The sequence below is a fragment of the Ambystoma mexicanum genome, chromosome 7q (genome assembly GCF_040938575.1).
Source record: "Ambystoma mexicanum isolate Mex_15411 chromosome 7q, UKY_AmexF1_1, whole genome shotgun sequence".
NCBI lineage: Eukaryota > Metazoa > Chordata > Amphibia > Caudata > Ambystomatidae > Ambystoma > Ambystoma mexicanum.
This window is the reverse complement of record NC_090941.1, coordinates 270,603,224-270,747,402: the sequence shown is the minus strand read 5'-3', so window position 1 is coordinate 270,747,402 and position 144,179 is coordinate 270,603,224.

Here is a 144,179-nt window from a genome sequence, read left to right as displayed (position 1 = left end):
TGTCTCCCTGATGTTGCCCCCCACCCCCTGCTTATGCCCTGTGTCTCCCTGCTCTTGCCCCCCACACCCAGTCATGCCCCGTGACTCCCTGCTGTTGTCTCCCCACCCCCCGGTCATGCCCCATGTCTCCCTGCTTTTGCCCCCCACCCCCCGCTCATGCCCCGTGTATCTCTCCTGTTTCCCCCAACCCTCCGCTCATGCCCCGTGTCTCCCTGCTGTTGCCCCCCACCCCCCGCTCATGCCCCGTGTCTCTCTCTTGTTATCCCCCCGCTCATGCCCCATGTCTCCTTGCTGTTGCCCCCCACACCCCGCTCATGCCCTGTGTCTCCTGGATGTTGCCCCCGACTCCCCGCTGATGCCCCGTGTCTCTCTCCTGTAACCCCCCGCTCCCCTCTCATGTCCCGTGTCTCTCTCCTGTTGCCCCCCCACCCCCTGCTCATGCCCCGTGTCTCTCTCCTGTTACCCCCCACTCCCCTCTCATGTCCCGTGTCTCCCTGCTGTTGCCCCCCACCCTTCGCTCATGCCCCATGTTCCCTGCGGTTGCCCCACCCCCTGCTCATGCCCTGTGTCTCTCTCCTGTTACGCCCCACCCCCTCTCATGCCCCGTGTCTCTCTCCTGTTGCCCCCCACCCCCCGGTCATGCCCCATGTCTCCCTGCTGTTGCCCCCCACCCCCTGCTCATGCCCCGTGTCTCCCTGCTGTTGCCCCCCACCCACCACTCATGCACCGTGTCTCTCTCCTGTTACCCCCATCCCCCTCTCATGCCCCGTGTCTCCCTCGTGTTCCCCCACCCCCCGCTCATGCCTCGTGTCTCCCTGCTGTTGCCCCCCACCCCCTCTCATGCCCCGTGTCTCTCTCCTGTTACCCCCTCCACCCTCTCAAGCCCCGTGTCTCTCTCCTGTTGCCCCCCACCCCCGGCCATGCCCCGTGTCTCCCTGCTCTTGCCCCCCACCCCCCGCTCATGCCCCGTGTCTCTCTCCTGTTGCCCCCCACCCCCTCTCATGCCCTGTGTCTCTCTCCTGTTGCCCCCCACCCCTCGGTCATGCCCCGTGTCTCCCTGCTGTTGCCCCCCGCTCATGCCCCGTGTCTCTCTCCTGTTGCCCCTACCCCCAGTCATGCCTCGTGTCTCCCTGCTGTTATCCCCCACCCCCGCTCATGCCCCGTGTCTCTCTCCTGTTGCCCCCCACCCCTCTCATGCCCCGTGTCTCTCTCCTGTTGCCCCCCACCCCTCGGTCATGCCCCGTGCCTCCCTGCTGTTGCCCCTCACCGCCCGCTCACGCCCCGTATGTCCCTGCTGTTGCCCCCCACCCCCCGCTCATGCCCCGTGTCTCCTGCTGTTGCCCCCCACCCCCTGCTTATGCCCTGTGTCTCCCTGCTCTTGCCCCCCACCCCCTGCTTATGCCCTGTGTCTCCCTGCTCTTGCCCCCCACACCCAGTCATGCCCCGTGACTCCCTGCTGTTGTCTCCCCACCCCCCGGTCATGCCCCATGTCTCCCTGCTTTTGCCCCCCACCCCCCGCTCATGCCCCGTGTATCTCTCCTGTTTCCCCCAACCCTCCGCTCATGCCCCGTGTCTCCCTGCTGTTGCCCCCCACCCCCCGCTCATGCCCCGTGTCTCTCTCTTGTTATCCCCCCGCTCATGCCCCATGTCTCCTTGCTGTTGCCCCCCACACCCCGCTCATGCCCTGTGTCTCCTGGATGTTGCCCCCGACTCCCCGCTGATGCCCCGTGTCTCTCTCCTGTAACCCCCGCTCCCCTCTCATGTCCCGTGTCTCTCTCCTGTTGCCCCCCACCCCCTGCTCATGCCCCGTGTCTCTCTCCTGTTACCCCCCACTCCCCTCTCATGTCCCGTGTCTCCCTGCTGTTGCCCCCCACCCTTCGCTCATGCCCCATGTTCCCTGCGGTTGCCCCACCCCCCTGCTCATGCCCTGTGTCTCTCTCCTGTTACGCCCCACCCCCTCTCATGCCCCGTGTCTCTCTCCTGTTGCCCCCCACCCCCCGGTCATGCCCCATGTCTCCCTGCTGTTGCCCCCCACCCCCTGCTCATGCCCCGTGTCTCCCTGCTGTTGCCCCCCACCCACCACTCATGCACCGTGTCTCTCTCCTGTTACCCCCATCCCCCTCTCATGCCCCGTGTCTCCCTCGTGTTCCCCCACCCCCCGCTCATGCCTCGTGTCTCCCTGCTGTTGCCCCCCACCCCCTCTCATGCCCCGTGTCTCTCTCCTGTTAACCCCTCCACCCTCTCAAGCCCCGTGTCTCTCTCCTGTTGCCCCCCACCCCCGGCCATGCCCCGTGTCTCCCTGCTCTTGCCCCCAGCCCCCGCTCATGCCCCGTGTCTCTCTCCTGTTGCCCCCCACCCCCTCTCATGCCCTGTGTCTCTCTCCTGTTGCCCCCCACCCCTCGGTCATGCCCCGTGTCTCCCTGCTGTTGCCCCCCGCTCATGCCCCGTGTCTCTCTCCTGTTGCCCCTACCCCCAGTCATGCCTCGTGTCTCCCTGCTGTTATCCCCCACCCCCGCTCATGCCCCGTGTCTCTCTCCTGTTGCCCCCCACCCCTCTCATGCCCCGTGTCTCTCTCCTGTTGCCCCCACCCCTCGGTCATGCCCCGTGCCTCCCTGCTGTTGCCCCTCACCGCCCGCTCACGCCCCATATGTCCCTGCTGTTGCCCCCCACCCCCCGCTCATGCCCCGTGTCTCCTGCTGTTGCCCCCCACCCCCTGCTCATGCACCGTGTCTCTCTCCTGTTACCCCCCACCCCCTCTCATGCCCCGTGTCTCCCTTGTGTTCCCCCCACCCCAGCTCATGTCCCGTGCCTTTCTCCTGTTGCCCCCCGGTCATGCCCCGTATCTCCCTGCTGTTGCCCCTCACCCCCTGCACATGCCCCATGTCTCTCTCCTGTTACCCCCCACACCCCTCTCATGCCCCGTGTCTCCCTCGTGTTTCCCCACCCCTCGGTCATGCCCCGTGTCTCTCTCCTGTTGCACCCCACCCCCGGTGATGCCCCGTGTCTCCCTTCTGTTGCCCCCCATCCCCTGGTCATGCCCCGTGTCTCCCTAATGTTGCCCCCATCCCTCTCTCATGCCCCGTGTCTCTCTCCTGTTACCCCCACCCTCCGCTCATGCCCCGTGTCTCTCTCCTGTTGCCCCCCAACCCCCGCTCATGCCCCGTGTCTCTCTCCTGTTACACCCCACCCCCCGCTCATGCCCCGTTTCTCTCTCCTGTTACCCCCAAACCCCCTCTCATGCCCCGTGTCACTCTCCGGTTACCCCCACCACCCTCTCATGCCCCGTGTCTCCCTGCTGTTGCCCCCACCCCCTGTTGATGCCCCATGTCTCTCCCCTGTTACCCCCCACCCCCCGCTCATGCCTGTGTCTCCCTGCTGTTGCTCCCACCCTCGGTCATGCCCCGTGTCTCCCTGCTGTTGCCCCCCCTCTCATGCCCCGTGTCTCTCTCCTGTTACCCCCACCGCAGGTCATGCCCCGTTTCTCCCTGCTCTTGCCCCCCACCCCCCGCTCATGCTCCGTGTCTCTCTCCTGCTACACCCACCCCCTCTCATGCCCTGTGTCTCTCTCCTGTTGCCCCCCACCCCCCGCTCATGCCCGTGTCTCTCTCCTGTTACCGCCCATCCCCGGTCATGCCCCGTGTCTCCCTGCTGTTGCCCCCACCCCCCGCTTATGCCCCTTCTCTCCTGTTGCCCCCCAACCCCACTCATGCCTCGTGTCTCCCCTGTTAACCCCCACCCCCCGCTCATGCCCCGTGTCTACCTGCTGTTGCCCTCCACCCCCCGCTCATGCCCCGTGTCTCCTTCCTGTTGCCCCCACCCCCCGCTCATGCCCCGTGTCTCCCTCCTGTTTCCCCCACCCCCCACTCATGCCCTGTGTCTCCCTGCTGTTGCCCCCAAAACCTGGTCATGCCCCGTGTCTCCCTGCTGTTGCCCCCCACCCCCCTGCTCATGCCCCGTGTCTCTCTCCTGTTCCACCCACCCACCGCTTATGCCTCTTGTCTCTCCTGTTACCCCCACCCCGCTCATGTCCCGTGTCTTTCTCCTGTTGCCCCCCGGTCATGCCCCGTGTCTCCCTGCTGTTGCCCCTCACCCCCTGCTCATGCCCCATGTCTCTCTCCTGTTACCCCCCACCCCCTCTCATGCCCCGTGTCTCCCTCATGTTCCCCCCACACCTCGGTCATGCCCCGTGTCTCCCTGCTGTTGCCCCCTGCCCTCGGCTCATGCCCCGTGTCTCCCTGCTGTTGCCCCCCACCCCCCGCGCATGCCCCGTGTCTCTCTCCTGTTACCCCCACCCCCCTCTCATGCCCCGTGTCTCTCTCCTGTTACCCCCCACCCCCCTCTCATGCCCCGTGTCTCTCTCCTGTTACCCCCCCACCCCGTCTCATGCCCTGTGTGTCTCTCCTTTTGCTCCCACCCCCTCTCATGCCCCGTGTCTCTCTCCTGTAACCCCCCGCTCATGCCCTGTGTCTCTCTCCTGTTGCCCCCCCACCCCTGCTCATGCCCCGTGTCTCTCTCCTGTTACCCCCACTCCCCTCTCATGTCCCGTGTCTCCCTGCTGTTGTCCCCCACCCTTCGCTCATGCCCCGTGTCTCTCTCCTGTTGCCCCCACCCCCGCTCATGCCCCGTGTCTCTCTCCTGTTACCCCCCACCCCCCTCTCATGCCCCGTGTCTCCCTGCTGTTGCCCCCCAGCCTCTGCTCATGCCCCATTTCTCCCTGCTGTTGCCCCCACCCCCTGCTCATGCCCTGTGTCTCTCTCCTGTTACCCCCCACCCCCTCTCATGCCCCGTGTCTCCCTTGTGTTCCCCCCACCCCAGCTCATGTCCCGTGCCTTTCTCCTGTTGCCCCCCGGTCATGCCCCGTATCTCCCTGCTGTTGCCCCTCACCCCCTGCACATGCCCCATATCTCTCTCCTGTTACCCCCCACCCCCTCCTCATGCCCCGTGTCTCCCTCGTGTTCCCCCACCCCTCGGTCATGCCCCGTGTCTCTCTCCTGTTGCACCCCACCCCCGGTGATGCCCCGTGTCTCCCTTCTGTTGCCCCCCATCCCCTGGTCATGCCCCGTGTCTCCCTAATGTTGCCCCCATCCCTCTCTCATGCCCGTGTCTCTCTCCTGTTACCCCCACCCTCCGCTCATGCCCCGTGTCTCTCTCCTGTTGCCCCCCAACCCCCGCTCATGCCCCGTGTCTCTCTCCTGTTACACCCCACCCCCCGCTCATGCCCCGTTTCTCTCTCCTGTTACCCCCAAACCCCCTCTCATGCCCCATGTCACTCTCCGGTTACCCCCACCCCCCTCTCATGCCCCGTGTCTCCCTGCTGTTGCCCCCACCCCCTGTTGATGCCCCATGTCTCTCCCCTGTTACCCCCCACCCCCCGCTCATGCCTGTGTCTCCCTGCTGTTGCCCCCACCCTCGGTCATGCCCCGTGTCTCCCTGCTGTTGCCCCCCCTCTCATGCCCCGTGTCTCTCTCCTGTTACCCCCACCGCAGGTCATGCCCCGTTTCTCCCTGCTCTTGCCCCCCACCCCCCGCTCATGCCCCGTGTCTCTCTCCTGTTACCCCCCACCCCCTCTCATGCCCTGTGTCTCTCTCCTGTTGCCCCCCACCCCCCGCTCATGCCCCGTGTCTCTCTCCTGTTACCGCCCATCCCCGGTCATGCCCCGTGTCTCCCTGCTGTTGCCCCCACCCCCCGCTTATGCCCCTTCTCTCCTGTTGCCCCCCAACCCCACTCATGCCTCGTGTCTCCCCTGTTAAAAACCCCCACCCCCCGCTCATGCCCCGTGTCTACCTGCTGTTGCACTCCACCCCCCGCTCATGCCCCGTGTCTCCTTCCTGTTGCCCCCACCCCCCGCTCATGCCCCGTGTCTCCCTCCTGTTTCCCCCACCCCCCACTCATGCCCTGTGTCTCCCTGCTGTTGCCCCCAAACCCTGGTCATGCCCCGTGTCTCCCTGCTGTTGCCCCCCACCCCCGCTCATGCCCCGTGTCTCTCTCCTGTTCCACCCACCCACCGCTTATGCCTCTTGTCTCTCCTGTTACCCCCCACCCCCGCTCATGTCCCGTGTCTTTCTCCTGTTGCCCCCCGGTCATGCCCCGTGTCTCCCTGCTGTTGCCCCTCACCCCCTGCTCATGCCCCATGTCTCTCTCCTGTTACCCCCCACCCCCTCTCATGCCCCGTGTCTCCCTCATGTTCCCCCCACACCTCGGTCATGCCCCGTGTCTCCCTGCTGTTGCCCCCTGCCCTCGGCTCATGCCCCGTGTCTCCCTGCTGTTGCCCCCCACCCCCCGCGCATGCCCCGTGTCTCTCTCCTGTTACCCCCACACCCCTCTCATGCCCCGTGTCTCTCTCCTGTTACCCCCCACCCCCTCTCATGCCCCGTGTCTCTCTCCTGTTACCCCCCCACCCCCGTCTCATGCCCTGTGTCTCTCTCCTTTTGCTCCCACCCCCTCTCATGCCCCGTGTCTCTCTCCTGTAACCCCCCGCTCATGCCCTGTGTCCTCTCTCCTGTTGCCCCCCCACCCCTGCTCATGCCCCGTGTCTCTCTCCTGTTACCCCCCACTCCCCTCTCATGTCCCGTGTCTCCCTGCTGTTGCCCCCCACCCTTCGCTCATGCCCCGTGTCTCTCTCCTGTTGCCCCCACCCCCGCTCATGCCCCGTGTCTCTCTCCTGTTACCCCCCACCCCCCTCTCATGCCCCGTGTCTCCCTGCTGTTGCCCCCCAGCTTCTGCTCATGCCCCATTTCTCCCTGCTGTTGCCCCCACCCCCTGCTCATGCCCTGTGTCTCTCTCCTGTTACCCCCCACCCCCTCTCATGCCCCGTGTCTCTCTCCTGTTACCCCTGACCCCCGTCTCATGCCCCGTGTCTCTCTCCTGTTGCCCCCTAACCCCCGGTCATGCCCCGTGACTCCCTGCTGTTGCCCCCCCACCCCCTGCTCATGCCCCGTGTCTCTCTCCTGTTACCCCTCACCCCCCGCTCCTGCCCCGTGTCTCCTTGCTGTTGCCCCCCACTCCCGGCCATGCCTCGTGTCTCCCTGCTGTTGCCCTCCACCCTCCGCTCATGCCCCGTGTCTCCCTGCTGTTACCCCCTCACCCCCCGCTCATGCACCGTGTCTCTCTTCTGTTACCCCCCACCCCCCTATCATGCCCCGTGTCTCCCTCGTGTTCCCCCACCCCCTGCTCATGCCCCGTGTCTCTCTGCTGTTGCCCCCCCACCCCCCTCTCATGCTCCGTGTCTCTCTCCTGTTGCCCCCCACCCTAGGTCATGCCCCGTGTCTCTCTCCTGTTACCCCCACACCCTCTCATGCCCCGTGGCTCTCTCCTGTTATCCCCCACCCCCCTCTCATGCCCCGTGTTTCTCTCCTGTTACCCCCACCCCCAGGTCATTCCCCGTTTCTCCCTGCTGTTGCCCCCCACCCCCTCTTATGCCCCGTGTCTCCCTCCTGTTGCCCCCCACCCCCCGCTCCTGCCCTGTGTCTCTCTCCTGTTACCCCCGCACCCCCCGGTCATGCCCTGTGTCTCCCGCTGTTGCCCCCACCCCCCGCTCATGCCCCGTGTCTCCCTGCTGTTGCCCCCCACCCCCCTCTCATGCCCCATGTCTCTCTCCTGTTACCCCCACCCCCCTCTCATGCCCTGTGTCTCTCTCCTGTTACCCCCACCCCCAGGTCATTCCCCGTGTCTCTCTCCTGTTACCCCCACCCCCAGGGCATTCCCCGTTTCTCCCTGCTGTTGCCCCCCATCCCCTCTCATGCCCTGTGTCTCCCTCCTGTTGCCCCCCACCCCCCGCTCATGCCCCGTATCTCTCTCCTGTTACCCCCACCCCCGGTCATGCCCCGTGTCTCCGGCTGTTGCCCCCCACCCATGCCCCGTGTCTCCCTGCTGTTGCCCCCCACCCCCAGTCATGCCCCGTGTCCCCCTGCTGTTGCCCCCCGCTCATGCCCCGTGTCTCCCTGCTGTTGCCCCCACCCTCCGCTCATGCCACGTGTCTCTGTCCTGTTACCCCCCATCCCCCTCTCATGCCCCGTGTCTCCCTCGTGTTCCCCCATCCCCGCTCATGCCCCGTGTCTCCCTGCTGTTGCCCCCCTCCCCCCTCTCATGCCCCGTGTCTCTCTCCTGTTACCCCCTACACCCTCTCAAGCCCCGTGTCTCTCTCCTGTTACCCCCCACCCCTCGGTCATGCCCCGTGTCTCCCTGCTGTTGCCCCCCACCGCCCGCTCATGCCCCGTGTCTCTCTCCTGTTGCCCCCACCCCCAGTCATGCCTCGTGTCTCCCTGCTGTTATCCCCCACCCCCGCTCATGCCCAGTGTCTCTCTCCTGTTCCCCCCACCCCCCGGTCATGCCCCGTGCCTCCCTGCTGTTGCCCCTCACCGCCCGCTCACGCCCCGTGTGTCCCTGCTGTTGCCCCCCACCCCCCGCTCATGCCCCGTGTCTCCTGCTGTTGCCCCCCGCCCCCTGCTCATGCACCGTGTCTCTCTCCTGTTACCCCCCACCCCCCTCTCATGCCCCGTGTCTCCCTCGTGTTCCCCCACCCCCTGCTCATGCCCCGTGTCTCCCTAATGTTGCCCCATCCCTCTCTCATGCCCCGTGTCTCTCTCCTGTTACCCCCACCCTCCGCTCATGCCCCGTGTCTCTCTCCTGTTGCCCCCCAACCCCAGCTCATGCCCCGTGTCTCTCTCCTGTTACCCTCCACCCCCGCTCATGCCCCGTTTCTCTCTCCTGTTACCCCCAAACCCCCTCTCATGCCCTGTGTCACTCTCCGGTTACCCCCCACCCCCCGCTCATGCCCCGTGTCTCCCTGCTGTTGCCCCCACCCCCTGTTGATGCCCCATGTCTCTCCCCTGTTAGCCCCCACCCCCCGCTCATGCCCGTGTCTCCCTGCTGTTGCCCCCCACCCTCGGTCATGCCCCGTGTCTCTCTCCTGTTACCCCCACTGCAGGTCATGCCCCATTTCTCCCTGCTCTTGCCCCCCAACCCCCAGCTCATGCCCCGTGTCTCTCTCCTGTTACCCCCCACCCCCGGTCATGCTTGTGTCTCCCTGCTGTTGCCCCCACTCCCCACTCATGCTCCGTGTCTCTCTCCTGCTACACCCACCCCCTCTCATGCCCTGTGTCTCTCTCCTGTTGCCCCCACCCCCCGCTCAGCCCCGTGTCTCTCTCCTGTTACCGCCCACCCCCGGTCATGCCCCGTGTCTCCCTGCTGTTGCCCCCACCCCCCGCTTATGCCCCTTGTCTCTCTCCTGTTGCCCCCCAACCCCGCTCATGCCTCGTGTCTCCCCTGTTAACCCCCACCCCCCGCTCATGCCCCGTGTCTCTCTCCTGTTGCCCCCCAACCCCAGCTCATGCCCCGTGTCTCTCTCCTGTTACCCTCCACCCCCCGCTCATGCCCCGTTTCTCTCTCCTGTTACCCCCAAACCCCCTCTCATGCCCTGTGTCACTCTCCGGTTACCCCCCACCCCCCGCTCATGCCCCGTGTCTCCCTGCTGTTGCCCCCACCCCCTGTTGATGCCCCATGTCTCTCCCCTGTTAGCCCCCACCCCCCGCTCATGCCCGTGTCTCCCTGCTGTTGCCCCCCACCCTCGGTCATGCCCCCGTGTCTCTCTCCTGTTACCCCCACTGCAGGTCATGCCCCATTTCTCCCTGCTCTTGCCCCCCAACCCCCAGCTCATGCCCCGTGTCTCTCTCCTGTTACCCCCCACCCCCGGTCATGCTTGTGTCTCCCTGCTGTTGCCCCCACCCCCCACTCATGCTCCGTGTCTCTCTCCTGCTACACCCACCCCCTCTCATGCCCTGTGTCTCTCTCCTGTTGCCCCCACCCCCCGCTCATGCCCGGTGTCTCTCTCCTGTTACCGCCCACCCCCGGTCATGCCCCGTGTCTCCCTGCTGTTGCCCCCACCCCCCGCTTATGCCCCTTTTCTCTCTCCTGTTGCCCCCCAACCCCGCTCATGCCTCGTGTCTCCCCTGTTAACCCCCACCCCCTCTCATGCCCCGTGTCTCCCTCGTGTTCCCCCACCCCCTGCTCATGCCCCGTGTCTCCCTAATGTTGCCCCATCCCTCTCTCATGCCCCGTGTCTCTCTCCTGTTACCCCCACCCTCCGCTCATGCCCCGTGTCTCTCTCCTGTTGCCCCCCAACCCCAGCTCATGCCCCGTGTCTCTCTCCTGTTACCCTCCACCCCCCGCTCATGCCCCGTTTCTCTCTCCTGTTACCCCCAAACCCCCTCTCATGCCCTGTGTCACTCTCCGGTTACCCCCCAACCCCCGCTCATGCCCCGTGTCTCCCTGCTGTTGCCCCCACCCCCTGTTGATGCCCCATGTCTCTCCCCTGTTAGCCCCCACCCCCCGCTCATGCCCGTGTCTCCCTGCTGTTGCCCCCCACCCTCGGTCATGCCCCGTGTCTCTCTCCTGTTACCCCCACTGCAGGTCATGCCCCATTTCTCCCTGCTCTTGCCCCCCAACCCCCAGCTCATGCCCCGTGTCTCTCTCCTGTTACCCCCCACCCCCGGTCATGCTTGTGTCTCCCTGCTGTTGCCCCCACCCCCACTCATGCTCCGTGTCTCTCTCCTGCTACACCCACCCCCTCTCATGCCCTGTGTCTCTCTCCTGTTGCCCCCACCCCCCGCTCATGCCCCGTGTCTCTCTCCTGTTACCGCCCACCCCCGGTCATGCCCCGTGTCTCCCTGCTGTTGCCCCCACCCCCCGCTTATGCCCCTTGTCTCTCTCCTGTTGCCCCCCAACCCCGCTCATGCCTCGTGTCTCCCCTGTTAACCCCCACCCCCCGCTCATGCCCCGTGTCTACCTGCTGTTGCCCTCCACCCCCCGCTCATGCCCCGTGTCTCCTTCCTGTTGCCCCCACCCCCCGCTCATGCCCCGTGTCTCCCTCCTGTTTCCCCCACCCCCCACTCATGCCCTGTGTCTCCCTGCTGTTGCCCCCAAACCCTGGTCATGCCCCGTGTCTCCCTGCTGTTGCCCCCCACCCCCCGCTCATGCCCCGTGTCTCTCTCCTGTTCCACCCACCCACCGCTTATGCCTCTTGTCTCTCCTGTTACCCCCCCACCCCCGCTCATGTCCCGTGCCTTTCTCCTGTTGCCCCCCGGTCATGCCCCGTATCTCCCTGCTGTTGCCCCTCACCCCCTGCTCATGCCCCATGTCTGTCTCCTGTTACCCCCCACCCTCCTCTCATGCCCCGTGTCTCCCTCGTGTTCCCCCCACCCCTCGGTCATGCCCCGTGTCTCCCTTCTGTTGCCCCCCATCCCCTGGTCATGCCCCGTGTCTCCCTAATGTTGCCCCCATCCCTCTCTCATGCCCCGTGTCTCTCTCCTGTTACCCCCACCCTCCGCTCATGCCCCGTGTCTCTCTCCTGTTACCCCCACCCCCCGCTCATGCCCCGTTTCTCTCTCCTGTTACCCCCAAACCCCCTCTCATGCCCCGTGTCACTCTCCGGTTACCCTCCACCCCCTCGCATGCCTGTGTCTCCCTGCTGTTGCCCCCCACCCTCGGTCATGCCCCGTGTCTCCCTGCTGTTGCCCCCCCTCTCATGCCCCGTGTCTCTCTCCTGTTACCCTCACCGCAGGTCATGCCCCGTTTCTCCCTGCTCTTGCCCCCCACCCCCCGCTCATGCCCCGTGTCTCTCTCCTGTTACCCCCCACCCCCGGTCATGCTTGTGTCTCTCTGCTGTTGCCCCCACCCCCCACTCATGCTCCGTGTCTCTCTCCTGCTACACCCACCCCCTCTCATGCCCTGTGTCTCTCTCCTGTTGCCCCCCACCCCTCGCTCATGCCCCGTGTCTCTCTCCTGTTACCGCCCACCCCCGGTCATGCCCCGTGTCTCCCTGCTGTTGCCCCCACCCCCTGCTTATGCCCCTTGTCTCTCTCCTGTTGCCCCCCAACCCCGCTCATGCCTCGTGTCTCCCCTGTTAACCCCCACCCCCCGCTCATGCCCCGTGTCTATCTGCTGTTGCCCTCCACCCCCCCATGCCCCGTGTCTCCCTCCTGTTGCCCCCACCCCCCGCTCATGCCCCGTGTCTCCCTCCTGTTTCCCCCCACCCCCCACTCATGCCCTGTGTCTCCCTGCTGTTGCCCCCAAACCCTGGTCATGCCCCGTGTCTCCCTGCTGTTGCCCTCCACCCCCCGCTCATGCCCCGTGTCTCTCTCCTGTTCCACCCACCCACCGCTTATGCCTCTTGTCTCTCCTGTTACCCCCCACCCCCGCTCATGTCCCGTGTCTTTCTCCTGTTGCCCCCCGGTCATGCCCCGTGTCTCCCTGCTGTTGCCCCTCACCCCCTGCTCATGCCCCATGTCTCTCTCCTGTTTCCCCCCACCCCCCTCTCATGCCCCGTGTCTCCCTCGTGTTCCCCCCACCCCTCGGTCATGCCCTGTGTTTCCCTGCTGTTGCCCCCTGCCCCTGGCTCATGCCCCGTGTCTCCCTGCTGTTGCCCCCCACCCCCCGCGCATGCCCCGTGTCTCTCTCCTGTTACCCCCACCCCCCTCTCATGCCCCGTGTCTCTCTCCTGTTACCCCCCACCCCCCTCTCATGCCCCGTGTCTCTCTCCTGTTACCCCCCACCCCCGTCTCATGCCCCGTGTCTCTCTCCTGTTGCTCCCACCCCCCTCTCATGCCCCCTGTCTCTCTCCTGTTGCACCCCACCCCCGGTCATGCCCCGTGTCTCCCTTCTGTTGCCCCCCATCCCCTGGTCATGCCCCGTGTCTCCCTAATGTTGCCCCCCACCCCCGCTCATGCCCCGTGTCTCTCTCCTGTTACCCCCCACCCTCTGCTCATGCCCCGTGTCTCTCTCCTGTTGCCCCCACCCCCGCTCATGCCCCGTCTCTCTCTCCTGTTACCCCCCACACCCCTCTCATGTCCCGTGTCTCCCTGCTGTTGCCCCCAGCCTCTGCTCATGCCCCGTGTCTCCCTGCTGTTGCCCCCACCCCCTGCTCGTGCCCTGTGTCTCTCTCCTGTTACCCCCCACCCCCTCTCATGCCCCGTGTCTCTCTCCTGTTACCCCTGACCCCCCTCTCATGCCCCGTGTCTCTCTCCTGTTGCCCCCTAACCCCCGGTCATGCCCCGTGACTCCCTGCTGTTGCCCCCCACCCCCTGCTCATGCCCCGTGTCTCTCTCCTGTTACCCCTCACCCCCCCGCTCATGCCCCGTGTCTCCTTGCTGTTGCCCCCCACTCCCGGCCATGCCTCGTGTCTCCCTGCTGTTGCCCCCCACCCTCCACTCATGCCCCGTGTCTCCCTGCTGTTACCCCCTCACCCCCCCGCTCATGCACCGTGTCTCTCTTCTGTTACCCCCACCCCCCTATCATGCCCCGTGTCTCCCTCGTGTTCCCCCCACCCCCTGCTCATGCCCCTGTCTCCCTGCTGTTGCCCCCCACCCCCCTCTCATGCTCCGTGTCTCTCTCCTGTTACCCCCACCCCCCTATCATGCCCCGTGTCTCCCTCGTGTTCCCCCCACCCCCTGCTCATGCCCCTGTCTCTCTCCTGTTGCCCCCCACCCCTCGCTCATGCCCCGTGTCTCTCTCCTGTTACCGCCCACCCCCGGTCATGCCCCGTGTCTCCCTGCTGTTGCCCCCACCCCCTGCTTATGCCCCTTGTCTCTCTCCTGTTGCCCCCCAACCCCGCTCATGCCTCGTGTCTCCCCTGTTAACCCCCACCCCCCGCTCATGCCCCGTGTCTATCTGCTGTTGCCCTCCACCCCCCCATGCCCCGTGTCTCCCTCCTGTTGCCCCCACCCCCCGCTCATGCCCCGTGTCTCCCTCCTGTTTCCCCCCACCCCCCACTCATGCCCTGTGTCTCCCTGCTGTTGCCCCCAAACCCTGGTCATGCCCCGTGTCTCCCTGCTGTTGCCCTCCACCCCCCGCTCATGCCCCGTGTCTCTCTCCTGTTCCACCCACCCACCGCTTATGCCTCTTGTCTCTCCTGTTACCCCCCACCCCCGCTCATGTCCCGTGTCTTTCTCCTGTTGCCCCCCGGTCATGCCCCGTGTCTCCCTGCTGTTGCCCCTCACCCCCTGCTCATGCCCCATGTCTCTCTCCTGTTTCCCCCCACCCCCCTCTCATGCCCCGTGTCTCCCTCGTGTTCCCCCCACCCCTCGGTCATGCCCTGTGTCTCCCTGCTGTTGCCCCCTGCCCCTGGCTCATGCCCCGTGTCTCCCTGCTGTTGCCCCCCACCCCCCGCGCATGCCCCGTGTCTCTCTCCTGTTACCCCCACCCCCCTCTCATGCCCCGTGTCTCTCTCCTGTTACCCCCCACCCCCCTCTCATGCCCCGTGTCTCTCTCCTGTTACCCCCCACCCCCGTCTCATGCCCCGTGTCTCTCTCCTGTTGCTCCCACCCCCCTCTCATGCCCCGTGTCTCTCTCCTGTTGCACCCCACCCCCGGTCATGCCCCGTGTCTCCCTTCTGTTGCCCCCCATCCCCTGGTCATGCCCCGTGTCTCCCTAATGTTGCCCCCCACCCCCGCTCATGCCCCGTGTCTCTCTCCTGTTACCCCCACCCTCTGCTCATGCCCCGTGTCTCTCTCCTGTTGCCCCCACCCCCGCTCATGCCCCGTCTCTCTCCCCTGTTACCCCCCACACCCCTCTCATGTCCCGTGTCTCCCTGCTGTTGCCCCCAGCCTCTGCTCATGCCCCGTGTCTCCCTGCTGTTGCCCCCACCCCCTGCTCGTGCCCTGTGTCTCTCTCCTGTTACCCCCCACCCCCTCTCATGCCCCGTGTCTCTCTCCTGTTACCCCTGACCCCCCTCTCATGCCCTGTGTCTCTCTCCTGTTGCCCCCTAACCCCCGGTCATGCCCCGTGACTCCCTGCTGTTGCCCCCCACCCCCTGCTCATGCCCCGTGTCTCTCTCCTGTTACCCCTCACCCCCCCGCTCATGCCCCGTGTCTCCTTGCTGTTGCCCCCCACTCCCGGCCATGCCTCGTGTCTCCCTGCTGTTGCCCCCCACCCTCCACTCATGCCCCGTGTCTCCCTGCTGTTACCCCCTCACCCCCCCGCTCATGCACCGTGTCTCTCTTCTGTTACCCCCACCCCCCTATCATGCCCCGTGTCTCCCTCGTGTTCCCCCCACCCCCTGCTCATGCCCCTGTCTCCCTGCTGTTGCCCCCCACCCCCCTCTCATGCTCCGTGTCTCTCTCCTGTTACCCCCACCCCCTCTCATGCCCCGTGTCTCTCTCCTGTTGCCCGCCCACCCTAGGTCATGCCCCGTGTCTTTCTCCTGTTATCCCCCACCCCCCTCTCATGCCCCGTGGCTCTCTCCTGTTATCCCCCACCCCCCTCTCATGCCCCGTGTTTCTCTCCTGTTACCCCCACCCCCAGGTCATTCCCCGTTTCTCCCTGCTGTTGCCCCCCACCCCCTCTTATGCCCCGTGTCTCCCTCCTGTTGCCCCCCACCCCCTGCTCCTGCCCCGTGTCTCTCTCCTGTTACCCCGCACCCCCCGGTCATGCCCTGTGTCTCCCGCTGTTGCCCCCACCCCCCGCTCATGCCCCGTGTCTCCCTGCTGTTGCCCCCCACCCCCCCTCTCATGCTCCGTGTCTCTCTCCTGTTACCCCCACCCCCTCCCATGCCCCGTGTCTCTCTCCTGTTGCCCCCCACCCCCCGGTCATGCCCCGTGTCTCTCCCCTGTTACCCCCACACCCTCTCATGCCCCGTGTCTCTCTCCTGTTACCCCCACCCCCCTCTCATGCCCCGTGTCTCTCTCCTGTTACCCCCACCCCCAGGTCATTCCCCGTGTCTCTCTCCTGTTACCCCCACCCCCAGGGCATTCCCCGTTTCTCCCTGCTGTTGCCCCCATCCCCTCTCATGCCCTGTGTCTCCCTCCTGTTGCCCCCCACCCCCCGCTCATGCCCCGTATCTCTCTCCTGTTACCCCCACCCCCGGTCATGCCCTGTGTCTCCCGCTGTTGCCCCCCACCCCCCACTCATGCCCCGTGTCTCCCTGCTGTTGCCCCCCACCCTAGTCATGCCCCATGTCCCCCTGCTGTTGCCCCCCGCTCATGCCCCGTGTCTCCCTGCTGTTGCCCCCACCCTCCGCTCATGCCCCGTGTCTCTGTCCTGTTACCCCCCCAACCCCCTCTCATGCCCCGTGTCTCCCTCATGTTCCCCCCCACCCCCGCTCATGCCCCGTGTCTCCCTGCTGTTTCCCCCCACCCCCCGCTCATGCCCTGTGTCTCTCTACTGTTACCCCCCACCCCTCGGTCATGCCCGTGTCTCCCTGCTGTTGCCCCCAACCCCCACTCATGCCCCGTGTCTCTCTCCTGTTACCCGAACCCCCCTCTCATGCCCCGTGTCTCTCTCCTGTTGCCCCCCACCCCCCGGTCATGCCTGTGTCTCCCTGCTGTTGCCCCCACCCCCCGCTCATGCCCCGTGTCTTTCTCCTGTTACCCCCACCCCCCGGTCATGCCACGTGTCTCCCTGCTGCTGCCCCCCACCCCCCGCTCATGCCCTGTGTCTCTCTCCTGTTGCCCCCACCCTCCGCTCATGCCTCGTGTCTCCCCTGTTCCCCCCACCCCCCGCTCATGCCCTGTGTCTCCCTGCTGTTGCCCTCCACCGCCGTTCATGCCCTGTGTCTCTCTCCTGTTACCCCCCACCCCCCTCTCATGCCCCGTGTCTTCCTCATGTTCCCCCCACCCCCCGCTCATGCCCCATGTCTCCCTGCTGTAGCCCCCCACACCCCGGTCATGCCCCGTGTCTCCCGCTGTTGCCCCCCACCCCCCGGTCATGCCCGTGTCTCCCTGCTGTTGCCCCCCACCCCCCGCTTATGCCCCGTGTCTCTCTCCTGTTGCCCCCCACCCCCGCTCATGCCTCGTGTCTCCCTGTTAACCCCCACCCCCCGCTCATGCCCCGTGTCTACCTGCTGTTGCCCTCCACCCCCTGCTCATGCCCCGTGTCTCTCTCCTGTTACCCCCACCCCCTCTCATGCCCCGTGTCTCCCTCCTGTTGCCCGCCACCCCCCGCTCATGCCTTGTGTCTCTCTCCTGTTACCCCCACACCCCGGTCATGCCCCGTGTCTTCCGCTGTTGCCCCCCACCCCTCTCTCATGCCCCATGTCTCCCTGGTGTTGCCCCCACCCACTGGTCATGCCCTGTATCTCCCTGCTGTTGCCCCCCACCCCCCGCTCATGCCCTGTGTCTCTCTCCTGTTACCCCCACCCCCGGTCATGCCCCGTGTCTCCCGCTGTTGCCCCCCACCCCCCACTCATGCCCCGTGTCTCCCTGCTGTTGCCCCCCACCCCCCGCTCATGCCCTGTGTCTCTCTCCTGTTCCACCCACCCACCGCTTATGCCTCGTGTCTCTCCTGTTACTCCCCACCCCCCGCTCATGTCCCGTGTCTTTCTCCTGTTGCCCCCCCCCGGTCATGCCCCGTGTCTCCTTGCTGTTGCCCCTCACCCCCTGCTCATGCCCCGTGATATGACTGGCCCATAAGGGAATTATTGTAAGAACATACTTGAAGGATAAGTCTACAAATATAGTACATTTACAATTTTTAGTTCCTGACTGTTACTGAAGGAAATCATGTGGCCTAGACATGTCAGGAAAGGAAAAAAGGGGGTGTCAGACATGTGATGTCATCAGTGATGTCATCAATGACATTTGTGATGTCATCTTTGATGTCCTGGGTGTTAGGCTTAGCAATGCACGGTGGTGGCGCGAGTTATGGTTGCTTAGCTTACCATAACTGGCGAATTTCAAGGGTTTTTCGGTTTTACTTGGAACCATAACATCCCTTTAACAAAGTTTTTTCACGAAATTTCATAGGTATTTAGTAGCGCAACTTAACCATAACGTCCCTTTAACAAAGTTTTTTCACTGAATATATATATATATATATATATATTTATTTATATATAAATATATATATATATCGGCCTTCATACTTTGAAACAGAAAGTATGTGAGAATTTTCAGAAATGAAATCTGGAATTTTGTTTTGCTCAATGCAAATGATTTCTGTAATAAGATCAGAAGTCGAAAATGATAGAACTCAAAATGCTACTTGAAAGAGGAAAAAGAATGCCACCAAGCTTTGGAATTAACTCCCCCATGACCTTTAGAGAGCCTAATAACCTCCTTGACAACCCTATCATGAAGAAGAAGACTGTTGTGCATTCTTTACCTAATTGGCAATGCATTTACAGTAGGATACACCAACAGGTCTCGTATCGAAGGTTTGGCCATGTCCACTGCCTATAGCTGAAGGCAATGGCTAGAGGGCCCAAATGAAAACTATTGTTGCAATATGTACAGTGGCCATGGCCATGGGTAGTTAGCCCTGAGGAAACTATATTATAACAAAACCCTTGAAATTCAGTGAAAATAGTTAAGAGACAGTTAAGCTGATAAGATTTAACAAACCAAAACCCTGAAATTCAGCACTCGCATTTCAACCAAGTCCACCTTAACCATGCGCCCCCAGTTGCGCAGAGTATGACCACAATGATGACATCACAGATGGCATCACTAATGACATCTCTAGTGACATCATCAATCACACATGACATCACTGATGGTATGCATGATGACATCATATATGACATCTCTGATGAGATTAACCATTATTTCATATTATCAGAAGTACCCGTTCGCTGAACAGGTTCTGTAGACAGACATGATAACACTGATCCTGTAGGTCGCTGTTCTAATTCGCTTATCGCTTGATGTGCATTGCACTGTGAAGTAAACTGCACTGAGAATAGTGTATGTGGCTGGTTGCCATACCCTGGAGCAGAACTTGGGGGGAGGCGAAAGTTGGTGTGCTGCTGCATACTGGGTCCTTCTGTGCTCTCTCCCACCTGTTGCCTCATCCTGGCATGGTGCAGTTTGTTGTGGTGCATTGCAGTGCAAATATCTTGGAAACCGTGCATCCTAGGGCCTGAACCTTGAGTTTTGTTCCTCATGTCAGGAAGCATCCTTCTACGACTACATTGATGTTTTACTGATTTCAGGCAACAGTCTCATGTGTGAAGGTCCTGAAATCCAGGGAAAGGGGTGGGGGGCCCAAATGTCATGTGGCTAGTAATTTTCAGAGGGTCTTAACAGGTTACTATGCAAAACGTGGTGCAGATTGGTGAAACGGTTTAGAATTCTATAAGGAACAACACTCTGCCACAAACCCACAACCCAAAAACAAATATTGACTTTTGCCAAAATCTGGGGAAAGGGATGGGGTGTCCAGATTTCATGTAGCCGGTACTTTCCAGATGGTCCAAATAGGAAACTATGCAACATTTGGTGCAGATTGGTGAAACAGTGTGGAATTGTGTAAGGAACAACACTGTGACACAAATCCAGCCTCAAACAAACACATTTTTACCTTTATATATATATAGATATGACATTATTTATTACATAAGGTAGCATATCTTAGTTCACCTCTTTTGATACATATTTAATTTAATTACACTTAACAATAATAACAACATAAGATGGACAAATACCCTGAAATCAAAGTATCTTATGATTACGTGTGGACTATTCACTTTTAGTATTGATCAATTTATACAATTTAAAATAAAATTATGCAACATTATACAAATGGTTTGAATTTCATGTATTAGTAAGCAATTACCATACCTCATTGCAGGGAAAGTAGCTGATTCAGGTACATATATTTCAGGTATTTCAAACACAATAAAATATGCATATGTAGTAGTAAAAATAAATAAGAATAGACAGAAGTAGAAACATGTTTACTAGTAAGTGTTATAAAATAGTAAAAGTACACATTTAAATTTGAAATTCTCGTTACTGTAATAACATTACATGAACACACTATTTTCAAAATGTCAAGTTTTATTTTAAAAAATCACATATAATAAAGAGTAGGTGCCCGTGTGAATGCACGGCATAGAATCTAAGAACTCAAAATACCAAACAAATCAATCAGTTACGTATACTAAATAATTACCTTTATAGAAAATAAATGAAGATCACAAACTAAATATTTATGGCAATTGTATCCCTAAAATTTGTAGTCATTTCTTTTGAAAATAAATTATGAATTGTTATTCCAATATAACAGATTGTCCTCCAAAGTACATAATGTTAATATACTACTCTTCATTGTAATAATATCTGTATGCCCCTTCAATTGTGCACCATATATTACATTTAATAAAGAAGGGCAGAATATAATGTATATGTAACAAAACATAGTTAAACCTAAATTAGGTATTGTCCTCTTTATTGTTTTCAGGTGACCAATTCTCAAATGGGAAATTCCAATCAAGCAAACAACAAAACACAAATAATTGGTTACCCCTTTCTATACTGACAGAGTATTTGATTGGTGGTGTTTTTACACAATATTTATATTTGCATAAAACCAGTTGACAAATCTAAACCAAACCTTGAACATCTCATTATGAAACCACATGTCATTAAAAAGTAATTTATTTATCACAAAAACGTTTTTTTTAAAATACACATGTTGTCAAAAATACTTGATACACACAAAGCCTTTGATATTTAAAAAACAATTTGCAATCCTATAAGTGACACAAACTGTGCTGGGGTAAAAGATACTATGTACATATCGATATATACACACTCAAATCTTACAGAAATAAAGCAAAGAAGACAGAGAAAAGGAGACTCTTCTTATTTCTAGTCTCATTCAGATTGTCGACATGTTTCAGCAATTGATTACACTACACACTATCTCCTTCTAGATATGCAGGCCTTCTTCAGGACAAGACATTTCTTCAATATGGTAGTTTACTCCTGTATACCCCTTTGATTGCTGGTCAGAGACAATATTTCTATAAAAACAACATAGAAGACATGAATAAAAAAGTGGTCTAAAAATGTTCAAGGCATCTTCTTTTATAGTCCTCTAGAAAACAGTAATTTAACTACATCAATAAATTCAATGTAAACATCACCAATCTCTTACTTTTATCTATTGTCAGCATGAAGATAAATGCTCTCCACGTTGATTGAACAGAGATAATAATTTCTTGAGGAGCGGTATCTGGTTCAAATAGCAGATTGATACTCAATCTCTTTTTCCCACAGTAAACAATGTTGGAGAATTCTCCTTTTTTTTCTCCTTCTCTATAATGATACATTATTTATCGTTAGTTCAGTTTTAACTTCTTACTCCTCTGGGACACTGTAGTTTAACTTTCATAATTTTTGCATTACAATGGCTTCACATTTTTTTAAATCATCTTTTTGGATTTTTTATATCCTTTGAGATAGTTAAATACAATGTACTGTATTCATTATCTATTCTTACTGGACTCTCGCCACACATACAGATTTATCTTTTCTGTGGACCTATGCCTTATTCGATAGATTTTTATAAAAAAGATTTTTTTGTTATTAAAGCCAGAGGCGTCGATGAAAAAACAGACATGTCCATCTTTCAAAAGGCTATTTTGGATCATCTTTCTAATAGGTAAAAGGTAAACAACAGCTCCTAAGATTCTTATCGAAAGAACAAAGGATCGTCACATGGTGTTTTTAGATCTTTCAGGAGTTAAACAGTTATACTTTAAAAATGCACTTACGTGGGCGCTCAGATCGTTGTCATATTGGCTGCATCAATTTCTTTTGCATCAGGGAAAGTGTTGGTTGTTTTACAAAGTCAACCTCGAAATACTCAGAACCCACTATCTAGGTTTGGGACAGATGGGAGAAAAACAGAAGGAACCAGAGGTTACCGCTGAGTAGGTTTCATCTCATGAATTTACGGAGCGTTAGAGACTACATCTGTCAGAATACATTCACCATTGTGTCCTTAATTACTTATTTAGTGCGCTGGGTGGCAAAAACACCAGCTTCTCTCCTCGCGTAAGCTTCATGTTCTACTTCTGCCATGAGAACAACACCAGCTGAAGAATTATCGCACTATTTATAGTGCATCTACGCGACACATGTAATTCGCAACTGTTTGTTTTAATCACGTGATCGGTGGAGCCAGCCTGGTCGCTTAAAGGGGGTAGCTTGTTCAACTAGAACAAAGTTTTCCTTTGCATCTCATGCAGTATAGTGTCTCATTCACGGGGCAATTCTTCCAACACCATTATCATGTGTATATAGGTAAATTCAATTTTCGTATTTGTTACAGAGGAATTAGCATTTATTCCTATTTTTTATACTATATTCTACACTTCGCCACAATTCTTACATACTTACCTTGTGATTTTTGAAAAAAACTCAATAGATCGCGTAACCAATGTTTATACAGAGTTGTCATATTGCAAAATGTAATTAATCACACCAGTAATATCAGTGATGTCATGCATCATTTAATTAGTGATGCCATTGTCATGTCATCAGTGATGTCATGTGTGATGTAATTAGTGACCATGAAAAGTGGGACTTAAAGAAACTTAATGGTGCACTATTTATAGTGGCCAAGACCAAATGCTGAGGACTCAGGCCATGGCTGAAGGCCAGACTAGTGTGCCCTAAAGAAACGTATTGATGCAATATGTATAGTGGCCAAGTCTGAAGGCCATGGCTATTGGGCCCAAGAGAAACCTGCTGGTACAATATGTACAGTGGCCAAGGCCGAATGTCATGGTCACTTGCCATGGTGGAAAGCCATGGCTAGTGTGCCTCAAAGAAACCTATTGGTGCAATATGTACAATGGCCGATGTCGAAGACCGTCACCACTAGTTATGGCTGAAGGCCATTGTTAGTGGGCCCCAAAGAAAGCCTTTGGTGTAACATGTACAAAGTCCATGGCCGATGGCCGTGGCCACTGGTCATGAATGAAGTCCATGTCTAGTGGGCCCCAAAGAAAGGTATTGGTGCAACATGCACAGTGGCCAAAGCCAAAGGCCATGGCCAGTGGGTCCAAAGAAACCTACTGGTGCAACATGTGAAGTGGCCTTGGCTGACGGCCATGTCTAATGGTCCTCAAATAAACATATTGGTTCAAAATGTACAGTGGCCCAGTTGTAGGTCATTGCCATTTGTCATGACCAAAGGCCATGGCTATGGTGCAACATGTACTGTGCCCAAGGTTGAAGGCCATGGCTAGTAGGCCTCAATAAATAATATTGGTGTAACATGTACAATGGCCAATCCCGACGGCTGTAGCCACTGGTAATGAATCAAGGCCATGGTTAGTGGGCCCCAGAGAAAGCTATTGGTTAAACATGGACAGTGGCCAAGGCCAAAGGCCATGGCTAGTGGGCCTGAAGAAACCTATTGGTTCAACATGTACAGTTGCCCAGCTCTAGGCTGTTGCCACTTGTCATGACCGAAGGCGATGACTATGGTGGAGAATATACAGTAGCCAAGGCAGAAGGCCATGCATAGTGGGCCCCAAACAAACCTTTTGGTGTAACATGTACAGGGGCACTGGTCATGAATGAAGGCCATGGCTAGTGGGCCCCAAAGAAAGTTACTGGTGCAGCATGGACAGTGGCCAAGGCCAAAGAACATGGCTAGTGGGCACCAAATAAACAATAATATAGCAAAACTCTTGAAATACAATGAACAAAACTTTAGTTGAGAGAGATTTCAGGTGATCAGATTTAAAGTGAAAAATACATAGCAACAAAACCGTTGAAATTCTTTCCAAAACATTTAGTTTGAAAACCGGTGAACAATATATTGCAACAAAAACATTTACATTCAGTGAAATAACCTTAGCTCAAGAGAGGTTCATGTGAAAATGTAACGCAATGCAACCCTTGAAATTCGGCAAACAATTCAAGCTAAATACTCCTTAACTGCTTGCTCCCTTTTGCGAAGCTTATAACCACAATGATGACATCAGAGATTGCATCACTGATGACTTCACTGACCACATCAATGGGGACATCACTAATGTAAAAGAAAATAGTTCTAAGTGTTGAAAATGTAATTAATGTAATCAGTGCTTGTATCAGTCAATTCATATATGATATTATGTCTGATGTCATCAGTGATATAATCAGTGATGTCATATATGGAGCATACACATCACTATGTCATTTATGTGGAATAGATACATTGTTGAGACTATACAGTGTGAGCCTCTGGATGTTGCAATCATGACACAGATCTGGATTGGTTTGATATAGTGCTGAAGGATTTCTGACATTTATTGTCAATTATGTGTTTATAAATCTTGGTTGGAAGTATGGGATAGTTCTCATGTGGTTTTCCTAGAAAGCACAGCATGGGGCAGATATAGGTTGTTTTACCATGTGCTACTTTTTATTTACCTCATGTAATAAATGTCCTATGTGATGCCAAATCATAATCAGATGGACGTTTTATAGGAAAAATTGTATCTAAAATATCACATGTATTTACCGGTATGAAATGACATGCGGTTGGCCTCCAATTTGTTTTTCACCTCACCTAATGGGGTAAATGCCATTGGTTTAGATTGTGGGGTGGGAGCTGTAAGAAGGGCACAACGGGGTGCCTTCAGCAATTAATTTCTAAGGCAGGTAGGTTCAAGTGGAGCCTTTTTTTTTACTGTTAAGAACATATTGATAATGATACCCATGGTACACCTGGTATCATCATCATCAAATATCTTTATTTCAGAAAACGAATTTCCATACAAATGCACAAAATAGGTATTCATATGTTTACCAAATATCATAACACAGGGCAAAGTGAACATTTTAAATAATGTCAGGATTTCATGATATGATAAGATATGATTGTTTATTTATATAGCGCCTATACACAATGTATTTCAGGGCGCTTAAAGGCAAGGGAGGAAACAAGGGAAAATACAATGACATTCTTACAGGCCATGAAGAGTAAGGATGTGAAATGTACTATCATACTCGGCCTGACGACATTTCAGATAGTGCAAGAGCTAAGACATAGATAAGGAAGGGAGGGGGAGAGTGGGAAGGAAATGGAAACAGACAGGCAACTACTGTACTATGCCTGCCAACATTTCTGGTAGAGCTGGAGAAAAACAAAAGTGAGGGAGAGGGGTGCAGAAATGGAGCGGAGGAACAAAACAAACAATTATCGTACTAGACCCGACAACATTTCAGATAGTGCTGGGGGGGCAATTAAGGGGAGGGGGAGGAGACAGACGAGGTTGCTATCATACTAGGTCCTGTGAAAATTCTGATAGAGTTAATGCATAGAAGAAAGTAAGGGAAGCAGGGGAGGAGAAAGGGAGAGGAGGAGAGAATAGAGAGTAAGCAGTCAAAAAGAGTGGAGAAAGAAGAGGGGAGAGCAAATACAATTGCAGAAGTCAGTAGTAACACATAATGGTCAAGCCAGGATACAAGATGAAGATGGAAACAGCATGATTCAGGGCCACCAAGAGTACAAGATGCAAACGAAGTCCAGCATGAGAGCTGAGAAATGAGGACGCACCGTTCATCATTTCAAATTACAGTTTCATACTTAATGAGGTTATCGATCAATACAATTCAATAACAATATGATCAATAACTAAATAAATATAATCTGCCTATTATAAAATACAAAACAAACTGATCACAACTCTCAGAGAAAGTTGGGGAAGATCTTTTGCTTTGCTTCACTGGAGAGAGGACACAACCTCAGCCCAGGTGAGTAAATGAGTAATGGTCTTTAGGTCTTGAGCACCCTATAGCCTCCCACATTACACCTGAATTCCAGGGATTTCCAATCCTTTGCCCAAAGCCAGTTCCCTTCCCAACCCACCTCACAGCCCCCCTCTGCCCACCAACCTGAGGTCCTTAGTGGTGCTTTTTGAGGGTCTTGAGACCCAGAACAGACTGTTCTTGGACCCTCCCAGGACAGGCTTGCCTGGGCAGCCGGTGAAGGGCAGAGCATAAGGGCAATTCCATGTTTTCCTAGTGCCCAGCCCTGCGCTGCAGCCATCCATCCCCACCAGCCCAGGAGACCAGAAACAAAAAGGTTAATCGCAATATACAGTCTCTAGAAATGTTACCTCTCTCAAATTCTCTACTTTGAAACTTGCCAACTTTGAAACTTTGCTAATTTTAAAGTTTGCTGCTTTTGAATTTTGCCACTGTGACGTTTTGCCACTTTGAACCTTGCCACCTCTGAATGTTGCTACTTTTGAATTATGCTGCTTTGATTTTTGCCATTGCTTATTAATATTATTTTCTAATTACAAATAGGAATTATATAGCTCACTGTTACATGAGATATTTCGCATACAATTTTTCAATTTATCAAATGATATACAAGCAGAGCGAAAAATATCTGTCAACTGTAAAACTGAAATTATTTTTGGGAGAAGTGACCAGCATCCTTCAAGATGGCTGCCTGGTTGAGGAGCTCTCTGCCTAACCAATGCATGACATGCTTCTCTGTTAAGCTAAGCAGAACTAACCACACTATAAACCATCGCAGCAGGTCAGGGGGTTTTCATGAACAAGACATTGCACCCAATGGGCACCTGTTAGTGGACAAGGTTGAGAAAAAGGTTCCTATATGTCATTTCTTAAAATGTCCTGCACCAACTAGCTTAGTCAAACAAATCAACAAATCGGCCTTTCCTTAAATATCATGCTGGTAGAACAAACAGATTTCCTGTGGACTGGTATGGTGTGTTTATAATAATCAAATGCCTACCCTTTCTGGGGAAGCCAAGTTCAGCAGCAATATAAGTATTTCTGCCTTATGTTGACATCTGAGATGAGGTGCAATGCTTTCTCTTCTAAAGTCCAAATATCTTAAAATGGTCCTTTTCCAGCTATATTGTTTTTCTGAGACGTCACCCAAACAGGCAACCGTGTTTGATTTTTAAATGACTCTCACTCTTGAGTACAATATCACTAAGGCAGCTGGAAAGTAGTTTAATATAGTGGGACAGTCGTCAAGGCGTGCTACTGGAAATTGATTTCACCATATCAGCATAATCTAGTGGCTACCTTGAGCAGGATCAGTGGCCCCTTGTCCCTCGACTAAACCGTTCTTTCAATGATTAGCATCTGGGATTCTACTTTTAATAGTAGTGCACATGCCTCCAAATTGCATTTTTCAATATTGTTTTTTATTGATATTTAATTGTTTGCATTTAGGAAATACCACACTTTACATTCTGGTCAGTATAATGACACGTTTTCTTGTTTTAAGAATTGAAATTGCTAGAGGTTGCAGAACTCACCATTTTAACATCATTCTTAACATCTCACTCATTATATGTGTTGCTCTTGTATGAAATTTCTTCGACAGTTAGTCCTCTGCATAGCTATTGTGAGACTGAGACACAGATCTGTCATCTGCCAGCTTTTATGCTTCATAACTATCTAAAAAAAGAATTGATTTCAACTGAACACTCAGAATAACCCTAATCTTTATATCTGTTAGTCCATTTCAGACAGATTGCAAATAAAACCTTGTGAAATTGTACCATGTATCTATGGGATTTTGTCAGTAGATCTTCGTGGACATTAAGGGCATGGTACAGAAACATTTCATCGGAACAAGTGCAATTACCACTAGGTCATATCATGTCCTTGCACAAGAAAAAAATACTTTCATTGAATTTTTGTGACACAGCAAAAGACTAGGATTAGGGCAATCACTGCCCTGCTTCAAAAGTACACTTAGGGGTCGATTCATGGAATTTTCTGCGTGGAAAATAGGGTACTTGCATGCACAACTGCGCGCAAATCCGCCTTTGTTGATTCATGGAACCGAATGTGTGGTAATTTCCCTGGACTTGCGTACATTTCGTGCTGGCTTGGCACATCTGTGCGAGCTGTCGAGAGCCTTGCGTTAGACTTCGAGCAGAGCATGGCCGTGGCCTGTGCCGAGGGCTTGGTAGGGGGTCAGAACACCAAAAATGGGGAAGAACTTGCAAAAAAGTAGACGTTCCGAGGGTCGGCCTGCAGGCAGTCCCTTGCATGCCCACTATTGCGGGGAACGAGACGTATTAATGGATTTGCTGGTGCAACGTGTCGGCTTGGAAATGGCCCTGCAAGTCCTTCATACGATCCACCATCTGAAGACAGGCGTAAGTACACTTGCGTGTAGGATTTTCAGCACGGGGTTGCATGTCGGATTTCGTTGTGCGTGTACTCAATCAGGATTCTGATGTAACTTAGGGGTGCGTGTAAGCACTGTAGGGGGGGCAGGAATGTTTTATGTGGGATTGCATGTAGCTTTCTGGCGTTATTGCCGAGTTATATTTATACGCATGTTGTCGGGGTGCCGGATACAGTTACGGGTGACCCCGCACAGGGTCCCTGAGTCACAGGCCTGCTTATGGGGGACCGCATGCACTGTTTGAAGGGTGCATATATTCGCGCCGGGGATCACGCAAAGGTAGCTGATCTGGCAAATTTAAGCTTTGCGTGTGGGTGTGTCGGGGGCATTACGGCCATGGCTAGCGAGTACGGTAACTTTGCGCAAACAATTCCATGAAAACACGGGGAATGCATGTATTCCTCTGTGCAAATGGCTCACGCAGTGTCCTTCTCAGCACGCGACCCTTTGCCCGATTTCTGACGCAATTCCATGAATCAGCCCCTTAAACTATATGTTTTTTTTTTTCAGGAGGACAAATTTGTCCTAGTGTCCACTGCACTTGCACTGTTGCACATTTTCTTTAATACCGTAGATGCTAGTCTGAAAAAAGTCTCCCTATTACTAATGCATAATATCTAGTAGAACATCTGGTTGGTATATGATATTATAAATGATAGGTTATTTATAACCGCGGACCCGGGGATCGAACCTGTGTTGCTCCGTGTCGTCTTGTTTCCAAGGCGAGCACGTTGCCACTGATCTATACCTCCCAAGTGGTATACTCCTCTATAACTGTATTCGCTCACTCAGTAGATCGCTCTTGAGAGTTTCTCCCATAACCTTGAATCTTAAAGGGAAATGAATGAAGGTAGTGGTCTTTTTCTGCACACACAAGATCTCAAACCAAAAATGAGATTTCCTCATTTGTGACGGAATATGGAGGTCACGGAGGAGAAAGCCTCTTAACAGGTTTTCACTTGTGCCAGTCCCGGCCAATCCTTCCATTTAATCTTTAATCCGGTAAAGGTGGAGTCGGGATGGCAAGTAACATGGCCTGGATTCTACAGCATGTTATTGACAGTGGAAAAGGGCAGCTGGGGGATTTAGTTGCAGTTGTGTTTGATACTTGAATAATCCCCCTCCTGCAAGAGCAAAAGAAACGGGTCAGAGGAGGAGAATGCGGTGTTACTGAAAATGATCACATGTACTTAACCTTTCTACCTAACCTCTCCTCTGGATTGAAGTTTGTAAAAGGTGCGCTATGGACGTGCATGTCCCCTCTACATTTCTATGTCCCCTGACCTATTTATGTTTCTGTCTGGCTCAACACAAAAGCAATCGATAATCATTCAGGAATTACTTAAGTGCTGCTCACAGTTTTTAAGAGAAAAAGCAAGTCAATACATATCTTTCACCTGCTGCTATGAAAGACAGCAGCAGACACAAGTCAGGTAAGATCTACCAGGGAATGTCTAGGGGAACATAAACTCACTGCAGTGGTGTGGAGTTCCCCCAAAGTGGTAAATGAAAAATTCAATAAAAACAAAAACAAAGGATAAACAGACAACACATATTGCTGATGTAATCCCTACACGTTGGTTATGTAAACGCGTGTAGACGCGTGTAGATGTTGCGATGCAATGCAAACATTTTGAGGAGTATGCATTTGAACAATACAAACGTAAAACTTTTATGAACATGGCAACGCTTCACAGATAAAACATTTAGGGGATAATTTCGGGTGTTCCCATAAATACCATGGAATGGACGACTCAGGCTTTAGACTTCCGTGTAAGCAGTCCCTTCTATGACTGTACTTTTAACACAGGAATACCGGAGGACCACTTTGAGCACTGCCTGCCAGGCCAGTGCTTGACATATTAGGCAGCTTGCTATCAGATCATTCGGCTTTTTTGATGTGTAAAACATATGCCGATTCCACAGGAAACTAACGCACATTCACCCACAACAAGATCAGTCGCAGGCAGAGCTGCTATTGGATTTCTGGCCTGGGGGAAATTAGGGTGGTACAGTCGACCACTCTGATGCATGCCCATGCTGTGTTGCCTGAAGTCCAGGAACATTGCGCAATGGGTAAAAAACATACACTGAGCATGATATGCATTGCTCATTGTGTGCACCCCTGACCAGAAATAAAATGGCTCCCAAGCAACCTATTTGATATTGCCAGTGGTATGCCATTATTTCCCTGAAGAGCAGCACTAAAGCTGCATGGCTTCTACTTTTTCTAAATAGCTTTTCAAAGCATCGTTAAGGCTGTGAATTGAATTGCACTCATGCCACTTTTGAGGAATCTCAGAAGATTTGAATTCATTTGGATTTGGTATTGAACACATCTGTTCAAGAAGCATTTCCACATATATTGATCAAGTTGCAGTTTACAGCCTGGTACAGATAGAGGTATATCAAGCCTACACTGCATAGGAAGAAATGAGAGACACTCTAGATAACAGTGCATATTTACACCGACAAGCACATCAGTAAACATTTAAAGACAGAATAAGCACAAGCACATTTACAGAGCGCTTCAGACAGTGACTGAGTCGTGCAACAAAGGACCTTGGAGTCATATCAGCAAGTCCTTGATAACAGGAAGGACTCTTAAGAACATATCACACACACCGTTTTGAAGGATCAAACAAATAAGGAAAAACATCTCTCAGCAGCCCCTTTTCTCACATCGGCAACACGCAGAGTGGGTTCCGAAAACACAACCACACAGCCATGGCAAAGAAGACAACCAGGAACCCCTAATCAGCCCACAGAGGTACCTTCATCACCCTGAACAAACAGTTATCGCATATTTGCATCTCACTCATTTAACAGAAAGAATGTCAAAGCGACAGAGAGATGACTTTACTTCAATCCACACTACATGAAGGCACGAGGAACTGGTAACTCATCAGAATAAATCGGCCATGGAGGATGCTATGGATGTTATGTGAGTAAAGTCCTTACCATGGCTAAAACATATTGCATCAATGGCAATAAAAGTTAAGTTGGAGTAACGTTTGAAAAATCTGGAAAGTACCACACAGAAGATAAAACCGGGAAAATATCCTGAAAAAGGGCCATAGCCTTTGCCGACTGATTTGTGCTTTCCTGGTAGTTTCTCTGGCCTGTGATAACATGCAAGGCCTGGCTGGGCAGCAACACTACAGCGTGTGACCTCACTCCATCCTCGACAACATGCTTTACATCTTTGCAGTGCCCCACCTGTCAGCCTTTGCCTCCCTGTGATTGGCCCTGGGACTCATTTCGCGCCCCCAGACGAAGGCTCATGTCTAAGGCCCTGTCTGTGCCTGTCCGGGCAGAGGAGGGCTTAGAGGGACCCACCTTTACCCCCTATACAAACTATGAAGTAGCCTCCTTTACACCACTAGCTCTCCCAGGAACCTGGGCCCCAGCACATCTATTCTCTCTGCTGCACCTCCAGTGAGTGATGGCTGAATTTTTTCTATTGCCTCATCCACTGACACCTTGAACCACAAATGTGCCTATCTCACTCTGCCATCCCTGCCTCACCTAATCTATGTTCTCTCCTTGCATTTTGTGTGCTTTTAAAAAGAAAATGGAATCTAGGTGTGTGTGTTTCTAGATCCTTGCACACATTTCTGTGCTGCAATTGTGTTTAAAAAAAAAAAAAAACTAATCTTGGTGTGTGTGTCTTTACATCCTTGCACCCATTTCTGCACTGCAATGGTGTTCTTTAAAAAAAAAAAAAAAATCAAATATAATTGTGTTCTTTTTAAAAATCGAATCTTGCAGCTCGCATTTTGTATTGAGTTTGTGTGCCCTCCTGTAACTTCTAGGCCACATGGTGAATTTGGGCAAGGACTGTGCCGTGCAGCCACCCCTCTGCCACCCTGATGGTCTCACCATCTCTCCTATCTTCTCTTACTGCTACACTATCACCTACCCTCCCTCTCTCACGAAGTCTGGAAGGAAAAAGCACAAAAAGACATCCTTAGTGCCAACACTGGTCTGCCCATCGCAGACATCTGTCAGTGCAACTTCCAGACAGGTCTTCACCGATATCCTCTTCTCTGTCCCCTCCCCAGAACTATGGACTCCTCATCTCATCTCTACTCTCTCCCCTTTCACATCCACTCCCGTTAATGGTGGCACCAAGTGGGAAGTCCTCTTGGTGGGATTTACATCTTCACATTGCATCATTAATGTCTAATAGACTGGCACCATTTTGGTTCAGGGTCCTCAACCCAACTTCTTTCTCTTTGACTGGCACCTGCCATCTCATTAACTTCCTTCCTTCACCTGCATCTCCCCCAACTCCTATCTCTGTCCCTCGCCCTTCAACGGGTGTACCACGCCCCCGTATTCCTCCACAGTAAACCTTCCAAGACGGAGACCTCTTTCACCTGGCCACACCTAACGCCTGTTCAGTCAACAAACACTCTGCCAACATCTACATCCTTCTTGAAAACATTGTCCTGCACATTCTCGCTCTTACCGAGATGTGGTTCAATGCCAGCTAAGTCACTGCTTTTGACTCCCTTCTAACTTCTGGCTACAAGATCTTTTTGAAACCACGACCGAGCCATGCTGGCAGGGGGGTTGCCGTAATCTTCCCAGAGTGGGTTCCTGCCTCCCTCATCACCACTCATACTTAATCTTCCTTTGAGAGCCTGGTCTGCAAGTTGGTCATCTCTCCCTCATCCTCTCTGACCTTTGCCACTATCTACAGGCCCCGTGGCCCTACCACCCTGTTCCACTCTGAATGGGCTGACTTCTGCTCATCACTCCTCTCAACCACCCCCAATCTCCTCCTCTACGGTGATTTGAATGTCCAATTGGTCTCCCTGTCACAGCATCCACTCTCTTCCTTGACCTCTATCCCTCTCTATTCTCCCTTGTGGTCTAACCCACTCGGCTGGACTCACTCTGGATGCCTTCATACATTTTGATCTCTGTCTCTCCCCACTCTCTTGGTTGACCACTGTCCCCTATCTTCTTACCTGGGTCTACTTAGACCTCTGAGTGCACTCCCTCCAGCCCTGCCAACCTTCGCATCCACTTTCACCCCCCACTAAGCCCGCACCCCTGACTCTACTTCTGACTCTGCTCTCAGCAGCCTTCATCTGGCCATTACTAACAATCTGAACATTCTTGCCCCAGTCCTGAGGATTCACCTGAAACCTGCCACTAAGTGTAATTCCTGGTATGACTCTGAACATGCAACTCTGAAACGCAACTGCAGAGCTGCGGAATGGAAGTGGCAAACCTCAGGCACACCCTCTGACAAACTGACCTGCAACCTGCTCCAAAGGCAAAACAGACTCTCCATATGTTCCAAGAAAAGGGCACACATCCAGGCTCAGGTGCTTCAAACAACACAGCTGAAATCTTCAGAATCTGCAGGGAACTAGCCTACCCTTCTGCAGTCTCCCCTATTCCTTCCCAGATCCTCTGCAACGCACTGGCCACACACTTCACCACAAAAACTCACATCACTGGACATCTTGAGCTCCCTTGCTACCCACTTCCCCAACCCCTCTCCCACTTCTTGCCTCCTTCTTCCTCTCTCTCCTCCTCCTCCCCTGTCACACCAATGAGATTACCAGAGTTGTCCACTCAATGAAAGTCTCTTCCAAACAGGTTTCCTGTTACGCTCAACTGGTATCCACAGGGACGCCACCCAGCCAGTTGGTCGTTGGTGCCCTTCCCAATGATTCCCTGGTGTGGTCTCGGTGTCGATGGGATTCCACCTGGAAATGAAGACTATATTAGGACTGGGCGACCAAGCTAAGTTTTCCCCCACCTCCCTTGTGTTTCCAGTCCCTCCAGGTTCTCTTCTCACCTGGTTGTCGGAATCGGTGGGCTGTCCGTCCTGCTCTCTGGGCAGGGGTGCATTGTCTTTTGTGAGCACGGGCAGTCCAGTTACTTCACTGACTGCTGCCCTTGTAGTGTCTTTCAGGTAGGTCTAATTGCGATTGATGGCATCGTAATTCTTGCATGCCTTTTCTCTGTTCATAAATGTCTCTTTTTTAATCTCCCTAGGAGCTCGGAGTGTCCGCTTGGAGAACTGGATATGCTGGTTCTCACTGGGAGATGATAGCACGCTATAGCGCTATGATGCGGTAAGGAGGCGCTTTTCGTAGCGCAGCGATGTCTTGTCCTCACTGACCTGTGTTTTTCTGTTTTCGTAGGTCGCGGTGAGTTCCCAGTGCAGATGGAGTTCCGGAGCTATGCCGGACGAAAAGCAACCAACCAGGTAAATCTTTAAGCGCGTTGTAGTTGTAATGTCTCCACTACCTCCTTTAATGATGTCTTTCTCCTTTTCTCAGGTCCTTCGATCCGGGCGGTGAACTCCACCAACAGAGCTGCCCAGGAGCTGCGAGCAGTGAAGGATGATGAATGCAAGTAAAATTCTGCTGCTAACGATGTTCTTGGTTTTTCTGCAGGTCCGGAATTCACCAGGCTTGTGAAAAAGCTGGACACGGTGAGCGTCACGTTGCTAGCAGCAAAGTAACGCAAAGCGTGTTGTCTTGTTCGGGTGTGGTTTAAATAGCCACTGTAAAGTAGTCCAGGTAAAGTAGTCCCTAGGCCACCACACCCAAAACACTAGACCGCATAGCTTGGTTTTAGGAACCAAGCTATGTGGATGCCTCCATGTTGGCTGAAAGCCTAAATGAAGTAGTTCCTCAAGCAGATGTCTTTTCTTACTGATGAGCCTGATGAGCCTTACAAGAGGGTCTGAGAAGTGGATGCCAGGCCTTATTAGTGATCTGAGCCCTGATTCCACCTGGCCAATGGGCTTGCCAGTGGGGATCAGGGCTGAGGGTCGTGAGAGCACTCCCGCCAATGGCCCCTCCCAAGATGTGTCTCCTGCCTGGTCCAGGTTTAGTTGGGAAGTTCTTATGAAACTTCTTGATCAGACGTGGTGTATGGATGTTCTCACTGTGTTCCCAGGATCTATCTTGAGGCCCAAACCCCTTCCAGTCGACGAGATAGTACAACTTGGCTCTAGAGTACTTAGAGTCCAGGATGCCCTTGACTTCGAATTCTGGTTCTCCATCTATTAGGATAGGTTCAGGTGGTGTCTTGATTCGTGTACCGGGTTGCATTGGTTTTAAGAGGGATGCATGGAATACCGGATGGATTTGTAGATTAGGTGGTAAATCCAATTTGACGGCTGCTGGGTTGATAATTGCCTTGATGGTATAGGGTCCCAAATATCAAGGATGGAAGGTCCGGGTCCCTTTGATGCGTACGTATTTGGCAGCTAACCAAACCTGGTCTCCTACTTGATAGTCTGGTGCCTTTTTCCGATTCTGGTCGGCGAAGTGCTTTTTTTTTTCTTTAGCATGAATAAGATGTTCCTTCGCCTTTCTGAACGCCTGAGTGATGGTTGTATGAAGAGTCTTTACTGCAGGCATTTCCAAGCTGGCAGGAAGGTCAGGTTCTGATGTACGTGGATGTCTGCCATACAAGGTGTAAAAAGGTGTTTGGCCCATGCTAGAATGTACGGAGTTGTTATATGCGTACTCGGCTATCCACAGTAAGTCCTTACAATCTCTCAATTCATGGTGCAGCATGCCCCGTAAACACTGCTCAAGGGTCTGGTTTGTCCTCTCGGTTTGGCCGTCTGTCTGGGGGTGGTGACTGGTGGATAGCCGGACGTCAATCTGTGCCACTGCACAACATTTTCTCCAAAAATTGGATACAAATTGGCTGCCTCGATCGGAGACCAAAACTGATGGAAAGCCATGCAGCTTGACAATGTTTCCCAGAAATACTTCTGCTAGGGTGGATGCGTCTGGGAGGCCCTTGAGAGGAATAAAATGTGCCATCTTTGAGAACAAATCCACGATTACAAGAACGGTGTTAAAGCCTTGACTCGGTGGCAGATCAGTGATAAAGTCGAGGGAAAGAGTGTGCCATGGAGCGGGAGGGATGTCCAGTGGTTGTAGGAGACCCAATGGTTTCTGTTTCTGTGATTTATTTTGTGCACAGATGCCGCAGGACTGAACATACTGGACAATGTCCTTACACCAGGTAGGCCACCAAAAGTTATTTTTTATCTTGGCTAATGTTTTAGCGATTCCAGGGTGTCCTTCGATCAGAGAGTCATGATAACCTGAAATGATATGCTGTTGTAACTCCTTCTCGAGTATATATAGCCGGTCCCTAAAATAAGGTAACTGATCCTTGATGCAATATTGTTCTCCTTGAGTTTGCCATGCGAGGAAAGCATCCGGGTTCATTGACTGTCGAATTTTGTTTCGTAATTCGGCTTGTGATAACGCTGTTGTGATACCCAAGAGTTTGTCTTCAGGTATGATGGGTATCAGGTCTGGAGTTGTATACACTGTTTCATCGATGCCCATTCAATATAAGTTGTCAGCTTTCCCATTCTTGACCCCTGGCCGAAAGGTGATCACGTAGTCATATTCGGCGAAGAAGAGTACCCACTGTAACTGGCATGAAGACTGGGCTTTGGCTGTTTTGAGATATTGCAGGTTCCGGTGGTCTGTGATCACTGTAATGGTGTGTCTAGTTCCCAGAAGATAGTGTCGCCATGCCTTGAAAGCGGACTTGATGGCTAGGAGTTCTTTGTCTGTGATAGCGTAATATTTACGGGGTGATAATGTTTTTGACCAGAAGGCCACAGGATGCAGCTGGCCAGTTTCTGGGTCCCTCTGTGAAAGGACCGCTCCCATTGCCATACTGGAAGCATCAGTTTCTATGACATAAGGGAGGTCTGGACGCGGGTGCTGCAGGATTGGAGCAGAGATGAACCTTTGTTTCAGTTCCTGAAAGGCTCTTTCTGCTTCCTCAGTCCAAGCAAACCTTTTATTGCTTTTTCGTAGCAGTACTGTGATAGGGTGCACAACCTGAGAGAAGTCTGGGATAAACCGGCGGTAAAAGTTCGCAAAGCCTAGCATGCTCTGTATCCCCTTCAGAGATGTTGGTGATGGCAATTTTAGAATAGCGTCAACCTTATGTACGTCCATTTTGATGCCTTTCGGCGAAAGGATGAAACCAAGAAACTCTACTTCGGTGACATGAAAAAAGCATTTTTCAAGCTTAGCAAACAAGCGATGTTGACAGAGCTTGGTGAGGACTGAACGAACGTGCCTGACATGATCTTGTTTCGAGGCTGAGTATACTGTGTATATGTGTATACATAGATGTTGTCTATGTACACTAAGGCGCACACATCAATTAACTCCCTTAAAACGTCATTCATGAAATATTGGAATGCCGCAGGAGCGTTGCATAACCCGAAGGGCATGACTTGATATTCAAACAAGCCGTACTTAGTACAGAAAGCGGTTTTCCATTCATCTCCTTTTCTTACTCGGACCAGGTGGTACGCTCCCCGAAGGTCTAATTTGGTATAGATCTGGGCATCTTTGACTTGGTCTAGCATTTCTGGGATAAGAGGCAAGGGGTAGCGGTTCTTCACGGTTATCTGGTTTATTGCGCGGTAATCAATACAAGTCCTCAAGTCTCATTACTTTTTTGGTACAAAGAACAAAGGACTGGCTGCTGGGGACTTAGATGGGCGGATAAATCCGTTTGCAAGGTGGTGGTCCAAATAGGATTTCAGGTGAAGATTTTCTGGTTCGGTAAGAGCGTAGATCCTGCTGCAAGGGATTTGTGCCTGAGGAATAAAGTCAATTTGACAATCATAAGGCCTATGCGGCAGCAATGTGTTAGCCTGGTCTTTTTGGAATACGTCCTGAAAGTCACAATATTCATCTGGCAAAGTATTAGTTACTCCCAGAGTAGAGGCTCTAGTTTTAGAAGTCTTGGAGACACAGGAGTCGGGTTCCAGGTCAGGAGAGTAGCAAGTCAGGGAGCAGTTGCTGGAGAAGGTTAATTTCCGTGCCCGCCAGTCTATCAAAGGGTTGTGAGCAACCAACCATGGCATCCCTAGTATCAACCGGAACTGAGGTGCCTTTATAATATCGAACGAAATACACTCCCAATGTCCATCCTGGCACAGCAAGGTTACTACTGCTGTGCACTGGGTTACTGGTCCGGAGGTGATTTCTGTCCCATCCACGGTAGTCACCTTGTCCCTGGTAGACTTAGAACACAAAGGGAGCCCCATCTCTGCTGCCACCTCTTGATCAATATAGTTCCCAACTGCTCTGCTGTCGATGTACGCTTTTACGGCATGCATCTTTGATGATTGTTGGTGATTTATTAAGATCACGGGTATCGCAAAGTGTGAGGTCAGTAGCTCTTTCTCATCAGTCGACAAACTGACCTCTACGGTTGCTGAGCTTCGTAGTTTTCCGATTCCTTAACTTCATCCTTTTCTGTGGCCCCGACTATCCTCCTTGGGGGTTTTATTGGGCAGTCTTTCAGAAAATGTCCTTGTTTTCCACAATACAAACAAAGTTGCTGTTGTCTTCTTTTATCCCGCTCTTGTTTTGTTAATGGAGGTCGTATCCCTCCGATCTGCATGGGTTCTACGGCATTGTATGGCCTGCGTGGCGCATTGTCTTTAGGGCGAACATAAACTACTCGAGAGTTTGCTTTGGACCGGTCTGCTTTTCGGTCCTGCAACCAATGGTGTAGCTGCACGACTAGATTTATGAATTCGGTACAGTCTCTGGGGGGATCAACTACCTGGGCCAAGACATCCTTTAATTCGCCTCGTAGGCCTCAATGGAATAACGTGGTTCTTTTGTTTTCTGGCCACCTGGCTTCAGCAACCAGTCTATTGAAAGTCGCAATGTTTGTTAACACGTCTTGGTTCCCCTGCCGGAGGGATAAAAGTTTGTTATCCACTGCTTGTTCCTGGGTATGGCGAGCAAACAGTTTTTCCATTTCTCTCTGGAACCCCCATAGTCCTGTAACAACGGATCATTATGGGTCACCAACGACACCAACCAATCCGATGCACTTCCACTCAAGTATGATAGGAAGAAAGCTACCCAAGCTTGGTTATTTGGAAATGCCCCAAGGCGACAAAGAAAGTGAAGGCGACACTGATTTATGAATGCTGCATACTTCCGTGGGTCACCCGAAAACCTTTCGGTGGTGCCAGGGGAACTGTTCCAGGCAGCGTGATCTGTACTGGTGTGGCGGGATAAAATGGTGAGATAGGATTTTGCATCAGTGGATTTCCACCAGGCAGAGGAGTCTGCCCTGCCTGCAATTGCAAGAATTGTCTGCTGATTTCGTCGGTGCGCTCCTTGGTCACTATTAGGTCTCTCCGGAGTGCATCAGTCTCTTGTTGGGCTGAATGAACCTCAGCATGAAGGTCCCCCAACAATTGGGCCAATTGGCCGATTTCTGATATTTCCATGGCGCCCAGGTGGATTATTTATGTGAGGCTTTGCGTTCTGTTACGCTCACCTGGTATCGACGGGGACGCCACCCAGCCAGTTGGTCGTTGGTGCCCTTCCCAATGATTCCCTGGTGTGGTCTCGGTGTCAATGAGATTCCGTCTGGAAATGAAGACTATATTAGGACTGGGCAACCAAGGTAAGTTTTCCCCCACTTCCCTTTTGTTTCCAGCCCCCCCAGGTTCTTTTCTCACCTGGTTGTCAGAATCGGTGGGCTCTCCATCCTGCTCTCTTGGCAAGGGCGCGTTGTCTTTTGTGGGCACGGGCGGTCCAGTTACTTCACTGACTGCTGCCCTTGTAGTGTCTTTCAGGTAGGTCTTATTGCGATTGATGGCGTCGTAATTCTTGCATGCCTTTTCTCTGTTCTAAATGTCTCTTTTTTATCTCCCTAGGAGCGCGGAGTGTCCGCTTGGAGAACTGGATATGCTGGTACTCACCGGGAGATGATGGTGCGCTATAGCTCTATGATGCGGTAAGGAGGCGCTTTACGTAGCGCAGCGATGTCTTGTCCTCACTGACCTGTGCTTTTCTCTTTTCGTAGGTCGCGGTGAGTTCCCAGCGCAGATGGAGTTCCGGAGCTATGCCGGCCGAAAAGCAACCAACCAGGTAACTCTTTAAGTGCTTTGTAGTTGTAATGTCCCCACTACCTCCTTTAATGATGTCTTTCTCCTTTTCTCAGGTCCTTCGATCCGGGCGGTGAACTCCACCAACAGAGCTGCCCAGTAGCTGCGAGCAGTGAAGGATGATGAATGCAGGTAAGATTCTGCTGCTAACAATGTTCTTGGTTTTTCTGCAGGTCCGGAATTCACCAGGCTTGTGAGAAAGCTGGACACAGTGAGCGTCACATTGCTTGAAGCAAAGTAACGCGAAGCGTGTTGTCTTGCTCGGGTGTGGTTTAAATAGCCGCTGTAAAGTAGTCCAGATAAAGTAGTCCCTAGGCCACCACACCCAAAACACTAGACCGCATATCTTGGTTTTAGGAACCAAGCTATGTGGATGCCTCCATGTTGGCTAAAAGCCTAAATAAAGTAGTTCCTCAAGCAGATGTCTTTTCTTACTGAGCCTGGCGCCAAAGGCGCCAGGACTGGCCCCAAGAGGGTCTGAGAAGTGGATGCCAGGCCTTATTAGTGATCCGAGCCCTGATTCTACCTGGCCAATGGGCTTGCCAGTGAGGATCAGGGCTGAGGGTCGTGACATTTCCCCTTGCTCCTCCATAACTATCAAGGACAACATTGGCTCTCCTGCCCCCGCTCTTGCTGATTTCTGCAACCACTCTTTTGCTACTGGATTCTTACCATCCTCCCTCACGCACTCCTTTGTATGCTCCCTCCTGGAAAAACCTTCATCAGAACCTACATGTCCAGCTAACTATCACGCTATTTCTATCACCCCTTTCTTTGGGAAACACCTGGAGAAGCTGGCCTTCCCCCAATTTGCCTCACACACTGAACTTGGTGGTCTCCACTACCATCAATCTGGATTCCGAATATCTAGAGAAACAGAAACTGCTCTTCTGAACTCCCATGAAAAACGGCTTGCATCCATTGATTCCAACTCTCCAGCTGTCCTCATTGTACTTCATCTCTCATCTGCCTTTGACATGATCAATCACTCTATCCTCATAAAATGACTCCATGATACCCTGGGTATCTCAGAGCACGCACTGGACTGGCTGACCTCTTTCCTAACTGATGGTCCGTCCCAGGTTATTCTGGGCACATTCTCATCGCCTACCTCCTTTTCCACCTGTGGTGTCCCCCTGGGCTCCAATCATTCCCCCCCTGACTCTTGAACACTTACCTTGCTCAGCTGGCATGCACCATTTCCTCATTCCCCCCCAATTTCCAGTGATACTCAGATGACACTCAACACTTCTTCAAACTTCTCGCGGACTCTCTTGCTTCTTCCATCATCCTGGACTGCCTATCTTCTATCCATTCCTGGTGCACTTCCAGTGATCTTTGTTTCAATGTCAGCAAGACTGAGATCCTTCGTATTGGGACCCATGCTCCCTCTTTCTTCCTCTCACTCTGGCCATCCTCTATGGTCTCCAGCTGTCCTCATTCTACTTGATCTCTCACCTGACTTTGACATGATCAACCACTCTATCCTCATAAAATGACTCCAAGATACCCTGGGTATCTCGGAGCTGGCACTGGACTGGACTGGCTGACCTCTTTCCTAACTGATGGTCTGTCTCAGGTTATTCTGTACACCTTCTCCTCACCTACCTCCTTTTCCACCTGTGGTGTCCCCCTGGGCTCCAATCATTCCCCCTGACTCTTTAACACTTACCTTGCTCAGCTGGCATGCATCATTTCCTCCTTCTCCGCTAATTTCCAGTGCTACTTAGATGACACTCAACACTTCTTCAAACTTCTCGCGGACTCTCTTGCTTCTTCCATCATCCTGGACTGCCTATCTTCTATCCATTCCTGGTGCACTACCAATGATCTTTGTTTCAATGCCAGCAAGACTGAGACCCTTTCTATTGGGACCCTTGCTCCCTCTTTCTTCCTCTCACGCTGGACATCCTCTATGGTCTCTCCCCCTTCGTCTTCATCTGAAGCCAGAAACCTTGGAGTCATCTTCGACTCCTCTCTATCCTTCCTACCTCACATCCAGGACATTGCCAACAAGTTCAACTTTCAACTCTTCCTTCTCAAAGGAATTCTCCTTTTTCTCACTTTCTCCCAGAAGCTCAATATCACCAGAGCTCTGGTTTTGTCTGGGCTTGACTACTGCAACAGCCTTCTCATGAATCTACCCTCTTCCTCTCTACGACCCCTCCAGATAATCCAGAATAGGTCAGCAAGACTTATCCTTAGCCTCAAGCTCAGGGACTGCATCCCTCCTGCCTAAAAAACTCTTCACTAGCTCCCAGTTGATGCACAGATTAAATTAAAATTCCCTCTGCATCATCCACAAGGCTGTCTGGGGCCGGGAACCACGCTATTTGCAACTTGCTATTACTAAATGTTCTCGCTCTAGATCTCTACATTTCGCTGTAACCAACTCTCTGTGTGTGAAGCATTTCGCTAAACAGAGGGCTGGAGGCTGATCTCTTGCTTCTGATGGCTCCCTCTTGTGAACAACCTCCACCTTCCTTTCCCCCTTGAGCCGAACCTCATCAAATTCCAGAAGTTGCTCAAGATTTCATTTTCCTTTCCTCCTTCCATTCTATGATCCTCTGCTAACCTCACAGTCACTGTGATTGGTGCCCAGGGCCCTCATGTGTCCTCGGGGCCCTGGCATTCCCACACCCAGTCACCTCAGCTTATGCTTACACACAGCACTTGCCTCTGCACTGACTGGCCCAAGCCATTGTAGGCCCGCACTTAGATGCTTAGTGCAGCTCAACGATGCCTAGCACTTACTTTACTTAGCACTTACATCTGCTGCTCACCGACGAGCATGGAAACTTCACCACTTACCCCACTGCCTCTTCCCCTCTTCTCTCTCTGCACTTGCACTTTCTGGATATTCACAAGGCATAGTAGGTTTGTCTTTATCCACTAGTGTGTATATTGTTTTTCAATCCCATGTCCCCTCCCTGTTGCCATGTGGGTGCTTTGAAACACAATTTACTTGTTGCATAATCGCCCAACAAATGCACAATAAATAAATAAATATAAAAAATACTGTGAAACGAGCATATGGGGATTGACGTATAAGTAACATGTTAGTAATAAGTTTTGATCAATCGTATTCTGTACCCATATTTAGAGATTAAAAGTACATGAGGACCCACAAACTTTCAATTTGAGATCAATCCTCATTCCCAAAAAGTTATTTTCCTGAAGTTAAGACTATCGAGGGAACCTCCCATTGGTGGAGCTTAGTGCTGACTGGAATGATAGTACACTGGTAGTAATTGCTGTATATTCTGTCCAGGTAAAATTGAACATATGCCCCCCTTTGTATTCTTTTGTCCTAGGTATGTTGCTTCCAATAGACTCTGGCTTTTAACTATGTTTAATCAATTAACTGTTGGCACGTGCATGAAGCTTTGCACCTTTTCTGCACAGGAACGTACCGTGACTTTTTCTGCACACGTCTTGCAATTTGCATAATACAGCACAACTTATGCCCTGTTCGGCACGCTTTCATCCTTTCAATGGTGATGCTGCAATCAAACTTTGTACTGTAGAATCTTGTTATAACTATCAGCCCATCGGCATATATCTGCCCATTTCACCTTGTGTCCGACTGTTCCTGCTGCATGGCCGCGTGCCTTTCTGTAATATCACGCTAAGCCACTCACTGCTCTCCTATTTCATGCCTGCTGCATCAGTCTGTGTTATTAGCTTATACTTGTCCGTTTCACGTATGAATTCGTTTGATCCGGCTCCCCTGTATTGTATTGTATTGCATTGCCACTGCCACTCCATATGTGTGCTAGAATTGACTTCTGCCCAGGGTGTATGTACCTCCACACTCAACCATGCACTGCATTTCTTACTCCTGCCTGTGCCACTAGCGCGCCCTGACTCATCTGCATGTGCCTGCATTGTATTGCATAATGCTCTAGCCTGCTTTGATCTACGACCTAAGCTTGCCTGCACCACCTGTTTATTCACTCGAACGTGCTCAGTCCGTATAGGCTTTCTTTTGCTTAGTAACCAGTCTGCCCTGACCTATCCTTACATGCCTGCCCACCGCACATGTGTGCCCTAGCCATCCTGCTATTACCCTGCCTTAGCTAATACTAGGAAACTTCACCCAATACTGCACTTGTCATAGCCCACCTTAACGCACCCTCCTGCTCACTACTCTTGGCTCCCCTACACTTACCTAGCAACCCCCTCAATCTAGTTCTGTTCTCTGCACACACTTGTCCAAACTCTAAGCACGACCACCAGCACCTAAGTAATGAACGACCTACAACCCACCTGGATCATAAGTGCTATATTCCTCCCAGACACGTCTAACTACCAAACTTATTGCTGATCACAAATGTGCGATTTGACTTGGGAGCTTTTTCTTCTCTTCTAATCAATGGGATTCCCCCTTTTTTTCTTTCCATCTGTTGAAAAACCTTCTCACAGGATGGTTGCTTAGCAACCTTGTAATGATTGTGATGGAATAGCCGGTTGCTAGCTGCGACCGAGTTCTGTATTGGTGCGGCTGCGCGTGACGTCATCACGCAACATCTAGCGTGATGACGTCATGACGTAGCATCATTGACGCGTGGTAGGGATATTTTCGACGGCGTTTGCCATGGCGAGAGTGTGTATTCCGCTGGTTTCCTGGTTTATACCTCGGCACCCTGCCCTGCTTCAGGATTATACCATCTCCTGATTAGGTAAGAGTTTGGTGGTGGGGGAGAGCATTAGTAGAGTCCCTAGATGTGGAAAATTTGTTTTTTGATCTAATCCTGCTCATATAGTGATTTTTATTTACAGACCGCTGTCTAGGAGGAGGAGGCTCCATTTTGGCGTACTTCCTTTCTAATGTGGTGTGGTCTGGTAATAACAGCTTAAGAGAGGTAAGGGTTCTCAGTTAATGTACTATATGGGTATACTAATGGATTCCAGTGAGCTGTGGAACTGACCTTGACTTCCCCTCATTTTAGGCATCAGAAGGCCTGCAGGTATTTGAAAGGGACCCTTGGTTGAGGCTGCTTCCTTGATAGAGTCACGCTTAGGAGAAGAACAGCACTTACATCTCCGGGTGAGCTGTACTCTTTATTTCTGGTTCTTATTTGGAGGGGCACACTAAAGCCCCATTCTTTGAGGTGTAATGGCATGAATTTAGATGTTTTTGAGCAAAGGACAGTCTGTTGAATTGGTTCTAGGTACTCGTAAGTGAATCCTACCCGCTAAAATAGTAAAAAGCAAGAATTTGTTTTGCTATCTTGGTCTGAGACATTTATTTCTTCTGACTATTGGATTTGGTATATGATGCATTGTATACGTACACCCTATTGGTGATTAGGGATTGGTTAGGTTGATTAATTAGACCCATAATGCCCGTATTAGTAATACGTTCTTGTTTTTCTACCCTTAGATATAGCAATCTGGTTTATGAATAGGAGGATTCTACCTAAGGCACAGGACTACTTCTGCCCCTGATGAATGTCCAGTTACCAGTAACAAAGAGGACAGAAACTTATATAAGTTGGGCTTGTTGACGCAATGGGGAATAAGAAGAATTGAGTTGCCATTGTGGTGCTTGTTGATCAATTATTTGGCAATTTTCGATACTGTGAGGTGGAATGATTTTAACATGTATATGACTATGTGATGTGTATATGTTTTTTTTTTAAAAAGTTTGTATTACTTGTGCTTGAAAGAGATTAATATATTAAAAATGATATTTTGTGGTAACACTGTTTGTCACTGAACACTTTGAACATAGAATGCAGCCCATATTTGTTTAGTGGCTGTTTTAAGATTCTGCTATCTAAGGATACATCAACTGTTGTATATAGATCGTTTATTGTTCCTTCCTTCTGTTGAAGTACATATTAGATATCCTCACTTAGTAGGAGGGAATATCACCTTAGTGTGGGGCTACCTCTGTAGAATATTATCTGTTTGAGGCAACGTTTGTCTCGTAGGGTTCCACTACATTAGCGGGTTAGGTAGGAACTTTTTGAGTAAAGGACCAGTTTTTTAAGCTATAGCTAGCATCATGACGACAACATCAGACAAAAGTCTGGTTTACACCAGACTACATTCTTCAACTCTTGAATTCCATACCAGAGTTGGGGTTAGACAATGAATTGGGTGACATAGGAAAAGATGATAAATGGGATGAACTTACTCAGACTCGCAAAAGATTGGTACGAACAGAGTTACACGCCATAATCATGCTGCAGTATTTGAAAAATCAGGCATTACCTCAGGGTTTAATAGTTCGTAATGAACCCAGGCTTTTCCTAGACAATGCAGAATTCAAACTGAAATGGAGCTATATAGCCAATAAGTGTGGGAGAGATTGGCTGGTGTTAATCATTGAGACGGCCCAGGAAACAACCAAAATGATCTTAGTGGATTTAAATACATTGGAAGACGAAATGAAGAAGAACTTTGATATTGAAATTTTTAAAACTAAATTAGAAGCCCACATGAAAGAAATGCAAACATTCAAAGCGGAATCTAGCTCAGAAAGAGTTAAGAGACTGAAAAAAGACCTAACTAATTTTGCACATGAGAAGGCTTTCCAATATGTCACTAAAGATTACAATTTTGGAGCACCTATAGTAGGTCAGAGACCGAACCGTTGGGTGAGATTTAGGAACACCTCATATAGCTCTAGCGAGGAAGGAGGTACACCGGCTGAGGACAAAGAAACCAATGGTGCAGGCCAAAGAGGAAGAAATAAGAATACCTCAATGCAAAGGGGCCGCAATACGAGAGGCAATCAAGGAGCAAGAAATGGGTCGAGACATCCACCTTTTTTAGGCAGAGGGAACAGTCGGCAGGAATGGCCAACAGACCGCATGCAGACACGCAGCTACCGGGGCTGGTAGTGAATTTATCGAGTGAGATCTTAACTAAGGATGAAGAACGTTGGTATCTAAATACCACGACCCATTTGAATTGAGATTAGAGTTTAGTGCGTTTATGCGCAAGGCACATTTGAGAGAATTCTTTGAAGATCAACCAGCTAGTCTGTATACTAATTTTAGTGGTTTAAGAAATCCTTCTACTTGGTACCCTCCACACCACACGCATTCACCAGAATCTGTGGTGTTTGAAAAGAAGGTCTTACAAGAACTGAGGAAACTTGAAACCAATGGCATCCCCAAGAACTCCAACCTGAGTTAGAAAGAAATTGCTTTATTGCGAGGTTTGGGTAAGAATGATAAAACTGTCATCCTCCAGGCGGATAAAGGAGGGGCGATTGTCCTTTTGAATAAGAATGATTATATTGAAGAATGTCAGAGATTATTGGCAGATGATATGAACTATCAAAAAATTGATCAAGATCCCAGCCCTGCACTCATGAAGATGATAAAGGAGAAAGTTGACAAAGCAGTAGATTTACAACAAATCAGTAAACAGGAAGGAGATTTACCTAGCGAGAGAGACAGCGAGAACCCCAATCTTTTACATCTTGCCCAAAATCCATAAAGATATGGTGAGACCCCCGGGAAGACCTATTGTGTCTGGGGTCAATTCTATTTTGGAACCCCTTTCCAAGTTTATGGACTTTTACCTACGTCCTTTTGTAATGAAAATGAAAAGCTTTGTACAAGATACCAGAGATGCCATTGGGAAAATTGAGGGGTTGACTTTTGATCACACCAAAGACATACTTATTTGCCTGGATATACAATCGCTTTACACGAACATCCCACAACGAGCCACACTTGAAGTTGTGGAGGAGACATTATTACAACAGGAAGATAATCATCCTGTGAGCAATGCCTTCATTTTGTGGTGTGCAGAAACAGCGTTGACAAACAATTTTTTCCAATTTTTGGGGCAATTCTATCTACAGGTAGAGGGCGCAGCCATGGGGGCAGCCATGGCCCCTAACTTGGCCAATCTGTATGTGGATATGGTGGAACAAACAGTGATCTATTCGGAAATCAATCCTTTTAAACATCAAATAACACAATGGTTAAGCTACATCGATGATGTGTTCATGGTTTGGCATGGTTCTATTGATGAAGCCAATAACTTTCTGATATGGTTAAACAATCAGAATAGATATCTGAAATTTACAGCTACAATGAGTTCCCTAGAGGTTAATTATGTGGATTTGACAATTTACCATCAGAACAACCAATTATGGGTTAAACCGTTTGTAAAAAGTACCGACAAAAATGCGCTTCTTCATTATAAAAGCCATCATGCTAAGCATGTCCATGACAACTTGCCCTTCGGGCAATTTTTACGGTTGAAACGGAATAGCAGTACTAAACATGATTATGAAGCAGGCGCCGACATATTAATGGATAAATTGATTGATAGAGGCTATCCTGCCAAAATCATTAGGCAATCGGCTAAACGAGCTTTCAATAACAACTGGGAAGCAGTTTTTGATAAGAAAGAGAAAAATACTGTCAACCATGATACCCCATTGGTGTTTGTCAACACTTTTAGCAACATGTCCTATAAAGTTAAGAACATCATTTGTAGGAATTGGAAAAAGAATATGAACAGCCCACTGCCTTTGATAGCTTTAAAAAAAGCACCAATATTCGCAATCTTGTGATGAAGAATGATATACATAAGATTGTGAGTTCCGAGAGCGCACAAAGTACTTTGTGGGGTTTGCCCCGAGTGGTGGGACATCATCCCTGTGGAGTGTGTGTCATGTGTCCTTTTACACGGAAAATGACTTCTGTCAATCTTGGTCTAACTTCAGAGTGGACATTAAAAGAACATACAAACTGTAAAACGGAAAATGTAATTTACATGATTAAATGTTCATGTGATTTATTGTATATAGGCAAGACCAACATAAAGTGCAAGACTCGTATGATCGAACATAGGAGCTGTTTGAAAAATCATATTGAGAAAGCTCATTTAGTAAAACATTTTGAAGATGAAGGACATACATTTATGGACTTTGAATGGTGCATTTTGAAAAAGATCAAAGGAGATCCCAAGATGAAATCAACAGGAAACTGATCAATCTGGAACAGAAGCTTATCTTTCTTACTAATAGTCATGTTACAGGATTTAACGGGAATATTGAGTGGCATAATATCAGATAAACAAGCCTTCCATTTTTGGCGTTTCACTTGGTGACATGTGGAGTGTTGCACTTTCTGTTGCTACCCATTGTGAGTAACATCAATATTAATGTTTTGAAATACAGAATGATGTAACAAGAGGGATGACAATGTGTGTTGCTTCAATACATGATTTGTATGAATATGAGAGGGACCATTATACATCATTACTTGTCCTTTTGAATAGGATGTACCTACATTATGAGGTGCGGTTTGCTTTCCTTCCACATTTGTCGGACATGATCAGGGGCAGGGAACATCGCTGTGGTCTTTGGATTAGGGCCTCTCACTCATTTTTTCATGGCACTGGGTGAAGTCCATTTGGTTCTTCTTCCCTTTTAATCTAAGAATTGCTATTCCTAGCTTTGGGTAGGGACCCACAATTTGACTTGGGAGCTTTTTCTTCTCTTCTAATTAATGGGATTCCCCCTTTTTTTCTTTCCATCTGTTGAAAAACCTTCTCACAGGATGGTTGCTTAGCAACCTTGTAATGATTGTGATGGGATAGCCGGTTGCTAGCTGCGACCGAGGTCCGTATCGGTGCGGCTGCATGTGACGTCATCACGCAACATCTAGCGTGATGACGTCATGATGTAGCGTCATTGACGCGTAGTAGGGATATTTTCAACGGCGTTTGCCATGGCGAGAGTGTGTATTCCGCTGGTTTCCTGGTTTATACCTCGGCACCCTGCCCTGCTTCAGGATTATACTATCTCCTGATTAGGTAAGAGTTTGGTGGTGGGGGAGAGCATTAGTAGAGTCCCTAGATGTGGAAAATTTGTTTTTTGATCTAATCCTGCTCATATAGTGATTTTTATTTACAGACCCCTGTCTAGGAGGAGGAGGCTCCATTTTGGCGTACTTCCTTTCTAATGTGGTGTGGTTTGGTAATAACAGCTTAAGAGAGGTAAGGGTTCTCGGTTAATGTACTATATGGGTATACGAATGGATTCCAGTGAGCTGTGGAACTGACCTTGACTTCCCCTCATTTTAGGCATCAGAAGGCCTGCAGGTATTTGAAAGGGACACTTGGTTGAGGCTGCTTTTATGATAAAGTCACGCTTAGGAGAAGAACAGCACTTACAACTCCGGGTGAGCTGTACTCTTTATTTCTGGTTCATATTTGGAGGGGCACGCTGAAGCCCCATTCTTTGAGGTGTAATGGCATGAATTTAGATGTTTTTGAGCAAAGGACAGTCTGTTGAATTGGTTCTAGGTACTCGTAAGTGAATCCTACCGGTAAAATAGTAAAAAGCAAGAATTCGTTTTGCTATCTTGGTCTGAGACATTTATTTCTTCTGACCATTAGATTTGGTATATGATGCATTGTATACCGTACATCCTATTGGTAATTAGGGATTGGTTAGGTTGATTCATTAGACCCATAATGCCCGTATTAGTAATACGTTCTTGTTTTTCTACCCTTAGATATAGCAATCTGGTTTATGAATAGGAGGAATCTACCTAAGGCACAGGACTACTTCTGCCCCTGATGAATGTCCAGTTACCAGTAACAAAGAGGACAGAAATGTATATAAATTGGGCTTGTTGACGCAATGGGGAATAAGAAGAATTGAGTTGCCATTGTGGTGCTTGTTGATCAATTATTTGGCAACTTTCGATACTGTGAGGTGGAATGATTTTAACATGTATATGACTATGTGATGTGTATATGTTTTTTTTAAAAGAAATGTTTGTATTACTTGTGCTTGAAAGAGATTAATGTATTAAAAATGATATTTTGTGGTAACACTGTTTGTCACTGAACACTTTGAACATAGAATGCAGCCCATATTTGTTTAGTGGCTGTTTTAAGATTCTGCTATCTAAGGGTACATCAACTGTTGTATATAGATCGTTTAGTGTTCCTTCCTTTTGCTGAAGTACACATTAGATATCCTCACTTAGTAGGAGGGAATATCACCTTAGTGTGAGGCTACCCCTGTAGAATATTATCCACTATGTGCAATTACCACCTTATCCTACGCCACTTCACACTAATATTCTTACTAGCCTTAGCACATAGCTATACGCATAGCCCCCCACCCCAGCCAACTCCCACGCAGTCAGAATACTACATGATGTACAATTCCACTATCTATCCCAACCACATCTTGCCACCATGCCAGCTTTCACACATCTCCCTCTATGCCCGGGGTCAGCAGCATGATCCCCATAGCTCTGCACCACCTCTGACTACCCGTCCATCCCCTATCAACCCTTATCTGAACTGCCCTGCATTGTGGCTGGAACACTTTGCTACAAAACCCACATCAAACAAACCTTGCACTCTGCACCTTTGTAACCTCAGATTAGGCTCTAGACTCTCTCACTCAATATCTCAATATATCACACACAGAAGTAGAGTGCTACCGTGATACCACATACACCTACACAACCACCCATCAGCCCAGCCACCTCGTCTCCCTCACCTACACCTACCCTCTCCACGCAAGCACCCATAGACTATCTGATCAAATGCGCACTGATCAACGCTAGGTCTCTTATTGCGCACGCCCTAGATATTGCTGATTTCATTACCACCCAAGATCTTGAACTCCTGGGTATTACCGAGACCTGGCTCCATGTGGCCTCAGGGCCATTATTAGCCCTTGCCGTACCCACAGATTACACAATCATCAGATGCGACTGCAACACCACCCAGTCCAAAGGTGGAGGCGTTGCCATTATTCACAAAAAATCTGTTTGCAATAGAGTAATCTGGCACCACCAGATTCCATCTGCTGAACTCCTATCAGTCAAGCTACCCATTTCACCCAATCAAACTGCCACCATTCACCTTATCTACTGGCCTCCCAGACCCATCTTCACCTTCGCTGATGACATTATGTCCATCATCGCAGACAAAACCAAAACTAACTCCCAAATCATTTTACTCGGTGACTTCAACCTTGGCTTCCAAGACCCGAATGACACCATAGCTTTGGACATTGCTAGCACCCTTTCAGACCTGGGCTTCTCCCACCACATATATGAACCTACCCGCATTAAGGGAAGAACCCTTGACTGGCTAGTCGACCTTGACTGCAACATTAACGTACAATCAAACATTCCTTGCACATGGTCAGACCATCATCTGATCTCGTTCAATATTAAAGCCAATGTACATGCCCCCAAACATGACATAGCTCCCCCCATTCATACAAGAAATAAAAGGGATATAACAATAGATAAGCTCCTACTGCTTATTCTACTGATTCTGAACAAAGAGTCATCTTCCTGCACCTATCCCACAACGCCAGTCGACTCCTACAACCAGGTAATTCTCCAAGCCTTGAATACCATTGCCCCCCTCAAGCTAAGGAAACCTAAACTACGCACACACCTCAACTCGTGGTTCACACCACAACTGAGATCACTACGGAAAGAGAAGCGCACTGCTGAAGCTCGATGGAAAAGCCTCCCCACTGACTCCAATAAGGCTAGCCTCACATTAGCATCTCTCAACTTCAAGGAAGCCATCTTCCAAGCAAGAAAAGACACATACAATAAGCCCATCATTCAAGCCGAGTCAAACACCAAGGAGCTCTTAAAGATTTTGAAGGAACTTGAGAATCCTGTCACTCCCCCGGACATCTGCACCAAAGACAGCATTTGGTGCTCTAACATTCAAAACTCACTACTAGGTAAAATCACCACACTCCAAACCAAAATCAATGCTAAACAAAGCTGCCTTCAACCTGACCTCTTGCCTAATCTGCCTATTAGCACCACCACCCCTACTCCTACCCCACTCACTCCATTCACTTTTTCACCTTTGTCAATCACCAAGGTTGAAAATATCATCAACATTCTCAAACCATCAAACTGCCAAGGTGACCCCTGCCCAGCCCATATTATCAAGGAGGCCACTCACAAATTGGCCCCATTTATCACTGCTTTCATAAATTCAACATTTAAAACATGCACTGTTCCTGACAACTGAAAGGACGCCTGGGTCATCCCCCTCCTTAACCCAAGCATACCCACCAATTCCAGACCCATCACAACGGTACCATTTCTGCTTAAAATATTGGACCGCCCTGCCTACTTACAGATCCAAGATTATTTCAAATCTAACAAACTCCTTGGCCTTAGGCAGTCCGGCTTCCGCCCTAGGCACGGCACTGAAACCACCCTTATTGACTTGAAAACACAAATTGAAGACATAAAAGACCAAGGGAAATTAGCACTTCTACTATTATTAGACCTATCACCGGACTTCGATTGTGTCAACCACCAAATCCTTTGCCAGCACCTCAAATCAGCCACCCACTTCTCAGACTCTGCCACCTTATGGATCAAGTCATTCCTCAACAATAGATCTATGAGGGTCTTCTCCCCCTCAGTATCCACCGAACCCTCACCTGTATTATGTGGTGTCCCCCAAGGTTCTTGTGTCTTGCCTATATTGTATAATGTGTTCACCAAACCTCTATTCGATATTCTAGACTATCTGGGTGTCACCTACATGGACTATGCCGATGACACCCAGATACTCATCCCCATTGCAGGAGACTATCAGGCTGACACCACCTCACTGAATAAGGTTTACTCTGTCATTCAGGCGTAGATGGCTCAACATGAGTTGTGCCTCAACAATGATAAGACCAAGCTCCTCATCCTGGGCTCTAACTATCGACTCAAGAAACTCGACCCAGCATTCAAAACCTTTACCATTGATGGCAACACCAGCAAGGTCTTGAATGACAACAAGATGTTCTCTTCGTGAACGTCCTATTTGTTCTGTTTGTTGTTAGCGCCCTTAAGCCTTAGGGTCAGTGGCCCTGCGCTATACAAATAAATAAATAAATAAATAAATAAATAGATAAATAAATAAATAAATAAATAAAATCTACCTCGACTCCACTCTATCTCTCTCAAGGCAAACTAATGCTGTTAGCTCTGCTTCTGCATACATATACAAACTTATCACTGCCTGCCGCCCCTAACTCACTACAGCTAACTGTATCATCCTAGCTAGAAGTCTTGTCATGTGTAAGATTGACTACTGCAATACCCTCAACTTAGGTACGAGTCAACATAATTTAAACAAACTTCAGGTCATTCAGAACAATGCCATCAGGGCGTCCCTAAACTTCCCCAGGGGTCAGCACATCTTGGATACCAGACGCAACTTACGCTGGCTCTCAGTAGGCCAAAGAATTTCCTTGAAAACACTGTCCCTCACTCAGAAATGCCTAAACAACCAGGCGCCCATTCCCTCGCCTGCCGCTTCACACCCCACACGTCACTCCGACCACTCAGATCCGCGCAGGGTAATTGTTCTACCTAGAATCAAATTACAGAAAGCGGGTGGCTCTAGCTTCCCAACACTAGCATCCAAACTATGGAATAGCTTGCCCAATCTGCTTAATTAACCAATCTGGTTATAGCTGAACCTTCTTTCCATTCCTTAAACACAAAACCAAACTGTGGTTAGCGGAACCTGTCAATCCTTTGACTCCTGAGATCTCCTTTCCTCAGGCCACTTCACTATTGATAACCTGCATTTTGTATATATTTTGAATTTACGCTGTACAGCCATGAATCATCCCTGTATATTTATCATCTTTTTTTCCACGCACTGTATACCTTGTACTTTTTATCACTCTGTTTTATTTTATAGTGCATTAATTTCTATGTACTTGTATCACTCTGTATTATACTGTAAATGTCGTCATTATGTCGCTGTAACCCTAAATGAAGCACCCAGATGCCCTTGGGCCCGGCGCGTTATACAAATAAAGAGAATACAAATACAAAACAATGAGCGTGGTCACTTTCAGTGTTTCAAATCACCTGGATGGTTATGGTGTAAAGGTATAAGGTATAAAGGTATAAAGGGCTCCCATAAAGTCACATAATGTATTCAATGTTAAACGGTACAATATTTATAGTGCTAGGGTTCGATACATTTTAAGTTGTATTTAAACCAGCTATAGACAACGTGCATGCTTATGTGATGCATTCAATGTGACACCATGGGCCTGATTCACACAGCGTTATCCATCCTATGGGATTGCAACATTATAAAACAATTCCTATGTCTTATACTATGGTCTATTTGTATAAGCAAGTTTGTTTAATCTTAAAGAATTATTAGATAGAAGATGTTAAGGTCGTCAATTTTTCTCTAGCTCATACAACCAAGTACTCTATGAATGTTCGGAGTGTGGATTATACAACCCATGTTAGGTAATCAATTATGCAGTAGCACGTTTTTCCCAAATAAACATAAATACTGACTTAGTAGATAACGGGTTAAATAAATGGAGTTACAAGAAAATTAGTTTGCAGAACAATATTGTCTGTTAACTAGTGAACTTCATGCAATGAACGCACATGCCCTTATTATGGTTAATGCGTTCCCGGCCGGCTTCCACCGCTTAAGGAGTAGAGCCTTCCCTAAACAATACCTGGCATCCAGTGGCTCCAAAAGAGGGGGCACATCAATCTTATTGCTAAGAGGAGTCCCGCTTACAGAATTGGAGGTTCTCAAAAGCCCCGAAGGGCGTTATATTGCAGTGAAATGTCGATTGTTTGGATAGCTTTATACTCTAGTCTCAATATCCGTTCCCTTTGAGAAGCAAGAAGCCTTCTACCAAGTGTTAGAAACAGATCTCCACCCATTCCTGGAATGCCACATAATGATGGGAGGAGACTTCAACGGAGTCCCAAACCCACTGACAGATAAATTCCATCAACTTGCACCAGAAGACTTCAGAATTTCACTAGCCTTGCTTCACTTCTTTCAAACCTGTCATGTCCTGGAGAGTCCTAAACCCAGATATCAAAGACTTCTTCTTCTCACATGTACACTGCACCTCCTTGCGTATTGCCCTACTGCTCGCTAGCCCCCAGCTGCTCGCCTTCACAGACGAGACAATTACAGGGGTAGAGGTACTCTCTGACCATGCTCCGATAAGCCTAACTTCCAGGGCGTATGATCCGGACCCTCCGACAAAACCTCAATGGGCCCTCTACGATCCGTTACTAAACAACCTGTCATTGCGAGACTCACTAACTACAGCTATCCACAATTATTTTGCAGAAAACCGCATTGAGGACCTGTCAATCGCCACAAGGTGGGAAGCAATGAAGGCGGTCATAAGGGGAGAGCTAACAGCCCACACAACGGCTTACAAAAATGACATGCAAAACTAAGAGAAGTCCTGGAGGAAGACATAGCAGCAGCTGAGGCAAAGCATCAAAAGGCTTGTCACCCAAGGAAGCCTGAGCTCTACGTCTCGCCCATAGGAACTTGAAGCGCATTATGTAGAAGACACAACTCTCAGCAGAACCAAGCAATGTTACTATGCCAACGGCAACAAAGCCAACAAATTCTTAGTCGGGAAACTGGCAAAAGTCTGCAACTGCAACTATATTACAGGCTTGAAAGACCCTGAAGATGTAACCCAATATGTGGAAGACACCAAACTACAGATAGCTGTGGCACACTTACAGAGTACCATGATGGCCTCTCAAAAGTCAGAGGATCAGCAAAAATAATACGTTGAGGAAGCAGCCCTTCCCCACCTTTCAGAAACAAATAGGCAGGCCAATCTCACCCGAGGAAGTAGACGCGGTGATCAAGGCTTGAAACCCAGAGCCACGGGCCCGGATGGCTTCTCGCCTAAGTTCTTCAAACTCTTCAAAGCCCCCCTGCTAAAACCGCAAATGGATCTCTACAATTCATTTAGAGAAACTGAGACAATAACTCAGTCAATGCAAGAGTTCTACAGACCAGTTTCGTTATCAAACATAGACGCAAACCTATACTCCAAGGTTCTGGCTAACAAACTGGCAAAACCCCTCCCGCACCTAATTGACACATACCAAACGGGGTTTATTTTAGGAAGAAGCACCAGGGGTAACATCCGGCGAGCAATCAATCTAATCGAAGTGAGGTCCACGGCGAAGAGTGAGATGGCGCTACTATCCCTGGATGCCACCAAGGCCTTTCACAAAATAGATTGGTCATTCACGAAACTGGTCCTGGAGGCATTCCGCTTTGGCCACCTCTTCCGAAAAATTATATTAGCCAACTAAAAATCCCTGAAGACATCTTTGAAAATGAACCAGAAGCGCTCTACCCCAATCTCACTTTCATGCGGGACAAGACAAGGATGTCTCCTCTCCCTGCTTATTTTTGACCTAATAATGGAACCCTTCGCCCAAAGAATTCGCAACAATTCGGCCATCAGCGGAGTTAACATTAAAGGCGAACAATACAAGTTATACCTATACAAAGACAATGTGATGCTCTCTTTCTCTGACAGTGTCTCTTCCCTACCAGAATCCATGGCCGAACTGGACCATTTCAAACAGGTAGCAGGCTTTTCAATCAATTATCCTAAATAAGTGGCCCTGGCGAAAGGGATGGCTGAGAGTACACTAAACGGTCTGCAACAAATTTGCCCTCTGGCCTGGAATATAAAGGCAATAAATATCTGGGAGTACAAATCACATTAACCCCTAAAGACCTCTATGCAGCAAACTTTACCCCCCTGTTCAACGACCCGGAAGCAGACCTCAACAGATGGACAAACCAAGAAATATTCCTGCTGGGAAGGATTACAGCCTGTAAAATGAACCTTTTACCTAGATTCTTGTATGTATGCTCGGCCCTCCCAGTGGAAGTCCCTGTGAAGCCTCTCCTACACCTCCAAAAGCTAATCTCCCGATTCATATGGAAGAAAGGAAGGGCTTGAATCCCAAGGGCCGTAATAAAAGGGGCTGCTAAATGGGGCAGGATGGGATTACCAAACCTATGTGGTGATGCAACGCACAAATACAGTGGCATGGTCAGCCCCCTCTCACACCCCAAAATAGGTGATCATAGAACAAGCCAGATGCCTCCCTCCACTAAGTTCCCTGCTGCACACTTTGGGGCCAGCCCGCAGGCACTGGAAAACCCCCCTCTCCTCAACAAGAATGTCTGGAGGGCCTGGGAATGGGCCCAAAAAAAGAAAGAGATCCCTAAAGGCCTGAGTCCGAACTTTTCAGTCCTGCAATAACCAGACTTTGCTCCAAGGTATGTGGCGACTAACTTCAAGAATTGGAAGCAAGGAGGGCTGAATTTGATCTCACAATTATACGAGGGTGGCGCCCCCTTAACATTCGAGGAATGTAAGGCCAAATTTTCCCTACTGGAGACGGACAGATTTGCATACACACAAATCCGCGACTGGATCTCCCAACCACACATTTATCTGGGAGCTACCAGAACCTTGAGTCCCATAGAACTAGCACTGCAGGAGGACTCTAGGAGAGGTCCTGTCTCGAAGATATGCAGTCTGTTACAGGAGGACATGCTGGTCGAACACCCCCGCTACATGGCCCAATGGGAAAAGGATTTGGCCCACCCGATAGAAGACCACACATGGATAGATATCTGGACAAGGAGCAATAAAGCCACAAGATGCGCAACAAATAAAGAATGCGCACTTAAATATTACTCTATCCATGGTACTACCTCCGGAGCACCTGTAGCACTTTAAGAGCTCGGGAACCCAAAGTGCTGGAGACAATTTGGGGTGCGGGGTACATACCTCCACATGTGGTGGGACTGTCCAGTGGCTGGAAAATTCTGGGAAGAGGTATTCCAGATCATCAAACCGATCACATATCGCAGATTACCAATGGACCCAGAGGTAATCCTGCTGGGGGCCCCTCTGGCAGACTGGTACCCAAGGAAAGGACTGACGGCGAGACTGGTAACGCAACTCCTTCTGGCGGCGAAAATCACCATAGCCCAAAAATGGAAGTCGCACGAGAGGCCTATATTAGTGATGTGGTGGGTAAAAGTCTGGTACATCTTAGTAGCAAAAAAGGTCACAGCTGCTAGAGAAGGAGCCTTTCATCGCTTCACAGACTGTTGGTCCCCCTTGTTGTAATGCAACTGTGAATACCCAGCACTCACCTTTAAACCAAAGCTGGTGGGGCTGTCCCTACGGTGCTAGTGGAAGGGGGAACCACACTGCAGACTGATCAAAGGTTCATTAAAGGGAAAGGGTGGAGGAGCAGTAATCATGAGACAACATTAACAATGTCTTATCACAAGTTTTTGTAATTATTCTGTTGCAACCGACCTTAAATAAAGTTGTTAAAAAAAAGTAGCAGAAGAAATATGTGATCTAATGAGAATGTTTGAGAAAATGCCACCTGGCAAAGGTGTATAGAAACCCTGGCTTTTTACATTTTTGTATTAAATATAAAATAATGTTTTTTTATTATCTTGTATTGTGCATTGGTTATAAAGGTACGAACATTTAGTACTTACAAAAGAAAATACATAATTACAACAAGATAAAAAGATAAAAAGAACCAAGTGCTAAGCACATTTCATGATATCTTAAAATTTCAATGTTTCAATTGGTATCATATTAACACTAGTGTAGATTGTGAAGTTAAAACCGTGCTAATTAAAAATGGTAACAATTGAGTACATAAGAGTATGTAAACTCTTTGACCCCCTCATCGCATTAATCCATCAGGGTGAAGCGATCAATTTGAGAACAACTTTCCAAACACGGTAGGCGGAGGCTGATATTACAATTGATTCTGTCCCGAAGATGCTACTCCAGAACTGCTGAGTTTCAAATAAGTTGATATTAGTTACATGACTGGAGTAGCTCTTCAAGTGGTATGGCATCAATTTGGGACATTTAGTGAGCAATTGGCGTGACGTTCCAATGTTCAAATTTTAAAGACGGCAAGTCTGCTCCTCTCTGGGTAGATATAACCACCTTCTGTATGCTCTCTTGATGGTAGAATATTGAAACCTAAGTATATAATCAATTGTCGAAATTGTGGGTAGCACTTCTTTGTCAAGTAAGATCTGAGAGTGTTTAGTTTAAAACCCTGTGTACTATATGTCACGTATAATTTATTTTCTGCTACACGGTCAAGGCTTAATATCATACAAAAAACTCTGGTTTTCTTCCTTAAAATTTCCCAAAAATTAGGAACTTGGACCATTTCCTCTAAAACCATTTCCATATTGCTAAAATGATTAAGAGCTGTAGAGCTTAATTCAGACAAAAAAGTATTGGAAAACTCATGGGAGTAATGTATTGCCTGGAGGCCAATTAGTGTCTCCTGTCCAGGGGGGCAGGTGATAATCTTGTGAAAGGGTTTCAAGCATTGATGGAGCCATAGTGAACGAACAGAGGGAACCCCCAATTGGCACCGGAGGGCCTCAATTAGTACTGATGCTGGAACTCCCAAAATCGAACTCAAAATCTTGCCTTCACATGTGCCCACTAAATCTAGTTCGGATTCAGGTAATATTGCCAAGCCATAGAGGATCCCCAGTAATATGCTCCTCTGATAAATCAGGGTCAAGCCCTCAACATTGTGGCCCCATTTTCTTTGGATACATTTCTTGAGATAAAGCCATTGCTTGAGAATTTCAAGGCGCATATAATCACCATAGAAATCGGCATGGGTAGATGCGCCAATTGGGATCCCTAGATATATATATCAATCCACCCTTTCTAAGTGGGCTCCATTTAACTGCCAAGGATACTTATTCACTTTTCATTTGTCACCAAAGACCAATATTTTTGTTTTTGCGACATTCACCCTTAGATGGTTTCTGGTGGCATACGAGGACAAAGCGTCTAGTGAATGTTGCAGCCCAATAGGAGTTAAGTCCAAAAGGACCATATCATTGGTATATCCCAATCACTGGGGTGGATAGCCGCCATTTCAGGGGGGAACTTTGTGCAGCTGTAATGGAAAGGCCCATGTCCACCACATACAGATTATAAATCAGGAGGGCTAACACGCACCCCTGCTTTAAGCCAATGTTAACCGGAATTTCCTTTGATAATGCCCCTTTCAGTTTGCTGTGCACCACAACTAATGTATCTGAATACAGGGCAGCGATAAAAAATTGTAGGGAAGAGTCTCATCCCCAAGCCTTTAATTTCCTCCAAAGAAGTGGACGGGACCCTGTATCGAAGGCCTCTGTAAAATGCTCTTGGCTTTGCTCTTACAAGTCGCAATGACATAGTGAAGGGCACGCAGGTCGTGTAGAGTACTCTGCCTATTACGGAATCCTGTCTGAAAGGGGGAGAGCAATCCTTTATCTGAGGCCCATCGAGATAGCTTTTCAAGAGAATGGATGAAAATATTTTCTGGCTTATGACAAGCATTATTTTAATGTAATATGGGAATCTTTTAAATATAGATTAATTGATTCGATTGATTGACAGTATTTTGCGCAAACTACACTTGCACCAGTGCAAAGTTTCTGCAATACTGTCCTTCAAGTATGGGACAGAAAGATGGTATGTTTGCCTAGCGATCTTTTTTGGTTCTACTTGAAATTCAAAAGGGCAATTGCGGTTTGCACGTGTGCAAACTGCACTTGCATATGCCCAAACGTGCCATAATTGCCAGCTTGTTTCCCCAATGTACCTCCCCTTTCTATTATTGATGCACAAAGAAGGATTTTCATTCTGTGTATTTGTTAGACTCGCTCGCTTGCCTGAGGAGGTTTCTCTTCCTTGATGTTCAGCACCGCTGATATCCTTGAGGGACGACATCTGCTTTTGATGCATCTGTCCTCTTGTACAGCTGTAACTCATATTTCCCTTGACACTATCTCAGCGGATATCCCGGCTACAATTTCAGAAGTGCAGCTCTGCATTCTCGCAGCGCCTCTTATTAGATTCCGCTATAGCTTTTTCTGAAACAATACATGGACCTATCATAGCAGACGCTGTGTGTGCATTTCATACGTACTAGCAATGTTTGTTTCCCAGGTGATTTGGGAAGCTGCAGGGTCCTTTTCGTTTTCGCTATCAAGAATTTTGGCATCAGAACATACACTTTTTTCATTTACCGATTTAGGGTACTTTAAGGACACTGTTTTATTGTAACACCTTTTAATATTAAGTGCAGGAGAAATAAAGTCAACATTGTGCATGTAAAAGAGTAAAAGAGGCGTACATGTACATTTCACCTGCTCAAAATAGTTATCAAACACTATATGGAATAAGTTGTAGTATAAAAATCCCAGCAGACAAGTGTAGCTCTTAATTATCACGATTCTCGGACTCAATGGCTATAATCGATAAGGCAGATCGAGGTTTATTTTCATGCTTTTCATATTTAATTATATTGTCCTGATTTATAGAGGTTTTCAATAGTAATTTCCCATTGAAAAAAAACGTGTAAATCATGTCCCATGAGTTTTTAAAGCAGAAATGTCCCGCTGAATTTATTTGTGCATTTTTGCTACAACATACAAGGGGGAACCGTCCCGTCCCACAACCCTTTGTCCATCCCACCATCCCATGGTACCTCACCCAACCGCGACCCACTGCTTTTTGCACCAACACGTTTTTAAAAAAGTGCAGCAGAAAACCTGCTGCGACATTTCTGCTGCAAAAATATTGGTTACCATTATATTACAGACACTTGTAAATTTAGACGAAAGTGAGAAAGGCAAAATAGCATTGGACTTTGAAAAAAATAACGAACACCACAAAAAGTGCATGCGAGAGGACTACCTTTGGGTTAGGTACTCAATACAAATTAATAAACAAGCAAACAAACAAATGTTCCAATACATATGCTGGCACAGTATAAGAGATGCTCACCTTTTAAACCCAGCAACCTGTAGTGAAATATATTCCCTGGAAAACAAAATCCTAATATGAAACAAGTGCGTGTGGTCTTGTGAATAAGCGGCTGCACTGCGAACATGACAAACTGAGTACAATCCTGGTAACCAATTACTTGAGCATGCTTGCCATCCTCAAAACAAACCCAAGAGGTTGCGTCCACCCTCTGAAAAAAAGTTACGCTGTCCACCCACATGTGTCATTTACTGGTGCCCTGAAAAGCAGCCACAATCAGGGGAAAATAACTGCACCAGTGTCCAGGATTGCAAACTAGTCACATTGTGGGCAAATACTTATGACTTACTTGCCCTCTAAACCCCATGTTTGACTTTCAACAAAATTCTGCTTTATAAAGATAACTTGAAAAGTACACATACCATAGAGTCACTCCATTATATAAAGCATTATAGAACTATGCAAGGTAAAAAGTCTACAATTGTGGCATTAGTCCCCCTTTTTGACTGTGAGACTACAACTACCAGAATGCAATTCAGCAAAAGGCAAACAAATTGACTCTGAGTGCAAAACTTTCAAGGTGTGACAGTAGCTCGGTTTAAAACAAATAATGTGGATGCTGTGTGTTATGAGATATTTAAAACTAAGAAAACACTCAACATTCTGGACTGTGGACTGTCTCCCATCCATGCAGTACCTGGGACTGACCTTGCTTTGTTTCAAAGAGAGGAAAGTCCAGCCCCATTACGCCATGTTTCTCTAACTGGTCTTATAATGTGGACTAATTTATTAGGCAACATGGCCTTAGCGGGCTACCCCTTCATTGCTTTGAAGCTGAGCAGGGTTAATCTCGGCTACTGCCAGGATGGGAAACCCACTGTTGCTGTAACATTATATATATATATTTTTTTTGGTGTCTATAAAGTTACTTGCAGTCCAAGAGGAGGCGATAATGAGAAACTGTTACGACAAGAGGAGACCAGACATATTATAGACTTCGAGAGCAAAACCCCGATGGGTCACTATGTGGATGAAGAACTGTACACTTTCTTGGGAACCTGAAATGTGCTAATTAACCTTTCCCCTTTTAGTAGTACACAATATTGTTCAAGTAGCCTAACTCTAATAGGCTATGGACTATTTGTCTTTACTTTGTGTATTTCTCTCGGTCAGTGCTTAAATGGTTTCCTCCTTTTGAATATTGTATGCCTTAGTTTCCTGACCATGTTCCTATGTCTTTTTTGCATTCAGATGCCTCTCTTCCCCTTAGGTTTTTTGCGGGTAGATTTTTTAACTTATATTTTATCTATGTTTTTTCACATGTCGCCCATGAACATAGTTTATAATGAAATATCAAATAGAGGTGCATTCTTTTGTGATACACAATACCTGCTCACACATGACTGTTAAATAGATTAGATTCCAGGCATATAAGGTTTTCCGAGCATTTATGAATTAAGAGTATGTTGTGCTATGTAGGAGCATTGATTTTAAGTAAAGCACTTGCACTTTAATTGATGGTTACAAGACAATGGGCCTCATTAGGACCCAGGCGGAGTGGGTTTCCGCCAGCGCTAATCGCGGCGGACCCGTCCGCCGTACTACGAGTTCCCTTAGCGCCATGGAGGTTTTCTCCGCCTGGTTTTACCAGGCGGAGAAAACCATGGCGCTACGGGACCTCGTTGTTAATTACGCCACCGTATTTTACGGTGGCGTAATTAACTCCTTCCCCACTCCCATTATACCCTATGGGGCAAGAATGGGAATGGGGAAGGGCAGAATGGGGATTGGGGATTTACCGCTCCGCCGAGGTCGGAATGGGGCGGTAAATCCGCCAACCCCCATGGCGCTATCGACGGCTTTCCGCCGTGCTTCGCGGTGCATTTAGCACCGCGAAATCCGCCTGGGTCCTAATGAGGCCCAATGTCTGGTCATCGAAGTATGCTGCTAAAATATTGCACTATGCACTAGCACTTTAATACTAAAAAGGTGCTATGCACTTGCACTTTAATCATGAATTGTCTTTTATGCATATGAACCTACATAATGCCACACCATTATTCTGTATAACAATTTTTTCTGTTATGTAGCCTTTTGTAAAAGAGCTTGAAACACCATACCATACCTGTATGTGTCCTATTAACAACGTCACTAGGATGCGTATTTAATGTTGAATGCTCGAATCTGACTAGTTGTACTAAACTTTGATAAGAGTTTCCGAATTATCTTTGATAGTAATATGGAATGTATATCCATACAGGGACTATCTGGAAAAATCTATAATTCGTCAGGCTTTGAGTAACATTGTCTATATGCAGACTTGGTTTTCGAATTGCATTTTGCATTGTACAAGATGGCCGAATGTAAAAACGTCATCTTTGTCAGTCACCTTTTCTATGTTCATGAGGTATGCCATGGGTTAAAAGAGCTCCCACAACAGGGTGGAGCTACTGTGAACAAGCCACAGGAGTGTGGCGAAACGCGTCAGGTAGCCTTCTGTCTGCTACTGGGAAGCCGTTTTTCTACTGCATATTATTTTTTGAATTAAAATGATAACTTTTTTAAAAAACAAACTTTTGGCAGTGCAGTGATTTATTTTTCGGCGTGCACTTGTTGCTGAACATTGATGTATTTCGTTTACCAAAAGGGAGTGCAACTTCTAAAGGAACTCGACCTCGCGGTCTGTGTTTACCTTTCAATTTCATATATATATATATATATATATATATATATATATATATATATATATATATTTGACTGGGAGACTACAAATACCAGAATGCAATTCATCAAAAGGAAAAAAATGGGCGCTGAGATCAAACATTTTTAAGGACTGACAGTAGCACGGCTTAAAAAAAATAAAAAAATAATAATAATTTGGATGCCCATTTGGTCATCCACCCATGCAGTAACTGGGACTAACCATGCTTAGCTTCAAAGAGGGACTGACCCTGCTTAGCTAGAAAGCAAAGAACGGGCCAAACTGTTTTTCTCAGTGGTGTTGTATCTTTTTTCATGGCAACATGGCCTAATGGGGCTGGTCCCTTCCTTGCTTTGAATCTAAGCAGGGTATCTCATGGTTGCTGCATAGATTGGAGACCTAGATGGCACTTGTGTCTCTGGCCATGGCCAGTGATTTTTCAGCCCCGATGTCACTACAGCTGTAAAATATCTTTAAAGAAAACTGTAACTGTGGGTGCTGAACTACACATACCCTCGGCTATCAGTAGTCCTTTATAGCCTCGAATATAGCCATGAATATCGGCAAAATGTCTCATAAAAGAAATGATTTCCGGCCCTCACCAAGTGCCCCCTCATCTGTACCCACTTCCCCACATGGCCTGCCCTCTCCCTTTCCCCACACAACACACATTGTTTCTGTGACGCAGTTTGCCTTGAGATATTGGCTATTTGAGGCTATAGTCAAGGCTACAGAAAGCTTTGTGTTGCAAACTCTGTCCGTAGACCCCCTCCAAGTCCCAAACTTCTATTGGTGACTCTAGCCACTCCACCACCTCTAGCCACTCCGCTAACACTAGCCTAATGGCATTTGCATGTTTTTGACGCAAATCATTTTTTTCAGCTTTTCATTTTCCCATATCCTCGGCTATAGCCACGGATATCTCTCGCACTGAGATAAAAGCAAGATGGTGGTTGTTTCATTTCTAAACAAAAACAGTTATGGGTAAATCCCTGAGATATAGCTATCTATTTTTGTGAAGGGAACACCCCTTTCTATGTCAAATATTTAAATAGCTACGGAATGTTATAACCCCAAACCAAGCATGGATCGCAAGTCACCTTTTTTGCCCAAGTTGTTTCAAACCTGGTCCAAATCCGTCCAGTGGTTTGGGCTGTGCGCTTTGGCAAAAATGTACCTTGTTTGTCTATGGGAAAATGAATGGGAAGTAGACCACACTTTTGGAAAAAACAATGTCTTTGTCTTCTTAATAACTCTTTTATTTTTTAACACATCTTTCCGAAACTTTGCACTTTTGGAATTTCATTCAAATCCGAAACATAAGTTATTAATGATAGAATTTTGAGGGGTTCCTGTGGGAGTCTGACTCGCCTATAATGTAAATATTTATATTTCTAAACATTAATCCATAATCACGGCTACCGCACCAGCCAATTATATGGTGATGTTTGAGGCATGGCTAATACCAGCAATGACTGGAGTGCCTATCTGTGGCTACAGCAGCACCTGTCATTGCGCGGCACATGTGCTCACGGATACACTGGGTACCCTGTGTTACCGCGGCTATACATAGGCCAATGACATGGTGATGTTTGAGGTGCGGCTAGTCCCAGCAATTTCTGGAGTGCATGTCCGTAGCTACAGCAGCACCTGTCACTGTGCGGTGCACATAATCACGGCTATATTGGGTCCCCTGTCTTACCGCTGCTATAGTTAGAGCAATGGCACATTGTGTATTTTCCCTAGCCGCATAGCTGTGACTACCCGAAGTTTTGATGAAAACGGCATCACCGAAAAAACAAGTGTTATAGGGGGAAGAGGCGAGGGCAAGGGAGAAGAGAATGACAAGGGAGTGGGACGAGGTGAAATTGATCTTGGGGTCACTAGGTGAGGGCTTGGGAATGTAGGGTAACATTTTTTAATGTTGTTATATTGCCAAATAGCCGCAGCTGAACATAAACCACTCTCATGGGGTGTTACTGTACCCGCGGGTATGCAGGGGGCGGCCAGTCACACGAAAGCCATTAACGCATCTCATCAGTTGATTGGCTGCTGTTCTAGACGCGCGTATTAAGCCATATATTTTCTGTGCAATAATCATATTATTTTGTGGATGTTAGTCAACACAATTTTACTTGTGTTTCTGATTAAGTCCTTGGGTTTACCCTTGTAATATATGAACTTTTAAATGTTGGCAAGGTTTGTTTTTGAGTTAGTAAAAATGTGCATGTAGCAGCGGCTACAAGATGATGTTTATAGCCACATTTGAATAGCCACAGCTATCACATGTTGGAGCAAAAAAGTGTTCTTTGTGTTTCCATGTTTGTAATTGGTTGGTGTTACTGTGGTACTTGTATAGTTATCTCTGATAGGCTGCAGTCAAAATGTGTCTGCCATTTTAGTAATTTGCTTATTAGATAGTCCTCTTTTTGTGGTTTTGATTTTGGAAAGTATTAAAGCCACCATTTTGTAGTCTTTTCTAATTTTGACTGCAGACCTCACACTGTGCACATGCTGAGTGTGTGGCCGATGTGAAAGTAAGTGTCAGTAGATATTTAAAGGTTTATTTGCAGGGTTGTGAGTGTCAGCTATATTAACCACTGCTATCAGATGGCATATATTGCCACTATTTTCCACCTGTTCAGATGTTCAGATTAAATAGCAGTTTATTGTACCCTGAACATGTTTAGAAATAGAACTATTTTTAACTTTATAGCATTAGAAAAATGTTAGTGCCGCTCATATACCTATGCATTGTCAGTATTTTACTGAGATGCATTAAATATAGCCATCTCTGCTGATACACGAGTGCATTATTTTTGTTAGATTCTAATGCTCTTATGAATGGGTATCCCTAAAATGTAGCATTGTTTTTCTAAATATAAAGCCACACTATTTTATAAGCACTGCTATTGGATTACATGTAGTGCTAACGTAGTAGAGCTGCTCTTATCAAGTTCTACTTACCAGTATTGTAGAAATACTTTGCTATTGCCTTGTCCTTATTTATAAATAAGGCCCAAATGGTGTGGAAATTCTTAATGTATTTTTTTACTCTCACTAACAAACTGCTTAAAAAATAAATGTTTATATCAAAAGCATGTATATGCAACTATTTCCCTTTTTGTATGCAGGTTTCTGAGGGTAAAGGTTTATTTGCTTCTATTTGTCCTAAACTTTCAATGCACCTCCACCATGAAGTAACTCCAGCTGTCTGCAGTTTTCTTATGGGAGGAAAATATAAAAGAATTTAAATGAAAAACATGACTATGCTACTGAAAATAAAAACATTTTAAAAAGATTTCTGAGGCAGAAAATGTCATCCCGCACCCTGAAAGAATTGTGACATTTTCAGCACAACAACTTGCACTTTGCCGCTGGAGGTCGTGGAAGGTACAGTGCTGGGGGTGCATGGAGCAGAGGTTGATTTGGTGGTTTCTAGTGTAGAGGTTCACACCACAGCAGCTGTTGGCAGTAGTTAGAAGACAAAGCAATGAGGAAAAGTAAAGGATTTGGGTCAAATCTTTTTTTGTTTTTTTCAATCCAGCATGTTTTTTTCCCTAGCAACCAAATGGTTCTTATAAGTGAACAGAAGAACAGTTGAGCACAGGTGCTTTTATTTTGTATTTCTCAGGGACTTTTCTGTAGTTCTCATCTACATCATGCTAGTGTACTCTCTCTAGGTGTTGAATCATGACGGATGTTCCCAAACTCTGAGATGGGACATTTGATGGCCCTGACATATTTTCTTGCAAGTCCATCCAAGTAACATTTGTATTCTTGTGAACTGTCCCCCATTGAATGAGAACATTAAAATAATACAGCTCATGGAACATACTGCAGATAAATATATCTTAAAAGCAATGAGGAAAAGTAAAGGATTTGGGTGTGAAATGTATTTTCTTTTTCAATTTAACATGGTGTTTTTCCCAACAACCAAATGGTTCTCATAGCGAAGACAAAACCAGTTCAGCACAGGTGTTTGTATTTTGTATTTCTCATGGTCCTTTCTGTCAACATCATCCCAATGTACTCTTACCAGGTGTTGGAAGAATACAGATGTCCACAAACTCTGAGCTGAGACATTGGATGGCTCACAGTGTAGTTTCTTCCGACACAGCTTGCATTGTATGTTTTCACTTTGATTAAGAGAGTGGTGCTCCTGTACCATGAAATATCGCCTGCTGTCAGCTGTTTTCTTCATCCTGCATCATTTTTTCAGGGGGATGGATGCTTTGTTCATCCATACACCCCCACACCCTCTTATATAATTACCCATGGATTTTAACCTCACCCTCTGTACAGCTGTGCACCATACTACTGCTCTATATATCCAACCCATCCTATCCCCTCTTTTCGAACCTCAGCCACTGTATCCTACTTTCAGTTCCCCACCCACCATATTTCCAGCTTCTGTATTCTCACCCACCCTACTGCACCCTCTGTACCCATACCTATTTAGTGTATTCCCACCCACTATCCTCCCACCCATTTACCTTATTGATTTGTTAGTGTATGTTTTTTTAACCACCTTGAATTGTTTCCCAATAACCCAATGATTACTATATGTGAAGAGAACAACAGTGTACTACGCACACATGCTGTGTCGAACATAGTGCATATGATGCACTACATATGAGGGTCAGAAAAAGTGGAGAAATCCCAAATCTTATGGTTTATCACGTAAAAGCCTATCTATACGAAATTGGCGAGCCAAAGATGCGGGATAGCCCAGGCATCATAAACAAGAGAATAAGAAGATTAGTTAAGGAGACAATATTTTGTATGGTGCCAAGAAAGATTACTGTTTAACTGCTTGAACAGTCATTTATTTTTGTTTAAGTTATTTGTTGAATAAACATTCCTTTTATTAGGAGGAATATTTGAACCTTGACTAGGCATTTTACCTCTTGCAAGTTTATGAAAGTAATGTAACCCGGAAAGTTCAGACCTTTGATACTCATGCAGGAAGAATGTGGAAACTGTTCAACATTTCTTATTATGCCTTGCTTATCTCGATATCCGGAAAAGATAACTAAAGCCTTAGCAGAGGAATACAAGCATATCCAGTTGGTTTATTGCTTCATTCTATTATAGGTCATTGCCTTTGATAGACTGTGTAGTTGTTGTTTCAAGATATCTTACATGTGCTTGGCCTAGAAGAATCAAATATTTCAAAACATGCTGTAACAACTATTTGGTATAATAAATTCTGCTGTGACTTCTACTTCCTTATGGATTAATTGTATTTTAACGTGCAAATATTTATTGCAGTATATGGTTTTATGATAAACTACCGATGTATGATTTTATGTGCTTTTATGACAACTAGTTGAAATAAAGCAAAGTTATGATAATGATTAGAAACACCAACAAAACCATAAAACAGGTAACAAACATCTTCAAATATTCTGGAACACTGTCGTGCTTGGAACAAAAGTACTTCAAAACTCCCTCAACACATCACCAAGTTGTGAGCCTGCCCTGTAGACAGAATCCACATGGTAAGCAGGAATCAATTAATTTGCTCTCAAGTGTTTTATAGAAGGCTAGAGTCCACTGGTTGGCTAGTCAAACTTCTGTAGTGAGACTTTATCCTCCCAATTGATCCATTGGATTCAAACCTCACCACAAGAAGTATGTTTGTACCATAGGAAATCCTGCAAACCCACCCAGAAAACCTCAGCATTCTCACTGGGTGTCACAAACCCAGCTACACATTAGTCACTCTAGAATTGTGGTCCCATACCAAGATGGTGACTGTATGCTACCTCAGACGTCCTGATGTCAAATCCAGCATCGCGGGCATTCTCTCCCGAATGCCAGTATATTAAGTATTTGAGTCCAGTGCTCAGTGTGTTGCAACTACCCAGTGAGCCATGCATTGTATGACACTGTGTCTTAGTTACCCAGACTCCCTTGCATTGTCCTTGATCCCTGTTCTTCTTGGTTCCTCTCCTTGCTTCCTGCTGCCATTAAATTCACTGGTCTTCTATGTTACTACATCTCTGTGACTCTGCCAATCGTCTTCATTCTGGTCCTAGAAGTCATTGTGCCTATCGATCTGCAATCGCCAAACCTTAGAACACTTGGACGTGAGAGGTTTTTTCCTGTTTATTTTCATCTATTGGGGTTTGGCCTCACTGGCATCCTCCATGCTCCTGTTCCATTCTGGCATGTGGGGTGGCTGCTAGAGAGGACAGACATTGCAGCCTCTCCTTCTGGTTCTGCACACATTTTCCGGTAAGAAAAATCGCTGATACTGGGAACATTATCTTGAAGTTTGTGCACCCTTACAAATAATACCAGTCAACCTACTGTGAGGGGTCACTAATGCGAGGCAGACAACTGCTTGTAGGTTTCTCAGGATTAGACATTTTATTTAAAAGAAAATTTGAAAATAAAGCCTTACTTGCCCTACACTATCAGGGAACTCCCTACCCAGTCTAAAGGCTAAGGGCACAACTCCTAACATAGGTAAACGTGCCCTCTTTTTAAACAACAAAAGATTCAAAGAATAATAATAAAGCAACATAAGATTATAAACAAGTCAAATTCTAAATTTTCATAGGAAAAGAAAAGTCTTTGTCAGTTCGAAGTCAAAGCAAATGTTCATCAAACAAAACCCACTGATAACAATTCTCTAGTGTTGTTTGAAAAGATCCTCTTCAAAATCCAGCTGTTAAAATAGCATCAACGGTAATGCTAAATATCTACTCTTCAATATTGGTTGCCACAGTCCAAAGAGTAGAATTTCATCATCTACAACTTTACAATTAGTTAGGACCTCTGCAGTACATTCAGTATAATTGTCAGGATGTGTCTCTTTGGGTTGCTGCTTCCCTCTTAACAAACAGCCTTCTACTATTGTTACTCTAAGAACAGTCACCTTTGTCCCACAGTATGTCACTACTTCAAACTACTTCAATGTCACATCCACAGACAGTTTTACATACCACCACAGTTCAGGTACTTCTGCTTCAGTTTTATGTTTCAGAATTTTAAGCATGTAAGGACAATACACTTCAACCTCTGCAGGTAGACAAGGCACTCTTCTTTTCGGTGACTTCCAAAAAGGGGGCAGCCTATCTGCCGCTTCTGTCTGTGTGACTGCCACCATGGGTAACCTGCCTCTGCCCTGAAGACTGACTCCCTCTCATATTCAGCAATCTTCAGCAATGCAGGTTATTTCCCCAATGTTTGTTCCTTCCAAGCACCCAGTTCCCCTTCCCCAGATTTGTTGACACCTTCTCTCTCAGTAATTACCCAGAAGCCGCAGTGCCACCCTTTCAGTTTCAGGTAACAATGCCACACCTAGACCTATGGCCACTGGACTGTTGACAACCTAACATTTTATATGGAGGCGTTTAAACAGTACTTGCTTCACTGGAAAAAGGACCCACACCTTGGCTTGGGTGTTCCTTGTTATTTTCTTCTGTATAACCACTTCATAAAATAAAGAATGTCAATTCAGTTTATTACAAGGTTTATTGTTCAAAGTGAAACCATAATTAGGCACATGTGACCACTCTTTACAATAGACTTTCTAACTTAAAAACTTGAACAGAATTATATTCCTTTGTAAGGTTAAAGAGGCAACTTCTGACTTTGTTCGGGCGGGAAACACAATTGCTCACACAGGACCTACCTTTGTGCTTGTTTCCCTAGTAACTCTTCTAAGACAGCATTAAGACAGCATGCCTTTTCCACAATTAAAGGCACACAACCACCCAGGTGATCCTTCCCCAGTACATCACCCCCATGGTTGGGATTAGGAAGCATATGCCTTCCCCATGCCACCTGGGAGGAGACTTTAGGCAGGATTTCAGTGAGAGTTCTGCAGGATTCACCACACTACCAACCCAATAGACAATTATAATACACACATAAAACATTTCAAACACACACACCAAAATCTTCCAAATGGAGTTAACACCCCAACTAATCAAACCAATTACCTAACAAGACAAAGTAGCATGCAAACTAGCAACATAAACCATAGTCCCTATATGTGATAGTTGGAATGTACAATAAAGCAATGCACACAGATTATGATGCCAAAAGCTTTATGCTAAAAAGTAATATATAGCCTAATGAATGCATTCAATAAGCATACAGGGACACATATGTACTTGAAAAAGGAAAAGTGGTGGAAGTCATAATTTCAAGTCCAATAAATAGTTTACACACAATACTCAATAAAAGTACTGAAAACCTTTTTAAGAAAAAATAAATCAAAAGAAAGAAATGTGGGCAAATACATACACAAAAATTAAAACACAATCTGGGAGGAAAATGGTTGCATGCTTTTGCTATGGGACAATACTTTGCTGAAGAAACGTCAGAATATATAGTAGCATAGTGTATGCCTTTACCGGAGAAGGCAATACTTTTCAAGGAAAAGGTGGAGAAATGCTCCAATCATTGAAAAGTCACTAAAACCAGTGGCTACAGAAATTATAATTGAATAAGTGAGACAAGAAAATTATTAATTTGTTCATAAAATGCCAGTTAATATAAAACATGGTATAAATGTGCTTGTGAGGGCATATGTATTATCACAGAACATACATTTATAACTTTCAAATTATAAAACTAGGCTAATTAAACATTTTCTTAAATATTGATCCTTGTCCCAATGAAGAAGGTCTACAACTACAGGGATGTCACATGCCCTGCAGCACAAACAAACAATTCAAAATTAGAATCTAAAACATTACAAGGCTAGCTTCTCATAACACATTCATCCTTGATTTAGTGCAGAAAAAGTACATTGCAAAATGAACAGCAGAAGTGTTATAAAAATAGCCTGGAACAAGGTCCAGTTCAAATTATCCTCCAAATCCACCCAGCTATACAAGAACATTTCATTAGTGTTATAAGAGAAGAACAGTCCCATGCTGGAAAGCATACAACTGCAATGTAAAGATTTAATTAGTAACAAACTAATTATCCCATAGTACTGTGGCGAATCTGATGACGTTGTCCCTTTTCCCCAAGGGGAGACCTTGCCCATGTGGCCAGGGTGATGCTTGCACAGTACAAAAGTCCCCCTCGGAGTGGTACATTGGAAGACGATCACATGGGAGAGGAAGCCTCTTTATGGGAATAGGGACAACCATTTCCAGGGAGCATGGAATATCACCGACTTGTTAGACCCTCCCTCCTTGCGAAAATCCTTTTCTCCCTCACTTTCTCCAGTCAGTGTTAATATCTGTTATTGTAATGCTAAACCACTTAATTTGATAGAGCTGACTAACAACCCTGGAAAGACAATATGTTTCCAATGTAACTCTATCATGACTCCTGTGACAAAGAAGAGGGTCAGGACTATACTAATTACTCAAGAGAACTGTAATTAACAGTCTAGTCCTTCCTCGTATTAAATTGGCCCAGGGAAAGACAAAAAGGTGGAGGAAAAATAAGATGAGAGGAGCGGTCCTGGAGAAAGGAAGCTGGGCAGATGCCGACCAAGCATACCAGGAAATGAAGCAAGAGTCCCAATGCACAAGGCTGAGCGGGAGTGAGAAAAAAGGCTGAGGAGAAGGAGCTCCTTTGTGCACTGCCCGAGCAAACCTCCAGGCTTTACAAAGCCTCGGAAGGTGCCTGGAAGTTAATCCCTCTCCCATGAAGGTAAAAGGGACACCGATCAGTGGGGATGCCACCGACAGAGGCAAGCAACCGAATGCTTCCGGAGACCCAGACAGAAGCAACACTGACTGGAAGACACGCACCAGAGAAGCAGGTACGTGGGCAGAGCTTAAGGTCCTAAATTATCTAGGAGAGGTCAGGGAGCAACAGGAACAAGAGTGTGAGAGGTTCTGGGACCCTGAAAGAAGGCAAGAGAAAGCAGAAGAGATCATTTGCTTGGCAGGAGAGTGAACCAAGCTATTGCAACCAGATTGTGCGAGTCTGGGACCCATATGAAGTCCCATACGAAGACAAGAAAGTGAGAGGGTCTGGGACCCCTGAGAGAAGATGTCAAAGTGCAGATGAGAACATATGCTTGGCAGAGGAGTAGTCCAAGTGGTTGCACATATGAATAAGAGAGAAAGAGGGTCTGGGACCAGGAATAACGCAGATATGCTACAGAAAGGAGGAGATGCTTGGCAGGAGAGTAGACCAAGTCATTGCAAGAGAATATTGCAAGTTTGGGACACGTGCCTATAGGAAAGTTGAGGAATAGGAGGGTGTGAGACCCTGAGAGATATAAAGATAGCAGAGGACATATGCTTGGCAGATGTCTGAGCCACACTGGACAGATACTCGGCAGGAGAGTGAACCAAGCTATTATGTTCATTCACCGCAAGTCTGGGACTTGCACCAAAAGGAGAGTTTGCAAAATTAAAAACCCATTCTTTGTAGGGGAATACATCAAGCCAGTTTAATAAAGAATCACAAGTCTGAGACTCATACACACATGACGATATACAATATTGTGACATTTAACTGAGAAGACAGAGGGTCCTTAGAGCCCATAGAAAAGGAAAGTAGAAACAGAAGGAATCCAGGGAAAAGGCGCAAACCCCTAGAAACTGGAGCACTTCACTTTAGAAGAGACTTTTCCTACACAGTTGATTTAGGTTATTAGTGTTAGGGCCTGAAGTAGGGTTAAGGACACAATGGTAACATTCTATTTGTCTTGACATCCTGAAGTATTCCTTAGTTTCCATTGAGGCAGAGAAACCCCTCCTATCATTTAGGAATAGAGAGGCATTTTCCCACCCTGTTATTCGTTAATAACGTTTTATAGCCAAAATGTTACCAGTCGTTGTCCAAGCCTTTTTCCTGCACCCATACAGTATAGAACACACATCACAAAATATAATTTGGAAGTTGAACAATAACCCCTTCATGTGTGGCAATATTGTTAATGCATGTTTTATGAACAACACATTAAAGTCAACACTGTGGATGAAAAGCTTACTCTTGCAGAAAACAAAATGTGGGTTGACCTAGTTATCTGTGGATTCATTGAAGAACATATTCCACGGGTTGATCGGATTGCAACTAGTCTCATTTGCAAGTAACTTCAAGACACAGACCATCATCCCATTGCAATTAGCAAAAATTATTTTATTTGAGAATATGATTTTCCAATTAGTTCCAAGAAAATTTACAACTTCAGAAATTTCTGAAATATGAGCAAAATGTAACTAAAGATTTAAAAGACAAATTGTCAATTTAACATTAGATATATGTAGAAACCTCAAAGCCCTATATGTTAGTTATGCCATTGAAAAAACATTATTAGTCATTGTAAATGGAGACCAAATTAAATGTAAAAGAAAATTGGCAAGAGGTAGCCGATTTACACAAATTCACGAGGCATTTACATACATTAAACATGTCATGGTCTTTGGATACCTAATACACCTAATATCGGTACATGGCCAACCATATTTCAAATCATTACCACAAAGGGTACTGTCAAATCAGTCAGATTTCGTTTAAACAGCCATCATACTGTCATGAATGCAAATATGGTTTTCTCAATGGGAACCTAGCCTCCAGGATTTCCTTTGGCCTTTGTTGCTTTAGTTGTTCCACCTAAGCTGCATACTCTGGTTTCTAACATATAGGCATTCTAGGCAACATGGTTGAGGCAGGGGTACTTAGCTCCTTCTCTACACTCCCCCCTCTGAGTGATTCATTGACCGCTCTTCCTTTCTCATTCATATCCAAACATCCTCATATGAAGAGATATTTTTGGGACCCATATCTTTTAGACCCCCTTCAGGCATCCAGCTGTCTTCACATGCTCATCCTTGTTCGAAGTCATAAGCATGCACTGTCCACTTGGACTGCAGTAGATCCATCTTCCCACATACTTTATATGGTCCTTTTTGTACAGGAATGTTGTTCCTTCAGGTGCATGAATACTGGTCTTTATGAAGTCTCTGATTTCTTCATCTGTCAAGTCCTTGACTTTCCATCCTGACTCAACATCGATCATGATTTTCATCCATATGGCTTTCTTTGCTGTCTTCCTGCATTGTTATTATCTTGATCACACAGAATCCTAGCAACACTAACAAGATCAGTGCTCCAAGAAACTTGCACATTTCTGCCATCCATTGCGGAATCCAAGAAAAGAGCAATCCAAACCAGCTGTCATCAGCACTATCTACTACTTCTTCTATCATCTGGCTGTGCAGTTTTGTCAGCATTCCTATGCCCTCTGTCAAGGTGCCATTCTCGTAATCATGAGGAGGTGGGAATGTGCAACACGATTCTCCAATGTTTGCACAAACACCTCCATCCATAGCTGTAATCATATCCAGGATGTATCTGTTCTGAAGAGTCATCAGCCTTACATCTCTTAGTCCTTCCTTGATAGCATTGAATCCCTTTATGGTCGTATTGATCATCTGCAGCAATTCCCATCTGGTGATCTGCAGCCATTTGGTATTTGCTCCAACCTGGATTCTCGGCATGAAGATCATTATGAATACTGATGAAGTATGGCTGAACAATCTGTGCGCATAAGGAATAGAATCAAAAGCTTCTTTTGAGTTGGCTGAGAAATAGTTCTCTCTCTTCATTCTATTTATCAACTCCACAGATCTCTTATTTGTTAGGTGAGCATCTGCTTTCGGGAAACTATCAATGTTCAGATCACTTTTCGGAATCACTAATGCTGGAACATGAACATTCACCAGGGTGCATATTCCTCCCCAGCCTTCAGGTAACTTCATGTAAACCTTAGCTCTGCATACCCAATAGTGATCTGCGATCACTGCTGTCCCAATTTTCATTCCTGGCACATCAAAGATTCGGCCACAGTTCTTATTCTCTCCAACTTTTCTGGTGCCATTATTCCTGAAACACAGTTTTGACTTTTCCAGAGGCATTATCTGCAAGGGTCCTTCTCATTCTTCGACCCAGGTCAGTAGATTAACAAGTCTTGGCCATATTGGCTTACATCCATTTTGCACTATATCAACAATTGGTGAATGACAACCAATAATCACCCAGGCTCTGCAAATAACCACTCCTTCTTCCCAGCCATCAGGTGATAATACCGATCCTCATATCTGCATCTGGCCTCTATTCTTCCATCTATGAATTTCCTCTGCAGATTTTCCTGGACTCTCAACATTTTTGTTTACTTCCAATCTGATTCCTGCTCCTTTTACGCCAGGCGTATCATATCTAATCACATGATTCTTGGTATGCGCCCTATTTCTTGTCTTCGTATCCTGGACATAATCGTCTTCATCTGGATTTGTCCATTCAGTTGCCCATTTGAGATAGGCATCTCGGCCCATGAACTGGCCTCTTGTTCTGCAGAGCACTAGGTGTGACAGACAATGAGCTGTCTGAACTTCTATTTCAATAGCTATGAAGATCTTGAACTTCCCCATATTATAGGGCAGGTGTGCACATACAAAGCATTCCTCCTTTGATTTTCGTCTTTTTCCTTCCTTCATATGCTGCTATCAAATGTTATTCCCCAAATGCACTGTGCTGTCCAAATAGTTATTCAGCTCATAATCATATTCTTTAGCATTTCTTTTTTGTCTTGCTCTTTTTATATGAGCCTCTTTTATTAGATCATGAAGCATTTCAGTATAACTCTTCCTTTGTGGACCAATTAATGGAGCATTTGTCAGTGGACTGAGTGCATTCACATGTGCTATCTTTAAATGGTAATGTTCAAAAAGCCTTTCTCTAGCCTGCTGTTTTTGTCTAGCAGCAGCAAATAATGGCCATATAAGGTCTGCAAAAACTTCCATACGTGACCTCTCCATAAAGGGTAACATTGGTTCTATCATCATAGAATCAGATGCTCTAGTGGGTACCTTTAGAGGGGGAACAATCACATTAGGTTCTGCTGCCTAGTAGTTGCCACATTTGTTTCCTCTCTCGCTCTCTTACAGGAGGGTACATCATAGTTTTTACCTCATTTGTCTTGGCATATTATGTGGTTCGTACCGCAAGTGACAGCAGTACCACTATGAAAAAGACACAGGTGTAGATGACACACATATATGAAAGGTGGCAGCAACATCTTTTCACACATCGTGGACGTCTCTCAAAATCCTCCATGATAAAGTTGCTTCTGATGCTGCCCATTTTCCTCTACTAAGGAAAGAAAATACGTTTACTGGGGCAACATCATGCAACACGGCCCAGGAATCGGCTGAATTGGCTCAAAAGTTCCTCAGACAGCTTCAGCTGGCTGTATTAGTTCAATGACATACACAAGTTCCCAATGAACACCTCGAATCTGTCTAATTTCATACGACATGAAGGTCTCTGTTCAGCATGACCCAAGTTCCTAAATCACCAGACCATTGGCTCTTCTCCCTTGACAGGTTTCATTCAATACTCCTTGGTATCTCAGAATACACATTCACTTTGGTTATTATGTCTCTCAAGAATTGCAACAGCACTGCATTGTTTCTCGGGTCTCTCGGGAATGTTCTGACGTCAGTCCGTCTTCCAACAGCATATGGAAATTCCTCAGCTTTATCAGCTATTTCTCACCATTCTCAGGACTCTGCTGGAATTTTTTCTGATCGCCAAAGTTCCTGTCTTCTTTGACGACAGATGAGTGCACAAGTGAACAGAAAGCCTTGCTTGAATGTTCCCTACAATGTTTTCATTGGGCACCACCATAAGCACTTCCAAAGAGAATTTCAGTGAAAAACAAATGAGGATACTGCTCTCTTTTCCAATTATCAAAACAAGAACTCCATATCTGGCCTCTTTGCCTGCGAGATTGAGACTTAGACATGTCTCAGTCCAATGTCAACACGCTCCTGTGGCTCAAGATCCTATAACTTCCCTTGACTCTCTTATTTTTAGTCGACTAAAAGAGTGTCTTGAAACAAGCCATAGTCCCATGAACTCATTGTCTTTACTTGACTGCTTCTACGTCCTTCTTCCTCATCATACATCTAGTCTGTGCATGCTGAGGTTCTTCCCCGATGCTTGCTTCAGAACATTTCTTTTGCTGGGGTTGGGGGTGAAGGGGATTTTTCAATGGATGTCTTTACATCTTTACAGCTGGCTAGCCCTGTGCATTTGTTTTCCATCTTGGCTGCAGGTGAAGTCACGTCCCTCCCTAATGGACGGCTACTTGAAGCAAAGCTCGCTCCTCTTCTTAGTGAGGTTTTGCAAAGTTCATGACCTAATATCTAGTGAAAAATTTGGGAAGATGACGTCCTTCAAGTCTGGTTGTTGTAGCATCTCCTTCTGTGTTCTGCGCTGCCCCACACCCTTGTCTTTAGAGCTCATCTGAAATGACAAGGATACTTGAAATTATACACATAAGGACAACACGTAGCTCCTTTCCTAACAATTCTATCACTGCTTTGGCATCACTTCTAAGTCTAGATGGATGGGTGAGGGATGTCCTCATCTGCCTCCCTGTCATTCTCTCCTTGTGAGATAGGATGGTGCTCCATACCTGGCCAATTCTTTATATCCCTACAATGCCAGTGATAGAGAATGCAAGCCATCCCTTCTTTCATAATAAATTCCTATTTGGATATTCTCTTCTTAAGCAGGCTGTTGAGTCTCTTTCCAACTCTGCCTGTCTGCTTGGGACACGCCAATGAAACCTTGTTGTTATACTGAACAACAATCTTATCCATTGAAAGGCTTTTAAAAAAAAATAATAAGGGCCATGATCTTGCTTTCTTTATTTTACATAATTCCTATCTATAAAGACTTTATGCACCTCTAATTTCACTATACAGGTGGCATCTGGGCATGTATACCCGGTCCATCTTCAGTCCCCCCTGAGAAAGGATATACTTCTATTAACCACATACCCAGGTTTATCTATCGCTTTTTGCAATATCAACATGGATACTAAAAAAGGTTCCCTATTCTTTCAAAACACTTCCCTAACAATGTGCGACATGTGCCCAGCAGTAAATCTTTTAACATTACTATACAAAATGCAACATGTTCTACTTTATGCAAACTGAACCATTCCTCACACTCTTTGCGGTGTGGTTCTTTTCTTTTAATGTACACAAGGCAATGTAGCTATCCTATCACCATTCTTAATAAGGCTTCAGGCATCACTGGTGTAGCAGTGCTGTCTCGTTGCCACAATGCTCCACAAAGGGCTTAAAAACACCCTTTCCGCGTTCACCAATCCTTTTCATCTTGGCATTTTTTCCTTCTAACTTTTGACTTACTATATCTTCATATTTTTAACATACCATTTCTTAAACATACTCATTTATCATCCCCATTCTTTTATTCATCTCCATCCTTATTCATACAATCATAACAAAGCACCCTCTATACCATTCACTTCACCTTTTTATTTTACTAAGCATAAAATAAAATATGCTCCTTTCAACATACACTACATATTTCATCCTACTACCATGGCTACTAGGAGTCATAATACTTGCTTTGTGAGTCTATTCACTAAAGCTGTGTGCTGCACTGGAGTGCTGCCTGCTCGGAAGTCGCCCCTCCTTTTCCAATGTGCTAGTTCTGCGTGCACTGTCAACTTCACACAGGCAGAGTCACTGTTCACCAAAACTTCCTGGTCTGAATGATTCCCCCTATTGCGACAATCAGAGCCACTACTTCAGCAGCCTGTGTCGAAAAGTCAGACGGTAGTCATACACTTTCCAATACTTCAAAACCTCTTCTTTGGTCCCGTGCTTTGCCCCAGCAGCACCTGTATTGCTAGGTCTATTACCCTGCTCGATTCTCAAAGAATCGTTAATTACAAAAATATCCCCCACTAGATTCTGTCAATATTTTCTGCACACCGATGGCAGAATTCTCTTTCCCATGTCTGACTATTCAGACGCCAGTTTTAACATAACCCCCTCATAGGCAATAGCCCTTAGAGACACTAACATACCCTCAAATTGTCCTTCATAGAAAAATCCCTACATGTTCAATACATTACATCATAAAATCATCTTATCACCATACTCTCAGCCCTCATAATGACATACTCAACAACTGTCATCGTTAGTCGCAAAGGGCATGACCCCTCATAACCGGGTCAAAAAATCCCCCTGTAATGCACTCAAGGCCCTATAAATACCATAATAAACTCACTCATGCTTAACAAATATATATTACTACTATATATAAAAAACACACCATACTCTAATTAATAAACCAAAGTCATCATGTTAAACATTTCTGCTACTAAATCTCAATCTATAATACTGCTAAATGTCTATCTTAACTATACCCATAACACAGACATATCACATTCTCCTATAAAGACTGACAATTCTTTAAAATTGGAACTCTTCTTACAGCTCCTATAAAGTCTTAAATATTTGCAATATTTCCAACCATCAAAATGTCCCCTCTCGTGTATGTGTATGTATTTCATCTGTGTCTCTTTAAAAAGAACAAAAAAGGTTTTACCTCCCAAGTCAACGATAACATTACCCTTTATGTTAATTATCATTAAATGTCCTGTACTTATGCTCTGCCTTGTCTGCATGGGTGACTGGCATGGCTACCTTTAAAGCGACGTCATTTGTCATTTGTTTTCTCTTAAACCTTGTAACATTCTCGGCGCTCAGTTTTGTTGCACTGTCTGACCGTGAGCAAACCCATTTCCAATTCGGCTGCAAATGTGTATGCAGGCTTTCCGCCCCCCCTCTGACCATCAGGTTGCCCTTTTAGATTGAGCCAGCTGTGTCAAAAGATCCTTGATGCCCGAAAGATAGGGAGGCCTGGACTCAATCTTCTAATTTCCTTGTTTTTCCTCACAAAACACTTTGAGAACCCCCGGTATTTTCTCCCTCTTCCTGAAAGAAAGGCTTCCATATCTTCGCCTAACTTATCCTATCTTTAATTCGTGCACCTTGTCTCTTCTTCGTTTTTTCTTCATCGTCAGTCTATTTAAAGACAGCACTCTGGGATCAAAACTAGATAAGCCGCCCCTTCTACCGCACAACTGTGTATCTTTAAATTGATCATTCGTATCCTCCCTTTGTCTCCCTTCCTTAAATGTTCTTGTCTGAGCACAATCTGACCACCCATCCTTCATCCTGTATGGGTGCTCACCTATCAGTCTTTATCCTCTGTTTTCTTCTATCTCTTTATTTCTCATCTCATTGTCTGAGAATTCACTTGTCCTATTGCTTTTCTCCTTTTTGCTTCTCTCCCGGTCCTTTGGGATCTTAGAGATTACATCTTTTCTTCAGGAACATTGTCTGTTCTCTCATCGCCACTTTACGCAGGCAACTCATGCACCAGGTCATTCATACCTTATTGCTACCTTAACCCTTCTCACTGGGCACAGCCCTTCATCTTTTTGACTATCGCCGTCTACGTCAGGCATGGCGGGTGGAGCAGAAGCTCTTCACCCCCCTCTTTGCATATGTTAAGTATACTATCCATAGGAGGCGGCTCTTCTCTCTCTCCTCCTCGTTCATTTTTACCCAGATTTCTAAGCTCGCTAGTCGCTTATCTAACTCTTTTCCCGTGTACACATCATGCGACTATGTCATCATGTGCTGCAAAATAAAAACTTTCAATCCCTCTTGTGACTGCAGCATTCTATCTGTGGTCTCCTTTACCCCTTCTGCACTTCACTATTTGTGTGAGTGTGTGTTTGCAGCAATGTATAAATGGAGCATGCTCCTCATGTTGACTAGTCAATCTCGACTCTCGCATGATGACACCAATCTGCTTCATCAGTCAGGCGTCCTGCTTCTTCTGCGATTCCGTTTAAACAGCCATCATACTGTCTTGAATGCAAGTATGGTTTTCTCAATGGAAACCTAACTTCCATGAGGTGGGGGTACTTAGCTCTTTCTCTACAAACTTTGCTAAGGTGAGGTTATGGTTACGTTGGACTAATAAACACCTATGAAATTCAATGAAAAAATGTTGTTAAAGGGACGTTATGGTTACAAGTAAAGCCGAAAAACCTCAGAAATTCGCCAGTTATGGTAAGCTAAACAACCATAACTGGTGCCACCACTGTGCACAGCTATGAATAACACCCAGGACATCAAAGATGACATCACAAATGGCGGGCATTTCAAGCTTTTCCCCAACCAATCGGTGGGCACGGCCGATGTCTGCGGACTTCACGTCGCCTGATAGGCCAATCAGATGACTGTCCATGGACCAAACAGGGAAAAATGGGTCCACGGACTGAACCCAGATATCACACATTTTTTTGACTTACGTTTAGCCCATTTTAAAGACACCTACTAGACGGATTTATACCAAATTTACAAAAACACACTTTTGGGACCAAGCCGCTGCTCCTGCCACAAATTTGGTGAAAATACATCCAGCGGTTTGGGCTGTAGGCGTCAGCAAATTTTTTTCCATTATGTCTATGGAAATAAAAAGATTTTGGGACACCCTATAACTTTGCCACCCTTGACAAAACCTCACCAAACTTACCAATATACTTTTTTTGCAAAGTTTGGTGAGAATTCATCCAGGGGGAGCAATTATAAGCCGCCCAAAAAGTGCTCTTCCTATGAGTTGAGCAACTTAACCATAGCTACAGGGCCACTACCGTAGGCCATGTTATATATGTAAAATAAGCCATATGTGTAAAACCCAAGTTAAACAAACACATTTAAAGTAATATACCCGGATTATATCAATACATTTCAACTTAAATGCACAATCATCATATGCATTTAATTCACATGATTTATTATAAATCAAGGCACACATTGCGTATTCCGAATTGTAGTCAGTACAGCCAGCAATATACTGTTTTCAGCTTGTAGATTCTGTTGTGAAAATACATGTTTTCTAAACTTGTTTTCAAAAACGACATCGTGTGCGAGCAAAATGTCCACACAGTTATTTTAACCAAGACACAAAACCTAGTAGAGACTGATAATGACTGTTTGTAAGACTGTCACCCAGATTTCCATCACGTTTATGACAAATTGATGGTTTTTTGTCAATCACTGTGTAGAGAGCACTGTCTTTATATTACAGATGTCAGTTTCCTAATTATACCCAGAACTGTTGGTGGTTGTATTCCATGAGAAGTGATACATCTAATATCTTAATTCTCCAATGAATTCTTTTTCTGACTTAAGAGCTCATCTTGGGGGCTTTCATTCACTTCTTTTTAAAAGCTATTGCAATAATTGAAAATGATAACCCCTTTGTGCAACACCATAAATCATATTCTTACAAGTATTTAAGTAATAATGATTACTGGAGCAATTTCATTATACCCTTACACATTCTCAGTATAGTATACTGCATCATTGTTATGTACATCAGTGGGAGGATGGGAGGAAGGAATATTTACTATAACGTTCCCTGCTGTAGGTTTAGAGGATCTTCTATTCGATTTAAGAGTTCTAAACAATCAATCTGAAGTGTATTGTATGTCGTGGTAAAAAAAAGAATTCAAACTATTGGAATGTACACATTTGTCAAAATGTAACACATCTGATTCGAGCTTTTCACTAAAATAAACAGATCAATAATATAGCATACCCACATTGTTATTTAACCATTCCATATGAAAATGTGTACATCGTCCCAACATGCCATACGTAAGTATAGCTTGGCACAAATTGTGTGCCCATTGGCAAACTGCTGAGTTGCAAATAATATTGGTTACTGAAACAAAGATAGTCATGGCACAGAACGCCATCTTTGTGTGATATACTTGTGTATAAAGAGCTCATAAGGTGACCAACACACAATCATCTCCCACTAAAATAATTCGAAGCATATTAAGAGCGTCACCATTATTTTTTTACATAGGATGGTAAAGCTGTAAGAAAAAGTCATAGAAAAGAGTCAATAGCACTGGATAATGGTTTAGTGAAAGATCCCATTGAATTAACAATAGGTCTTCCTGGAGGTTTCACTGTACTCTTATTCACTTTTGCAAGCAAATAGAAGGTGGGAATGATGGAATGTTTTACATATGAAAATTGGAACTCATTGTCGATTAAAGGTACTGGAAGGTCCTGAAAGTTTCCATTGAAATAAATGTATTTTCAGAATGTCATTAAATGTTGAAGTCTAGATTAACAAATCTAAAGTTGTAGCTGTCTATTGGCTTGTGAAAGATTTTGTTCATGGCCCCACAATGTCACATTCCCTCCTTATCTGCAAGTTTAATGAACGATTTATTTTCCTGCTTAATGCCTTTAAGAGCCTGTTTCTGATTCATGCTTTCATGTGCACAGATTTCACCTGACCTATCCAATTTCAAAAAAACACATTTTACATTCTCTTCAAACTGTAATCAATAATTACAATCAGTGGTCTCAAATAATGTACATGTTTAAAGTCACTATGCTGATAACCAAATGCAGGAGAGAAAGTTTCACAAACATTAAGGGGGCAATTCATAGAATTTAGCGCAGAAGCAGCGCATGCGGGCATCGCAGAGAGGGAGCTTGCACCAGCATGAGCTAGCTGCGTGCGCCAAAACCCATTTTCACGCACAGCGTATTCATGGATACTTACAACCATAACCACCCGTGGCGCAGAGTGGCGCAGTGACCCTGCAGCAGCGCCAGTAATGCCCCCTCCCCGTCCTGTGCGCCAAAAACATCGCATAAATCCCCTACATGGCGCAAAGGTCAGTGGACCAGCATACAGCCCCCAACCACAAAAACGCGCTTAAAACGTCACACAGCCCTTTACGCACCAGCGAAATTGCATGTAAAACTCCCTGTGCACGCCTCGGAATACACGTACCCCGCTCGCACCAGCGATTCGCATGTAAAAACTCCTGTGCACCCCTCGGAATACGCGTACCCCACTCGTGCCAGCGAAATCACATGTAAAACTTCCGGCACACCCCTCAGAATACGCGTAACCCACTTGCGCCAGCGAATTCACTTGTAAAAATCCCTGCGCAACCTTGGAATACATGTAGCCTGCTTGCGCCAGCGAAATAATGTGTAAAATTCCCTGCGCACCACCGGAATACGCTTACCCTGCTCGCACCGGTGAAATCACGTGTAAAACTCCCCACGCACCCTTCGGAAAAGGCGTACCCCACTCGCGCCAGTGAAATTGTGTGTAAAACTCCACGCGCACCCCTGGAATACGCGTAACCCGCTTGCACCAGTGAAATCATATGAAAAACTCCACGCGCACCCCTTGAATACGCGTACCCCGCTCGTGCCAGTGAAATCATGTGTAAAACTCCCAGCGCACCCCTGGAATATGCGTACCCCGCTCGCACCAGCGAAATCGCGTGTAAAACTTCCTGCACACCCCTGGAATACGTGTACCCCGCTCACGTCAGCAAAATGGCATGTAAAACTCCACACAAACCCGTCAGAATGCACGTACCCTGCTCGTGCCAGCGAAATCGCGTGTAACACTCCACGCACACCCCTGGAATATGCGTACCCCACTCGCTCTAGCAAAATCGCATGTAAAACTCCCTTCGCACCCCTGGAATACGCGTACCCCGCTCGCACCAGCGAAATTGCATGTAAAACTCCCTGCGCACCCCTGGAATACGCGTACCCTGCTCACGCCAGCCCAATCGCGTGTAATTCTCACTCCCATACCCTCGGATTCATGCAGTAGTGTAGTGAGAAGCCACATGCACCCCCTGCAGCCAGACCACACCACAGGGGTCCGCCCTACTCCCCTCCCCATGCCCCGCAGACAGCCCATCCACCCTCCCCATGCCCCGCAGGCAGATCATCCACCCTCCCCATGCCCCGGAGGCCGACCATCCACCCTGACAATGCCCCGCAGGCAGCCCATCCACTCTGACCATGCCTCGCAGGGAGCCCATCCACCCTCCCCATGCCCTGCAGGCAGGCTATCCACCAGGGGCGTAGGAGACACATAAAATCTGGGGGGGACAGGCGACATCTTGGGGACCTTGCTTTATTTATTTATTTATTTAGTTATTGTGTTTTAGTCAAAGAAATAGAATTTTCACAAAATTAGAATTAAAATAGCAGTACATATTAAATTACAAATATCACTGTATAACACAAGAGAAAAGAAGAAAATTAAAGGATGCAGCAGAACAGAACATGTCTTTGTATGTTGCATTTCTGGATATATCATCTGACTATGAGCTCATGATAAGAGAGAGGAAATAACAATTACTTCCAGTGGGCCACAGCTAGGACGCCAGCTCGTTAAGAGGCAGATCACCTGTAAGTGGACTCCTGCCAAATAAAGGAGTTGTAGCCTTTTCTACCAACTGCAAGTTGCTACTTTTTTTGTGTGGGGCAAGAAGACATCTGTGTCTCCTGGAATGAAAGGATGGGGGTTTCAAAGAAAGAGGAAATCTTGTTTGTATCTCTGAATAAGCCCCGTTATGGGAGTAGAGTGACCATGTGTGTGATGTTTCTGCTTTGACTGTCCTCCGGGGGGGTACAGCAAACAAGGAGGATGAGTGATCGCAAGCCCACCCCCTTATAAGCACTCCCGAGGTCCGCGGCCGGATGTGTCGTACCTGGGGGATGCCTAGTAGGTGGGGCGTATGTGGACCCCTGGGGGTGGCCAGAGGGGCAGCCCGCTATGTGGGCTGCCCCTCTAGCGCCCCTGCGAGGGCCGGACCAGCCTCTCACGATGAGTTTGGTCCCTCTTATTCCATCTCGTGCTGGCTTCAGAGCCTAGCCTTTCTTTGCTTTGTTATTCTGAATGCAGAGCCGTACTCTATTCGTTTCTCGTTTAACATTTGCTGCAAAGCCTGATCTATTTGATTCTCTCATATGTGACTAGGACCGCAGAGCATGGGTCCTCTGCCCTGTTACATTATTCAAAGAGCCCCTCTGGCGTTGCTTTGCCTCTCCCTTCGTCCTACATTAGGGATATGATCATTGATGCCAGGGGACCATAGGTGGCTGAGGGGAGATGGCCATGTGGTGATTTTGTGCATATCTTTACCCTCCGTCCAGATATCCCATATGGTGGTCAGTATCGGGTGGTCTTTGAGTCTGTTTAGAAGTCTTTTCTTGGGGGCCCAGAGCCATTCTGAGACCGTGGCTGGGGACAGGTAATGGTTGTCCACATGGACCCATTGAGGGTCCTTATAGTTGCGTAAGTGCGGATTCAGGACTCGCAGCTGGGCTGCTTCGTAGTATTTCTTTAGATTGGGTAAACCTACCCCACCCTTATCTTTGGAGAGTGTCAGGGTATCATAAGAGATTCTTGCCTTCTTCCCCTGCCAGAGGAATTCCACAATGATATTCTTGGCCTCAGAGAAGAAAATGTTTGGCATACTAAAGGATAACATTTGGAAGGGGTACAAAAACCAGGGGAGGCATACCAGTTTGATGGCGTTGAGCCTTCCGAGCCAAGATATCGTCAACTTATTAAATCTAGCTAGGTCGACACAGAATCGTTGAAGGAGTGGGGGGAAGTTGGCTTCCTATAGGTCTGCCAAGTCTTTGGTGATCTGTATGTCAAGGTATGTCAGCTTGGAGTGTTCGATCCTAAGACCTAGTGGGGAGAACTTGGCTTCACTTTCTTCTCTCTGTCCCTGCAGGAGAAAGTGTGTGGACTTTGCTTTATTTACTTTAAACCCAGAGAGTCAACCATATCGTTCTAGTAGGGAGAGGGCTCGGGGAATGGATGTCATGGGGTTGGTAATGTGTAAGAGAGTATATCATCCGCATAGTGAGCTACCTTGTATTACATTGCTCTCAGGTGAATACCTTCTACTAAGAGGTCAGCCCTCATTGTCAGTGCCAGGGGTTCTAGAGAGAGTGCGAAAAGGATTGCAGAGAGGGGGCACCTCTGCTGGGTGCCGTGTTCTAGTTTGAACCATCTGGAGTACTCACCATTCACAAATATGGATGCCTCCGGAGTCCTATATACTGCTTGTATTCCCTTTCTAAACCTAGGGCCTATGCCTATCTTGCATATGACTGCCATCAAGAATCCCCATTCTACTCTATCGAAAGCTTTTTCTGCGTCAATCGAAAGGAGGCTGGGTCATCAAGCGTGGTCCAGGATGTGTGTATGAGGTGGAAAATTTTGCGCATTGTGTCTGCTCCTTGTCTCCCCAGTATGAATCCAACCTGATCGGGGTGTATGATTCGTGGCATTAGTGTCTCTGGTCTGGCAGCCAGGATTCTCATATAGATTTTCACGTCGAGCTTAAGTAGGGAGATGGGGCGGTATGATCCACATTTTTTAGGGTCTCTTCCCTCTTTGGGGATCACTGTGAGCAGTGCCCGGGTGAAGGAGCCTGGGGCCTTCCCTGTCTCTAATATTTTGTTAAAAAGTTCTCCCATGAAAGGTGTTAATTGCATGCTAAAGGATTTGTAGAATCCGGCTGTATAGCTGTCTTCACCTGGGGATTTGCCTATGGTTAGCCTCTATGGCGCCTTGGATTTCTTGTTCGGTTATAGGGGATTCAAGGAGTTCTGAGTCTTGGGTCGGTATCTTGGGCATGTCGATCGAAGATAAATAGGTCTCTGTTTCGGATTGGTCAGAGTTTGTCTCTGAAGCATAAAGGGTCTGGTAGTATTTGGCGAAGCATTCTGGGATAGTAGGGGGAAAGCCTGTTGTGGAGAGGGAGTCTTCTTTTATTTCTAGTACTTTTCGTTTGGTTCTCTGTTCTCGGCATCTAGCAGCAAGTAGTGCTTCAGCTTTGTCTCCCTTTTCATAAGATTTTTGCTTCAGGAGCCTAAGTTTGCAAACTACCTGCTCGTGTTCCAACAGTTTCAATTCTTCCCTTTTCTTTTTGGCTTTGTCAATCTTCATCTGGTCACATTCTGTACCCCTTCTTCTATCCCCCTCCAGCTGACAAAGTTCGGTTCCTAGGCTATATTCTATGATTTTGCGCTCTCTCTTTTTAGCGAATCTCTCCCTTATCAAGATCCCTCTCCATGTCTCTTTACCCGCCTCCCAGACTATTTGCTTGGATACTTCCCCAGTGTTGTTTATTTTGAGGAATTCATTGATTTCAGTCTCCATCTCTATTTTGAAAATTGCGTCTTTCCAAAGGCTTTTGTTACATCGCCATTTCCCTCCCCTGGTCAGTAAATTGTCCCATTGAATGTCTATCATCACCATATCGCGATCTGACCATGTGATCGGGATTATGTCAGAGTGCGTTGTGGTATCAACTAGATCTTTGGATAAATACATGTAGTCGATTCGAGTATATGTGTTGTGGGGGCAGAGAAGAAAGTGTAGCCTTGTTCGTTTAGGTGCATGACCCTGCACACATCTACTAGTTCATATGTTTCCATCACATTTGCTGTGCAGTCAGCCCTGACTTGTGTTCTTGTATGAGGGTTGCCGGATTTTCTGTCTTTGACCGGATCGGCCCATTGGTTGAAGTCGCCTCCTAGGATGACATGGCCTGAGGCTTCTAGTATTATTTTGGAAATTATTTTGGTAAGGAACATGGTTTGCCCGTGTTGGTTGGGTAGAGTGTTGTGATTGTCACGTTCACCTTGCCCATGGTCCCTGTTACCAGCAGGGCTCGTCCGTCTACGTCGGAACATGTTTTGGTTTCCATAAAATCTACACCCTTCCTGATGAGGATTCCAACACCTCCCCTACTGAAAGTAGACTGTTTTCCTTTTTAATTTAATTGCAATACTTCTTGTAAAGTGTGTGTTATTTCTTATTTTGGCCACCTATAAACATAAGAAGTAATAGAAAATATATCTAAATCCTCCCATACAATTCTAATTAGTGGTTAGATCTCATTTCTTATTAAAACTGTACCTTTCCTTTTTTTGCATCTAGCTCCTACTGTTAACTTGTTTCAGATGTAAACAGTTATCAACACTAGCACTCAAAATAATGTAAATGGAACCACTTAGGTAACCCATTACTTATAGGGAACACTTGAACATGTTATGTTATACAGTCTTTTACACAATAAAACAGAAGTAGAAGATTGCAGAATGTGGTTCTTTATGTAATTTAAAGAATCTTGATGATATAATGTATACATTTATTTTGTAGTGATTTTTTATCACAGCTTAGTAAATATCCTCTAGTTGACATAAACACTTATTTCCATATTCTCCCATTTCAAGCATTAATTTTGTATGTTTTTATTCACAAAGATTATACAATTTATTCTAAAACTATGGTTCTAGCAACATTAAGTAAGCTTTATTTAAACCCTTTGGCAATCTAGCTTGGTGTGTGACTATAGATTCATTGCAGACAAGCCAATCTACTTCTCTATGCACCCATGTTATGAAATATTCACAGTGAATGGATGTTCCATCATGAAAAATAATTGAGCATGTTTTAAACATTTTGTAGCAAATAGAAACCTGACTGTTTCCAAAATTCATAATCGTTGTGCTAAGTTTCCTACCACCTACACTATATCTCTGAATCATTATTACAAGGTACTTATTAAAAATTAGATTTTGCAATGTTGATTGTAGATTAGAAGCAGTAACTGCATTGCATATGATGAAGAACTTGTGTTACAATATTAAAAAAACGTTTCTGATCAGGAACAGTAAGGTATAAAAACCTTTCTGTAACATCTCAAGTAATTTGCTTTTTGTGAGATTGTGGACACTCATGCCACCACTCATAAGAAATACCTACCTCTCTATCTAGACTGTTTCCTGCTCTATAAACTGAAATATAGGGCCTCATTACAAATCGCCCGGTATGGAAACAACGGTGGCGGTAAACCCGCCGCCACCGTTGTTTCCATGCCGGGCGATCACAACTCCTGCAGGCGGGAGTTGATGTACCCGCCAGGTCTGACCTGGCGGGTTTAACACCGCCTGCCTGCAGGCGGACGAGGAAACACCGGCAGCATTACAAGATGCTGCAGGTGTTTCCATGATCCCCATTCCCATTGAGTCCCATAGGACTCAATGGGAATGGGGATTAACACCATTCCACCTCGGTGATTCCCAGGAAACCGGGGTTGTAATGCCCTTGTAATTCTGGGAATCACGGAGGCGGAATGGTAATAGGAGTCCGGCGGTAACCAGGCGGTTTTACCGCTGCGGTCACCGCCGGACTCGTAATGAGGCCCATAGTCTTTAAAAATTCCTAACTATCTTTGTGTGTATTTTGAGAAAATGTTTCACTTCCACTTACAACAACCACTATAATTCAGATTGACATTGCCGAATGTGTGTTGTGTGGTTTTTCCTTTACAGATATTTCAAGAATTAAAAGTTTCACACATAGCTGTTTGTCTACTGTTGAAGCTATTTCTTGCACCAATGGTGTCATTTAAAATGACATGCACAAAGCTGCATTTGAATAGCATTCAACACCTGTTTGATTAGTAAATCTACAGTGGGAGTATGTCATATTTGTGTGATTTCCAACACTGATAGTTTCACTTGATTTACACACTTAAGAGGAACCACTTTAATTTAATGCGGCTTTACTGGTTCCTTATTTTTTCTTGCTAAGTGCTTAAAAGGAAGAGGTATAAGGTCAAAGTAGGGGCGTACAGTACACATAATCTATTATATTATTCAATGCAGAAAATGTCAGCTGTCACGTTTGATTCATCAAAGCATATTAGAAATAAACCTTCAGTATTGTGTACACGTGACAGGACTACATATGACATTCCTTCTTCGAACACTGTATGACCAATGTCAAATAATGCTGCCTATAAAGTCAACCCTTGTGATTTATGAATAGTAATTGCAAACGCAGACTAAGGTATCCTTGAAAACCATGAAGCGTGCAGAGGTACGGGAAATCAAATGAGGTTCCTCTACATAATAAAACTTTGCAAGAATATGTTCAATACGTTTTAGAAATTGAACTGTCTAATTGAATTAATCAAGCATTTGCTCTTTTATCTTACTCTAATGGCATACGATGGCCATCTAAAACATTGCACAATTCTATCTCTACAATATCTTGCTCTCAGAAAGTAGCATTGTAGAGTTGAACTTGTCACACTCTCCAAGTGTACACATCAAAGCAACACTTGACATGTTATTTTCGAGAACAGTCAACATGACATCAGGCACAGTGCAACCTGCATGAAACATGGTAGAAATCACATTTTCATAGTCTCCTTAAGGATACCTACACAAATCCTATTAAGCATTTCTGCATACTCTAAGTCTGCAGATTGCCTCATATTAATGGTAAGTTCCTGTAATTCAAAACTATTCCAAAGGTTGAAATTACCAATGCTACCTAGAGCTTTTTGACTATCCTTAGATTGCAGCATCTTGAAAACTGCTTTTCCCATTAACAGGAATTAATTGTAACAAATTTCCAAAAAAGGGACATGTTTACCTCCAAACAAAATGTCATAGTCACACTTCAAGACCTCTTGCATTTGCAAGTGAACAAAAGCTAGCATCAAGTTAGACACCATGCTTACTTTATCACTGTATGGGTATTTTGCCATGCCTGCTCATGTTTGGCTCTGAGAGTCAACCCAAGCCCCCTGGTTCAGCAATGGCTCTTCTCTACCAATAAATCCTCTTATTTTACCACCTCTTTATATTAAAACTAAACATGGGAAGTGAGAAGATGTTGCCTGCTGTCAAATTACAAAATGTAACATATTTAAGACTGGGCTCAAATCCCAGCTGTCCAATTCCACCATTTATATTATCGTGAGGAAATAGTTTTGCTATGTTTGGTAAGTGGGTGAATTTCCAGGGTCCCGATCTATAAGAAACCACAAAAATAACTGCTGGAAAATATGTTGCATAAAAGGAAAGTAATGTCAATAATGTCTACTATATATACTTCAGCATGTGTGGGAAGGGGGGAGGTTGGTATTGAGATTATTTGTGCTGGATTGTGGGCCATTTTACTATGGGGCAGAAAAGAAAACTTGCCCCCCAGGCCAAATGTTGTCATTCGTACCCTGACAGGTGTAAACTGATATGTAAATATGACATCACAGCAATTAGTTCAGTACATGCAAAAGCTCACACTTAACAAATTCACTGTACCTCCTAAAACTCTTATTACACAAATACATGAAAACCCTTCAAATAGAAATGTATGTACTTTAATCCCTCAAGTGCTAAGTAAGAGATTGCTCATCCTAGGTGCATGGGATTTTCGATTATGAGCAGATTTCAGCAACACATGTTTACAAATCAAGAACAGCAGGACCCTTCTGAATTGTTGTTATCTTCCAACAAAGACCATTAACCAATTAAAATGTGTCAATTACAATTGGGGAAAATGCAGCCCTTGTTATAGAGCACAACATCAACAAATAGTAAATTAAAATGTAATTTTACTTCATATTCCTAATGATAAAATGATAACACAAAAATATTCATGGACAAATGCCTAAAGAGGCCTGTCTCCTCAAAGGTTCCAACACAAAACAGTGCATTAATGACCCTGTCTCTTTAAAAACAGACAACCATACAATTTAATTGAAGGGATGTCTGAACAATACCACCTATTCAAAAACGGGCACACACCATCACTATACAATGGAGGTATAGTTAGAAAGGCATTACATAGAATTGACAACCATAACATTCATCACCATATACAAACACTCTTTAGAAAACACAAACACTTTCAACTCAAGTAACACATTGTCACATAACAAGAACCCATCACAAATTAAGTTAAATACATACTGTCACATAAATACAACACTTCAAACACACTTTCACGACAGGAGGATATCATGCACAAAGAAGAAGACAAATAATGAAGAATCAAATATCCACAGCAATGACAGTCTCATATAGTGAGGTATGTTTCATCGGGTGAAGTTTTTATTTTATTGTTCAATTATAAGGCACCTAATACCAGCGAGTGGTTTCTAAGCGCGGGATCGGGATTCAAACATGGGCTGCACCACTTTGTCTTGCTATCCTTCCTCCTATCGAATATATATCATATATAATTTGGCTAATACTATAAGTAAACACATATATTGTGGTTATTGTCACACAAAATCAACATCAAAATAAGTCACACCTGTAAATATGGAGGAACTAATTATGAATAAATGTCATTTTACAAAAATATACAATATTATTGGTACATGAAGATACACCAAAAAACATACAAACGGTTGTTCCCCTTTAAAAAAGAACAAAATCAAGGGGGAATGTTTGATTAGAAAAATGAATGTTACTGTCCAGAAAAACATACATTTATAAATGCTGACAATAGCAGAGCTAGTTTCTGCAAAGCATACACCCATACACCCATACTGACTAATATAACTTCCTCTAAACAACATATACTCTTTCTACAATCTTCATAAAACACCCATATCCAACTATCAAAAGCCAAATGCACAAAAAATACAAATAAAACATCATTATAAAAACGAAATATAAAATATTATTTCCAAATGAACACATTAAACTTTAAGAACAATCCAAACCTAGAGTGTGAGTTGTTTCGAAAATGTTGGTTTGCATTTTCCTTTATTTCCTTTTTCATGTTTAGTGTTAATGTTCATATTATATGTCATGTTTTGTGGTAAATATTGTGTTACCTCTTTGAGAATGTATATTTCCAATGTTTATAGATATTAAATGTATTTGAATATTAATCCACTTAAAAAAAAGAAATGTGAACTTACATAATGTTACAGTTCTGCATATAGTTAAAGTAGATTAACTCCTTCATTTAGTGCTAGGGGTGATTAGACACCCCCAAAAGTCACCCACTGATTGTTGTGGGTCTCTTAAACAAATGTTTGGCAACCTGTAAAATGCGATGGGTAACTTTTGGCGACATGACCAATCCCCCTTCGACTCACCTCCTGCCCTTTTCCAGCCCATACAACACCCAAATAATGTTTTTCCGTTTTCTTCTATTCTCTGTTTTTAGCACAAAAAGCTTTTGAAAGTGTAAGCATTGCTTTTAAAAATCCAATGTGATAGAGGGGTGTGCCAGAACATTATATTGCAGTCGGGAATAATGTAGGGCCATGTGGAGGGCTGCTGAGGTGTGACATACCTTTGAGGGGCATCATTTCTTCCTCCTCGCTGACTTTGTCCTCCCAGTCCCCAGATGAACACCAGAAGACATTTTACAAGCCTTTTGCATGACTCAAACCACTCAAAATGCTTTTTTTTAAGAGTATTACACTAACAGTTTGCTCACTTCTAAATATTATATTCCCTGTATTATGAAATTGTGTGATACTTACTACAAAACAAATGCTTCATCTTAAAATCTTTTAACAGCGAAACCTTTAAAAAATATATATGATTTGAGCAGTACTCAGCATAAAACTAGAGCCACAAAGATATTGTAGGCTGCTGTGTTTTTTGACAAAATTAGCTGTACAAAGGGAACATATTTAATTGTAGTAACATTGTAAACTGTCTGCATTTAAAATGTCTAATGATCACTTCCGGTATTTATTGTAATCATAGTGACAATGTGACGATTGCCTTACTGAGGCAAGTACAATATCACACCCTAGAATAACCATATTATTTATTTTCCGATGGAGGTTTCTCATTCTAAGATGTGCAGTCTGGTACATTCCTATTGTGCTCTTTCGAAATACCCTTTTGAGAACGGGGGAGGAGACAAATAGTACCACTGAGGGTTACAGCCAGATTTTCCTAAAATCAAAGTGAATTTTGGGGCCATAAGAATGACCACAGATCTTTATATGTAACAAATATGTCGATTGGAAATGAGTTGCATTCTTGAATAACTAAGTAAATGATGCACACTGTGCTTGGGGCTTATTTCATTTTTTACACCACTTACAGTAAGCATTAAAATGTTTGCAACATTCAAACATGCATACAAGATTTGGACACCTTCAGAATGTTATGCGAGGTTGAAACGGTTGTCGCAGGAGCCAAACTACTTGGAGCTAATATGTACTTTCCCTCCTCAGAGGTTTATCAAAAGCTTTGCACATGTCCCCAGTGAGCAGCCATGCAAAAGAAAAACTCATATATGATTTCCCCACATCTGATCAAAACCAAGTAATTATGTTCATCTGTAAATTGCTCCGCGGGCGCATAGCATCTGACTGTCAATTGTGCCTTCCAGATCCATACAGTTGCAGCGTCTCAGGGCATGCATTATTATCATGATCATCAAAGCTTCCGCAACGCTGGAAAGCTCCACTTGTGCAACGTGCAGCATCGCCGGGCGCCTTCCAACTGAAGCCGCGTAGTTTCATTAAAGATAGTCTGCATATATTTTAATTCACAGTCTTCCCAGCGAAAGCATTTTTAATTCATTCGCAATTAGTCGCGGAGCATAAAACAAATTAAAATACTGAGCATATTTCACATAATTGAAATGCACGAAAGAAAACACACTCAAATATGTTTGTGTTTTTCTAGCCTGGAGTTAATGCGATGCTTGATGCAGTCAAAGGGAAACAGATGAGCCCACACCTGTTTTCCAGATGCCACTGGTTAGGACCTGCCGCATGCTGTTTAATCAGCAAAGTTCCCAGACCACTTCTTGTCAGAATAATTGGTCAGGAAGACAAACCTGCAGATTTGTCTTAATAAAAAATGAGTGACTCAAACCAAAATAAGGCAGCCTTGATTTCAAATTAAGCAGACATGCATTGGACCGGCTACAGATGACAAAGATTAAATTGTGTTAGCAGCTTCTTTCATTTGTGCTTAACTTCTGTGCCAGGGAAGTACTTTGGCACAAATGGTGATCGTTTTGATAATCTCTCTTTGCTCTGGACTCAATTGAATTCAGAAACGTCCAACTTGAAGGAATGGGACCCATGCATAGCAAAATATGTTTAATGCTGACCTAACATTTGCAATGTAGTTCTCTTCTGAAATATTCCTACTGTGCAAATGCAACCACTGGCTTGGGGCACATTCCATTATTGATCCTAGGCAAAGTTGCACAACTGTACTGGGGCAAAAAGACATGTTTGCTTTACACAATAATCAAACATGATATGTGAAGATGGTTTGGAATTAAACACAAACACTGGCAATGCTCTAGACAACCCCCCACACCATCGTTGTTATCCCATCTGTATCACTGCAGAAGGGGACACGCAAAAGGCAAATCGGTCTGGTAGACCCACGAATGGCAGTAGTCCAGCTGGAACTGCTAGGCCACTTCCCCTTTGCATGGAAACACAAACACCTCCAGACATGTTCCAGGCTTGTGGGGCACATAGGAAGATCCACTGCAACCGGAAATGTGATAGCTGGAGGGTTTTGAATTAATCTTAACCGCTGGAAGTGCTCTGGGCAAACATCCACATTATTGTTTTTTTGCCTGCCCACATCAGTGCAGAATTGGACCAGCCATTTGCTTATCGGTCTGATACAACCACCAATTGTAGCAATCGAGCCCTACATGCTAGGCCACGTCCCATTCGCACGGAAACACTAGTTTCATGTTTCAGTCTAGTTGTCCCTCATCACTGAGGTGGAGCTTAGTTCCCTATATTTCAGAAAGCTGGGGACCCACATCTGGGCAAACCCTCTCTTTCACAGGGAGACAAATTATAAATCATAAAGTGAGAGGAGGAAGAATTTCAATGAATCTTAACAACTGCTGGTGCACACCATTGTTTTTTTTTAGCCCATCTGGGTCATTGCAGAATTGGACTAGCCATATGCAAATCAATCTGGTAAAGTCACCAATTCTAGCACCCCTGCCCGAATCACTAGGCCATGTCCCATTTGTATGGAAACCAAACAACCACATACATGTTTCAGAATTGTTCTACCTCATCCATGAGGTGAAGCTTGGTTACCTATGGTGCAGTGAGGAGGGGACCAAGATGTGGGCATACCCTCTCTCACACAGGGGAACACATTAGAATTGTGATGGGTAGAAGGTTTTGAATGAATATTACTGGTAAGGTTCGGGGCAACCCTCAACATCATCGTGTTTTATTCCATCTGTAAAATTGCAGACTGCTGGGCCTAGAGACCCAAGCTATACCTCATTGTTGATGCCCAACAAGGTAGACATGTGTCTGGGGTTGCTTGTGATCCTGTAATGTGACCCAACAGTTTGCGGTGGAATGTCCCATGTGTGGTGGAGCCAAGCCTGATTTGCATGTGGTCTATCTCCTTCTTTAATGGTTTGGCAGGCTGAACATCGATGGACTGGAGGGTTGTTCAGGGCAGTTCCTGTGGTTATGATTAATTTAAAACCCGTTAGCTATCAACCACCTGTTTTGTACATTCTTGCACTAGACAGTTATTGAAAGTGTCATTTTTGAGCTGGCCAGTGGTTCCAAATGTGAGAGTCAAGCATATCTGCAGTGGCTTAAAATTTGGGGCAAGATTGTCTGGCGTCAAACTACTTTATGCCATCAGTTCCCTGGAGGCTTCCTAGAATTAGAACTTTGGTTATATCGATTCTAGGGCAGGGCAGTCACAGACATCTGGCCCCTGGATACCTCATAGAGTAACAGCTTTCGGTTATATCGATTCTAGGACTAGGCAATCACAGACAGCTACATATGGACTCCAGCATTTTTACAAACATTTTTGCTTCATGAATTGCAGTCCAGGTTGTGGAAATGTGGAAAGGGCGGCAGTCACCAGGATTAGTGGTTATTCTTTAAAATGGAGCCATGCAACACCATTGAAAGCCACTGTACTCGAATATGGAAATCATATGCATAAAGTCAATGCAAGGGACAGCAGTGATATAGTATCCCAACATAAATGTGGCCAGCAGAACACAATGGGCCTTATCACAAGTCCGGCAGTATACCGGCGCAATTACCACCAGGAGCAAATAGCGTTACAGCTGGGTCATGCAACACAATCAGCGCTGTATCACAGCCTGGTGTGAATGCGCCCCCGACGTTAAGGTTATCAGCACCCAGTGTTAATAGCTCTGGAATAAAGGCTACCGCTAAGGAAGCAGCACTGATAGCGCTACCACTGGCAAACCTGGCGCTATTAGAAACACTGCAACCAGAAAAGTGATAGGTGGAGGGTTTGAATTAATCTCAACTACTAGAAACTGGGAAACTGCAAATATGCCCCAGGAGAGGCTACAGGGGAAGGGGGCTGAATATCACCTAAGAAAGCCTAAATTTAGTGAGAGGGAGCTTGTGGTCCTCATAGATGAGGTAGTGCCCCACTATGAGGAACTGTACAGAAGCAGGCAACGGAAGATCAGTGGTCAGCGGCGGACAGCAATCTGGAACACCATTGACCAGAATGTAACAGCAGTTTCCAGAGGACCCAGTGATGGTGAGGACTGCCGCAAGAAGTAGAACAACCTGAGGGTAAGGGTGCGGGGACTGCTGTTGCAACACTGCCGTGAGTCCTTGGTGCCAGGAGGATGCATTGTCGTGCCAATGGTCCCCACAGTCTGAGAGGAGAAAGGTAGTACATTGCTGAACATCAAGGGTATAGAGGGAGTCAGCAGTGCGGAGGGGGGAGACAGCAGCCAGGAGGCAGGAGGTGAGTGACACCCCCCCACAACAAATGCATGCACAAGCATGAGAAGCCCCAGTGTACAGGGATACAAGTCAGCAGACTGCAAAGCTAGGCATGAATTAGAGTTATGGGGTTGCACATTAGCCACCCTCCACAGCAGACATGTGACATGGCACCAAGGGCACCCCTGAACATCATAGCAGCGGGAAGGGCAGGCAAGTGAACCAAACAAATGCCTATGTGCACCACACCCTTACTGGTGCACCCTGTACCAGCGGGGTTGAGGTGCGTGTGCGACCATGACACCATGTAGCAGTCACCCCAACATGAAGCTGTCCCAGTAGGCATGCCCCATGAGGGCATGGCAGACAAGCCACAGGCAATACACATCCCACACACAGACATGTGACCAGCTTACCATCACTGTGAACCACAGTACAGCCCTGCTGTCTGCGCAGCATTGCCCCCATTTATCCATGACAGTGTGATGTAACAAGCCACCCACCCAACCCACCATGTGAGTTCCACCAGGGGAGGGGATGTTGGGCATGAAGGGGCACAAGCATACATGTCAGACATAAGCCGGCCCAGCATGGACACCCTGCCCTTCCCGAACACAGGCCAATGACCAACAGGCCATAGGTCTCACGCCCATCGCCACAAGCAACCCCATGACGGTAGTGCCACATGCATCCGCCCATGGCCAACCATGCCCCCAAATGCCCATTTGCCCATATGTGTGGATTGTAGCTTGCATGCCTACACACATGGGGGAACAATACCTGATGACATTTCCTATGTTCCCTACAGGAACTCACGCATCGCCAGAGGCCTCGGAGGAGGAGGCTGCAGGCCCATCAGGCAGTGGCACTTCAAGGCCCTCAAGAGACAGAACTTAGATCAGGAAACCCTCCCAAGAGGGTTCAACCAAATTATCACAACATCGTTAATAAAGGATCCACTGGAGGAACAGTTAGGTTGAGAAGAAGTATTTATTTACACCATATGGAGGCCCTCCTGTCCAGCCTGTCAACAGACAAACTGCACATTCACTAGACCTTATGTAGACCTGGCTGGAGTATATAATTCTTCTAGGTTTCCCAGGATACACATAGACATGGCATGTGCACTCCCATTGTAACTCAGCAACCAGGTACACAAAAACAGCTAATGAAATATATACAAGCAGATCCATAAACTAACACATAACAGCAGATAAGACATTGGGCTTCAATATAAGTTTGCCGGTCCGGTAACACCAGTACCGGTAAGCTTGCTACCGGACCAGCAAATTACGATTTCTGCTTGCGGGTGCCTTCCCGCCCACCAGGTCTAACCTGGTGGGTGTACCGGCACCTGCGAGCAGACCTTGATGGATGCACCGGCATCATTCATAAATGGTGCTGGTTCATCCGGCCTCCCCATTCCCATTGAGTCCAATCGCACTCAAATGGGAATGGGGAGTAATAATTACCGGCACCCGGCAATGTGGATTTACCAGGTCCGCTGGGGCTGTAATGCCCCAGTAAGTCCCCATTGCCGGGGGCCAGTAAATTCATGACTCCGGCAGTAGCCGTGCCGGTATTTACTGGCATGGTTACCGCCAAACTCATAATGAGGCCCATTGCTTTCCCTCTTCATGAACTCATCTCTCTAAATACCAATGGGATCCTTACGGCTTCTTGGGGTTTTCTTCCCCATAAAGGCTTCCTTAATTCTAGACCTTTCCTGGGGTATACGAGAAGTAAGCTGGCCTCCTACAGGGATCTACCTTATCTCTTCACATCAAGATGTAAAGAACAGAGCTGGGTAAATCAATCTTCTGATACTACCATTAGTGTGGACCCAGTTCATGACACAGAGATTGGAAGTTTCTCAACCAAATATAGTAGTATTTTGTTTGTGACTGCTTTTAGGTGAGGCAGACTATCTTGAAATTATGCATATTTGGTGGGGTATCCAAAGCGGGCCCCTTGTGGGTAGAGATTATGTTCTTAGTCATGTGTTGAGGCATTTTGCAGAATGCTGCATGGCTAAGCTAGGGGCAAGGGGGTGTCTTGCTCTCCACTGTCCAAGTTCTGGAACTCAGGGCAGAGACAAAAGGCTTGATTTTGCACAGGAGCGCATGCAGGAAACATGCTGCTTATTCTTTTGGGAGATGCATGTTATGAATAAGACATCACAGATGACATTAAAGCCAAGAGAATACATGAATCAGATGAGCTTCATGTCAGTCAGCCAATTCTGGGCATATGAGAATTAATTTGGTCTTTGAGGTGTTGAGCTTCAGGTAGGCGCTTGACCTCTAGACTTGGATATGCAACAAACAGTGCTTGATTCAGCGGATGCCAAGTTTATTGGTGTATCTTGATGTCAGTACTGGTGAGAATTTCCCCCAAGAGGTTTCTTATAAAGATTAGAGATGTCAGATGATTCCATGAAGCTTTAGATAATCTGCAGGTTACTGGAGATGGATGGGACTGGTTGGGGTCCATTTGGATGACGTCACATGCACTGTGAGAAGAAGAAAAAATGTTATTGAGTCTGATGGGTCTCTTTTGGCTGCGTGAGCATGTATCACAATAAAAAATGTTGGTGTCTCATAAACAGATATGAGGTGACCCACTGCAAGACTATTCCAATGCAGCCCATACTTGTGCCAATGATGTTGAGGAGGGCTTCATCATCAACGGTATCAATGATAGCAGATAGGTCAAGGTTGACAAGTAATCAGGATCCCCTTTTTCCAGGATGTGTATCAATACAGTGGGTGAGTACAGACTCCTCAATCACTTAGCAGAATAAGGATATTTTGTTGTCGGGTCACTTAGCAACACGCTGGTGATCCTACTGTTACTTACTAGGAGACAGAAACTGATTGGTAGGGAAGGCAGCTACTGTTCACGATTTTAGTGCTTTTAGGGAATTTAAGATCTTTTGCTCTTATTTACTAACAAGTTGAAATAAGATCTGTAACATTATAGTACATCCAGAAACCTACCCGCACACACACGCTGTGATCTTTTAAAGCAGCATGTTAACTGTAACTGTGCGTGGTTAACTTTCAGCTCGGCAACTTAATTGTGATTGGTTGTTTATTGCTGCTAAAGTACAAAGTGGGTTGGTGTGGGTTAATCAGACTGCATACACTGCGTTGCACAGCTCATTAGAGTACCTGGTAGCAGATAAAGCCTATTGCACTACGTGACTCTACCTACAGGACTTCAAGTCCCAGAACTCCCGAATTGCATATAATGTTGTGTCAGGTGCTTCAGCGCTGGCGCTTTGGAAGACAAGCTGTTCTTGCACCAGTCCTCACCGTCCTAGTCGCCCGAAGGCCAGAAACCCTATTTTTTTCGAACTCTGGAGATCTCAACTCCACAGAGCTATTAACGTTGAGAGGTAAGAATGGGTTCAAGTACCTCAGCCCGCATGGAGACTAACTGATCATCCAGGCCCATTTATAAATGGCACATCAAGTAGTGCACCGGGTCATGGAAAGCAAGAATTCTAAAGTAAGCCTGACAGACAGCACTAGACCGTCTGCTCAATGCAAACAAGTGAATCGAGCAAATATAAGTAAATGTCAGGCAATCTCAAACAATGCGAAGGTAGGAAAACATACCACTTCGATCAAGGTAAAACCTGAAGGCGAGACATGACAAATGAAAGTGAGCTTGCTCAATACACGCTCTCTCAACAATCATGCACAAGATATGCATGATTTAAAAACATATGAAGCCATTGACATAGCCTGTATCACAGACACATGGTTGCAGGATCCTGTAGGGCCAACATGTGCCATGGCTGTTCCAGAGGGTTATGTGATACATCACAAAGACAGGGAGACTGGCATGGGGGGGAGTTGCCATAATAACCAGAGGCTCGATTCAAATGTTTCCAGCATCCACCTTAGGTGATGGCTGCGAAATACTCCACCTCACACTCCCCAACAGACAATCACTGTTTGAACATCATCCTTTTATATAGACCACCATCCCTGATTTTAGAGTTTAATGAAGATTTAACACTGCAAATAAACTCCATGAAGGGGCCTAAGACCACAACACAGGTCTTGAGGGACATCAACAGATGGTACAGGAACCCCAAGGATAAAGATGCCATCGATTTAGAGAAAACTTTTGCCAACATCGACTTTAGAGTTAGAAACTCGGATCCCACCATGGAAAATGGTAACCGACTTGATTGGGTAATCACCAACAATTTGGAGACAAGTGACTTCCAAACCAAACCATGTATCTTGTCAGACTATTCCATCGTCCTTTTCACGTTGACACTAAGGGGCCGATTCATGGAACAAACGTGCGCCGAAAATCCATGCGCAAGCAGGCGCAAGGTAGCGCAAGCGCGAGAAACGCAGCGCATGCGCACGTGTGCGATTCAAGGAAGATGCTGCGCGTGTTTCCCGCTGTCCGTGCGCCCAATCCAGCCATGGCGCACGCAGGCATACACGGCGTGCGCTACGCGCACAGCAAAAGCGCACATAGCGCGGCGCACACAGCCAAAGTGGGCGGAACAGTGGGCAAAACACGCGGAATGGGGAATAACGCGTGAAAAAGAAGGCGTAACTGGGGAAGTACTGCAGGGAACTACACGGAATGCCCACACGCACGCGAACAACCCGTATTCATGGATCCGAATGCGGGAAACCCGCGCACGGCAAAAGACGCACACAGGCGTTAACGCGTCCGCCACACGAACACAGTACAAAAGTGCACGCAAACAACAAACACGAATATACAGCTACGATGAATGCCCCATTTGTAGCAGCACTGATCGTGGGACACCGCAGGAGGAGGAGAATAGCCAGGGCACGCATTTACGCACCACGGACAAGCCTTTATGGGATGCCTGACGACCAGGTCTATGGAAGGTATAGGTTTCCACCCCACATCATCCTAGACCTGGTCAGGGAGTGGGAAGATGACCTTACATCCCCCACCCTTTGCTCCCAAGCATTGAGCCCCTTGGAGAAGGTGCTCAATGTCCTGCATTTTTTGGCCACTGGGTCATTTCAGCGGACTACTGCCATAGTGGGGGGGGTCTCACAGGCCACGCAGTCATGCTGCCTACACCAGGTACTGGCAATCATGACAGCGCGCCCCTCAGTCCGCAGGCACATATACATGCCCAGAACACCCGCAGAAAGGCAGGCCGTTGTCCTGGATTTTTTCAGGGTGGCACACTTCCCCAAAGTGCTCGGTGCCATAGATTGCACCCATGTGGCCCTACATCCACCTAGGGCCACTAAGCACATCTACCGAAACCGCAAGCACTGGCATTCCATCAATGTACAGGTGGTATGCGATGCAAAGGGAATCATCACCTCTGTCTATGCAAACTACCCTGGCTCCACCCATGACAGTTTCATATACAGAATGTCCGCCCTGAGCCGGGCCCTGGAAGCTGGGCAGCATGGTGACACATGGCTCCTAGGTGAGTACAAATGCCCTTGCACATGCATGCATGTCACACACACACAAATAAACAAACCACAATAATCACAACCATTTACACCTCCCCAGGGGACAGTGCCTACCCTTTGAGCAACCACATGATGACGCCAATCCGGAACCCCACCACACCACCCCAGGTAAGATACAACGCGGCCCATATTGCAACCAGGGCCATAGTGGAGCACATATTCGGAGTGCTCAAGTCACGTTTCCGCTCCCTTGACCGCTCTGGCGGGCAGCTACTGTATGCACCACCACAGTGTGCAGGATCATTGTGGCAGCATGTGTCCTGCACAATGTTGCAACACGGCAGGGCGTTTCGGTGGACATGGTGGTGCCCCCACATCCCCAACCACAGGCACAGGCGCTGCCCATGGGAGGGGACAGGGCACGTGGTGAGGAAGCCCGGACCCAGCTTGTGGCCACATTTTTCACCTAAACTCCCACCCCTGCGGAGTGCACACAGGCCTGGCACATACCAGGTGACAATCGATGATGACAAAGAGACAGTCAACTGTCACAACCCTACCACCCTGAGATAGTTGACATGGAAGTGCCACATTGTCTGCATACCTAGCTACTTAAACACAAGCTATCCTGTGTGACCAAAAGGCACACATATGACATGACATGATATGGCCTATACACAAATATTTCAAGGTGCGATGAGGCAGGGAGGGGGGAACAAGGGAAGACAGACAACAGTACTACTAGGCCAGGTGTCATTTAGATTGTGCAAGTGCAGGGGTAGGGGAAAGAGAAAAGTGCAAGGGGAAGGGAAGGGGGGAGTGCAGTACAGGGGAAGTAGACCAAAAAACAAATACATAGGTCAGCTGGTGGCAACTGCAAAGGTAAGTGCAGACAAGTGCTGGGAAGGGGGGATAGAGAGACAGTACCGCAGTGCAGGGGTTGCCAGGGAGGCAGTGCAAGTGAAGAGTGGCTGGGCCAGGGACCGAGGTCGGTGAGAGTGGCCCAGTTGCAGATCCAGTGCAGTTCCAGTGAAGAATTTCGCAAGGGAGAGGCAGAGAGAAAGCAGAAGCAAAGAGGAAGGTCTTGAGGTGCTTCCCGAACCGGAGATGGTTCCCCTCAAGTTCCAGTGAGGCAGGAAGGCTGTTCCAGAGCGGAGAGAGATCTACCCCCAGCTAGTTGCTCTGAGAAGCGGATGACCCTGACATGCAAGGTGTGCATCACACACACCTGTAAAACAGGCCATGACCATCACTGTTATGTCACTCAAACCCTCCCAAACCACAACATGACATGGCAAGCAATACCCATATACCAACACAGTAACAATAAGGTACACATTGCCATGTCCAAAATGTACAGTGGCATCAGACAATGATGCCTGACCTGGAATCAGATGAAATGACAGACCAACAACCTCCCACCCAAAATAAGTCATTTCCAAATGCATTACAAGAGTTGTAGACGTAACATAACAATGAATGCCTGTCTACATGCACATTGTGCATTGCAAAATCAACACTGCAGCTTCTGTGTGCTGTGTCCTACTCCTGCAACACACTGCTCAGCGCACAGCACAGTGAACAGCCATTGTGTGTGATGCACACCCTGAGCATCACATCTAAGCGACAGACCACATCAAAAAGCAAATTAGGCATGTACAGGATCCATAATTGGTCACAGAACATGTGCTGCAGGGACACAGTGGGCACCAGAAGGCAAACAGTGTACACGTGGATATGCAAGGGTGGGAGTACATGTAGTGCATCAGAGTGTAAGTGTGTGGGTCAGCAAGGACATGCACTCAACATATGCATGTGCAATCAAGTGACCATCAGTGTTCTCTACACCATGTGTACACCCCAGCATGTCAAACCATAACTATCCCCTCACACCTGAAAGGTAAACACAACACATGAACAGGCATTGATCAGCAGAACACAACATGTACATAGGATACCACCATTACAATGTCAGGGTTCCCATCACACTGCAGGGCAAGGCAACTATCAACGACAAGGCCCCCCCTCCCTCACAAATGACCATGACCCACTGAACAAGTGCACCTGGGTCATGGAGCCTTCAACCCTCAATTCCACCTGGCCACAGGATCACCTTTACCCTTTGTCGCCATCTCCCACCTTGTGTGTAAAAAGGTGCCTGAACCCTCAGAATCCACACTCATTTCCAAAATCACAAAATCCAAGGCATAAAAATGAACCAGAACACCCTCCAGTAGATGACTTGACGTAGCAGTACCTCACAAAGGCCAAGTACTACCACAATGATGCAACAACCAAGGTAGCACAGTAAAACAATGTCACAACAGGACGTGAACCATGTGTGGTACATAACATAGGATGATGCACCATGAACGGATGTGTACTGTCACAGGTCCCGTGTACAGGCGCGGGAGTGTCACGAAACAACCACCCCCACTGTGTCCCGGGTGCCCGCAAGGTCAAACTCACACAGGCCCCTGAGACCCTGGTGGGGAAGGAGGGTCAGGGATATGCAGTTGGGACAGGTGTTGGCACACTGGATAACTGGAATGAGTGGCAGGAGAGGGGAGGAGGAATGACACATGAAAGTAGGGAATGCACGAAAATGTACTACCTGCATGAACACATACACAATCCAAACAAACTTGGACATCATTGTCATGGCCTTCTGTAGTCCAGGCTTAGGAGTCGTACAAATCAACCACCCCCTCTAGGGTTTTGGCGCGTGCAAGTTCGGGCTTACACAGGCATCCGCAACCCCAGTGGGGAAAGAGGGTTAGGGAACGTTGCTTGGATAGGTACGGGAAGTAGGAACTCCGGGTAGAGGGTACAGGGTTCAAAATTGCATAGGATTCCAGGTGATTAGGGGGAAAAAAACATATCAAATTGAATCACACATACATCCATGCATTAGTGCACCCCCAGCAAGCCTATGCAGAGCAGTTTGAAAGAAAAACAACAAGACACTTAGCCCTGGTTTTGAGTGCTGGCCTCCTGCCTGCGCACTCTCAGGTCCGGTTACAGGAGCACTGCAATGCTGCAAAGAGAGCCACTGTCAGCAACCTGTACGTGCCAATTACACAAAAACACACCACCAAACATGCCCCATAGCAACAAACTACTCTACAAACAGACAATCTGGTGTAGATGCTTCGTACCCATATATAACATTACCCCTGTGACGGGTCATACACAGTCAATGCAGTAAGTCAGCCGCCAGTGGGTGTGTGGCAAATGGAACACCAATGTGTCACAATTCACACAACATGCAATGTTCCCTGGGTAAGTAGACAGACCCATATAGCAAGCCATGACTTCAGAGCAAGTTGCGTACCACCATGACCGAAACAAAGTTGGCAGTGCATTCATCATAAAGTACATGGAAATGAAATGCACTGCACCCGAGTATGTCCCTTGCTGTATGTCCCTGTGAGCTGCCCCTTTCCATGTCTCGGAAGGCTACATGGTTGATACAAGTGCCTCAATGGACCTTGGTGTACCGGAGGGTATGTGCCACTGCCCCTGCAGGTGTCCCAGACAACCTTACAATCAACAGCCATCAGTCCACCAACACATCTGAGCTGCATTGTGTGCTTCAACACCAATATTCGTCCAAGCTCACCCTCAGTGCTGTGACTAAGCCTGCATGTGCAACTCGCCTGGTGCAAGCTTTGCTGTGTTGTGGCCCCACTGTGCTGCTCACCTTGCCTGGAGTTCCTTGGAACTCGTCAGCAGTTCTAGGATGTAGTTCTGAAATCCCTGTGCCTCTGCTTGTGCACACATGTGCATGTGGGCACCAAAAAAGTGTCCAGAATTCCGTCATCCAATAGGCCATGTCTGCTGGCAAAGGTACTCTGGAGGCTCATCCCCCTGCAGAAAGGGCATGAAACACATGATTAATGCTTCAAAGTCATCTGTGTGTGTCTCTTCAGGCATCTCATTACTTGATCATGTCAGAGAGTCACATCATAAATCACACCATCAGTTTGTCTTTCACATCCAAAGTGTGGAACACTATCTACAGCATGAATTGCAACAAGCATGTGTACAGTAAAGATAAGAAACATACTACACAATGCATAGAAATTGATGTACATATTAATCATGAAACACCCCATCTAGCAAAAGCTGAACAGTGGACAATGACACCAAAATCATCCCCACTGGGGGTGTAAACACAAGTCACACAGCACCAGACATGCCACAGATATGACAGTCCAAAGCCCTTGTGTAAAAGTTTGTGACACCGAACCATCCTTGCGAGCCCATGGATAAGGGAGGCAGGAGTGGCATATGTGAGTCAAGGACCCCAAGCAGCAAACACATACACAAGACAAGCCTGAAGGGCCCAGCTGGAACAGACAGTGGATGCCTTCAAAAGCCACAAAGCACCACACCGTCACATGAAAGCACAATAGACAAGCAATTTTAAACTATATTAACTAATTACACTAACTATGGAAAACCTACATTACCTAATTAAACTAACTATCCAACAGAAACTTAACTAACTAAACTAAAAGAAAAATCAAAAATGGCCACATACGACCCGGGGGGAGGGGGGTTACCCAGGAGGGGGGAGGTACAGGGTGCTGCTTAACATCCACATGCGATCATGCTGAGCCAAAAAAAAAACCTCCATGGGCTCAACGCCTGCACAGCCCGACCTATGTGGGAGATAGATGGTCGTCCGAGTCTGGCTCATCCTGGAAAGGAAGACGTGGCACAGTAGCCTGGCCACGCCTAGCCGCAGCTTGCCCCTCGTCGGCAGCAAGTCTGCCGGACGGGTGAGCCTGGTTCTGTGTGGCGATGTGACGTAGGTCTGCATGCAGAACCTCACGTGATACACGTGCTTCCTCTTGCAAGGTAGCACGTGTAACACAGAGTTCCTCCTGCAAGGCCTGGCTGGACAACCGCTGCACCTCCCGGCAAGCCTGTAGCTCAGCCGAGATGGTACACTCAAGCTGTGCAAACCTTTCCTCTGCCTGCTGCCTCTGGGACATCATAAGGACAACCAGAGTGGATCTGAGGGAAGCATACTCCTCCCTCAGGGCATCCATGTGCGCCTCTGCGTGAGCAGCAATTGCTTGACGCAGAGATGACATTTCAGCCTGGCGTGCCCTGTCTGAGGCTGCCATGCCCAGCCTGAGCGAGCGGGCCGTGGACCGTGCCGCCTGCTGCTGGAGAAGCCCCTGCCTAGCAGGGGGAACACAGATCGGGACACACGCTCCATTGCTGCCCCCTGCCGTTCTGAATTGGCAGTCATGTCTTGCTCCCACTCAGTATACTGCGGTTGCGCGCGGCGACCGCATTGCCGGGCTTGACCCCTGTGGGACCCAAGGACCGGGGGTCCTCGCTGTGTTGGCACCGCCCGCGGCTGCATGACTACATGCCTCCGTCGACGTGTTGTCCCAGGCACATCAGTGACTGGTGTGGAGGGTGACCCTGCATCCCGATCCACCACGGGCGGAGGAACCAAGACTGTCTGATCCCTCAGTGCAGGTGTCGCAGACAGAGGAGTGTCCACATCAGAATCACTCACCCCTGACACATGGACTTGATGCTCATCCAACTCAACATGGACGTCAGAGTCGTCATCAAGGCTGGACTCATAGGCAGCCAGAGACATGATGGACTGTAGCACTTGGGGGTTTTCGTGGCCTACCACCCCACGACCCCCACTAGTGCCGTGTTGATGTAGTGGTAACAACCCTGTGTCTGGCATGACAACACCATCCTCCGCCTCCATTGCGTCATCACCTGAAAAATAGAGAGAAAAAAGGTCACTACACATGTCAGAAGCACACAACACACACACACACCGACAGCAAACGCATCAGGCAGACATGTGACACACAACATATAATCTGGCATGCATGCTGGGTCAACTTTGAATTGCTTCTGTGATCAGACCTGTTGAAAGGTGGCAGTTTCCATGGAAGTGGGTCTATGCAGTGCAGAAAATGTGTACGCCACTCACTACCTACATGTACAAGGACTCCATGGTGTGTGCCAGGAAATGTGAAGGCAGTGCAATGTCAAATTCAGACATCACGTGCATTGTGCATTCAATGTGTACCATATCTAGAAGCCAAGCACCCCTCCACCCCAGTACCAAAGCAGGGATGCCTAGCATGGTATCAAAAGACTGACCATACACCTGTGTATTGACAGGCAGTGTTGACTGGCATCAACAGCTTAATGTGATTCAAGTGACAACACTGCAAATGATGCTGGGACAGTAAGCAGGACACATGATGAAAACTCTGGATTCCGCCCATGTGTGAAGAAGACACAACAACAGTTGGACAGAGTCATTGGCCATTGAACAGGCTGAGGCCTGTGAGCCACACAGATTGTCAGACCCTAAAAATGTGTGCAACGCAGGACTGAGCCACAGTTGACATGGGAAGGCTGATGAGATGGCAGGCAATGTATGTAACCAAGGACTTGTATTACAGTGATCATCCAGTCAAGGACACATAGGGGCATGCGTGCAATGCACATGGAGCATGAATGGGCACTCATGTCCCTGCGGGACATCTGACCTATGCACAGTACAAGTGAGATACCCTGCATCAAGTACTAAGGCTGTACCACACGGCATATGTTTGGCAGATTCTACGCTGGAAGTTAGCATCTACACAGGACGCATGAACAAGAAAGTACACATTGGCAAGATTGAAGAACACCAGTGCAAAGGTGGAACTGGGGTGCATAGTGGCGGAGGAGGGGCAGGGGAGCATGCCTACATGGAGTCCCCGCATGCAGGCAGAGGAAACATGCATGACGGAAGCATTGCATTACTTACAAATCAGAACCATGTACACGTCACATGCAGCGGCAATCATGCACAACACATCCCACAAGTGAAACACACACGTCCTCAACAAACACGCATCAACACTCACTGGACTGGGCATCAAAGTCCAGCATCTCTCCCACTCCTTCGACCAATTCAGGTGGTATGAACTCCGCAACAAGTGCCTCATGCGGAGTGAGCTCTTCATCCTCTGATGCAGGCCCACGGCCAGTCACCAGAGTCACGTTGTAATTAGAGGCACGCTTAGCCTTAGTGCTGCGTTTGATGTCATTCCAACGCTTTTTGCACTCTTGCGCCGTGCGCACCTCATGGCCGAATGAACTGACATGTTCCGCAACATCCTTCCAGTGGGTGTCACGTTGGGCAGCCGTAGTCTGACTATTGGCACCCACTAGCATGTCACGGCTGTGGCCCCACACGTAGTCCACGAGGAAGTCCAGATCCTGCTTACAGAAAGGCTTCTTCCTCGACGTGCAGGAGGTTGTGGCTGTGTGTGGGGTCCCAGCCTGTGCTGCAGGTGCAACCTTCCTCCTCTTGGACTGTGGCGCAGACCCTGGCTGGCTAATGCCGCCCTGACCAGTATGGCCAGTGGGTTCGGTGGATTGAGCCAAGGGAGTGGCAGGTGGAGGGATGACCAAAAGCCTGACTTGTGTCAGTGGCAGCTGGGTGCCCACTAATGGACCCTGCGCAGCAACATCAGCTGTCGCAGGGTCATTGACCGCAACGGTCCTGGTTGGCAGACTCACAACCGGGGTGCTGTTGGGTGCATCTGCCCCTGCACTTACCAACACCCGGCTGTTCGGGGCAGCAGATGACATGACTGCCCCAGGGACACATGTCTTGGTCTGAGCAGCCCGGCCTGCCGCTATGGTTTCCCTCCTGGGCTGTTGGAGATCTACCAAGGGCTCCTCAAGTGCCAACACAGCCTGCGCTGGCAGACCCTGAGCCTGGGTGGCGGTGTCCACAGCTGCACCTGCAGCTACCACTACCCTTGGGCCCGTGGCGGTCGATGGAACGGACTGCCGAGTCACACGGGCGCCAGTACCAGATGCAGAAGCTGCATCCCCCGGAACCCCAGGGGGTGGTGGCATGACTGCACCGACACATGGCACAACATTGTGCTCAAGTGGCGCACCCCTGCCTCTTCCCCCTCTGTGGCCGCCCTGGACACCCTGGAGTCCCCCTACTGCCTGGTCACCACGGCCACCTCCCCGACCACGCCCGCCACGAGGAGGACGACCAGCTGAGGCGCCCCTCACCTTTGGTGGCCTCCCAACCATGATGTAGTAGAGCCGGCACAGATGGAGTGCTGCCAATGGGAGGTGTACACCACAATTGACCTGGGCAATTGGGGTGAAGGGGGTGGGAAGCAAGATGTTAGCAGCCCCCCTGCACCTGCAAGGCTGTATGTGACCCCGGTGATGTAGTGACGGGTCACGCAATGCTCAGGTACCCCAAAACTGCAGTAAAACCGTGCACGCAACCCTGCAGCCTACGTGCGTGGATTCAACCTCCGGCAGTACGCGGTGGCACCCAGTAACACGAATAACGCGTACTCGTGGGACACGCAGGCTACTATGACATCGAAAATGGGTGCGATACACAGGGGCACCCACAGTGGGAAAAAGAGCGTGTGCGACTCACCGTCTGACTAGCGTGATGCAGAAAAACACACGTAGCCAATACCCCCGCCAAAAGAAGAGATACGTCCTTGATAGCTGTGAAGTTGTGATGGCGCGCGAAACAACAGGAAGCAGCAACACACGTCGGTCTCCACGAAAGGCACGTACAGCGAACTGCTGGGCCCGCTCACCTTTAACCCGTGCTGAGGGAAACGCACGCGCACGTCACGTCACTTACGCGCATGGGCCCTTTCCTCGTATTACACGCGGACGTGCAGTTTTTCACGCGCGCTGAAATGCCCATGCTCGCCTGTGCACGTCACGTCACAGGGGCGCTTGCGCTTGAGGGGCCTTCTGTCCAATGAAATTGCGTATGCGTGCAGACACGCTTACGCGCTAAGGGCCTTTCCTCGAATTACACGCTGACGTGCAGAATTTTCACGTGCCAAATTACTCCGTATCAAGCTGGCCACGCGTAAGCACACGGAAGACCACGCTCCTGCCCAGAAGGCTGAATTACTGCCCCCCATAGCCCTGAGCACGCTCCCACCTGCCATCTGCTGCTGCCTGACTGCCTGCTGCCCACGTGCCCTGCCATTTGCTACCTGTACATCAGCCAGTGGTGCTGTTGCTGTGACCACCCCTGCTGGAACCGAAGACTCCCGACTGGGATTCCATCGCTCCACAGCCCAGCCCTAGGACCCAGTTACCCACCCACTCCTGCCTCTGGGGTTGTCATGTCGGGCACTGCAACATCTGGCACCACTGACAACCCCCGGCCAGAGAGGCAGAGGGGCACCAGCTTCAGTGCCAGGGAAGTTGGTGTCCTGGTGGAGCAAGTCCTGGGGCAGTATGATGCCCTCTTCGAAAGTTCCCGCGCCGACAAGGAAGGACGGACTCGGATCTGGACTGACATCGTGACTGCCATCAACGCGGAGGGGGTGGCAGTCCGTGACTTACAACATGTCAAGAAGCGCTGGGAGGACTTCAGGTCCAGGACCCTGAACAAGGACCGGCGCCTCTTGAAGGCAGCGGATGCTAAGGGACGCCCGGGCCACTTGTCGGAAGATCAGATGAGGGTCCTGGAACGCATATCCCCAGCGCTCCACGTCCAGGTCCTTGAGAGGCAGACCCGTCTGGAGTCGAGCGGTAAGTGTACATGCATCATGATTGTGAGCTGTGCGTGCGGTGATGTTTCAGTAGTGTGCAGGTTGCACATCTTTTTGTATGGGGTCGAGTATGGGTGGGGGTGTAGAGGGCTGTGAGGCTAACACATGCGAGGGCTGTAATGTGTGAGACATGGATGGTGCTTGTGTGTGTAGGCTTGCATGCCAAATGCAGTTGTGTGGGCACACATGTTTGGATGAATGTGTATGTAAGTAGACATGTTCGTGATGTCACGCATGTATGTTGTTTTCAGCTGCATGTATCAGCACTGTGTACATGTGCATTTGTGTGTATTTGACAAGGGTGCAACAGTGATGCAACATGGATGCATGTGACAGCGGGATGTGGAAGCCTGATTGGCAGATATGACATGGATGCCCATCTGAACACTGCGACACTTGGCAGAGGTGTACACATGCATGCAAGTGTGGTGGTGTGTGTACATGTGTAGTGCACTTCCTGTGTTGCATGTGATGTCTGGCTCAGCTTTGCCTGCTCATGCTGTTGTATGTGTATGGATGGTGCTGGCAGTTGCGATATGGCTGTGGTATGGCTCATGTGTGCGAGTTGAAATGACATGTGTGTTGGGGATTGTGATGGCATGTCTGAGGTTTGCCAATGCCACTCATGTACAACTGTCATGTGTGTATGTGTCCATTGTACAGTGCCCTGATGCCTGTGTTTTATTTCTCCCTGTCTGCAGCGTCAACTGATGAAGAGGGCGGAGAAGGTGCTGTGGAGCACAGCGGCGGGGATCCCACCGCCAGCCGGAGACGCAAGGCCCGGCTCCCCTCCCATGTTGTCATCTCATTGGGGAGTGAGGAGTACGGTGACGCGTCCCAGTCCGCAGGTGCCGGGGGGAGGTCCAAGAGGCGGAGCTTGGAGTTGGACTCCTCTGCAGCAGAAGGGGCAGCTGGGACCCCACAGGGCCCAACGGGGGAAGATGGCATGGAGTCATCCAGGTTGGTGGGGGGTTTGGTGGAGGAGGAGGCCGTGCAATCAACAGAGACGGGGTCTGGAGGTGGGATCCCACTGGTGCTAGTGGTGCAGTGCAGGACCAGGGACAGGAGGCAGCACAGGCCGCCGCGGAGGTGCCTGTGTGCAATCCTTTCCCTGATCCTGTCCCTGCATCATCTTGCACCAGCAGAGATGCCTACGTCCAGACCCGTTTTCAGGCAGGGGATGAGCTAACGACAACTGGCCTTCCTCTGCCTGCGGATGTGGCTATCCGGGTCCCGGGTTGAGCCTGTCCTGACTGGTGTGGCGTTGCGTCAACGGGCCATGCGAGGTGACCTGCAGTCTTTTCATGAGGAGACTGCACGTCATCTCGAATGGCTCGTTGACCGCGTCGGCCTACTGGGACAGGTCACCCAGGCCGGATTCCTCAGTTTGATGGGGCTTGCTACGACCCTCTCCTCAACTGAACCCCCTACGCGCCAGTCGTCCTCCGTGCCATCTTCCCACCCATCAGTCACCTGGGTGCCCTGTGGAGCTGCCTCTGACGGTGCGGCCAGGTTGTTGGAGGAGGCATCCTTGCCACAGTCGGGAGTTGGACGTCCAGCAGGGGTGGCCACATCAACGACTGCACCCCAACCGGCGGAGGATGTGCAGGCAGCAGGAGGCAGTGCACGGGGAGAGGCACAGCAGCAGCAGCAATGTGGTGGGAGCCATGAAGGCTCGGGGCCTTCAACATCGGAGGGGCAGGCATCGGCTGGAGGGCAGGAGGACCCAGGACAGAGAGTGTCTTCCGTGTGGCAGCGGTTGGGCCACGCCATAGATGCGGAGCGGCAGCGGGCGGAAGAGGCACGGCTCACAATGGTCAGGGCTTAGAACTCCATGCGGAGAGCCCTGAGGCGGGCCGAGTGCCTCGAGGCAATCCGCAGGGGGTTGGAGGTGGACACGTCGACGGCCTTGCAGACTCTCGGGGCCATGGAGGCGGACCGCCTCCGGGACATTGAGCAGGAGTTTGATGATGCCCTGGCCCGGGACATCCAAAAGTGAGCCGTCAGACTAGCCCGCTGCCCTTGTACATAGTTATGTAGTTAGCGTTAGGTTTCCTTTGTTTTTGAATTTATTTTGAACCTTTTGGACAATGGGCCAAATTTTTGTATATAGTTTTTTTTATTAGTTAGTGTTGTTAGATAGGTTTCATTTCTTTTGTTGGGATAATGGACCCTGGCTTGTTCCCCTGTACATAGTTCACTGTTGGATTTTCTTTTTCTTTCACAATTTACCCATGGAGCAATGGCTTTCAATTATAATTTTCCATTGGATTTTCTTTTGTGGACTGTGACTTTGGACACCATTCCTTTGGATTATGATTTTTGGTTTTGCTTTTTTTCACAGACATGCTTCTTTTAATTTTTGTACATTCCCATTTCTGTTTCTTTATTTTTGATTCTATTTATGTTTCCTTTAATACATCTTTTTTGATCTAACTTCAATGTGTAGTATCATCTCATTGGTTTAATGCATATCATGATATGGGTTTTGAGATTCACTGACACCCATTGGGTGTATGTGAGGGATATGTGTTTGTTTCCAAACTTGCAATTGGTGTTCTGTCATGTAATTGCCATTTCTGAGTGGGTGGATGCAATACGCGGGAGGGTGTTTTGCATTTGGAGGCTGACCATAGGGACCAGGGATCTAGATTGTGATGACATGTTGGCTGGGGTACATGAGTTGGGGCCTGCTGGCAGGTGCCCCACAGTGCTGGGGGGTGGGGGTGCAGGGGAACATGAGTTGGACATGAGTGGGGGCCTGCTGGCAGATGCCCCACAGTGCTGGGGGTCGGGGGTGCAGGGGAACATGAGTTGGAAATGAGTGGGGCCTGCTGGCAGGTGCCCCACAGTGCTCCGGGGTGGGGGTGCAGGGGAACATGAGTTGGACATGGGTGGGGGCCTGCTGGCAGGTGCCCCACAGTGTTGGGGGGTGGGGGTGCGGGGAACATGAGTTGGACATGGGTGGGGGCCTGCTGGCAGGTGCACCACAGTGCTGGGGGTGGGGGTGGTGGGGAACATGAGTTGGACATGAGTGGGGGCCTGCTGGCAGGTGCCCCACAGTGCTGGGGGGTGGGGGTGCAGGGGAACATGAGTTGGACATGAGTGGGGGCCTGCTGGCAGGTGCCCCACATTGCTGCGGGGTGGGGGTGCAGGGGAACATGAGTTGGACATGAGTGGGGGCCTGCTGGCAGGTGCCCCACAGTGCTGGGTGGTGGGGGTGCAGGGGAACATGAGTTGGACATGAGTGGGGGCCTGCTGGCAGGTGCCCCACAGTGCTGGGTGGTGGGGGTGATGGGAGACATGGGTGGGGGCCTGGTGGAGGCTGCCCCTGCACTGCTGGGGGGTGGGGGTGGTGGGAGACATGGGTGGGGGCTTGGTGGAGGCTGCCCCTGCACTGCTGGGGTGTGGGGGTGGTGGGAGACATGGGTGGGGGCCTGGTGGAGGCTGCCCCTGGTGGCTGGGGGGTGCGGGTGATGGGAGACATGGGTGGGGGCCTGGTGGAGGCTGCCCCTGCACTGCTGGGGGGTGGGGGTGGTGGGAGACATGGGTGGGGGCCTGGTGGAGGCTGCCCCTGCACTGCTGGGGAGTGGGGGTTGTGGGAGACATGGGAGGGGGCCTGGTGGAGGCTGCCCCTGCACTGCTGGGGGGTGGGGGTGGTGGGAGACATGGGGGAGGGCCTGGTGGCTGCCCCTGCACTGCTGGGGGGTGGGGGTGATAGGGGACATGAGTGGGGGCCTGCTGGCAGGTGCCCCACATTGCTGGGGGGTGGGGGTGCAGGGGAACATGAGTTGGACATGAGTGGGGGCCTGCTGGCAGGTGCCCCACAGTGCTGGGGGGTGGGGGTGCAGGGGAACATGAGTTGGACATGAGTGGGGGCCTGCTGGCAGGTGCCCCACAGTGCTGGGGGGTGGAGGTGGTGGGAGACATGGGTGGGGGCCTGGTGGAGGCTGCCCCTGCACTGCTGGGGGGTGGGGGTGGTGGGAGACATGGGTGGGGGCCTGGTGGAGGCTGCCCCTGGTGGCTGGGTGGTGGGGGTGATGGGAGACATGGGTGGGGGCCTGGTGGAGGCTGCCCCTGCACTTCTGGGGGGTGGGGTGGTGGGAGACATGGGTGGGGGCCTGGTGGAGGCTGCCCCTGGCGGCTGGGGTGGGGGTGATGGGAGACATGGGTGGGGGCCTGGTGGAGGCTGCCCCTGCACTGCTGGGGGGTGGGGGTGGTGGGAGACATGGGAGAGGGCCTGGTGGAGGCTGCCCCTGCACTGCTGGGGGGTGGGGGTGATAGGGGACATGAGTGGGGCCTGCTGGCAGGTGCCCCACAGTACTGGGGGTGGGGGTGCAGGGGAACATGAGTTGGACATGGGTGGGGGCCTGCTGGCAGGTGCCCCACAGTGCTGGGGGGTGGGGGTGCAGGGGAACATGAGTTGGACATGGGTGGGGGCCTGCTGGCAGGTGCCCCACAGTGCTGGGGGGTGGGGGTGCAGGGGAACATGAGTTGGACATGGGTGGGGGCCTGCTGGCAGGTGCACCACAGTGCTGGGGGTGGGCGTGGTGGGGAACATGAGTTGGACATGAGTGGGGGCCTGCTGGCAGGTGCCCCACAGTGCTGGGGGGTGGGGGTGCAGGGGAACATGAGTTGGACATGAGTGGGGGCCTGCTGGCAGGTGCCCTACAGTGCTGGGGGGTGGGGGTGCAGGGGAACATGAGTTGACATGAGTGGGGGCCTGCTGGCAGGTGCCCCACAGTGCTGGGGGGTGGGGGTGCAGGGGAACATGAGTTGGACATGAGTGGGGGCCTAGTGGAGGCTGCCCCTGCACTGCTGGGGGGTGGGGGTGGTGGGAGCAAGAGTGGGGGCCTGGTGGAGGCTGCCCCTGGTGGCTGAGGGGTGGGGGTGGTGGGAGACATGGGTGGGGGCCTGGTGGAGGCTGCCCCTGGTGGCTGGGGGGTGGGGTGATGGGAGACATGGGTGGGGGCCTGGTGGAGGCTGCCCCTGCACTGCTGGGGGGTGGTGGGAGACATGGGTGGGGGCCTGGTGGAGGCTGCCCCTGGTGGTGGGGGGGTGGGGGTGATGGGAGACATGGGTGGGGGCCTGGTGGAGGCTGCCCCTGCACTGCTGGGGGGTGGGGGTGGTGGGAGACATGGGTGGGGGCCTGGTGGAGGCTGCCCCTCCACTGCTGGGGGGTGGGGGTGGTGGGAGACATGGCTGGGGGCCTGGTGAAGACTGCCCCTGCACTGCTGGGGGGTGGGGGTGATGGGAGACATGGGTGGGGGCCTGGTGGAGGCTGCCCCTGCACTGCTGGGGGCTGGGGGTGGTGGGAGACATGGGTGGGGCCTGGTGGAGGCTGCCCCTGGTGGCTGGGGGTGATGGGGGACATGGGTGGGGGCCTGGTGGAGGCTGCCCCTGCACTGCTGGGGGGTGGGGGTGATGGGGGACATGAGTGGGGGCCTGGTGGAGGCTGCCCCTGCACTGCTGGGGGGTGGGGGTGGTGGGAGACATGGGTGGGGGCCTGGTGGAGGCTGCCCCTGCACTGCTGGGGGGTGGGGGTGGTGGGAGACATGGGTGGGGGCCTGGTGGAGGCTGCCCCTGCACTGCTGGGGGGTGGGGGTGATAGGGGACATGAGTGGGGGCCTGGTGGAGGCTGCCCCTGCACCGCTGGGGGTTGGGGGTGGTGGGAGACATGGGTGGGGGCCTGGTGGAGGCTGCCCCTGGTGGCTGGGGATGCAGGGGGACTTGCGTTGGTGGGCAGTAGTGCAAGTTGACATGTGGGTTGGCTGGGGGGCATGACCATGGTGGATGGGGTGCCTGCAGGACATGTGCAGGGTAGGCCCCTGTGGTGTGGGCCACCTGCAGGGGCCGTGGAGGGTGTAGAGGGAACACCTGGGAGGACCCACACGTGCAATTCACGTGTGGTGCTCCCCGCGCACCCCTGTAATACACGTACCCTGATGGAATCGCGTGTGATACTTTCCGCGCACCCCTGAAATACACGTACCCTGCTGATATCGCGTGTGAAACTTACCGCGCACCCCAAGATACACGTAGCCAGGACATTCGCGTGTGGAACTTCCCGCGCACCACTGGAATACACGTACCCTGCTGATATCGCGTGTGAAACTTCCCGCGCACCCAAAATACACATAGCCAGGACATTCGCGTGTGGAACTTCCCGCGCACCCCTGATATACATGTACCCTGCTGATTTTGCGTGTGAAACTTCCCGCGCACCCCGAAATACACATAGCCAGGACATTCACGTGTGGAACTTTCCGCGCACCCCTGGAATACACGTACCCTGCTGATATTGCGTGTGAAACCTCCCGCGCACCCCGAAATACACATAGCCAGGACATTCGTGTGTAGAACTTCCAGCGCACCCCTGGAATACACGTACCCTTCTGATATCGCATGTGGAACTTCCCGCGCACCCCGAAATACACGTAGCCAGGACATTCGCGTGTGGAACTTCCTGCGCACCCCTGATATACACATACCCTGCTCAATTCACGTGTGAAAATTCCCGCGCACCTCTGATGTACACGTACCCTGATGGAATTGCTTGTGGAACTTCAAGCGCACCCCTGAAATACACCTACCCAGCTGAAATGACGTGAGGTACTTCCCGTGCACCCCAGTGATACACGTAGCCCGCTTTCCGTGCTGGTACAGGGTTAGCGCAGCCCTTTTGCGCTGGAGTGGGGATTTTGATGGCTTTTCCCTGTGCGAGAGGCGTTCTTGGGGGCGTAACTGGCGCTGCTGCAGGGTCGCTGCGCCACTGTGCGCCACGGGTGGTTTTGGTAGCTGGAATCCATGAATACGCTGTGCACGGAAATGGATTTTGGCGCACGCAGCTGGCGCAGGGATTCGCACGCGCACACTGTGCGCCAGCCGCGTGCGCCACTTGTGCGCTAAATTCTATGAATTACCCCCTAAATACGTCGATGAGAAATAACAAAGAGAATGCACTGATTAAAATTAAAAAACGTAACTACAAAAACAATCGAGCCAGCACATCTGGAACAATGTATACTCAACACATTAACAGACTCAAATGATGAGGATCCATGCAACAAATTGATTACAAACTTCTTACATCAAGCGAATTTAATGGTGGATCAAATAGCCCCTTTAAAAACAAAGTCAGTCAGACCAAATGGCAACCATTAGAAATGGTTCAATAACACCTTAACCACCTTAAAAAAAGAAAAAAAGGAGAAGGGAGGACAGATGGAGAAAAAATCCCTCCAAGAAAATAAAGACAGGTGGAAAGAGAGTGAGAAAACATACAAAAAAGCGTATGCGAAACTAAAAGAAATTTCTACAGCAAGCAAATAAATAAAGCCGGTAATTCCACGAGTAAACTGTTTGAAATATTAAAATCAATAGAAAAACCCAAGACATTAGCCCCACCCTTTCCACCATCTAAGGTGCACTGTGATAACATAAATCAGCCTTCACTACCAAAGTCAACAAAGCAAGGACCCTGCTTCAGGAGGCTCAAAAACAGCCAACAGATCAGATATATCACTCTTTAGGAGCCTCGAACACATGTCAACAGGAACCTTTTCAATTTAAAAATGTAACCAGAGAAGAAATACTGAGAACCCTAACTTTAATGAGACCCACCACATGTGAGGAAAATGCCATTCCCCAAAAACTTAGCTTGGAAAATGCCAAAATCTTCGTCCCACTTCTATTTAAGATGGAACGCATCCTTCCGTGATGGACATGTCCCAGAAAGCATTACAACAGTCACTGTCACGCTTTTAGCAAAGAAACAGCGCTCAGATCATGGAGACCCTGGTAATCTGAGACTGATAGCAAATTGCAATTTCTTGCTAAAGTACTTGATAGGATATCAACTATCCAACTTCAAGCGTACATGGAATTCAACATTGTTCTGCATGGCCAGAAATCCGGATTTCGTACAGCCCATAGTACTGAGACCACAATGTTGGACCTGCAGTCACACATGCTAAGCATTGTGGAAAAGGGGAACACTGGTCTCCTCATTGTGCATGACCTAAGCGCGGTCTTCGATCTCTTAGACCATAATCAACTCAAACCGGTATTAGAGAAGGTCAGAAATTGCTCCCCAGAAGCAATTAGCTGGTTAACCTCCTTCTTGTCAGACAGAAAATCTAGGGTCCACTGGGGTAACAACTTCTCATTTGTGGAGACTATCAGCTGCGGCATACCTCAAGGAGCCAGCTTGTCCCCACTGCTCTTTAATGTGTACATAAGATTCTTATGTCTGGTCCTTGACGAACTGGGTGTCGTTTTCACCAACAACGCCGACAACACTCAGCTGGTGGTGGAACTGAGCAGGGACTACAAACAGTATAGCGCAAGGGTGGAGGAAGTCTACAAATCCATTGAGAACTGGATGAACAACTACTGGCTATGTTTAAATGCAAATAAGACAGAGCTAATGGTCTTTGGCTCCAGCCATGCCAGAGCCAAACTGAACAGCTCAAATCAATCTTTCCGCATAAACAACATCCAAATCAAGGTGGTAGACAGAGTAAAAACATTAGGGATGCACATGGATTTGTCCTTGAATGCTGAAGCCCTTGTTCTCCAATTAAATAAGAACTGCTCATACCACCTTCGGCTCCTCAAGCCAATCCGCCCCTACCTGAGCGAAGCCAATTGTTTAATAATAGCCAGAGCAACTATCCTATCAAGGCTGGTTTACGGCAATGCCCTTATGCTGGGAGCAAATAGGGGTCACATCGCCAAATGCCAAACCATCCAAAACAACACGGTCAGGATTATAAAAAGGAAGTCCAAAAAGGAACACATCAGTGAGGATAGAAGGAATCTACACTGGTTAGCTGTTGAGGAAAGAATTGCATTTAAGGCTCTGACGCTTAAACACAGATGCATCCGTGACACTGCCCCATCCTATCTGAAAAGCAAACGTGTCACATATATACCAAGACCGGCTCTCAAGTCTGACTCAAAAGGTGAAATTAAAATTGACAGATTCAAGAAAGCTAATGGACTCCAGAAAGCTTTCCACATTAAAGCAGCCATGATGTGGAATAACCTGTCCATCTCTTTAAGACTAGAACAGAAATACACACGTTTTTTGAGAAAACTCATGACACTCTTGTTTAAATGAAAAGCCGGACCTAGGAGACTGATATCCCTAAATGCCTAGTCCTGTGATTTTATGTGTTTTGTCTTACCGTCTCCATGTTAGTGCCCTAATGCTCTCGAGCTGCTGGAGCTTTATAATTAAACAAATAAATAAATATGTGAAATGGGGTGATAGTCAGCATGGTCATCTGGGTAGAATGTGGCTTTCTTCAGTGGGGGGAGGAACAGACCCATTTTCAGTACATTTAGGAAGTTACCTTGCCGGAGGGATCACTGATAATGCTGAGAAGGTATTTGAGTGCTTCACTTTTTATGACCTTCACAATGCAGATGGGAAGAAAGTCAGTTGGTGGGTTTAAGGGCTATGAGAATGTTGGATAGGTTTTCAAAAGTAATTGTCCTGAAATTGGTCTATTTTGATAAATTGAAGGATGGTGTGAGTAGGATGTCTATGGTTGGTTTGGAACTGTCCGTGTGTGTCCTTAGTCAGTGGATTGTGGTATTGCAGGCTCTGTAGTGGGTTGATGCAGTGCTTCTTGACTTGGAATATTGCTGCTATCCAGGTGACCTACATACATTTTCACCAGCTGACCAACTGCAAAAGAAACAGTCTGTAGGGAACATTAAGAAGGGAAAATGGGGCAGGGATTAGAAAAACACCACCAGAAATGGCAACAGACATGTAACAGTGGGGCAGAGGTCACGTGATGCTGGCCAAATGCTGTTCGTAACTGCATAAAATAATTACAATTGTGAACAGCATAATCATATGTGCCTCCTCAGGATTACCTTCTGGAACTCAGTATTGAGGGCTTTAGTCTCGTTTACTCTCCATTGGCTAAATTACAGAAACGTTGCTCCTCTGCAAGTACAAATTTGCACACATTAGCACTAGGGCTAAATTTGTCTTAGTGCAAAAACATTGGTGGTATATTAAAAAACATTTGTACCATGGCAAGTGCAATTATGAATGCTATTAGCACTAGGGCAAAGAGTGCTCTTTGCAAAGGTATTCTAAAATGGCCGCAGTGTAATCTTGCCTCAGGTCGGCTTCATTATTGATGGTCCCTCTCCTCCATCCTCCAACCTCACCACACTCTTTCTCTCCAGATGCTACCAAATGTTCCTTCAACCACCTCCAGACTTCACCTCCAAACTCAAACTATCTCTCTCTGAAGAAACTCTTCCTTCCTTTATCCTCCTCAAAACTCTCCAAACTGCCACCTCAAACTCTCCCCTTCCTGCTGTCCTTCCAATGCACCTTTGATTCAGATCTGCGTGAAATGATGAACTAAAAAGTCTGAAGCCCAAAAGTCTGATTTTTTTTCCTTTTCCTTGTTTTCCCCATTCTTTGCATATATATATGTGGGGGGGAGACACCCCACAACCCCCACCTTACCCCAACACATTTTTATTAGCCTTACCCCCCACACATATATATATATATATATATACAAAGAAATAGGGGTCAGACTTTTGGGCTGCAGACTTTTTGCCCTCAGACTTTTAATCCTATTCCTTTGTTTCACAGCGCCTTCTGCAAACTCCAAGATGAACATTGAACCCTGCCAGAACGAATTAGCAGCTTTTCATAAAAGGGTCACTTCCCAATTGGTTAGGGTTTAAGGTTGTACGGGTCAATAAATCTACACTATCTAGAAAATGTACTGCAGTAAACATGTGATATCTTGTGTTTAAGTATTTGAGGACAGCTATGGAAAAAGGATCTGAAAGCCTTTGCAAATGGGCCATGTACATGCAGTAAAATACCTCTGAACACTTTTAAAATACGGGGTAAGAACTATGAAACCTAATAAACCATTTCTTTCACATGGTAAAATAATTACATGGTCTGTTTAAATCCTACAAAAAATGACTGAAAACCATTTTGATTACCATTAGAAATTGAGATATCCTTCTAAATTAATAAAATGTATTACATCTCTACAAACATGTAAAACAATACTTACTTGAGTGGGCATTAATTATCTGTCTTCGACCATCTTTTGCAACAGCAGTAGTCTGAAAGCTTTGTTTTCTGAGAATCAAAAGCATGTATTTGTTTTGGAAGCGACACTCTCCTCAGATCAGCAGCGATTGGTATTTCCTTTCATTGATAGGATATCCATATTTCCGAAGATTGTCCATGAGTAACTCAGCAATTACGAGGGAGCAGCAACACACCAAGGCAGGTTTGGGTGACCTCCCCCCTGCACATTCTTTTAAAATAAGGGGTGGAAATGGTGAATTTTACAGCATACGTTTGGTAAAAAAAAGATGAGAAAAAAAGTACTAACATGTACAATTGGTTTTGAAGGGTAACACTTGAAAAAAACACAATAGATGCGAGGACATCAACAGCACGCAGGAGAATGTTTTCAATTTGTTTCCATAATGCTTTAGTTGACGAGAAATAACAGTTCTCTGCCATACAAGCCACGTATGTTCACCTTAGCCATAATGCACTTATGCCAGAGTAAGAATACACATCCAGGCTGACTGTGAATATAAATGCCAGTATTGCCACATAAGAATGCACTCTTGTTTGCTTTGCCCAAAATGCACTCATGCCACCACAAGAAATCCTGCCAACGCTGGCTGGGCCACTACAGTCCTCATCCTCCTCCCTGTGGCCCACAACAACTCCTTTGTACATTGTCAGGTTCTCCCATCCTATTATCAGCACACATGGTCGACATTCCAATTGCATACACACACGCACCCTGACACATTCACAGACCCAGAGTCACACATCATTCACACTCACACTCAAATATGCTGTGTGATGTTATCACAGATCAGAAGGTTGACACCAACTTCTCTTCACAATGGCTCTCTATTGTTGTTATGTTATGTTATGTAATAACATTTCTATAGAGCCAAAGCCCTAAGGCATCTAGGCGCTCCCTCACAAACAGAAAGAGGACAGTGAGCAGGGGAGTTGCTAGGTCTGGAAAAGACCCCGGGCTAAGCTGATGTCAGAACTGTTGGGACTGGGGGCTAGCAAGCCTTTTGGCTGTAGCTCCTGGGATTCTATCCAGGGCTACAACCAAAAGATCAGGGGCTATAGCCCCCTTAGCCCCCCCCTAGCAACGCCCCTGACAGTGAGTATGGCCGAGGTTTAAATGAAAAGTATCGTTTTCAAGAGCTTTCTAAAAGCCAAGTGATTGGTCTCTTCTCTAAGCGCCAGAGGTAGGTTATTCCATGCCTTTGACATGATTATAGGAACGGAGCGTCCATTTCCACATGCTCTCTTAGTCCTTGCCACCTGCAAGAGCTGGGTGGATGTTGATCGAAGGTTTTTGGTGGGCTGATATATAGTAATCTTGACCTTTAGATATCTAGGAGCTGTCCCATATATGTATTTGTGACACAGGCTCAGTGTTTTAAAGGATATCCTGGCTGATATAGGCAGCCAGTGCAACTCCTTTGATAGCAAAAGAGGTAGGTTGATGTATAATCATGCCATAAACAATACGAACTGATGCATTCTGGAGTTTTTGCAGTCTGATAATATCTTCCCTACTGGCACCCCCCAGCAGGGCATTGCAATAATCCAGATGTGGTAAAATAAGGGCCCTTACTAGTTTGGCTCGGTTATTTTTAGAGATTAATGGGGCCACCTGTCTCAATACTTGCAAGTAGTATTGAGTGTTCTTTTCGATAGCATCCACTTGAGCCCCTGCATCCAAAGAGGCCTACAAGTATGCACCCAGGGTATTCACCTTATCAACCACTTCTATATGGCTATCCTCAACCAAGAAGCTGGAGAGGGTAGAAGCTAAGGTCTCTCTAGACTTCTTGGACCTATTTATCATAAGTTCCGTTTTACCGGCGTTTAGGCATAACCAATTTGTGGTCATACAGTTTTTTTATAACTCAATAAACCTCATTTAATTTGTACTGATCTTCCTGATGGTCTCCTGATAGCTCCATTGACAACTGAAATCGTCAGCATAATTCGTAAAGAAAAATCCCAGTCTTTCCAGTTCTCTGCACAGAGGAACTATATAGATGTTAAAAAGCAGAGGCGACAGACACGCTCCCTGAGGGACGCCACACATAATGGTTTCCACCTCAGGGGACGAGTCGCCCCAGTGTACCCTGGATCTTCTACCTTCCAAAAAGGATATGACCCAATTTATCGTCTCAGCAGCGAGTCTGTCGGTGTCTTGCAGTCTCTTCAATAATATCTTGTGTTCTAGTAGGTCGAAAGCCACGCTGAGATCTAACAGTATCAACAGGCCAGATCTACTTTTCTCCACTAAAGTCAACATGTGGGTTTGAAGGTCCACTAAGGCGCTCTCAGTGCCATGAAAGCGGCAGAAACCTGATTGTTATGTTATGTTACGTTATTTGGCATTTTTATAATGCTCTATATATCATTGGTATGATCTTAAAGCGCTGATAGGTTGAACGCCGTTAGGGACCGCAGTCCAGGTCAGTAGAGAGAGAATGTGTCGTAAGGTGAATGGGTGCACCAGTTATGTGTGCAGCTGGTGTAATTGCCAGATGGCATTGAGAACTAAAAATAGATGTAGCTCTTACAACATCAATTTAGGATGGGTGGACATTGGAAACAGGCATCTTGTCACCAGGAGGTGTAAATATCCACTATTACAGAATACAAAAAAAAAAAAAAAAAAAAAGTACTTAATATTGAAGGTGATGTTGTCTCTTTTGCTTGCTATACATTTTTTCGTATAACACATGTATGAAACATTTGTTCCAAAGAGTTTTCAGAAAAATAGTGCATTGCTACAATTCTGTCAGGATAGGACCTACCCATGGGACCCAGTTTGTTATATGACTATTTGAAGCCAGTGATGTCTGAGACACCACCTCAATGGTGTTTACATCCTGCCAGTGGTATGAAAGACTTGCAGGGAGTCACACAGGGAACAATGCTCAGGCAATCGAGACATACAAGAAGGACTGCACGACTGAAGCACAGAGGGATAGTCTACATGTGCGTCGGGACCACAGAGGAACCTCGTTGGATGTGAATCACATGACTCTCAAAAGGGAGGGAAGGAAGGAAGGAAGGAAGTGAGGGAGGAAGGAAGGTGTTAGGCAGAAACCTGTGCAGTTCCCTCTGGGACCACTGCAAAACATTTAGGACTACAGGTGTTTGGCAGTAAACCCACTTGGTAGCAGTCTGTACCACACAGATTCACTTGGTAGCTGTGGCTGAGCAGTCAGACTTCCCTCAAGAAGAGTTAGGCCGTATTTGGAGTATACAAGATAGGGCAATTTACACAGTAGAACAAGCAGACACGGAACAGAGCTTGGGTGAAAAGATATATAATTATTTATTTAAAAACACATCTATGGAAAACACACTGGCACTAATATGGCAAACAACTTCAATCACAGTTACTATAAGTATCTATCAATCCCATAACAATATTTCGACAAGTCTAGGTTCAACAGCACCATTTATTTGCAGACAGAGGTGAATGCTTTAACCTAGATGGCACTCTAGTATTCGTTAGAAAGGGAGAGAAAAAGGCAGGGTATGAAACCAACTCAGTACCAACACTTGTACGAAACAAATGCAAGGTGAGCAAGGCAGGGTCTACTGTAAATCACAAAGTTCAGAGGCCAGGCCCACTCGGAGAGAGGCAAGGCTGTATGTCCCAAAAGTATTACAGTGGAAATGCACTTCAAGTCTTTGTAGAAAAATGTCACAGCAAGGTTGGACCAGTTTAGAACAAACGTTTAAGAAGGTCTGGAGGCGACCCAATGGAAAGGTAAGGATTTAAGACACCTCACGCTAACCGTTTCAAGGGAAGCCAGGTGGACACAGTACCTTGCAAGTGAAGAGCCAGCTCCGGCGGGGGCAGTTGTTCCCGGTGGTGGATGCAAGTCGGGGCTTTGCCAGAAGATGAGAGGATCTCGTCGTCGAGGAAAAGTTGAAGATCGTTGCACCACCAGGGAAGAGACCAGCCGCGGAGTGCTCCGTCACAAGGCACCACCTTTTGGTCGCGGTACAGTGGTCAGTGGCTATCCGGTTGCCGGGGTGCTCAGCACGGGTGATTCGACCACTAGACGTCCTGGAAGCCAAGAAAAAGCAAGGGACTGGTTGCTCCCACCAGTCAGGGGAAGAAGACTCTCCAGCAGGGAGATCTCCTCTGTCGTTGGGAAGTGGTGAGTCGGTTCAGCAGGGCTCCACCGGAGGTGTCGTCGTTGCAGGTCGGCTCAGCTTTACCCTCGTTGGATTCTTAGGTCCTGTGGTGACTTCTGAAGTTCCAGTCCCAAAAGCCCTGCTTTTATGCAGAAAACCCCCATTCATTCAGCCTAGCTGTCACCAAACATGCTAAGTGGTGAGCGGGGCGGCTCACCACTCGGGCCAATCACACAAGAGTGCGACTTAAGTTGGCAAGGCAACTCAGTCCAGGGTGCCTAAACCCCCTCCCACACCCCGTGTGGTACCCAGACAGAACGGCACCACTCTGGAGGGCTTCTGTGCAGAAGCCCGCCAAAAGTGGAACAAAGGGCTCAACCTTTGGATTCGGAGTTACAGAGGCGAACACATACGCCATTTTAAAAACCGAGTTCTGGCAGAAAATACCAACCGGTGGATTTATTTAAGACAAATAAACCGGCGGTATGTTAGAGACTAATGTGAAAAAGTATTAGCCTCCAACAATGGGAAGAATCCCATAGGAATATATTTGCGGTCGAATATAAAAAGTAGTATCCACTGCCACCAGCCAAAACTCGACGAGGGGGGATGGGACAGTGCCCCCTCGAACAACAGACCCAGGGGTAATCGAATTACCCCTACCAGTACATCCACAATAGGATGGTTTGTACTAGTTCTGTTAGTAAATTTAGGTCTAGTAAAGCCAATGGTGACTTTACGTGCCCTGGGAGACAGTAGTCAGTCCCAGAGTATGGAGTCTATGGTGGGGATCCTCTAGGACACCCCAGTGTTACGGCACGGAAGGTGCGGTGTAACACACATAGCAAAACACATGAGGCCCTATGGAGTGAAAGACCCCATAGCCCATAGAACACATTGACATTCAAAGAAATCAACCACATTCATGTCCAAGAGTGGGAGGAAAAGAGTCTCACTCTTGGCAGGATGAAAAAAACAAACTATAGAAATCCAGCAAAGCTGCTGGGGGACTCACTAGGTTAGGAAATTCAGCCTAAACAGAGAAATCTCCCTAACACTCGCCCCCCCAGACTAAGGGACAGGAGGATTTAATCCACTCCTGGATGAATCTCATACCTCTAGTCGATGATATACATCCTAGAGAGACCATCAGAATTTTGGTGGTGACACCCTGACCTGTGCTCAATGGTGAAATCAAACCCTTGCAGGCAGATTGACCATCTCAGTAGTTTTGGGTTTTCCCCTTTCATTTGCATTAACCATCTCAAGGGTTGGTGGTCAGTCTGAATGACAAAAGTAGAACCATACAAGTATGGCCTAAACTTCTTCAGAGCCCACACAATAGCAAAGAATTCTAATTCGATTGTTGCCCACCTTGTTTCAGGATCCTTCAGCTTGCGGCTGATGAAGCAAACAGGGTGCTCCCTACCTTTCCCATCCAGTTGACTGAGTACTGCACCTATTCCTACATTTGAAGCATCTGTCTGCACGATGAAAGTTTGGTGGTACTCAGGACCTCTGAGTACTGGGGCTTGGCAAAGAGCCTTTTTCAGGTTTTCAAAGGCCTGATTGCACTCCTCGTTCCATCTAACCTTTTTAGGGAATTTCGGAGAGGAGATGACATTCAGAGGAGAAGCTTTGGTCCCATAGTTCTCAATGAAATTCCTGTAATACCCAGTGAGACCTAAGAAGGCTCTCACCTGAGTCTGAGTAGTAGGTGTTGTACAATTTTTCACAGCTTCAATCTTACTGGGCAAAGGCCTTATTTCTCCACCTCCTACCTCATGTCCAAGATAGACTACCTTACTCTGTCCAATTTGGCATTTACTCGCCTTTATGGTCAGATTGACTCCTCCAACAGCCTGCAAAACATCTCTTAGGTGGGTTACATGTTCTTCCCAGGAATTGCTGAACACTGCGATGTCATCCAAGTATGCCATGCGGAAGTCCTCCATCCCATTCAGAACCTGGTTTACCATCCGTTGAAATGTAGCAGGTGCATTTTTCAATCCAAAAGGCCTTACCTTAAACTGGTATAAGCCAGCTGGGGTAGAAAATGCAGTTTTCTCCTTGGCATGGTCTGTCAGGGCTATTTGCCAATAGCCTGACGTCAAGTCAAATGTGCTGAGGAACTTGGCTGAACCAAGTCTATCCACCAACTCATCTGTTCTTGGCAAAGGGTGGGCATCAGTCTTAGTGACTGCATTAAGAGCTCTATAATCCACACAGAATCTAAGTTCTTTAGATCCTGCCTTGGGTACTAACACAACTGGGCTAGACCATGGACTAGTAGAGGGCTCTATTACCCCGAGATCAAGCATCTTGCTGACCTCACCTTTGCTGTGGGTTCTTACACTTTCTGACATTCTGTATTCTCTGCTTTTGACTGGCAGACAGTCACCAGTGAGTATGTCATGCTGGCCCCAAGGGGTCAAGCCTGGTAAAAGTGAGAACAGAGAGGCAAACTGATTCAACATAGATTTGCACTCTTCTTGTTGCTCAGGTGTCAGATTTGAAGAGAGATTTACTCCTTCAATTTTTTCGTCTAAATGTAAGCCTCTGAGGAGATCTGGAAGAGCTTCACTCTCTTCTTCTTCCTCTGATGATGCTAGAAGCAACGCTCCTACATCAGGTCTTGAGACATACGCTTTGAGTCTGTTGGTGTGGAAGACTAGCGGCGCCTCCTTGGGATTGCCCAAGTCCACCAGATAGTTGACCTCTCCAAGTTTACCCACAACTCTGAAGGGTCCCATCCATTTGTCTTGCAAGGCCCTCTGCCTTGTTGGGATCATAAAGAGAACTAGCTGGTCTTGAGTGAAATCAACCATGTTAGCCTTTTGATCATGCCAGTGCTTGACCAATGCTTGTCCAGCTTTCAAGTTATCACTTGCTTCCGCCATCATGTGTGACATTCTCCTCTGGAGACCTATCACGTAGTCAGTCACTCTGACTTGCTTGGGGGAAGGAGCACTCTCCAACCCCTCCTTAATCAGGGCCAATGGACCTCTGACGGGATGACCATAGAGAAGCTCAAAGGGAAAATAACCTACTCCCTCCTGAGGGACTTCTCTATAAGCAAAGAGAAGGCATGGCAGTAGAAGGTCCCACTTTCGTTTAAGGGGTTCCTCTAAAGCACCTATCATGCTCTTCATGGTTCGGTTGAACCTTTCTACCAACCCATTGGTTTGTGGGTGGTAAGCTGTTGAGAACTTGTAAGTAACTCCACAGGTTTTCCACATGGCTTTGATGTAGTGGGACATAAAGTTTGACCCCCTGTCAGAGATTACTTCCTTAGGAAACCCGACCCTGGTAAAAATACCAAGGAGGGCCTTAGCCACAGCCGGGGCTGTAACAGTCCTCATAAGAATTGCCTCGGGATACCTAGTAGGATGGTCTACTACAACAAGTATAAACCTGTTGCCTGAGGAGGTTGGAGGATCAAGGGGACCAACAATGTCAATCCCTACTCTCTCAAATGGGACTCCCACAACTGGGAGAGGCACTAAAGGTGCCACATTCTTGGAGCCAACCTTACCAGAGGTCTGGCAGGTGTGGCAGCTCATGCAGTGTTTTTCTACTTCGGCCCCCATTTTTGGCCAGTAAAAGTAGAGAGAGAGCCTTTCCTTAGTCTTCTTGAAACTCAAGTGACCAGCCAAAGGAATCTCGTGGGATAACTGCAAGAATTGTTGTCTGTTCTCTTTGGGTACTACAAGTAGTTTGTGGTCTCCAGGTTCAGACTCGGTCGGTTCACTGTAGAAGAGGCCATCTTCCCAGTGCAACCTGTATTTCCCAGGCTCTTGCGCTTCAGCCTGAGCTTCTGCCTGGTGGCGAAGACCTTCCAGAGTTGGACATTCTCTCTGTCCCTTACTGAAGTCTGCCCTGTTGGGTCCACCTTCTGCCAGTAAAGACTGCAGCTCAGGATGGTTAACAGGATCCAGATGTCCAATGAGTTCCTGGCCTTCCATTAGCTCTTCTTCAGAGTCTAATTCTACCACACAGGGTTGTACCACCCTCTCAGCCTCAGCTGGAGGGGGAGTTACTGGTGTAACTTTGGACAACCGAGGGGAAGTCCTTGTTGGCTGCACTGAAGTGCTGGCTGCTGGTTTCGGTATAGAAGTTTTAGGTTTCCCTTTCGCTTCTGATTTCTTGGAGACAGCAGCTGACAAATCTAGTGGAGCAGGAGTGATATCCTTTTTCATCATCCCCTCGGGAGTACCTCTCATGGTTCTCTCCCTTGCAGGTCTAGTTAGCTCCTGTAACCGTTTACTAGGAGGTCTGGGGGTATGAGACACAACTCTGAGAGTTTTTAAATCGTTACCCAACAGAACTCGTCCTGGTACCTCACTCTGTATGCTGACAGGTATCTTCATAGTCATGTCGTTACACTGGATGAGAACTGGTAATTGGGGAAGCATCTGCACAGGCCCTCCAGCTAACTTGGTGAGGCGTTTGGGTGCCTTAGCCACATCCTCAGCCTGAAAAAAAGATTTATCCACCACAGTTATGCTTGTCCCAGTGTCCCGAATGGCAGGAGTCTCCTGACCATTCACCTGGACACTGTCCTTATAATACTCTTTAGTATTATCTGGGATAGAATTATAGACATCTAAATTCTGTTGTTCCCACAAACCCGGAGACACTAAAGAAACACTGGCTGAGACTCCAATGGGTTCATCAGCTAGCAGTAGAAAGTTTCCACTTGCCATTTGGACTTCCTCCTCTGGAGCGAAGGCTAAGGAGACAAGCTGGACCCCGGAAGGTTTACCCTTGCATCTGGGATCTCCTTTCACATGGTCAGTAGAGCCACAAACAAAGCATATTCCGAATGCTTTCTGGAATGGTGGCTTGTTCTGGCCTCCCTCTGGTTTGGCACCAGAAGGTACACTACTCTGCTGTGGTTTTCCTTGTGGCTTACCCTTATGGTTTTGTTTGGGGCCCTCTTTGGAATTTGAGTTATTAGAATTCTCTTTTGAGACTTTTTTAGGCTGTTTTCCCTCATCCTTTTTCTGAGTTGCCCCAGAATCCTTATGAGTAGCCCTGATGGCAACCCACAAGTCAGCAGCCTTAGCTACCTTCCTGGAATCCAATTCCTTCGAATCAGCCAAGTGCTGTCTGAGCTCAGGAGAACAGGCATCATAAATAGACTCCAACATAAAAAGATTCTTCATACCCTCATAAGTGTTCACCTTGTAACCCTTAATCCATCCCTCTAAGTTTTTCAACCCTTCACTCACCCAGGTAGCCCAAGGAGTACCATCATGCTTTTTGAGGGTTCTAAACCTCTTAAGATACTGGAAAGGGGTCTTCTCAAATCTAGCTATCAAAGCTAGTTTCACACTTTCGTACTCTTTCCTATCCTCCTCCCCCAACTCCATTACCACATCAGTTGCAACAGGGGGGAGCCTAGAGAACAACCAGGTAAGTAGCTCATTACCTGTGATGTTCTGGAGCCCATGATTGTACTCAAACAAACTCAGCCAATCCAACACATCCAACTTTGGTTCATACATACCAATTTATTCCTTAGGCATCCAGGGTCTTTTGGGACTGGAACTTCTAGAGGAGCCAGAGACAGAAGCAGTTTCGACAGACAACTTTTTCATTTCTAACTCATGCTTGAGCTCCAATTCTCTGAGCCTAAGAATTTGTTGCATTTCTTGGTGTTTCTGTTCAGTTTGAGCAGTAATCCTTCTGAATTCCAAGTCTATTTTCATTTTTTCTAGTTCAAGGACTTGAGGACTTAGTGTGGGACCTGCTATAGGCCCAGTAGGTACAGCTGGTAAGGCAGACAGAGGAGCAGGGGAGACAGTTTCATTAGCCTCTCCTTCCTCTTCAGCCTCTTCATCACTATCATCAGAACTTTGATTTAGATCAACACCATCACTGTTATCTACATTTGCTGGAGAAGTTGGTTCCTCTGAACCAGTACCCAGACTTTGGTTTTCCAGCAATCTCGCTATCAGTTCTATTTTCTTGCCATTTACAGTAAGATTCTCTTGTCTACAGAGAGCTCTCAAACTCTCAGTATTTTTTTCCTGACAAGGACTCCTGACTGTAAACTTCCATAGTAGACATGTTTTTTGACAGTTGCTTTTTAGTGCTAAGCTTTGTGGTTAGTTATCCTAAAGTGTTGAAAAGCACTCTAAACTGTATACTCGATACGAATCCCACTTCTGCCACCAGTGTTAGGCAGAAACCTGTGCAGTTCCCTCTGGGACCACTGCAAAAGATTTAGGACTACAGGTGTTTGGCAGTAAACCCACTTGGTAGCAGTCTATACCACACAGATTCACTTGGTAGCTGTGGCTGAGCAGTCAGACTTCCCTCAAGAAGAGTTAGGCCGTATTTGGAGTATACAAGATAGGGCAATTTACACAGTAGAACAAGCAGACACGGAACAGAGCTTGGGTGAAAAGATATATAATTATTTATTTAAAAACACATCTATGGAAAACACACTGGCACTAATATGGCAAACAACTTCAATCACAGTTACTATAAGTATCTATCAATCCCATAACAATACTTCGACAAGTCTAGGTTCAACGGCACCACTTATTTTCAGACAGAGGTTAATGCTTTAACCTAGATGGCACTCTAGTATTCGTTAGAAAGGGAGAGAAAAAGGCAGGGTATGAAACCAACTCACTACCAACACTTTTATGAAACAAATGCAAGGCGAGCAAGGCAGGGTCTACTGTAAATCACAAAGTTCAGAGGCCAGGCCTACTCGGAGAGAGGCAAGGCTGTATGTCCCAAAAGTATCACAGTGGAAATGCACTTCAAGTCTTTGTAGCAAAATGTCACAGCAAGGTTGGACCAGTTTAGAACAAACGTTTAAGAAGGTCTGGAGGCAACCCAATGGAAAGGTAAGGATTTAAGACACCTCACGCTAACCGTTTCAAGGGAAGCCAGGTGGACACAGTACCTTGCAAGTGAAGAGCCAGCTCCGGCGGGGGCAGTTGTTCCTGGTGGTGGATGCAAGTTGGGGCTTTGCCAGAAGATGAGAGGATCTCGTTGTCGAGGAAAAGTTGAAGATCGTTGCACCACCAGGGAAGAGACCAGCCGCCGAGTGCTCCGTAACAAGGTACCACCTTTTGGTCGCGGTTCAGTGGTCAGTGGCTATCCGGTTGCCGGGCTGCTCAGCACGGGCAATTCAACCACTAGACGTCCTGGAAGCAAAGAAAAAGCAAGGGACTGGTTGTTCCCACCAGTCAGGGGAAGAAGACTCTCCAGCAGGGAGATCTCCTCTGTCGTTGGGAAGTGGTGAGTCAGTTCTGCAGGGCTCCACCGGAGGTGTCGTCGTTGCAGGTCGGCTCAGCTTTTCCCTCGTTGGATTCTTAGGTCCTGTGGCGACTTCTGAAGTTCCAGTCCCAAAAGCCCTGCTTTTATGCAGAAAACCCCCATTCATTCACCCTAGCTGTCAATCAAACATGCTAAGTGGTGAGCGGGGCGACTCACCACTCGGGCCAATCACACAAGAGTGCGACTTGAGTTGGCAAGGCAACTCAGTCCAGGGTGCCTAAACCCCCTCCCACACCCCCTGTGGTACCCAGACAGAATGGCACCACTCTGGAGGGCTTCTGTGCAGAAGCCCGCCAAAAGTGGAACAAAAGGCTCAACCTTTGGTTTCGGAGTTACAGAGGCGAACACATACGCCATTTTAAAAAACGAGTTCTGGCAGAAAATACCAACCGGTGGATTTATTTAAGACAAATAAACCGGCGGTATGTTAGAGACTGAAAAAGTATTAGCCTCCAACAATGGGAAGAATCCCATAGGAATATATTTGCGGTCGAATATAAAAAGTAGTATCCACTGCCACCTGCCAAAACTCGACGAGGGGGGATGGGACAGTGCCCCCTCGAACAACAGACCCTGGGGTAATCAAATTACCCCTACTAGTACGTCCACAATAGGATGGTTTGTACTAGTTCTGTTAGTAAATTTAGGTCTAGTAAAGCCAATGGTGACTTTACATGCCCTGGGAGACAGTAGTCAGTCCCAGGGTATGGAGTCTATGGTGGGGATCCTCTAGGACACCCCAGTGTTACGGCACGGAGGGTGCGGTGTAACACACATAGCAAAACACACGAGGCCCTATGGAGTAAAAGACCCCATAGCCCATAGAACACATTGACATTCAAAGAAATCAACCACATTCATGTCCAAGAGTGAGAGGAAAAGAGTCTCACTCTTGGCAGGATGAAAAAAAACAAACTCCGGAAATCCAGCAAAGCTGCTGGGGGACTCACTAGGTTAGGAAATTCAGCCTGAACAGAGAATTCTGCCTAACAGAAGGAAGGAAGGGAGGGAGGAAGGAAGGAAGGAAGGAAGGAAGGAAGGAAGGAAGGAAGGAAAGAAGGAAGGAAGGAAGGAAGGAAGGAAGGAAGGAAGGAAGGAAGGAAGGAAGGAAGGAAGGAAGGAAGGAAGGAAGGAAGGAAGGAAGGAAGGAAGGAAGGAAGGAAGGAAGGAAGGAAGGAAGGAAGGATCATTTGCAAGTAGTGGGACACTGGAAATGAGTCTGTTAAGTACGTGGCCTATGGTCTACACAACCTCCGACCCCTACCCACTCCCTGAGCAAACACCGGGAGTTAAACAGCTACCAAGATGGGCAGTTCCAGCAGGTAACACCCCTGCTGGATGCAGGTCTGGATCAGTGACTGGCATATAGTCTGGATCAGAGTGGTCAGGAAGAGTGGCAGAGCTGTAGATGCAGGGAGAGAGGAACACAACAAGAATACCCAAAGCCTGATCTCTGCACGGAGAGACGTGAAGGGCCCGGTTCCATTTCTGGTTATACACCAGTAAACAAGAATGGAGAAGGACTATATACGACATTTTAAGGACACACATGGGTTTTCAAATCTCAGACAAATGGTCTAAATCTGTCGAGAAGACCTCCCCAGACATTAACAAGGTTTCATAGCTTAATGCAGAATCAGTAGTGTTTCTAGTGGAAAGGACCCAACAAGAGAGAGTAGAGCCATGACTCTGTATGCCAGCAGCAGCCGGTAGTCAGAAAAAGAATTTGGAAAAAACAGGCTAGTTGTAAGAATGGCATCTGTCTACACCAGAAGTGGCAGCCTATTAGGAGAGGAAGGAGGAGAGAAAATGTAAGTAGTAGGAGAGACAATAGGGGTCATTACGCCCCTGGTTTTAAGGGTTCAACGGCGCCGTAAAAGGTGTCGGCGCCGTTAAACCCTTAACGCCTGATTATGAGGTCCCTTTGCGGGACCCGACCTTAACGGCTGGTTTTACCAGCCGTTAAAGTAGGGTGCCGGAAAGGGACCTCGGTGCTAATTACGGTACCGCAATTTGCGGTACCGTACTTAGCACCTTCCCCAGTCCCATTTTCGCCCCATGGGCCCAATGGGGAAGGGCCATGGTGAAATGGGGAAATACTGCCCCGCCAACCTTGGAATGGGGCGGTATTTCCCCATTCCATCATGGCGGACTCGTTACAACACCGGCACCAACCATGCTGCTAATAGCGCAATGGTTTAGCGCCGGGGTTGTAATGAGGGCCAATGGCATCACTGATCGAGTATTCCGGGAGCAGGTGCTATATCTGAAGCAGCAGAGGAGCCTCTCAGGTAGATTACGGAGTGGGGGTCTATGCTATGGCATGGGACTCCAATGTTGGGAACGGGTGTATTGCAAGATGGGGACTCCCACTCTGGTGAACCTAAAGAGCCTGCCCACAAGTAGTGTTGGTGGCACCCTGGTTACGCAGCTGCTTGCTGGCTGCGTGTCAGGTGGGCTCCTGCCAGTACTCCCCCGAAGGGTGAGGTGTCCCGGGATGTCATGCATGGAACAACCACACCAGTCTAGGTCCCTCAATAGATGGGCAAGGCTCTCAGGACTCTTCGGCAGAACCCCAGCCCATCCAGTGAACCAAACACCCCACCCCACAGCCTCTGCATCTGGTATCATCAGTATGCTGCGCCACCTTGGTACCTTGTTCTCTAACAGGCGGAAGTAAATCAAGGTGCCACCCATGTTGATGGCTGAGCTGGTTATAAAACGGGCACATGAAAGAGACACAGAATGAATATGCCAGAGTACAGGGAGAGTCCATTTCCTGACAAGTGCAGGCACTACACCCACAGTGCGAAAAAGCCCCACAAAGCATGGTTTCCTCTTCCTTCGGGTCAGTAGTAAACTGGTATGTTTCTGGATAGGTCCCCCTGTGCATCAGGGACAGAACTAATAGGGGGGTGGAAGGGGTTGGTGAAGATTTAGGATTTACTCCAGTTACAGAAAAGAAAGGAGACATTCCAATGGAGGCGTAATAGTAGCTGTTATAAGCAAATTCCGCTTGGAACAACAGGGGAATCTAATTATCTTGGGTAGATTTATATTACAATCCGTGTGTGCTTTCAATAGTCTGATGAACCCGTTCAGTTTCCCACAGTAGTCGAAGTGCAAAAGAAAAAGTGGTGAAACTGTGGTCTTTGGTGAAAAAAGAGGGCTGTATGAGACGAAGTATGGGGGTGGCTAAAACAGGCTGAAATGTGTGTTATTTTGTTGGTATTTCACTTAGATACACCTACTAGACTACAACTACATCATAACCTACAGAGTTATAGACTTGTAGTTGAAACTAGATATGAAGCCAGCATTTAAAGCAGGTTGGGGCTTGCTTTAAGATGTTAAGGACTGCCCTGCTCTAGCGAAAGCAGGCAGCTCATGGCTGCAATGATTGATGCTGCCACAAGTACTGTGTTTGAAGTCTCAAGCTGTCGAAGCTGAACAATAAAGTATGAACTTGCTTGCTTCAACGTCTTGTAGTCTGGTTCTGTTAATGTTCTATCCAGTCAGGGAGGGCCTAACGTTCACCCAGAATCCTAATGCAGGAATTACTAGAACCTGGCCAAGATCACAGAGTGAATCAAGTGACAGACCTCTTAAGAATCTTAATCCTAACCATTTGAACAAACAGCCTGGCACCCCCCTTAACCAAGTTGAATTCACCTTCAAGACATGAAGTGGCACACAGGATCAGCCCAAATGCTGTTTATTAAAATATGGCAACATCTTTCTCCCCTGAAATGTCCAATGCAGATGTTAACGGCATTAACCGCTGATGCACCTCATATGTCGCTGATCAAGAAACTGATGTGTTTCCCTGACTCTTATCTGTTAACCCCTCTTTTATTTACCCTGCACTTTTATTTACCCTGCACTTGCAGTCGCAGATTTCCTGCTTGGTTACCCTTCGTGACTTTTTCCCTTGGTGTATCCCTCTCTTTCTAATTTCATGTGTGGTTCGCTTGAGGACTACTATATTCTAGCAAAGAAATGAATCAGCAGCAACAGCCAAGAGAGCATTTGTGTTACATTTTACACAGTATAAAATGCCCCACATATTGATATGATATGATAATATATGATAGTTTATTTATATTGCGCCTATAGACAATGTGTTTCAAAGCGCTTCAAGGCAATTGAGGGAACAAGGGAAAATACAATGACATTCTTACAGGGCATGAACAGTAAGGATGTGAAATTAACTATCGTACTCGGCCTGATGACATTTCAGATAGTGCAAGAGCGAGCACATAGATAAGAAAGGGAGGGGGCGAGTGGGAAGGACATGGAAACAGACAGGCGACTACTGTACTAGGCCTAATGACATTTCTGGTAGAGCCGTAGAAAACAAAAGGTGAGTGAGAGGGGTGCAGGAAGGGCGGTGACGAACAAAACAAGCGACTATCGTACTAGGCCTGATGACATTTCAGATAGTGCTGGAGAGGGGGGGGGGAGAAAACAAGGGAGGGAAGGGGAGAGGAGACAAACGTGGTTGTTATCATACTAGGTCCAGGGACAATTCTGATAGAGTAAGTGCATAGAAGAAAGTAAGGGGAGGAGATAGGAAAAGGGAGAAAGGGAGAGGAGGAGAGAACAGAGTGTAAGCAGTCAAAAAGAGTGGAGAAGGAAGAGGGGAGAGCGAATACAAATTGCAGAAGTCAGTAGTAACACATCATGTTGCAAGCCAGGATGCAAGGTGAAGATGGGAACAGCACGATTCAGGGCAACCATGAGAACATGATGCAAAGGAAGTCCAGCAGGAGAGTTGAGAACGGGTGACACACCTTGAATGAATGAAGTCCATAATAGTCAAATCCAGCATTGGCCACAAGACAGTGATTGTGAAACCAGAATGTATCAGGAGAGACTCCTGCAGAAGTAGGCTGGAGGGGAAGGGGGAGCAGGGTCGAAGAATCAAGCAGAACAGGCAACACCTGTGTGCGAGAAGGGAGGGGGGCACAAAGGAACAACGTAGGGGGAACAGAGGCGGTGGGGATAGCCTGTGAAATCACCACTTGTAAAGTGAGAGCTACAAGACAAAGTAACTTCTACTGCAGCACTGATGACACGCTTATCCCAAACTGAACACATTGATGATTCACAGTGCACCATACAAGAAC